General features: G+C 49.9%; 8 protein-coding genes and 1 long non-coding RNA gene across 16 annotated transcripts in view; 3 read left to right on the top strand and 6 right to left on the bottom strand.

The window, feature by feature from the left end:
* Positions 1-13,676, bottom strand: part of Faf2 (Fas associated factor family member 2) — a 70,464-nt gene extending 56,788 nt beyond the window's left edge. The window contains exon 1 of one of the 2 annotated variants that reach the window (XR_006145321.1): positions 13,559-13,654. Coding sequence is in view for 1 of the 2 variants with exons in the window: in XM_042667063.1 (XP_042522997.1) it covers positions 13,559-13,621 (63 nt within the window). In the remaining variant the exon portion in view is untranslated. Of the gene's footprint in view, positions 1-13,558 lie in introns of both variants that reach the window. The other variant, XM_042667063.1, reaches the window with a different exon arrangement.
* A 5,927-nt stretch (positions 13,677-19,603) lies between these two features.
* Cltb (clathrin light chain B) lies at positions 19,604-40,162 on the top strand. 4 transcript variants are annotated; one of them, XM_042667079.1, is made up of 6 exons: positions 19,604-19,919; positions 28,555-28,601; positions 34,028-34,145; positions 35,219-35,330; positions 37,088-37,141; positions 39,725-40,162. In XM_042667079.1, the coding sequence occupies exons 1-6, from the start codon at positions 19,715-19,717 to the stop codon at positions 39,894-39,896; spliced, it is 708 nt and encodes a 235-aa protein (XP_042523013.1). In that variant the 5' UTR covers positions 19,604-19,714; the 3' UTR covers positions 39,897-40,162. The 4 variants fall into 4 exon arrangements, with proteins under 4 accessions (XP_042523013.1, XP_042523010.1, XP_042523012.1 ...); XM_042667076.1 differs by lacking the exon at positions 37,088-37,141 and having other exon boundaries at positions 19,619-19,919; XM_042667078.1 differs by lacking the exon at positions 37,088-37,141 and having other exon boundaries at positions 19,620-19,916.
* Positions 33,905-54,236, bottom strand: LOC122096511. Its single transcript, XR_006145324.1, has 3 exons — positions 53,280-54,236; positions 38,599-38,605; positions 33,905-33,916 (listed from the first exon to the last, which is right to left on the bottom strand). It is a non-coding gene; the product is annotated as an uncharacterized LOC122096511 (long non-coding RNA).
* Higd2a (HIG1 hypoxia inducible domain family member 2A) lies at positions 42,961-43,929 on the bottom strand. Its single transcript, XM_042667082.1, has 2 exons — positions 43,711-43,929; positions 42,961-43,378 (listed from the first exon to the last, which is right to left on the bottom strand). Exons 1-2 carry the CDS (start codon positions 43,862-43,864, stop codon positions 43,212-43,214), a joined length of 321 nt encoding a protein of 106 aa, XP_042523016.1. The 5' UTR covers positions 43,865-43,929; the 3' UTR covers positions 42,961-43,211.
* Positions 44,090-50,400, top strand: Nop16 (NOP16 nucleolar protein). Of its 2 annotated transcripts, XM_042667080.1 has the most exons (5): positions 44,099-44,282; positions 45,072-45,180; positions 47,666-47,735; positions 48,462-48,568; positions 50,005-50,400. In XM_042667080.1, the coding sequence occupies exons 1-5, from the start codon at positions 44,176-44,178 to the stop codon at positions 50,146-50,148; spliced, it is 537 nt and encodes a 178-aa protein (XP_042523014.1). In that variant the 5' UTR covers positions 44,099-44,175; the 3' UTR covers positions 50,149-50,400. The 2 variants fall into 2 exon arrangements, with proteins under 2 accessions (XP_042523015.1, XP_042523014.1); XM_042667081.1 differs by lacking the exons at positions 47,666-47,735; positions 50,005-50,400 and having other exon boundaries at positions 44,090-44,282; positions 48,462-48,545.
* Positions 54,237-54,822: 586 nt separating the features above from the next.
* Positions 54,823-64,180, bottom strand: Arl10 (ADP ribosylation factor like GTPase 10). Its single transcript, XM_042667097.1, has 4 exons — positions 63,998-64,180; positions 63,274-63,475; positions 57,997-58,172; positions 54,823-55,202 (listed from the first exon to the last, which is right to left on the bottom strand). The coding sequence occupies exons 1-4, from the start codon at positions 64,178-64,180 to the stop codon at positions 55,029-55,031; spliced, it is 735 nt and encodes a 244-aa protein (XP_042523031.1). The 3' UTR covers positions 54,823-55,028.
* A 363-nt stretch (positions 64,181-64,543) lies between these two features.
* Positions 64,544-83,787, top strand: Kiaa1191 (KIAA1191 ortholog). Of its 3 annotated transcripts, none has more exons than XM_042667095.1 (9): positions 64,544-64,639; positions 71,401-71,510; positions 71,777-71,862; positions 75,291-75,469; positions 77,328-77,439; positions 80,797-80,921; positions 81,715-81,821; positions 82,303-82,445; positions 82,540-83,787. In XM_042667095.1, exons 3-9 carry the CDS (start codon positions 71,835-71,837, stop codon positions 82,752-82,754), a joined length of 909 nt encoding a protein of 302 aa, XP_042523029.1. In that variant the 5' UTR covers positions 64,544-64,639; positions 71,401-71,510; positions 71,777-71,834; the 3' UTR covers positions 82,755-83,787. The 3 variants fall into 3 exon arrangements, with proteins under 3 accessions (XP_042523029.1, XP_042523030.1, XP_042523028.1); XM_042667096.1 differs by lacking the exon at positions 64,544-64,639 and adding an exon at positions 70,609-70,757 and having other exon boundaries at positions 82,543-83,787; XM_042667094.1 differs by lacking the exon at positions 64,544-64,639 and adding an exon at positions 70,609-70,757.
* An 831-nt stretch (positions 83,788-84,618) lies between these two features.
* On the bottom strand, positions 84,619-105,142 carry Simc1 (SUMO interacting motifs containing 1). Its single transcript, XM_042667099.1, has 10 exons — positions 104,774-105,142; positions 103,672-103,904; positions 102,433-102,502; positions 99,480-99,634; positions 93,817-93,972; positions 90,921-91,049; positions 88,677-88,833; positions 87,529-87,616; positions 84,822-85,153; positions 84,619-84,634 (listed from the first exon to the last, which is right to left on the bottom strand). Exons 1-9 carry the CDS (start codon positions 105,059-105,061, stop codon positions 84,891-84,893), a joined length of 1,539 nt encoding a protein of 512 aa, XP_042523033.1. The 5' UTR covers positions 105,062-105,142; the 3' UTR covers positions 84,619-84,634; positions 84,822-84,890.
* Positions 105,084-120,910, bottom strand: LOC122096503 (SUMO-interacting motif-containing protein 1-like). Its single transcript, XM_042667072.1, has 3 exons — positions 120,782-120,910; positions 105,501-106,417; positions 105,084-105,396 (listed from the first exon to the last, which is right to left on the bottom strand). The coding sequence occupies exons 1-3, from the start codon at positions 120,908-120,910 to the stop codon at positions 105,084-105,086; spliced, it is 1,359 nt and encodes a 452-aa protein (XP_042523006.1).
* Positions 120,911-137,885: the final 16,975 nt, after the last annotated feature.

The raw sequence follows: 137,885 nt of genomic DNA, 5'->3' as shown, positions 1-137,885 counted from the left end.
CATGCTAAGCAAGCAATCTACCACTAAGCCACCAGCCCAGCCCCTATATTAACTATCTTCACTCCATCTTCCTGTACAATGTTGTGTGACAGGTATGTGAGCAGCAAAAATGGCCTTTAAAAGAATTACAAGGAAGTACCACCTACTGTGAGGGGATACAAGATTAATGCTCAAGGGGCTGGGAAGGTGGCTCAGTGGTAGAGCACTTGCCTTGCATGCTCGAGGCCCTGGGTTCGATTTCCTAAGCACCACATAAGAAAAAAGCTGGAAGTGGTGCTGTGGCTCAAGTGGTAGAGCGCTAGCCTTGAGCTGAAGAGCTGAGGGACAGTGCCCAGGCCCAGAGTTCAGGCCCCACGACCGGACCGGAAAAAAAAAAAAAAAAAAAAGATTAATGCTCAATAAAAATTAAATCTCAGGCCGGGCGCTGGTGGGTCACACCTGTAATCCTAGCTACTCAGGAGGCTGAGATCTGAGGACTGCAGTTCAAAGCCAGCCTAGGCAGGAAAGTCCATGAGACTCTTATCTCCAATCAGAAAACTGGAAGTGACACTGTGGCTCAAGTGGTAAAGCGCTTACCTTGAGCTGAAGAGCTCAGGGAAAGCGCCCAAGCCCAGAGTTCAGGCCCTATAACCAACCAAAAACCAAACAAACAAACAATAAAACAAAACAAAACCCCTAAATCTCCTGACTCTCACTCAGGAGGCTAAGATCTGTAGGATGGAGGTATAAAGTCAGACAAGGCAGAAAATTCTATCTCTATAAGAATAATCAGGCACGGCTCAAGTGGTATTGTGCGAGCCCTGCAAGCAAGTCAAGCCACCTCCAAGGCTCTGAGTTCAAATTCCAATCGGTTTAAAAAAAAAGGGGGGGGGGCTGGGAAAGTGGCTCAGTGGTAGAGCGCTTGCCTTGCATGCATGAGGCCCTGGGTTTGATTCCTCAGCACCACATAAGCAAAAAGAAAAAAGCCGGAAGTGGCGCTGTGGCTCAAGTGGTAGAGCGCTAGCCTTGAGCTGAAGAGCTGAGGGACAGCACCCAGGCCCAGAGTTCAGGCCCCACGAATGGACACACCCCCCCCCCCCCAAAAAAAAGAACCAGGAGCTGGTGGCTCATGCCTGTCATCCTAGCTACTCAGGAAGCTGAGATCTGAGGATCATGGTTCAAAGCCAGCCCAGGAAGGAAAATATGAAACTGGAAGTGGCACTATGGCTCAAGTGGTAAAGCACTTGCCTTGAGCTGAAGACCTCAGGGACAAACCCCAGGCCCAGAGTTCAACCCCCATGACAGAGGAAGGAAGCAAGGAAGGAAGGGAGGGAGGGAGGGAGGGACGGAGGGAGGGAGGGAGGGACGGAGGGAGGGAGGGAGGGAGGGAGGGAAGGAGGGAGAGAAGGAGGGAGGGAAAGAGGGAGGGAGTCCAAGCAAGCAAACAAGCAAGCAAGCTAAGTCTGCAATTTCAATGGTTTGGTCTTCATAGTGTATCTGGTTTACAATCAGATAAAAATATAAATGTTAAACTTTAGCTCCCAACTCTCCTGGGGCCACATGTCCAATATTATCAATTGTTATCACCCCTCCTCCATCAGGCAGGTTCAACTGAGTATATCTTACTGCGAAATAGTCCTTGCTCTATGATCTTTGTCCTTCCTTTTTCGCCTATACTGGAAATTGAGTCCAGGGTATACCTGCTAGCAGAAGCCCTATGTCTTTTTTTTTTTTGTCAGTCATGGGGCCTGAACTCTGGGCCTGGGCGCTGTCCCTGAGCTCTTCAGCTCAAGGCTAGCGCTCTACCACTTGAGCCACAGCGCCACTTCTGGCCTTTTCTGCTTATGTGGTGCTGAAGAATTGAACCCAGGGCCTCATGCATGCAAGGCAAGCGCTCTACCACTGAGCCACCTTCCCAGCCCAAGCCCTATGCCTTGAGCCATGGCCCCAGCTCATTTTTCCTCCTTCCTTAACCCTCCTTAGAGATCATTTACTTCCTTAGGAATTAGGAGCACATCAATTTACCCAAAAGCATAATTGAAAACAGCACTAATGAGAAGGGCAATATTACCTTTGGAGCAGAAAAGATTCTGAGTCCCAAATTCTAGTAAAACACACCTAGCCGGGAGCTAGGTGTTGGTGGCTCACCCCTATAATCCTAGCTACTCAGGAGGCTGAGATCAAAAATTGCAGTTCAAAGACAGCCTGAGCAGGAAAGTCCCTGAGACTCTTACCTCTAATTAACACACACACACACACACACACACACACACACACACACACACACACAAAACAGAAGTGGAGTTATGCTGAAGTGGTACAGCACTGGCCTTGAGCACAAAAGAAGCTTGGGGACAGTGCCCAAGCCCTGAGTTCAAGCCCCAAAACTGGCATGCGCACACGACTTCAGCACACACAAATGAATAGGGAGTACTGGACAGAGTGACCTATTCTCACCCCTACTCTACTCCATGCAAATCTGTTCTAACTTCCTCCACACTCATAAGAAGATAGGAAGGGGATGCCAATCACTGGGCAGCCAGCTTTAGAAATACTGTGATTCCCAATCTAGATATTGTTAAAAATATAATTCAGGGCTGGGGATGTGGCTTAGTGGTAGAGTGCTTGACTAGCATGCATGAAGCCCTGGGTTCAATTCCTCAGTACCATACAAACAGAAAAAATCAGAAAGTGGCGCTGTGGCTCAAGTGGTACAGCACTAGCCTTGAGCAAAAGAAGCTCAGGGACAGTGCCCAGGCCCTGAGTGCAAGCTCAGGACTGGCAAAAAAAAAAGTATAATTCAAGGAAGGAATCATAAACAATATTTTATGGCGTAGCTGTTCAAGTCTTAAAACTATTTGGATAAAGACTGGGAAACGAGTCATCTTGGTTTCCTAACAAGATTCTCTTTCTACACCTTAACCACGTATACTGACATGATTTGTCAGTATATATGATCTCAGTAGAGATCTAAGTATTTCCACCTTTTTTTTTTTTTTGGGGGGGGGGGGGGTGGGTCAGTTGTAGGGCTTGAACTCTGTGCTTGGGTGCTGTCCCTGTGCTCTTCAGCTCAAGGCTAGTGCTCTATCGCTTGAACCATAGGGCCACTTCTGGTTTTCTAGTGGTTTATTGGAGCTAAGTCTTAAGGACTTTCCTGCCCTGGCTGGCTTTTAACGATGATCCTCAGATCTCAGCCTACTGACTAGCTAGGATTAGAGGCATGAGCCACCAGCACCTGGCTAAGTATTTCCATGTTAGTAGTACTCTAAATCCCAGTTGTCTAGTTGGTTCCAAGTTGTGGAGGATGCATGCTATAAGTTTTGTTTTCAGCTACGCTACTCCTAAAGAGAAATCTGGTAATAAATAAATAAAATAGGGGAACTTTTGTTCTGTCTACCACACCATTTTTGTTTTTGTTTTTTTTTTGTCAGTCATGGGGCTCGAACTCTAGGCCTGGGCGTTGTCCCTCAGCTCCTTAGCTCAAAGCTAGCACTCTACCACTTGAGCCACAGCACCACTTCCATTTTTCTGGTGATTCACTGGCGATTAGTTTCAAGGACATTCCTGCCCTAGCTGGCTTTGAACTGCAATCCTCAGATCTCAGCCTGAGTAGCTAGGATTACAGATGTGAGCCACCGGCGCCTGGCTGACCCAGAGCATTTCATTTTTATTTTTGTGTTTTGTGTCTGGTTTGTGCTTGTATGTTGTGTGCAACATGGCTTTATGTCAGTCTGAAAACCCTTGGGCTGGGAAGGTGGCTCAGTGGTAGAGTGCTTGCCTTGCATGCATGAGGCCCTGGGTTCGATTCCTCAGCACCACATAAGCAGAAAAAGCCAGAAATGGCGCTGTGGCTCAAGTGGTAGAGCATTAGCCTTGAGCTGAAGAGCTGAGGGACAGCGCCCAGGCCCAGAGTTCAAGCCCCACAACTGACAAAAAAAAAAAAAAAACCTTTGGAAAAACCTTGTGGTTTCCTCCAGAACTCCACAGAAGCCATCTCTGCCTGGATGGTGCCAGGGTACCATCAGCCACTAAAATCGCAGGCCCAAAGTCCTTACCATTTTGCTACCACCTAAAGAAAATCATAATTAGCCTATGATGAAAAAAATGTAAAAATACTCTAGTATACTGTTATCGGATCAATTTTTCACTCTAGCCCATCAAACACTAGGCAAAAACTCCACTTGTCCCTCAAATTCCAAAATAACTTATATTACCTAGTTCATTCTTAACACGCCCAACTCTGTGTATGTGTATATGTCCGTGTATGCATGTGTGTGTGTGTGTGTGTGTGTGTGTGTGTGTGTGTGTGTGTGCGTGTGCACAGCTCATGCATGCACCAGACCTCAGGGTCTGTTTGACCCTTAGTTTTTGTGCTCATGCTGAAGCTCTACTGTTCAAGCTACAGCTTCACTTCTGGCTTTTTGGTAGTTAATTAGAGATAAAAGTCTCACAGATGGGCTGGGAAGGTGGCTCAGTGGAAGAGTGCTTGCCTTGCATGTATGAGGCCCTGGGTTCGATTCCTCAGCACCACATAAGCAAAAAAGATAAAAACCGGAAGTGGCACTGTGGCTCAAGTGGTAGAGTGCTAGCCTTGAGCTGAGGGACAGCGCCCAGGCCGAGTTCAAGCCCCACAACCGAACCCCCCCCCCAAAAAAAAAAGTCTCACAGACTTTCCTGTGTGGATCAGCTTCGAACTATGATCTTCAGATTTCAGCCTCCTGAGTAGCTGGGATTATATGTGGGAGCCACTGGTGCCTGGCCTGCTTTAAAACTCTTTGTGTGCATACATATGTATGTATGTATGTATGCATGTATCTACCTATCTATCTATCTATGATGTATGCATGTGTGTTTAGAATGTTTTTTGATCGGTCATGGGGTTTGAACCCAAAAAAAGAATCTCAGACAGGATTTCCTGCCTGGGCTGACTTTGAACTGCAATTCTCAGATCTCAGCCTCCTGAGTAGCTAGCTAGTATTACAGGTGTGAGCCACCAGTACCTGGATAGGATGGTTCTTAAAGTGCTATTATAAAGTTAATATATAAAAACTGTTCTTGGGCCGGGCGCTGGTGGCTCACGCCTGTAATCCTAGCTACTCAGGAGGCTGAGATCTGAGGATCGCGGTTCAAAGCCAGCCCGGGCAGGAGAGACCGTGAGACTCCTATCTCCAATAAAAAACTACCAGAAAACCGGAAGTGGTGCTGTAGCTCAAGTGGTAGAGCGCTCGCCTTGAGCTAAAGAGCTGAGGGACAGCGCCCAGGCCCAGAGTTCAAGCCCCAAGACCAACAAAAAGAAAAAAAAAAAAAACTGTTCTTGGTTACATTTCAATCAGGCCTAACTCAAATGTAGGCACTTCAGCAATTCTCAGTTTCTGAACTAAAGAAAGAACAGGTAGTCTTTTTAAAATTTGAATGGTTGTCTTGGCTTGTAAATAGGACTTAAAAGTTTGATTAAACGAAGAATTTAAAGCAGGGCGCTGGTAGCTACTCAAGAAGCTGAGATCTAAGAACTGTAGTTCCAAAACCTATCCAGGCAGACAAATCCAAGAGATTCTTTTTTTTTTTTTTTTTTTGTTCCGGTTGTGGGGCCTGAACTCTGGGTCTGGGCGCTGTCCCTCAGCTCTTCAGCTCAAGGCTAGCGCTCTACCACTTGAGCCACAGCGCCACTTCCGGCTTTTTTCTTTTTTGCTTATGTGGTGCTGAGGAATCAAACCCAGGCATGCAAGGCAAGCGCTCTACCACCGAGCCAACTTCCCAGCCCCTCCAAGAGATTCTTATCTCCAATTAACCGCCCCAGTACCAGCATACAAAAAAGAAATAGCCTATAAGCATGAATCTGTAAGTATGAACGAAGGTAGACAGGCCTGTGCTTTAGCATTGCATTCATGCTTATGTATACAAGCATGAACCAATGCCTGGCGAATTTCCATCTTTCTAACACCAAGTATGTCTACAGCTGCACAAAACCCTCGCTATGTATGGACATTCGCAGCCTCTTAAAAACAAAAGAGCAGCCAGGCGCCAGTGGCTCATGTCTGTCATCCTAGCTACTCAAGAGGCTGAGATCAGAGGATTGCAGTTCAAAGCCAGCTCAGGCAGGAAAGTCCATGACACTCTTATCTCCAATTAACCACCAGAAAACCAGAAGTGGCGCTATGGCTCAAGTGGTAGAGTGCTTGTCTTGAGCTGATGAGCTGAGGGACCTGTCAAAGTAGCCAATGCTGTCAGGTGCCAGGGGCTCATGCCTGTAATCCTAGCTACTCTGGGTACTGAGATCTGAGGATCATGATTCCAAGCCAACCCAGGCGGGAAAGTCTGTGAGATTCTTATCTCCAATCAACTATTAAGAAAAAAAAAAAAAGTGGAAGTGGCACTGTGGCTCAATAGCTCAATAGGTAGAGTGCTTGCCTTGCATGCATGAGGGCCTGGGTTCCATTCCTCAGTACCACATAAGTAGAAAAAGCTGAAATTGGCGCTGTGGCGCAAGTGGTAGAGCCCTCAGGGACAGCGCTCAGGCCCAGAGTTCAGGCCCCACAACTGACAAAAAAAAGAAACTCAGACATAGCACACAGGCCCAGAGTTTAAGCCAAGGGACCAGCAAAAACAAAAACAAAACAAAAGTAGCCATTGCGTTAGATATACTTGCCAGGAGGAAATGTAACAGGCCAAGTCAAACGCAGAAGCGAGTCAAGCCTGTGAAACGGGCCAGCTGTAATACAGATGTAAAAACTGGGCTCTCAATGCTTACCTACACTTGTTAAATTCAAAGGAAAAAGAGACAGCCAGTCAAAAAGGTCCATGGAAAGGGAGACGGCCACTCACCAAATTCCCTGGTAACCTCATAAAAGCCTATCCCCATTATTAGCCTGCTAATAAAAGATTAAAAAGCTGAGCATCGGTGGCTCACGCCTGTCATCCTAGCTACTCAGGAGGCTGAGATCTGAGGATAGAGGTTCAAAGCCAGCCCAGGCAGGAAAGTCTGTGAGACTCTTATCTCCAATAAACCACCAGAAAACCAGAAGTGGCGCTGTGGCTCAAGTGGTAGAGCACTCGCCTTGAGCTGAAGAGCTGAGGGACAGCGCCCAGGCCCAGAGTTCAAGCCCTACAACCAGAACCCCTCCCCCCCCCAAAAAAAAGCCTGCTCCCAACCCCAACATCAGTGCAGTATCAACAGCACTATGCATCTTTGCAAACATGCCCAATTGTTTTAAGTGGTATCTTAAGTCTTAATAAGCCAAAGTTTTCCTCTTGTAGGAGTCATTTGCTTACTCCAAGTCACTAGATTTAATTCTCTAAAGTTTTAGCTCCTGGATCCCTATCATTCTTTGAACTCTGTGTCCTGTGATTTTACTAACTGCATAACTGTAATTCTAGTAACTGCAATTCTAGTAACAGCTGGTAGGCTATCCACATCCACAAATTCAACCACATCGAAAAATATTTCGGAGAGCTGGGAGCTGGCGGCTTACACCTGAAATCCTTGCTACTCAGGAGGCTGAGATCTGAGGACCACTGTTCAAAGCCAGCCTGGAAAGGAAAGTCCGTGAGACTCTTATTTCCAATTAAGCACCAGAAAAACTGGAAATGGAACTGCGGCTCAAAGTGGTAGAGCTTGCCTTGAGCAAAAGAGCTCAGGGACAGTCCAGGCCCTCAGTTCAAGCCCCACGACTGACATTAAAAAAAAAAAAGGGGGGGGGCTGGGAAGGTGGCTCAGTGGTAGAGCACTTGCCTTGCATGCATTAGGCCCTGGGTTCGATTCCTCAGCACCACATAAGCAAAAAGAAAAAAGCCGGACGTGGCGCTGTGGCTCAAGTGGTAGAGCACTAGCCTTGAGCTGAAGAGCTGAGGGACAGCACCCAGGCCCAGAGTTCAGGCCCCACGACTGGACCCCCCCCCCCAAAAAAAAAAAAAAGTCAGAAGCAGAATTGTGACTCAAGTAGTAGAGAGCTAGTCTTGAGCAAAAAAGCTCTGGGTCAGCACCCAGACTCTGAATTCAAACACCAGGACTGGCACACTCACAAAAAAAGAACTATTATCCCTAGCTGGGCACCAGTGGCTCAGGTCCATAATCCCTAGCTGCTCAGAAGGCTAAGATTTGAGGATCACAGTTCAAAGCTAGCCAAGGCAGGAAAATCCATGAGATTTTATCCCTAATTAACCAACAAAAAGCTGGAAACATCTAAAAGAGCGAAGTAGCCTAAAATAATCATCTTCACTAGTTATTTAAAATCAGCGAGGGCTGGGAAGGTGGCTCAGTGGTAGAGTGCTTGCCTAGCCTAGCATGCACGAAGCCCTGGGTTTGATTCCTCAGTACCACATACACAGAAAAGCCAGAAGTGGCGCTGTGGCTCAAGTGGTAGAGAGCTAGCCTTGAGCCAAAAAGAAGTTCAGGGACAGTGCCCAGGCTCTGAGTTCAAGCCCCAGGACTGGCCAAAAAAAACACCTCATAAACATCAGATGGGCCTAGAAACAACAAATAACCCTCAGGAGTTCCAATCCAAATCACATGTCACAAGATGATGAAACAGTGGAAACTTGAGATTTCCAAAATATTTGACTTTCACAACTCCACACACACAATGAGAAACAACAGTGAGAAGCATCTTAGCAGGGTTGTGTTCTCTCTTGATGGGTATGGAGAATCTGAGCACATGCTCCCTGCTGTCAGTGAAGCACACTAGAAAAACCTGGTGCTGCCACTCATGACTTGAATAAAATCGCTCATGGCTCCCCATGTCCCCGGATTATATTGAAAGTGTTTGCTCAGTTCAAAGGCCTCCAAAAGCTGGGGCTAGTTTACTCTTCCAGTCTGCTTTTCTATTTATTTTCCTTTCGTGCCAGTCTTGTGGCCAGTCTCAGGGCCTAAGTGCTGCCCCTTACTTTTTTCCACTCAAGATCGGCACTCTAGCCATTTGAGCCACAGCTCCACTACAGGCTTTTTGGTGGTTAATGGGAGGTTAAGAGTCTCATGGACTTTCTGGCCCAAGAGAGCTTCAAATCTCAGCTAGGATTACAGGCACGAGCCACTGGTGCCCAGTATACAGTATCGTGATAGTCTACGCCCAATTCTCCAAATCCATCACAACAGTCCCACTCAACACATTCCCTTCTGCCCCAGTGTGTAACGTGTTTGTCAGCATTAAACATCCTCCTGCTCACAACCAGCTGAAATTATCTCCCTCCTTCAAAGCATTAAGGTAGAGAGTGCCAAGCCTCCAGCCTTTAAGTCCAGACCCAGACGCACTAGCAGTTAACTACTTGATAGTTTAAGGAACTAGAGCAAATCCACCAACAGATCTCACCTATACTCCTTTACAGGACCACTGTATGAACTAAGCAATGATTATGAATTACCTAACACAATGCCTAAGGCATAGCAGCTACTCAACAACTGGTAACTGAGCCATCTTTCACCCTCCACCTATTGCTCTTACCCTAAGCTCTCATATCTTTAAAAAAAAAGCAAAGAAGGGGCTGGGAAGGTGGCTTAGTGGTAGAGTGTTTGCCTAGCATGCAATGGAGCCCTGGGTTCAATTCCTCAGTACTACATACAGAAAAAGCCAGAGGTGGTACTGTGGCTCAAGTGGTAGAGTGCTAGTCTTGAGCAAAAGCAGCTCAGGGACAGCGCGCAGGCCCTGAGTTCAAGCCACAGGACAGACAAAAAAGAAAAAGAAAAAAGAAGCAACTATACTACACTATGCACCCACTGTCTTCCGGGATACTCTCATTGTTCATGTCACCATCTGGGCTTCTTACAATTATAGATAACACGGTTATAGATATAGATAAAATGATTTGTAAATCTCTGCACATACTACTTGTGCAAACCACTGGACCTGTTATATCTATTTCTTCATTAACAAATGGTGCTGCCAGGAGCTGTGGCTCACTCCTGTAATCCTAGTTACTCAGGAGGCTGAGATATGAGGCTTGTGGTTCAAAACCAGCCTGGGCAGGAAAGTCCCTGAAACTTTTATTTTTTAATTTTATTTATTTTTTTTTGGGGGGGGGGTCCGGTCGTGGGGCCTGAACTCTGGGCCTGGGCGCTGTCCCTCAGCTCTTCAGCTCAAGACTAGTGCTCTACCACTTGAGTCACAGTGCCACTTCCGGCTTTTTTCTTTTTGTTTATGTGGTGCTGAGGAATCGAATCCAGGGCCTCATGCATGCAAGGCAAGCACTCTACCACTGAGCCACCTTCCCAGCCCAAGTCCCTGAAACTTTTATCTCCAGTTAACCACCAGAAAACCAGAGTGGAGTGTGGCTCGAGTGGTAGATCGCTAGCCTTAAGCTGAAGAGCTGAGGGACAGCACTCAGGCCCTGAGTTCAAACCCCATGACCAACAAAAACTAATAGTGCTTAACTTTTTATAGTCTTCCCAAGAGGTTTCAAAGAGCGGGCAATGGTCTCTCATGCCTGGAATTCTAGCTACTCAGGAGGCTAAGATAGGAGAAGTGTGGTTCAAAGCTACCCCAGGCAGAAAAATCCAAGAGACTCTTATCTCCAATTAACCAGCATAAGGCCAGAAGTGGAGGTGCAGCTCAAGTAGCAGAGTGTTAACCAAGCAAGCCAAGCAAACTGAGCAAGTCCAGCAAGTACAAGGCCTACAGTTCAAGCCCTGGTACCCACAGAAAATAATGAATGACTGAATGAATATTAAAGCACAGGTTTAATGACCGTCTTATCATAAATCTCATCATGACTGTTTATACATCAGTGTTCAACAAGTTCAATTTTATAAATCTTCATTAATCCTTATTAATCTTAACTTTATGGCTCAAATGATAGAGCACTAGCCTTAAGCAAAAAAGCTAAAGGACAGCCAGGCATTGGTGGCTCACGTCTGTAATCCTAGCTACTCTGGAGGCTGAGATCTGAGGATCACAGTTCAAAGCCAGCCTGGGCAGAAAAGTCCACGAGACTCTTATCTCTAATGAACGACCAGAAAATTGGAAGTGGCGCTGTGGCTCAAGTGGAAGAGCGCTAGCCTTGAGCCGAAGAGCTCAGGGACAGCGCCCAGGCCCTGAATTCAAGCCCCACAAAACACACACACACACACACACACACACAGCACACACACACACACACACACACACACACACACACACACACAGCTAAAGGATGGCATCCAGACCGAGTTCAAATCCCAGCACAGGGACCAAAACAAGGGGAGTGCAGGAGAAGTACAACAAGATTTACAAATTTTCCTAACACAGACTTGATCCGGAATAGCAATAAGGGGTAAAGTGGTCTCCAAAGTTAAATAAAACTCTGAAACTGGTGGTCTACACGGAGTGGAAGCTGATGCTCTCTACATAACTATTTCATTTTGGTGAGCTGGGTCAATTTCTCTACTGAAAATGCCAATCAAACATCAGCTATAGAAAAAGAGGAATGATGTTGTCCAAAAAGAAATGTACTCATTACCTGACTTATGAAATGGTAACCTCCCTGTACATCACCTTTATATGAACAACAAACAACAACAAATATTAACTATATGTCTCTAATAGCATTTTACCATTTATACACTTCCAACACAATTCGAGGAGGGATACCTCAAAACTGACAGCGAAATCTCACAAAGTTACAGAAAGGTGACAACACACACACGAAATTAACAATGCACCATTTACATTCCATTCTCAACATCATACCATAATACTTACAAAGACTGTACCGCAGAGAAGTTAAAAGCCTAGGAAAGCTTCTGGAAAGATGGGCCTAGCTTTAAATCTGGTGCCATCATTTAGACCGTTAGATTGCTAGTCGTGTTCTCTAAGCATGCATCCATACTTACATCCTTCATCTGTACACATAATAGTATGAACTTGGTAGAGTTATTAGTCGTAAATGAGATGGGTATGCTATTTGCCTAGCTGAGTACTTACACTATGATGAATATGTAATAAATGGTGTTCTACATAGTAATGCATGAATACTAAGGTTCTCCATAAATACTGCTGAAGCTAAGTTCCGGTGGCTCATACCTGTAAAACTTAGGCACTCAGAAGACTGAGATCTGGGGATCATAGTTGGAAGCCAGCCAGGATCTGGAAGTGGAGCTGTGGTTCAAGTAGTAGAGCACCAGCCCAGAGTGAAAAAAGCAAAGGGAGAGCACCCAGGCCCTGAGTTTGAGCCCCAGTACCAAGAACACATTTAAAAAGAAATACTCCTGCGGGGTGTTGGTGGCTCATGCCTGCAATCCTAGCCACTCAAGAGGCTGAGATCTGAGGATCATGGTTCAAAGCCAGCCCAGGCAGGAAAGTCCATGAGACTCTTATCTCGGATAAACAACTTAGAAAACCTGAAGTGGCGCTGGGGCTCAAGTGGTAGAGTGCTTGCTTTGAGCTGAAGAGCTCAGGAACAGCACCCAGGCCCAGCATTCAAGCCCCACAACCGATGTGTGTGTGTGTGTGTGTGTGTGTATATGTGTATGTATACGTATACACACACACACACACACACACATATATATATATTCCTGAATACTCTGCAGTTCACACCCTTAAGTTCACTCCAACTCCGAAACCTTAAGAAGGTATGAACTTCAGGGCTGGGAAGGAGGCTGGAGTGGTAGAGCGCTCCCTCGCCTTGAGCTGAAGAGCTGAGGGACAGCGCCCAGGCCCCAGAGTTCAGGCCTTACTCAGGAGTCTGAGGTGTGATGAGGATCCAAGATAGAATCTTTAAGACTCTGAATGCCAACTAACCAGTAAAAAACAAAGTAAAATAACATAATGCTGGAGGTGTGTGGCTCAAATGGTAAAAACAAAAGCCAGAAGTGTGCAGGCCCCGCGAGTTCGAGTCCCAGAATGGGCCTTAAAAAAAAATAACAAAAAACCACGGCTGCCAGCCGGGATTCGTCTCCTCCGACCAGATAGATCCCGGTGGAGGGCTTGAGGCCACTGACAAGATCCCTACCAGGCCTGCTGCTCCCCCCCCTCCCCAACCACCACCCCCCCCAACTCAAGCAGGAGTGCGCCCCCAAGTACCCCGGGGGCCGAGCCTCGGGCTGTGGCACGGGGTGGGGGGGTGGGGGGCGATCTGTCCTCAGGGGCCCCGGGGGTGGGCGTGGGACAGGCCTGGGTGGGTGGAGATGCCTGCTTCCCTCTCCAAACACACCCCTCCCGCCCAAAGCTCTGGGACATTCCCCCCCCCCCCCGCCCTCCCCGTCCGCCCCACGGTACCCTCGTGGGTGGGCCGGGCGGAGGCGTGCTCGGGGAGGGAGGAGAGAGCGCCCCAAGTCGGGTAGGAAAGGCCTAGCCGAGTCGTGGGGCGGAAGAGAGGGGTGTCGCCGGGGTGAGGAGGGAGGATGGCCCCGCAGGGGGGGGGGGGGGGGCGGATGGCGACGGCGGGAAAAGGCGGAGGGAACCGACCCGGAGAGAGAGGTTCGGTTCCAGGGCCGGGGGTGGGGGGTGGGGGGGATCGGGGGCAGTTGGCGTCGGGGGGGGAGGGGAGGGGGCCCGCCGACCCCCCCCCCCCGCCGCCGCCATGGAGGAGGAGGAGGAGGAGCACGCCGCCACGCTGCCGCCCCGACGACTCGCGCCCCAGCCCGCGGCGGCGCCCGCCCCTCGCCGCTCACCTGGAACTGCAGCAGCTTCTCCGTCTGCTCCTGGGTGAGATCCCGCTCCTCAGGCGCCGCCATCTTGCCGCCGCCTCTACGCTCCTGACCCGTCCGCACCGTCACCCGCCGGAAGTGACGTCAGGCGCAGCCACTTCCGGACGCCCGAACCGCCGCCCGCCCGCCTGCCCGCGGGGACGGCCGCTAGGGGGCCCCCCCCGCCGCGCTCGGACGATTCCGGAAACGGCCCGAGCGACGGGTGGAGTGAGAGACCACGGTTGCCCGGACGACGTCGGGGACGCCCGAGCTCTCCTCAGAGCATCCACGAATGCCTGCGGAGAGCTGAGAAGATCTCTCTAGAAGACTCCGGGGCAGGCGCCCTCCCAGGACGGCTGTGGATGACAGGCCTCAGGATTTGGCGGGAAACGTCGGCCCCGCGCTTCGAGGCCCCGATCCCCGTGGCCTGGATGTTTCCAGAAGCTCCTGACTTTGTCCCTGGAGGTTTTTCCCCCCCAACCCCTCGAAGGCCAGACACAGCCTGGGACCCGGAAAAGCGATGGGGAGCTGCCACGGAGACTTGGGGTCACTCCCTGGGAGCGTTTGCACCCGGCTTCCTATGCTTCTCCCACACTGAAGTGGATCGATCCAGCCAGCCGGGACCCAGAGGCTGTGGGGAGCCCGCACCCGGCCTCAGGTCATTCTGCACCTGACCTCAGAGCCTAGCCCACGGGTCCCCTCCCTGTGATGGGGTTCGGGCCTAGCTACCACCTTGCTGGACATCCGTGGGCAGATCTCTCGAACTCCATGTGGCCAAGAGTTGGATGAGATTCCCCTCAATGGATCCTCCACACACCGCCCTAGACTCTTCTCCGAGGAGCAGGTACTGGCCGCCCTCGACTGAAATCTAGTTAACTCTGGAGGCTGAGACTTGAGGATCGTAGTTCCAAGCCAGCCTGGACGGAGAAGTCCATGAGATGCTTATCTCCAGCTAACCAAGAAAAAGCCAGAACTGGAGCTGTGGCTCGAGTAATAGAGCACCAGCTAAGGGACAGTGCCCAGGGCTTCAGTACCAGCACAAAAAAAAAAAAAAAAAGGCTATCTGATAGATAGCAACCACCTCTGAGCCACAGGAGATGCAAAGAAATTCTAAAATGAGCCCAGAGCCGGTGGCTCACTCCTGTCATCCTAGCTACTCAGGAGGCTGAGATCTGAGGATCACAGTTCAAAGCCAGCCCAGGCAGGAAAGCCGGTGAGACTCTTATCTCCAAATGAACCACCAGAAAACCAGAAGTGGCATTGTGGCTCAAGTGGTAGAGCTCTAGCTTTGAGCTGAAGAGTACAGGGACAGCACCCAGGCCCAGAGTTCAAACCCCGCAACTGACAAATATTTATTTATTTATACGTAATGAGTGGGGTGCTGGTAGCTGACACTTGTCATTCTAGCTATTCAGGAGGCTGAGATCTGCATTTCGAAATTCCAAGTCATCTGAGACAGAAAAGTCTATGAGACGCTTATCTCCATTGAACCACCAGAAAGCTGGAAGTGGAGCTGTGGCTCACCTGGTAGAACACTAGACTTAAGCAGAAAAACTCAGAGACAGCCCTGAGTTTAAGGCTCAAGCCCAACACACACACACACACACACACACACACACACACACACACACACACACACACTATTCTTCAAAGCCTCCAATCCTTATAAGCAGGCTGAGTGTTGGTGGCTCATGCCAGTAATCCTATCTACTCAGGAGACTGAGATTTGAAGCACTGAGTTAGAGCCTCTAGACTAGCACACACACACACACACACGATGGGAGAAAGAAATGAAAGAAATAGATCAAAAGGTATCTGAGGGGCTGGGAATGTGGCTCAGTGTTAGAGTGCTTGCCTAGCATGCATGAAGTCCAGGATTCGGTTCCTCAGTACCACATAGACAGAAAAGGCTGGAAGTGGCACTGTGGCTCAACAAAAGAAGCTCAGAGACAGTGCATAGGCCCTGAGTTCAAGCCCCAGGACTGGGGGGAAATTAAAAAGGTACCTGAGGCAAATGTAACCATTGAATAACTTCCTTGCATTTTTGCTAACCTAGGATAGTAATCCTTCTACCTGTAGCCTCCTGCTTAGCTAGAACCACAGGTGTGAACTAAGATACCCAGCTTATATGTTGATATGAGTATCTTGCTACTTTTTCCCTGAGTTATCCTCAGAGCAAAATCCTATGATCCTCTTGACTGCTGCTTCCCATGTAGCTGAGTCTGTAGATGTGAACCACCAAGCCTCACTGGGAATATTGGTACTTAATAGTTTTTAGAATGGACATGAGGGGCAGGGAATGTGGCTTAGTGGTAGAGTGCTTACCTACCATGCATGAGGCTTTGGGTTCGATTCCTCAGTACTACATAAAACTTGTGGGAATGTAGCTCAGTGGTAGAGTGCTTGCCTAGCATGCATGAAACCCTGGATTTGATTCCTCAGTACCACATAAGCAGAAAAAGCCAGAAATGGCTCTGTGGCTCAAGTGGTAGAGCTCTAGTCTCAAACAGGAACAGTGCCCTCAGCCTTGAGCTGAGGAACAGCACCCAGGCCCAGAGCTCAGTCCCACAACCAACCAAAAATTAAATAAATAAATGAAATGTACATGTAGCTCATGTGGCCTGGAAGCTATCTTGTTGGAAATGAATATATAAATCTACTTGAAAGGCTAAGCGCCGGTGGCTCATGCCTGTAATCCTAGCTACTCAGGAGGCTGAAATCTGAGGATCACGGTTCAAAGCCAGCCCAGGCAAGAAAGTCCGTGAAACTCCTATCTCCAATAAACCACTCAGAAAACCAGAAGTGGCGCTGTGGCTCAAACAGTAGAGCACTCACCTTGAGCTGAAGAGCACAGGGACAGCTCCCAAGCCCACAGTTCAAGCCCCACGACTGACCAAAAAAAAAAAAAAAAAAATCTACTTGAAGTTTGAAGCTACATTTGTGAAAACATAGTGGAATACATTAATAATAAGACATGGAATAGGGGTTGATGAATGAATTGATTACATGTTACACATTCCGTATGTTTGCATTTTTGTGTGTGTATGTGAGTACTGGGGCTTGAACTCAGGGACTGGGTATTGTCCCTTAGCTTTTTTCTGGTTAGTAGGAGATAAAAGTCTCATAGACTTGGGCTGCTTGGGCTGGCTTTGAACCTCAATCCTCAGATCTCAGACTCCTATATAGCTAATACAGGTATAAGACACCAGTACCCAGTTTCATTTTTCTTTTTCTTTTTGCTTGTGGGGCTTGAACTTAGGCCTGAGAACTGTTCCTAAGCGTTTTTTGCTCCAGGTTAAAGCTCTACCACTTTGAGCCATAGCACCACTTCTGGTTTTCTGGTGGTTAATTGGAGGTAAGAGTCACAGACTTTTCTGCCCAGGGTGGCTTTGAACCATGATTCTCAGGTCTCAGCCTCCTGAGTAGCTAAGATCACAGGTGTGAGATCACCAATGCCAGGCTAGTTTTGATTATTTTATCCAATGGAGGTGGGGCCTGGTGCAAGGAAATAGGTCATAGCTCCTGGACTCTGCCCCCTATTGGCCACTTTTTTACCTGCAGTGCCCTGGTATTCTGCCTCAGCATGCATGCACAGGCTTAGAAGCCACAGAGTCAAATGACTGGGCAGAGATTCTGAAACTGGGAGCCCAAATAAAGCCTTTCTTCTAAGTTTTGCTCAGGGATTTTGCCAGATTTTCTACTCAGATTTGTACAATGACAACTTAAAACACCACTGAGAGAAATTAGAAGACAAAAAATTGACATCCATGTTCACATATTGAAAGACAATATTGTTAACATAGCAATGCAACTCAGAGTGATCTATAGATTTAACGAAGCCCCTATCAAAATCCCAATGATGAGCTGGGAGCTGGGGGCTCACGCCTGTAATCCTAGCCGCTCAGGAGACTGAGATCTGAGGATCACGGTTCAAAGCCAGCCTGGGCAGGAAAGTCCATGACACACTTATCTCCAATAAACGACTTAGAAAACCCGAAGTGGTGCTGTGGCTCAAGTGGTAGAGAGCCTGCCTTGAGTTGAAGAGCTGAGGGACAGTGCCCAGGTCAGAGTTCAAGCCTCATGACTAACAACAACAACAACAAAAATCCCAGTGATGGCAGAGTGGTACACATCTGTAATCCCAGAGAATAAGATACTGTGGACACAAAGACAGGAGAATCTTGAGTTCAAGACCAGCCCCAGGCAAGTAAATTAGGGAGACCGTATTGTTTCTTTCTTTTTTCTTTTCTTTTGGTCGGTCATGGGGCTTGGGTGCTGTCCCTCAGCTCTTCAGCTCAAGGCAGACGAGTGCTCTACCACTTGAGCTACAGCGCCACTTCCGGTTTTCTGGTGGTTCATTGGAGATAGGAGTCTCACGGTCTCTCCTGCCCGGGCTGGCTTTGAACCAAGATCCTCGGATCTCAGCCTCCTGAGTAGCTAGGATTACAGGTGTGAGCCACTAGCACCCAGTGCCCTGCGACCGTGTTGTTTCAAAACAAAGAAAGAGCAGGCACTGGTGGCTCACACCTGTCACTCAAGCTTCTCACTAGGTTGAAATCCAAAGGTGGTGGTTCAAAGCCATCCTGGACAGCATGCATGAAGCCCTGGGTTCGATTCCTCAGTACCACAGAAACAGAAAAAACCAGAAATGGCGCTGTGGCTCAAGTGGTAGAGTACTCACCTTGAGCAAAAGAAGCCCAGGGAGGGGCTGGGAAATTGGTTCAGTGGTAGAGCGCTTGCCTTGCATGCCTGAGGCCCTGGGTTCGATTCCTCAGCACCACATAAGCAAAAAGAAAAAAGCTAGAAGTGGCGCTGTGGCTCAAGTGGTAGAGTGCTAGCCTTGAGCTGAAGAGCTGAGGGACAGCGCCCAGGCCCAGAGTTCAAACCCCAGCACTGCAAAAAATACATAAAATAGAATGCAAACATACGGAATGTGTGACATGTAAACCAATCCGCCCATCAACTCCTATTCCACGTCTTGTTCTACAAGGTGTTCCTAAACTCAGCTTCAGAGTTTAAAAAGCAGAAAGGCAGCGGCAGAGCTGTGGCTCCAGTGGTAGAGCACTGGTCTTGGGCGAGAAATCTCAGGGCTGGCGCTCAGGCCCTGAGTTCAAGACCTCACGGATGGACAAAGTGTTGGTGGCCTAGACTGTCAGTCATCCTAGCTACTCAGGAGCCTGGAGACCTGAGGATCCAGGGGTCATGGAAGGCCTCAGGATCAGAGACGTCTCCCACCCGGGGTGACCCTCCACAGACGCTGTGTGCAGATGCAGTGACCCCCTCCACCTGGCCCCTCCAGATGTGGGGTTCGGGGGGGGGGGGGGGGGGGGCCGGCCCAGGGAGGGGTGGGAGCCTGGAGGGGGGCCGGCCCAGGGAGGGGTGGGAGCCTGGGGGGGGCCGGCCCAGGGAGGGGGGGGAGCCTGGGGGGGGCCGGCCCAGGGAGGGGTGGGAGCCTGGGGGGGGCCGGCCCAGGGAGGGGGGGGAGCCTGGGGGGGCCGGCCCAGGGAGGGGGGGGAGCCTGGGAGGGGGGGCCGTCCCAGGGAGGGGTGGGAGCCTGGGGGGGGGGCCCGGCCCAGGGAGGGGTGGGAGCCTGGGGGGGGGCCGGCCCAGGGAGGGGGGGGAACCTGGGGGGGGCCGGCCCAGGGAGGGGTGGGAGCCTGGGGGGGGGCCGGCCCAGGGAGGGGGGGGAACCTGGGGGGGGCCGGCCCAGGGAGGGGTGGGAGCCTGGGGGGGGGCCGTCCCAGGGAGGGGGGGAGCCTGGGGGGGGGTGATCCGTCCATCCAGCAGCCGCATGAGTCAGGAGCAGATCCGGGCCGCTGGAGCCGGGGTGCCCCCCTCCCCCGTGCCCGCGGGTCCCCTCCCTCGGCCGGTGACATCACCGCATTCCGGTCCCCGGGCTCCTCCCGCCCTGCAGCCGCAGTGACAGGCGAGCCGGGCCCGGGCGGCGGCGGCGGCGGCGGCGGAGGAGGAGGAGGAGGAGGAGGAGGAGGAGGAAGTGCGGGGCCTCCGCCCCCCCAGCCCCAGCGCCGCCCGCCCGTCCGTCCGTCCGTCCGTCCGTCCCCGCGCCAGGCCCGGGCGTAGCCAGCCGACAGTCTCGCCGCCCCGCACGGTGTCGGGGGTGGGGTGGGAGGGACGGACAACATGGCTGATGACTTCGGCTTCTTCTCGTCGTCCGACAGCGGGGTCCCCGAGGCGGCGGCGGCGGCGGCCGAGGAAGACCCGGCGGCCGCCTTCCTGGCCCAGCAGGAGAGCGAGATCGCCGGCATCGAGAACGACGAGGAGGAGGCCTTCGGGGCACCTGCCGCAGGCCAGGTGTCCTCGGCCCAGCCCGGACCCACGGGGGGCGGTGAGTGCAGGGGGGCCCCCCCGGGGGGCTGAGGGGACCCAAGGCCTCACCTGGTGGGGGAGACCCGGCCTGGAGGACCCCCCCCACACCCCACCCAGCCCGGGGGATGGGGGGAGATCGGGGATCCCACTGAGGCCTACCCCAGGCTTGGAGATCACCACCACCACCAGCGCCACCTGGGGCATGAGCCCAGGCCTGGCCTGGGGCTGACTCTGGGGACATTGTATCCCCACATCTGCTCCCACAAGGCCTGTCTGTCTGTCAATCCAACCCCCCCCTTCCCCCCCCAGTTCTAAGAGTCTCCTGATGGCCTGGCTGACCCAGGCTCCCACCTAAAGTGTCCTAGGTATGGACAGATCACATTGCTCCTGGGCACTTAGCTCTCATCCAGCCCTGGGGGGGTGGGAAGTAGGGGACACTGGGTGCCCCCAGAATGCACAGATCCTCCCCTGGGGACCACCCTGCGGGCCACTGGGCTGGACCTGCTAATGACATCCAATGGTTTCACGTACCATTACTGAACAGATGGCAGAGACAAACACAGACTCAACATGTACATTTCTTCTTTTTTTTTTTCTGGTACCCATCCTGGGCAAAAGCACTGTCCCTGAGAGCACTCTCCTATTGGAGCCGTAGCTCCACTTCTGGCTTTTTACTGGTTCCTTGGAAATAAGTGTCTCAAGGACTTTCCTGTTCACCTAGCTTTGAATCTCCCTTGGGAGATCTCAGCCTCTTGAGTAGCTAGGGTTCAAGGTATGAGCTACCAGCACCAAGCAACATGGCCACAATTTAATAACTAGTGCATGACATTTCACGATGTGTCTGAGTCACTAAGTCCTTCCCATCTTTTTGTTTGTTTGTTTGTTTGTTTTTGCCAGTCCTGGGGCTTCAACTCTGGGCCTGGGCTGTATCCCTGAGCTTCTTTTGCTCAAGGCCAGCACTCTACCACTTGAGCCACAGCACCACTTCAGGCTTTTTCTGAATAGTTTCTTGGAGTCATATGGCCTTTCCTGCACCATGATCCTCAGAGCTCGACTTCCTGAGTAGCCAGGATGACAGGCATGAGCCACTGATACCTGGCTAGTTCTTCCCATCTGGACTGTGTAGTCTTCCACATGCCTGTCTGAGTTACAGCCTGGTCAGGAATGGGGTACACAGGAACTTTCAGGGTTCTGTAACCATTAACTTAGGGGTTTCCCAAAGTTGGTGCAGGGCTACTATCATGGTTAGCTTCTGATCTCAGGGTACAGGACCTGGCTCCCTCAATAATACTGTGTTTGTCAGTGAAGTTCTTGCTCTGATTCTGGCTAGAAGGAATTACTTCTTAAAATATTTTAGCAGGGGGCTGGGAAGGTGGCTCAGTGGTAGAGCGCTTGCCTTGCATGCCTGAAGCCCTGGGTTCGATTCCTCAGCACCACATAAAGCAAAATGAAAAAAGCCGGAAGTGGCACTGTGGCTCAAGTGGTAGAGCGCTAGCCTTGAGCTGAAGAGCTGAGGGACAGCGCCCAGGCCCAGAGTTCAGGCCCCACGACCAGACCCAAAAAAAAAAAAAAAAATATTTAGCAGTGCCAGGCACTGGTGGCTCACGCCTGTCATCCTAACTCCTTAGGAGGTTGAAATCTGAGGATCTTGGTTCGAAGCTAGCCCAGGCAGAAAAGTCTGTGAGAGTCTTATGTTCAATTAACCAGTAAAAAGCCAGAAATGGAGGTGTGGCTCATGAAATAGAGCACCATGACTGAGCAAAAAATTAAAGGACAGTACCCAGGCCCTAGTACCAACACAATATACACACAGGTGTATATAGTAATATACTACATTTTATATGTATAGATGTATACTATGTATAATACATACTATTATTATATATTATATGTCATATATTACTCATATCTGTAATATTTATTATATATTTATTACATATATGGTATATATCACATATAATTACTTACATATATACTAATATATATTACATGCATACCTAATATATAGGTGAAAGCAAATAGATCTTATTTCCTGTTTTGTCATTTTTGGAGGGGTTTATGGGCTCATTGCATGTATATATATATATATATATATATGTATATATATATATATATATATATATATATATATATATATATATATAAAATGTTTATAATCCAGCCATCATGTTTGTACTCACTTGACATTTACTAAGCACCTACTTCATGCTGCGCCCACTGGGGGCGGGGGTTGCAGAAATGAAAGACAGTTCCCAGGGCTGAGGGGTTGAAGCAACTCTCTCCACTCCGTATGAGAAATGTAGCAAGCCCTATTGTAATATGAGGGATTGATGTGTGACTTTGATTCCAGGCTTCCCAGCTCTGGACTCCATGTTCTTTGAAATGCTGTGTTGAACTAGGCAATGGAGTGATCCTAGCTACTCAGGATCTGAGATCTGAGGGGTTTGAGGTTCAAAGCTAGCCTGGACAGAAAAGTCCATGAGACTCTTATCTCCAGCCAACCAGAAAAAAGTTGGAAGTGGAGGTGTGGCTGCAGGTGGGAGAGAGCTAGCCTTGAGTGAAAAAACCAAGCTAGAGCTCAAGGCCATGAGTTCAAGCCCTGGAACTAACACACACACACACATACACACACACACACAAATACACAAATGTTGTGTTACTCTTGGGAGATGCCTGAATGTGGCATTTGTGCACTCAAGGCTGGCACTCTATCACTTGGCCCACACCTTCACTTCTGGCTTTTTGATGGTTCATTGGAGGATAAGAATCTCATAGACTTTCCTGCTCAGGTTGGCTTCAAAGAATGATCCTCAGATCTCAGGCCTCCTGAGTAGCTAGGATTACAGGCATGAGCCACTGTACCACTGGATACAATATAGATCTTCTGAAACAGCGTCTCTTTGTCTGACACCCCCTTTCCTGTGCCCCAGGGAATTTCTGGGAACTCCCTGGCTAAGTTCTTGCACTGTATCCATTTATCCACACCCCCCTTGAGACCTCTCCTGGCCCAACCCTGCCTCCCTGGGTGCAGGCGCCCCTCCCTAAGGTTGCAGAACCCCATCAACAAGAAGGACCAGAGGAATTCAGGCTGAGGGCAGCTCTCCTGGTTAGAGTCAGCCTGGAAGGGCGGGGTCCTTTCTGGCAGGTTGGGCCACTGATTGGCCCTGGACCTGAAGTGACAGAGAAGATCAACCAATCATGTGCTTTCTTCTTCCCACCTGTTTGGCGGCAGTGTGTGTGTGGGGGGGGGGGGGGGAGATCTTCTCTGCTACCTTTCTGAATGGCCATCTGGGGACCTGGTTGGGGGTGGGAGGGTGCGGGGTACCCCAAGGGGAGAGAGGTGTTCCAGTCCCAGCTACAGTACGCTTCTCCCCTGGGTTAGATCACTGGCCAGCCTGGGTGCTGGCTACTTTGTTTCTATTTATTCCCCCCTACCTCTCCTCCTCCCCACCCCCCCATTCCTTGGGAAGGATCCAGAAGGGCTACATTTTCACACCCAGTTTTCTGGGCTGCAAGCCTGGTTCTGACTTGCTCTGGGCAAGTCTTGTTTCTCCTGCTGGGCTTTTTAGTAAGCACCTAGGAATGTTCTGGACTCATGTCTGCCCTTGTTCTGAAGGAAGCCACACACTCAGAACCATTTGTATTAGTGGCCTTGCTGCTGTCTCTGCTGGGTTCTGCTTACAGCCCCAACAGGATAAATGTGCGTTCATCACACATGGAGAAATCTGTGTACGGTGCATGTGGATTCCCAGAGCTGTCTGTACTCAACGGGGCTGAGACTGTTGCTGATCAGCCTGAGAGGAGTCAGCCTGCCTCTCCAACCCCATTCCAGTGTGCATGTGCTGCCACTGGAACTTGAACTCAGGCCCTGCTGCTCTACCACTTGACCCACATCGCCCCACTTTTGACTTTCTGGTAATAAGAGTCTCACCAACGTTCCTGCCTGGGCTGGCTTTGAACTGCCATCCTCAGAGCTCAGCCTCCTGAGTTGCTAGGATGACAGGCCTGAGGCACCAGTGCCCGGCTCTCAATCCCATTCAAAAAGGCCTCACCTGTAAACTCACATGCTTGTGAATGGAACCCGGGGGCCCTAGGGAGCAAACAACCCACGCAGGAGACAGGAGAGCAGGTGACAGGACAGGTTGGAATTCACCTTTGTGGTTGTCTGCAAAATCAATTAGGATTTATGTCAGGTGGGAATTATTATTATTGTTATTTTTGTGCCAGTCTTGGGGCTTGAATTCAGGGCCTAGGCACTGTCCCTGAGCTGCTTTGGCTCAAGTCTAACACTCTACCATTTGAACCACAGTGCTACTTCTGGCTTTTTCTGTGTATGTGGTACTGAGGAATCGAACCCAGGGCTCCATGCATGCTAGGCAAGCGCTCTACCACGGAGCCACCTTCCCAGCCCTCAGGTGGGAATTTTTTGCTGTGGGATTCCTGATCCCTTACTGCAGTCTTTCTAGGCCCTGGGTCTTCAGGTCTCAGCTATATGAGGGTGCAGGGTTAGTTACCCCTCTGTGGGGTGTCTTGGCCCTGTGGCTATTTGATGGAAGGCACTGCAGGAGCTAGGAAGCCTCATAAAGTTAGAATGGGTCCCAAAGAGCAAGCAATGACCATTTAGCCAAGAGTCGCTGCTCCCTTATTCTTGTGAAGGAGTTCTTTGAAGCTGACAAGGACACGGTACCTGCCTCCAGGGTTTACAAGTCATTACACAAGGTGGGGGGTGGGGGTGGGGGGTGGGCGGGGACAACACAAGGCTTGCCATCTAGTATTTACACCAAAAGTGAGGCCTTTTCATACCTAGGGAAGTCGAAGAAACAGGTGCAGCCAGGTTCCAGTGCTTCACGCCTGTCATCTGAGCTATTCAGGAGGTGGAGATCTGAGGATCATGGTTCAAAGCCAGCTTGGGCAGGCCTTTCTGAGTAGCCAATGAACCACCAAAAGGCTGGAAGTGACGCTGTGGCTCAAGTGGTAGAGCACCATTCATGAGCAGAAAAGCTAAGGGACCAGTGCCTAGGCCCTGAGTTTAATCTCCAATACTGGCACACACACACACACACACACACACACACACACACACACACACACACACACTCCACTAATAAGAAGAAGCAGGTGTAGGCTTTCCAGAGGAAGTGACTTGGGAACTGGACCGTCCAGAGAAAGAATGGATCCACAAATGATTCTCGCCTTCATGCTTCTGATTTTAGCTATTCAGGAGGCCGAGATACAGAGGATGGAGAGAATCAAAGCCAGCCTGGGTAGAAAAGTCCTGAAGAGGGGCTGGGAAGGTGGCTCAGTGGTAGAGTGCTCGCCTTGCATGCATGAGACCCTGGGTTCGAATCCTCAGCACCACATAAGCTGAAATGGTGCTGTGGCTCAAGTGGTAGAACACTAGCCTTGAGCTGAAAAGCTGAGGGACAGCGCCCAGGCCCAGAGTTCAGGCACCATGACTGGCAAAAAAAAAAGTCCTGAAGAATCATCTCACAAACAAAAACAAAACACACAAAAAAACATTTTTTTTTTTAAAGAAAAACACAGCAGCCGGGCGCTGGTGGCTTATGCCTATCATCCTAGCTACTCAGGAGGCTGAGATCTGAGGATCACGGTTCAAAGCTAGTCCAGAAAGGAAAGTCTGTGAGACTCTTATCTCCAATAAACCTCTAGAAAACTGGAAGTGGTGCTGTGGCTCAACTGGTAGAGCACTCACCTTGAGCTGAAGAGCTCAGGGTCAGCCCAGGCCCAGAGTTCAAGTCCCATGACTGAAAAAGAAAAGAAAAGCAAAGAAAAATAGCAAACAGTGATAGTTCTATGGTAGAACACCAGCCATTCAAGCAAGTTGAAGAATTGTGAAGCCCCAAGTTCAAAACCCTAGTACCAGAAAAAAAAAAGAAAGAAAGAAAAAGAAAAACAACACCCACACCCACACAAAAAGATTCTTTTTTTTTTTTTGGTCGGTCGTGGGGCTTGAACTCTGGGCCTGGGCGCTGTCCCTCAGCTCTTCAGCTCAAGGCGAGTGCTCTACCACTTGAGCTACAGCGCTACTTCCAACACAAAAAGATTCTTTACGCTTGTATGTGTGGGGGCTGGGAAGGTGGCTCAGTGGTAGAGCGCTTGCCTTGCATGCATGAGACCCTGGGTTTGATTCCTCAGCACCACATAAGCAGAAAAAGTGGAAGTGGCACTGTGGCTCAAGTGGTAGAGCGCTAGCCTTGAGCTGAAGAGCTAAGAGACAGCACCCAGGCCCAGAGTTCAAGCCCCATAACCAACAACAACAAAAAGACTGTATGTGTGGGCTGGGAATGTGGCTCAGTGGTAGAGTGCTTGCCTAGCATGCATGAAGCCCTGGGTTAGATTCCTCAGTACCACATACACAGAAAAAGCTGGAAGTGGTGCTGTGGCTCAAGTGATAGAGTGCTAGCCTTGAGCAAAAGCAGCTCAGGGGCAGTACCAGGCTCTGAGTTCAAGCCCCGGGCCTGGCAAAGAAAAAAAAAAAAAGACCAAGCCTCGTGCTGGTGGCTTACGCCTGTAATACTAGCTACTCAGGAGGCTGAGATCTGAGGATCGTGGTTCAAAGTCAGCCTGGGCAGGAAAGTCCATGAAACTCTTATCGCCACCAGAAAACCAGAAGTGGCAGTGTAGCTCAAGTGGTAGAATGCTAGCGTTGAGCTGAAGAGCTGAGGGACAGCACCCAGGCCCAGAGTTCAAGCCCCCAGGTCCAGAGTTCAAGCCCCACGACTGACAAAAAAAAAAAAAAAAAAAAGACTGTACTCAGGAATTCCAGTACTCAGGAATCTAAGGTGGAAGATTATAAGTCTGAGGTGAACTTGGATCAATCAGATCCTATCTTAAATAATAATCCTGTCTTAAATAATGGTGGTGATGATGATGATGATGATGATGATGATGATGATGATGATGATAATCTCCAGAGACGGAAGCAGAATTTAGGGGAGTTGTGAGAGCAAGCAGGTCAGGATAAATGGGCAGAGCCAGATCTTGAAAGTTCTTCATAACCTGTACTTGAAAGGTTAGAAGTGCTCATTTGGCAAGAATGTCCTGAACCCCTGTTAAGTGCCAGTCAGTGCTCCAAGTACTCGGCCTGTGATGAGGAAAACAGGTACTAAGCACACAACCGAAGAGGTTGGGCTGTGGTGAGTATGGCAGGCTGATGCCACGGGAGAGCCAGAGCCGAGTTAGGTCTGGGACTGAGAAATCCACTAGGCCTTTTGTGTGTGTGTATGTGTGTGTGTGTGTGTGTGTGTGTGTGTGTGCGCGCGCGCGTGCACCGCGCTGGCACTAGAACTCAGGGCCTGGGCCCAGTTCCTAAGCTTTTTGTTGTTGTTCAAGGCTGGTACTCTACCACTTGAGCCACAACTCCACTTCCAGCTTTTTGGTGCTTCATTTGGAGATAAGAATGTCATGGACTTTTCTGCTGCCTGGCTTGGCTTTGAACTTAGAACCTCAGATCTCAGCCTCCCTGCGGAGTGGGGATGACCGGCCTGAGCCACGAACACCTGGCTGATGCAGGTCAGGCGAAGGGACCTGGAGGAGTCCCAGCGGATGGTGAAATCCAATCCCCATGGGAGGGGCATGGACCAGACAGGCCAGGTGCCCAGGGAGGACCTGGAGTCCTGTCCTACCAGATGCGGCGGTTTGCTCAAGGCTGGACCGGGGCAGGCAGAGACGCGCAGGGAGTCTTGCCCTGGTTGCCTGCACCCCAAGTCTGCAGCGCTTCTGCTTTCTCACCAGACGCGAGCTCCAGCCTCGCCGGCTTAGGTAAGGCGCTATTACTTGCCAGGTGATCTTGGAGACCATCACCCCTGGCCACTCAGTTTGGGATTCTGCAGATGCGTGGCAGAAATGGTCACCCTTGGGTAGTGATGCAAATCACTCGTGATCATTGCTGGGCAATGTAATGTGAACAGGCCAGATTTGAGGACCAGCGTTTGTGTGTGTGTGTGTGTGTGTATGGAGGTGCCAGTCCTGGGATTTGAACTCAGGGCCTGGACACTCTCCCTGAGCTTCTTTGGCTCAAGGCTAGCACTCTACCACTTGAGCCACAGTACTGCTTCTAGCTTTTTTGGGTAGCTTCTTGGAAATAAGAGTCTCATGGATTTTTTTTTTTTTTTTTTCTGATCAAGGTGGCTTTGAACCAGGGTCCTTAGATCTCAGCCTCATGAAGAGCTAGGATGACAGGCGTGAGCCACTGGCACCCAATGAGGACCAGCTGTGTATACATCTGTTATGTTCCCAGAGAAGGAGATCAGTGTACATGTGTGCAGATGTAGAGGGTGGCCGTAGATGCTAATGAAGAGCTACGCTGTGCTTGCTACAGGATAGACCTGCTTCCCCTCCGCCCCTCTTCCCCTCCCTGCTGTGTCTCTGTTTCTTTCTGTTTGCTGGCATTGGGGCTTGAACTCAGGACTTGGGCTGCTGTCCTTTGGCTTTTTCACTCCAGGCTAGTGCTCTACCACTCGAGCCACACCTCCACTTCTGGCTTTTCGGGTGATTCATTGGAGATGAGCCTCACAGGCCTTCCTGTCTGGACTGCCTTCAAACCATGAACCACAGACCTCAGCCTCCTGAGTAGCTAGGATGACAGGTGTGAACTCCCCTCACCAGCTGACCCGTCTCGGTTCTCTTTCCAGCAGGTTCTGAAGACATGGGGACGACGGTCAATGGCGATGTGTTCCAGGTAAGAAGAGCCTATGGTGGCCGTGGTGGGACACACCAAGTAGGTCTCAGTGACTGACAGTTGGTATCCTGATTCACTTAGAGCTCCAAGAGCTACTCATTGAGCCTTGGGTTGGGAGTGTGGAGGAAGCTGGTGATATGTTTTCTTGTCCTGTGAGGGGACGCAGGCACTGATGGGCAATAGCCTCAAGTTGTCTGGGGTGGTCTCTGGCTCCAGAGGGAGAGATGATGTTTGCCGACAATGGCCAACATGGCTCCTATTAAATGGGGTGAAGTAAGTGCAGGGCTCTGGGTAGAGCTGACCTGACCAGCACCACCAGTGATGGTTATGCATGCCTTCTGATCCAGAGATTTGATTTCATTTTGTTTACTTATTTATTTTTCGATCGGTCATGGGTCTTGAACTCAGGGCCAGGGCGCTGTCCCTCAGCTCTTCAGCTCAAGGCGAGCGCTCTACCACTTGAGCCACGGCCCCACTTCCCATTTTCTGGTGGTTCATTGGAGATCAGAGTCTCATGGACTTTCTTGCCTGCGCTGGCTTTGAACTGGGATCCTCAGATCTCAGCCTCCTGAGTAGCTAGGATTATAGGCATGAGCCACCAGCACCTGGCTTTTATTTTATTTTTTATTTTTTGTGCCAATCCTGAGGCTTGAACTCAGGGCCTGGTCACTGCGCCTGAATTTCTTTGTTCAAGGCTGGTGCTTTACCACTTGAGCCGCAGCTCCACTTCTGGCTTTTAAATGGTTCATGGGAGAGAACAGTCTCATGGTCTTTTCTGCCTGGGCTGGCTTTGAACTATGATCTTCAGATTTCAGCCTCCTGAGTAGCTAGGATTACAGGCATGAGCCAGCAAATTTTATTTTTTAAGAACTTTTTTCTCTTCCCCCCTTTTCTCTCTCTCTCTCTCTCTCTCTCTCTCTCTCTTCATTTCTTCTCTTACCATTAGAGAGGCTTAAACTCAGGGCCTTCTGCTCTCTTAAATTTTTCACCCAAGGCTGGTGCTATACCATTTGAGCCACTGTTCCACTTCCAGGTTTTTTGCTGGTTAATCAGAGACAAGCGTCTCTTGGATTTATCCATCCAGTCTGGCTTTGAACCACATGATCAATCCTCAGCTCTCAGCCTCCTGAGTAGTTAGGATTACAGGTGTGAGCCAGTGGCACTCTGGGTTTTTGTCCCCAACACTATATTAAAAACAAAACAAGGGGCTGGGAAGGTGGCTTGGTGGTAGAATGCTTGCCTAACATGCATGAAGCCTTGGATTTAGTTCCTCAGTACCATACACACAGAAAAAGCCAGAAGGGGCGCTGTGGCTCAAGTGGTAAAGCACTGGCTTTGAGCAAAAAGAAGCTCAGGACAAATGCCCAGGCTCTGAGTTCAAGCCCCAGGAGTGACAAAACAAAACAAAAACCAACAACAGCAACAAAAAAAAAGCATAAACTGAGCAAACCCAGAGCAGTAATGACATCTCCAGTACCCCACAGATGCAGTGTTCTTAGCCTATGTGAGCCTTATTCTCACCCAGTTTAGGTGGAAAACTCTAGATCCTTGGGGCTGCTGCATCTTCAGAGCCCCGCCCTATGGAAGAGTTGGCCTCCAGGATCTTGGAGAGAATAAACAATGCATTCTTATGTAACTGGGATGGGCTGGTACCTTTCACTGGAAAACTGGCCAAGTCCCATTTCTGGAAAATTACTCAAGTATAAGCAAGCTAGAAAAGTCAACCTCTAAGATTTCATTCAGCAGCTTCCTGACCAGTTGAGCCCAACAAAGCCAAAGAATGAATATTACTCTGTGTGTGTGTGTGTGTGTGTGTGTGTGTGTGTGTGCCAGTACTGAGGATTGAACTCAGGGTTTGGGCATCAGAGTCCAAGTTCCAGACTAGTGTGGTTACACATACCTGTAATCCCAGCACTGAGGAGACTGAGGTAGGAAGATTGTGAGTCTAAGACTAACCTAAACTATATAGCACTGTCCTTTTTTTTTTTTTTTTCCAGTCCTGGGGCTTGAACACAGGGTCTGAGCACTGTCCCTGAGCTGCTTTTGCTCAAGGCTAGCACTCTGATCCATGGAGCCACTTCTGCTTTTTTCTGTTTATGTAGTACTGAGGAATCAAACCCAGAGCCTCATGCATGCTAGGCAAGCACTCTACCACTAAGCACATTCCTAGCCCAGGACACAGCCTTTTTAAAAAAAAAACAAAACCACCAAACAAAAAAACAAACCAAAAGAGTGCTAGCCTTGAACACAAAAGTTCAGGGACAGTACACAGGCCCCAAGTTCAAGCCCCATGACTGGTGCATATACACACACTCACAAAAACCAAAACCTAGTTGGGCACCGGTGGCTCATGCCTGTCATCCTGGTTACTCAGGAGGCTGAGACCTGAGGATCACGGTTCAAAGCTAGCCCAGGCAGGAAAAGTCTGTGAGACTTATCTCCAATAAACCACTCAGAAAACCAGAAGTGGAGCTGTGGCTTAAGTGGTAGAGTGCTCACCTTGAGCTGAAGAGCTGAAGGACAGCGCCCAGGCCCAGAGTTCAAGCCCCGTGACTGACAAAAAAACAACCAAAATCTCTGTCCTAAAGTAGACCTGGAGATATTCTTAGAATCACAGAAGTACCTGTCAGCAGGTTATCTTAATGTTTCCATTGATTAGGAACTTGAGACTCAGAGAGGCAAAATGACTTGTGCATTCACAAAGGAAATGAGTCATTTCTGGACTTTTCCTCTGTTGGTTAATTTGATTCCTCTGATTTCTCCTTCCTGCCCTCACCACCCAGCCCTACATAACAATTGCTAGATTAGGCAGGATCTCGAGACCCCTTCCTAGTCACAGATAATTCTCTTTGCTAATAATATTGACTTCAGGACTGGGCACAGGCAGTTCATGCCTGAGATCCTACAGAGGAGACAGATCTGAATACTGAAGTTCTAAAGCCAGCTTGGGCAGGAAAGTCTGTCAGACTCATCTCCAATTAGTTACCAAAAGAGCCAGAAGTGAAATTGTGGCTTATGTGGTAGAATGCTAGCCTTGGAATAGCACCCAAGCTCTGAAATTCAAGCCCCAGGACTGGCAATAAACAAATAAATAAATGTGTATATATATATGACTTCAGGCATACTTCTTTTTGTGTATACTTCTTTTTTGCCAGTCCTGGGCTTGAACTCAGGGCATCTCTCATTGCACTGCTTTTTTTTTTTTTTTTTACTCATGGCTGGTGCTCTACTCCTTGAACCACACTCCAATTCCAGCTTTTATTTTATTTTTTACTGGTTGATTGGAGATTGGAGTCTCTAGAATTTATCTACCTGGACTGGCTTTGAATCAGGATTCTCAGATCTCAGCCTCCTGAGGAGTTAAGATTATGGGTGTAAGCCACCAGACCAGGCTCCTGGGCAGTTTTTGTGCTTCAGTCTTTTCTGGCAGCCTGTGCGCCACTAGGATGATCCAACTACAAATTTTATCCACCCTGCCCCCTCCCCCCCCCCCCCCCCCCCAAAAAAAAAGCGGCCTGAGAATAAGTTGATGCACACTTATTCCCAATCCATTAGGCCCTGACTAGGGTAAGGACAGAGATAGCACGCCCCCTGCTGGACACTTCCCCTGATTCTCAGGCCTCCTGCATAATTCTGTTTTCTCACAGGCTCCCATCATCTCCTGAGCTGCTTAGAGGAATCAACAGCTCAGCCTGGCTTAGCCTGAGCTAGTCAATCTGGAGGGGGGTGGGGGTGGGGTGGAGGGGGGGCTTCATCCTGCTGGCTGTCCCTGGCACCATAGCACACGCTTGGCCAACATGATCCACGGTGTGTGTGTGTGTGGGGAGGGGTGGCTCTCTAGGTCACGGCCAGCCCAGAGGCTCTCAGAAGCTGACCCAGAAAGCTGGGCCAACATTACCTGGTCCTGGTTGGCCTTCTGCTTTCCGAGTCACAAAAGCCATGCCATCCCGCACATAGGCTTATTTGTGAGTTCCGTTGGGCTGCCACTTCTTGCGATTCCCTGCTATGTTCCTGGAGTGGAATATAGTAATTACTCTCATTTGCCATGCTTGACATGCAAGCTGCCAAGGAAAGGACTTTCTCAACTCTTATCGCCCAGGGAGTGGTAAAATAGGGACTTAAAGGCCAGTCTCTGATGATTGTTGGTGGCTTACATATCATGCTAGCTACTCAGGAGGCTGAGCTCTGAGGATCAGGGTTCGAAGGCAGCCCAGGCAGGAAAGTTCATGAGACTCTTCTCTCCAATCCACTAGCCCCAAAATGCCAGAAGTGGAGATGTGGCTAAAGGGTAGAATGCTAGCCTTGAGCACAAAAGCTCAGGGTCAACACCTGGGCCCAGAGTTCAAGCCCCAGGACCAGGGATTAGGGAGAGAAGAAGGGCCACGGTGTGGAGTAGCTCAGTAGTACAGTTCTTTCCTAGCATGGACAAGGTCCCAGGTTCCATTCCCAAGTCAAACAATTTGGGTCCATATTGTTTACTCTGTAGTGAGGATATTCGTACCCAGTAATTCCCTTGGAATCCTGGCTCTGCTTCTTGTTGGCCAAGTGACCTTGGCACTCAGGAAGTAGAGTTTCTCTAGCTATAAAACAAGAGTAATAAAAGTCTCCGTGTAAGAATTATAAAGATCAAAGACACTTACCTATTTAATTGTAAGTACCATCATAATTTCAGGTCAGGCAGGCTTCCTGGAGAGGGTAAACATTAGGACACAGTACACAGAAAGCTGTTTCCCAGCCAACTTCTTCCACCCTGTCTCCTCCCCCATCTGGTGGCATCTATATAGTTAAAGAGCTTTCCAGCCAGATGCTGGTGGCTCACACATATAATCCTAGCTACACAGGAAGCTGAAATCTGAGGATTGCCAGTCTGGACAGGAAAGTCCCTGAGACCCTTATCTCCAATTATTCCCAGAAAAAGCAGGAAGTGGCTGGGTGTCAGTGGCTCACACCTGTCACCCTACCTACTCAGGAGGCTGAGATCTGAGGATCACGATTCAAAGCCAGCCCAGGCAGGAAAGTCCGTGAGACTCTTATCTTCAATGAACCACCAGAAAACTGGAAGTGGTGCTGTAGCTCAAGTGGTAGAGCTTAAGGACAGTGCCCAGGCCAAGCGTTCAAGGCCCAGGCCTGGCAAAAATAAATAAATAAATGCTTCCCAGGCTGGGCTCCACTGGTTCACACCTGTAATCCTAGCTACTCAGGAGGCTGAGATCTGAGGATCATCTTCTACTCTGAAGCCAGCCCAGGCTTCTGGGGTGTACTTTGACTGGCAGAGGAAACATAAAAGGTACAGCTACAGGGGAGCAAGAGGTCATCTGCGACTGTCACGTTGTCCTGATGTGGGAGGCATCTTGGTTCCCCAGCAGGAGCTAATGGACAGCAGGGCAGGTGTGACTGACCGGGCGCACTGTGTATTTATGTCCTAGGAGGCTAATGGCCCTGCAGATGGCTATGCTGCAATTGCCCAGGCGGACCGACTGACTCAAGAGCCAGAGAGCATCCGCAAATGGAGGGAGGAACAGAAGAAACGCCTGCAAGAGCTGGGTGAGGGCGGGGATACTGGCTGTGCTGGGAGTGGGCGGGGCTGGTGAGAGCCGGCGTCACGGGTTGGCTGATGTGCTGGGAGTGGGCGGGGCTGGTGAGAACCGGCGTCATGGGTTGGCTGGTGTGCTGGGAGTGGGCGGGGCTGGTGAGAGCCTGCTTCACGGGGCTGGCTGATGTGCTAGGAGTGGGTGGGGCTGGCTGCTGTGTGGGAGTGGGCGGGGCTGGGGAGAGTTGGTTTGCCGCGGATGCCTGCTGTTCTGGGAGTGGGCGGGGCTGGCGAGAGCCGGCTTCACATGGCTGATGTGCTGGGAGTGGGTGGGGCTGGTGAGAGCCGGCTCAATAGGATTGACTGCTGTGCTAGGAGTGGGCGGGGCTAGCGAGAGCCGGCTTCACGGGGCTGATGTGCTGGGAGTGGGCGGGGCTGGTGAGAGCCGGCGTCACGGGTTGGCTGGTGTGCTGGGAGTAGGAGGGGCTGGTGAGAGCCTGCTTCTTGGGGCTGGTGTGCTGGGAGTGGACGGGGCTGGTGAGAGCCTGCTTCACGGGGCTGGCTGAGGTGCTAGGAGTGGGCGGGGCTGGTGAGAGCCGGCGTCACGGGTTGGCTGGTGTGCTGGGAGTGGGTGGGGCTGGCTGCTGTTCTGGGAGTGGGGGGGCTGGTAAGAGCCGGGCTTCGCGGGATTGCCTGATGTGCTGGGAGTGGGCGGGGCTGGTGAGAGCCTGCTTCACGGGGCTGGCTGATGTGCTGGAGTGGGCGGGGTTTGTGAGAGCCGGCGTCACGGGTTGGCTGGTGTGCTGGGGATGGGCGGGGATGGGGAGTAGGCGGGGCTGGTGAGAGCCGGCGTCACGGGTTGGCTGGTGTGCTGGGAGTGGGCGGGGCTGGAGAGCTGGCTCGGCCGGGTTAGCTATTGGGATGGGCAGGGTCTAGGCTTGGGGGTCGTGGAATCGCACACTGCCCTAGTGTGGATGGGGGGTGGCGGGAGGGCGAGCTCAGGGGCTGCTGTCAGGGGCTCAGGGGTGATTACCGGGGCAGCCGTGCCCACAGCGAAGCTGCCATTCATTCTCGGGTTGGGTGGCAGATGCGGCCTCGAAGGTGACAGAGCAGGAGTGGCGGGAGAAAGCCAAGAAGGACCTGGAGGAGTGGAACCAGCGCCAGAGCGAACAAGTGGAGAAGAACAAGATTAATAACCGGTAAGAGGAGGCCCGGGGACAGGAGGAATTGCGGGGCGTGATGGATGGCGTTGGGGAGGTGATCTGGGGAGGCAGGAGCATCTTGGGAGGAAATTCTCCCTCAGGGCCCCAGGGTCAATGCCATGAGTGCCCGAGGAGGTCAGGGCCCTTGGGGCACAGGAGGAAGCAGGGTTGGGTGGGCAGATCCTCGGGTTTGATGGGCAAGCAGCCCACCATCTATCTCTGGCACTCTGTGTCCTGGTTAGGGTCAGAGTGGGCACAGGCCTGGCTGGGAGAATGTAGGATTTAGTACTTTTAGCCAGTCCTGGGGCTTGAACTCAGGGCCTGGGCACTGTCCCTGAGCTTCTTTTGCTCAAGGCTAGCACTCCACCACTTGAGCCACAGCACCAGTTCTGGCTTTTTCTGTATGTGAGGTACTAAGGAATGCTAGGCAAGCACTCTACCACTAAGCCACATTCCCAGCCCTATTATTATTATTATTGTGTGTGTGTGTGTCAATACTGAGGCTTGAATTTGAATTCAGGGCCTGGGCACTACCCTTTGGCTTTGGCTGTGTGTGTGTGTGTGTGTGTGTGTGTGTGTGTGTGTGTGTGTCTGTCTGTCTGTTATGGTGCTTGAAATTCAGGGCCTGGAGCACTGTCCCTGAGCTTTTGTGCTCAAGGCTAGTGCTATACCACTTTTTTTATTTTTATTTTTGCCGGTTGTGGGGCTTGAACTCTAGGCCTGGGCATTGTCCCTGAGCTCTTCAGGTCAAGGCAAGCGCTCTGCCACTTGAGCCACAATGCCACTTCTGGTTTTCTGATAAGCGTCTCATGGAATTTCCTGCCTGGGCTGGCTTTGAACTGCGATCCTCAGATCTTGGCCTCCTGAGTAGGTAGTATTACAGGCATGAGCCACCTACGCCTGGCTTGCTCTACCACTTGGAGCCACAGCTCCACTTTTGTTTTTTTTTGTTGTTGATTGGAGAAAAGAGTCTCCTTTGAACCATGATCCCCATATTTCAGCCTCCTGAGTAGCTAGGATTACAGACACGAGCCACCACTGCCTGACTTCCTTTGACTTTTTTTTTTTGTCCATTGTGGGGGCTGTGCAACCTTCATGGTACTAGATCTTTCTGGAAAGACTAGGAACTTGTCACAGTTGTATTTCAGAAATGAGGCATGCTGGGCTGTGGACTGGGCACTAGGGAACAAGAGATAAAGAGTACCCACCATGTCCTCAAAGGGCTGAGAGGAGAATCTCAAACATGTAAAGTGGATCTTGGAAACAGAGGGGCCACAGAAGCAAGGGAAGAAAGGAGAAGGCTGGGGAGAAATGCATGCATTTGGAGACTGGGGCTTTAAAAGCTGAGTAGGAGGGCATTTGAAGGAAAGGGCTGGGTATAAAAGAGTGCATTCCAGGCCTGGTAGGAAAGAAAAGATATGTGTTGGGCCACAGGAATTGGAGGGATATCAGAAAGTAGGACAGGTCAAGAGGGGCATCCTCTTGGGAGGGACCTGGCCAATGGAGAGCCTTGAAAGGTTTCCAACAGGAGAGTTGTCCAATCAGAACTAACTTCTAGCTAGGCCACAATGGCTAGGGAAGAGAGTAAGATTCCCATGTTCCTCTCTGGAGCCTTGGAGAGTTGCTGATTTTCCCAAGCCATGCTTCCTAACATGTTACTGACTGGAGGTACTAACGCTGTCTCTCTTTCTCTTTAACCCTCTGTCTGCTTGTCCTGATGTCTGTCTGCCCCCACCTAACCTCTTTCCCTCAAGGATCGCTGACAAAGCATTCTACCAGCAGCCAGATGCTGATATCATCGGCTACGTGTACGTGACTACTTTGCTGTCTGTTCAGGGAGCTGCAAAAAGGGGACAGGAAGCTGGGGGTGGGGGTGTGGTACATGGTTTGTTTGCTTACTTATATTTATTTATTTTTGTCAGTCATGGGGCTTGAACTCAGGGGGCGCTGTCTCTGAGCTCTTAGCTCAAGGCGAATGCTCTACCACTTGAAGCACAGCTCCACTTTTGGTTTTCTGGTGGTTCATTGGATAAGAGTTTCACAGACGTTCCTGTCTGGGCTGGCTTTGAACTGGGATCCTCAGATCTCAGCCTCCTGAGTAGTTAGGATGACAGGCGTGAACCACCAGTGCCCGGTTACTTTGGACTTTTTGATGGTTAGCTGGCGATAGGAATCTCAGGGCCTTTCCTGCCCCGGTTGGCTTTGAACCTTGGTCTTCAGATCTCAGCTTCCTGAATAGCTAGGCTTACAGGTGTGGTACCCAGCTAACACAGGGGTCTGGAATCTGCTTGTACGGTTCAAGTGCATGTAGCTAGGGCTCGGAATGAGCGCTGGCATGAATCCTGGCCTCTGTCCCTCCATGTTCTCCAGCAATCTAGAGGCAGCTTTCTGAATCCAACTACAGGGCAAGGGCAGAGAAAAGAATATGCTGGTCAGCCCTGCGTGGGAGAGGGAAAGGGCAGGGCCACCCAGGTCCTCGTCTCAGCTGCTTTTGGGGGTGGGTGGGATAAAGGGATCTTTTATTGGAGAAAATAAATACGGAGCAAGAGGCACTGAAGGCCTAAAAGCTAAGAGATGCTTTCATTTTTATTTTTGTTTTTTGGTCATGTGTGGGGCTTGAACTCAGGGCCTGGGCGCTGTCCTCAGCTCTTTAGTTCAAGGCAAGCGCTCTACTACCTGAGCCACAGCGCCACTTCCGGTTTTCTGGTGGTTTATTGGAGATAAGAGTCTCACGGACTTTCTTGCCCAGGCTGCCTTTGAACCACCATCCTCAGATCTCAGCTTCCTGAGGAGCTAGGATGACAGGCGTGAGCCATCTGTGCCCGGCCTAGGCTGGTTTTGAACCAGGATCCTCAGATCTCAGCCTCCTTGAGTAGTTAGGATGATCAGTGTGAGCCTCTGATTCCTAGCAACAGGATGCTGTTCTTCCCTTCCATCCTCAAATGCACAGACTGACTGGGACCCGCCCCCCCCCCCCCCCCCCCCCACCAGGAACCTCACTCACATTGGTTCGAGTCCAGCTCCAACTGTGACTTTTTTTTTTTTTTTTTGCCAGTCCTTGGGCTTGAACTCAGGGCCTGGGCACTGTCCCTGAGCTTCTTTCCCTCAAGGTTAGCACTCTACCACTTGAGCCACAGCCCCACTTCCCCTGCTTATATGGTGCTTAGGAATCGAACCCAGGGCCTCATGCATGCAAGGCAAGCACTCTACCACTGAGCCACCTTCCCAACTCCATCTGTGACTATTTTGAGCTGGGATCTTACACAGGTCTCCTCGGTGCTGCCTCATTGTTTGCTATGGCAGTCTGGAGGGTGGTATTGGGGATTCTGAATTGGCAGGGGAAATGTGGGCATTTCTGATTGTTGTGGGGCACACGAATGTGTGCTCAGTACTTCCAAGCATCCTCTGCTGCCCTCTGAGCTCACCTTTCCCTTGTACAACTTAGCTCACAGCACAGCATCTTCCTCTCCTTCCTTCTGCTCCCTCTTCCTCCGGGCTGGTACTGACCGTCTACCACTATCCGATCAAATAGGAATAAGACACACATGTTCCTTACCTCACGTTCCTTTGGTCTGGAGTGCATTCTGCTAAGAGTCATGTGAGATGATATTCAGGGCTCTGGATACCACCCAGGACCCACCCAAAAGATCGGTTACCTCCGGCTGGACTTCCAAGTGTAAGAAGGAATCAGGCAGCGGTGGCTTATGCCTGTCATCCTAGCTACTCAGGAGGCTGAGATCTGAAGATCGCAGTTCAAAGCCAGCCCAGGTAGGAAAGTTTGAGAGTCTTTTATCCACTTAACACCCCAGAAATGTGCAGAAATGGAGCTGTGGCTCAAGCGGCGGAGCTCTAGCCTTGAGTGAAAAAGCTAAGGGTCAGTGCCCCAAGCCCCAAGTTCAAGCCCCAGGACTGGCACTAAAAAATCAAAAGTGAAAAGAAGTCTTCCTAGAAAAAGGGCTCTTCAGGGATCCTTGCTGACCCAAGAGGACACAGCCAGCTTTTCACCCTAACAATCCTCTATTTTTGTTGTTCTGTACCAGTCTTGGTGGGGCTTGAACTCAGGGCCTGGGAGCTGTCCCTGAGCTTTAGTGCTCAAGTCTAGCACTCTACCACATGAGCTACATCTCCACTTCCAGCCTTTTGTGGTTCATTGGAGAATAGAGTCCCACAGACTTTCCTGCCCCAACTGGCTTCATGATCCTCGGATCTCAGCCTCCTGAGTAGCTAGGATGACAGACATGAGCCACTTGGGTTTCCTTTGCTGACAAAGATATGATGGTTACAGGGTTTGGGAGGGAAGGATGGGATAATGTCCTCTTATAGCTTGGTACTGATCTGGCAGCCCCCTCCCACCCCCAATCATGGAATCTCTGACTCTTCTCCCTCCACAGGGCATCTGAAGAGGCTTTTGTGAAGGAATCCAAGGAGGAGACCCCCGGCACAGAATGGGAGAAGGTGGCCCAGCTGTGTGACTTCAACCCGAAGAGTAGCAAGCAGTGCAAAGACGTGTCGCGGCTGCGTTCGGTGCTCATGTCTCTGAAGCAGACGCCGCTGTCCCGCTAGGTGCCCGCTGGGTAGCTGGGCCATAGAGTATGAGTTGTCAAGGGCCAGAGGAGAAGCAGTTGCTTGAGGCCACGGGGAAGTTCTTCCCCTGGCAGCTGCTGGGCACAGCTGGTTTGGTTCCTCTCCATCTCCTGGGATCGGGAAGGGGGGGCCCCCATCCCTCTCTCCTTTCTGGCCCTCATGCCTCCCCCCAAGTCCGGTCAGTTCTGAGTGTCCTTCCTGACATGTTTTTTTTTTCCTTCTTGGCTTAAAGGGTGTGTTGTTAACTCTTTTTACACGTATTTATTATCATCCTCATTTCTCTGGAAGCCATAACTGGTCTCAGGGTTCAGTTTGTGCTTAGATTTCCCCCCTCCCTTCCCCCCCCCAGCTTCATGGCATTAAGAGGTGAGGATGTATCCCTTGGAAATCTGGGCGACAACCCAAAGGGGAGTCCCGGGCTGTGTATGTCTGCAGCCTCTCTCCCCAGGAGAAAGCCCACCTTGTACAGAATACTTTACTGCAGGCTGGTTTTTAACCACCTGTGAGACAGACACTGAACCTAGACAGCTGGGTGCTGGTGGCTTACACCTGTCATTCTAGCTACTCAAGAGGCTGAGATCTGAGGATCACGGTTCAAAGCCAGCCCAGGCAGATAAAGCTGTGACCCTTGTCTCCAATTAACCACCAAAAAGCCTGAAGCAGTGGCTCAAGTGGTAGAATACTAATCTTTCTTCCTTCCTTTCCTTTCTTTTTGCCAGTCCTGGGGCTTGAACTCAGGTCCTAGGCACTGTCCCTGAGCTTCTTTCGCTCAAGGTTAGCACTCTTACCACTTGAGCCACAGTGCTATTCCTGTGTTTTCTGTTTATGTGGTACTAAGGAATGGAAGCTTTGATTTCATGAATGCTAGACAAGGACTCTACCACTAAGCCACATTCCCAAGCCCCTAGAATGCTAGTCTTGAGGGTAAAAGCTGAATGACAGTGCCCAGGCCCTATGTTCAAGCCCCAGTACCAGTACAAAAACCAAATAAATACAGCCAAAGACACCAAGACTCCCCCAGAGGAAATGATAAACCCACAGGTGCCTAGTAGTGGCTTCTAAGGCTGGGTTGAGAGGCTGGTGAAGGTAGCTATTGCCAGATTCCTGTTTGGAGCTGGCCAGAACCCTGTAGATGTGGAGGTCGATAGCTGTGTCTAGTTCTGTCTCCCTTTCAAGCTGAGTCCTCCTGTAGATTTAGGATAAACAATCAGCAACCACACCTTCTTCTCCTTTAGTACAGGCAGTAAACAGGACGAGGAAGCCATTGTGATCTGTACCATGTCAAAAAAAATGTCTGAGTAGTTGCCAACAGTATTTAGTCCCAAGAGCCGTCATAACAAAGTATCACAAGCTGGTTGGCTCACAACACTGTCTCTGTTCTGAAGGCTTCAAGTGTAAGATGAAGTTGTCATTAGGGCCATTCTCCCTGGTGGACTTAGGGAAGGATCCTTGGCTCTTTCCTTGGCTCCAGCGGCTCAGGCTTTCCTGGATTTGCAGATATTTCCATTGTCACATGGCCCCTTCATCTCCCTAGGGCCTCTGGCTTCATATTGAATGGTGGCCAAGTTTTCACTTAGCTTTTTCACTCATGGCTGTCACTCTACCACGTAAGTTTTTTTTTTTTGGCTTTTTTGGTGGTTCATTGCAACTAGGAGTCTCACAGACTTTTCTGCCCGAGCTGGCTTCGAAAGGTGATCCTCAGATCTCAGCCTCCTGGGCAATCCTAGGATTACAGGTGTGAGCCACTGGCCCCTTGCACCCTTGTGAAAATTGGACTCAGGCTCACCCTTACGACCTCATTTGACTACACTACCTATTGCCAAAGATGGTCACATTTTCAGGAAGGAGTAAGCACTTTTTGGGGAAAGAAGCATAAAACTAATACTTAACCAATAGTGGTTATCCCCTCTAAACGTTCCCCAGTCCTCATCTGTATGTGTGTGTGTGTGTGTGTGTGTGTGTGTGCACGCGCGCGTGTGCTGGGGAACTGAACTCAGGGTCTGGGCATTGTCGCCTTTTACACTCAAGCCGGCATTCTACCACTTGGGCACACACCTCCACTTCCTGCTTGGTGGACAATGATTTTTTTTTCTCCTGCACTTTGCTGTCTGGGCTGGCTTCCAACTGCAATCCTCAGATCTCAAGCCTTCTGAGTAGCTAGGATTACAGGCATGAGCCACTGGTGCCCAACCTTTCCTTGTATCTTGAGGTCTAGGGTGAACACAATGCACTGCTCTCCATTTGCAGTGTCTCCCAGCTGAGATCATAAAGGAGTCAAGGAACTTAGATGGCTTCGAACACACACTTTTCACTCATATCTAGACTGTCAGGGCCTCAAGGAGGGGATCATCTTCTTCATTCCCTCTCCCCTTCTGCCAACCTGAAGTTGGTATTGCAAAAGGGGTCACCCATGGGAGGGTCCTAGGTCCCCCAATTCACAGCAGGACCAAGAAAACCTGCTGAAGACTTCAAAACGTGGAATGGAGCCTAGGGCCGGCAATTTATGCCTGTAAGCCTAGCTACTCAAGAGCTGACATCTGAGGATCATGGTTTATAGCCAGCCTGAGAAATCGCCCAGATTTAGAAAAAAAAATTCACCATAAACCAGGAAAACGCTGGAAGTGGAGGCGTGTGGCTGAAGTGGCAGAGCACTAGCCTTGAGCAAAGAAGCTAAGGGACAGCGCTCAGGTCCTAAGTTCAAGCCCCAGTACTGGCACAAAACAACAAAATGTGGGATGGTCTAGATCAAACCTCTCAGGAGGTTTGGAGTGGTGTGAAGAGATGGAAGGCCAGAACACCCTTGTTCTGACACAACGGTGGCAGACTTCCCCAGAAGGCTACTGCAAGTTCGAAAGCTACTGATATGATAGATCTCCCCCTTCTCTCCAAATAGCACCAGGACCACTGAACTAGAATTTAAAGAAGGGGCATCTGGGAATCAGTACTTTGACCCAGTGCCCCAGGTGACAGTTATGAAGACGGGTTACTAGACTTGTAAAAGATCACCAACCTATAGTTCGTGGAGAATAGAATTCACCAACTCCATGCGGATTAGAGTTTATTCAGTATCGAGTGGAGGGGATGTGGCACAAACCCAAGTATGGCAAACCCAAACTAAACCAAACCTGGGATTTCTGAAGAAAACAAAAACAACAACCAAAAAACCTGTCGATGACAACAATGGGCCACATCCTTCCACAACGGGACCTGTTTGATGTCTTCCATCGGGGCTGGTGGTTGGCTCCTAGACTCTGGAATCCTCTCGGTGGGAGCTTGCAAGGCTCGGGCGTGAGTTCAGGCCCGAGATTTCACGGAGGACGCAGCTAAACCCACCAAGATGGCCACGATGGTGAAGCCCTGGGCGGCGATCCGGGTACGCATCATGAGCTGGGAGCGGTGGGGCTGGCCCCGGTGGAAGCAGTAGAGGCCGTAGCACAGGGCGGCCGTGGTGCCCAGGCATCCTGGGGAGGGGACAACAGGCCGGGTTGGCGGATCCTTTCTGGATGTAGCCACTCCACCAACGCCATGGGCCCGAGCCCCGTCCAGACAGCGCCTGGGACGGTGGCCGCGCAGCGGGTGGGGGGTGTGTCTTCCTCGGCCCAGGCCCCACCCCCTCCGCCCTAAGCCCGCCCCTAAGGCCGCGCCACTCCCGTTCCGATTGGTCCCATCCCTAATCGCCCCGCCCCGTCGCCACACCTCTAGCCTTCCCACCTCCGGCCCGCCCCTATGTCATTCCCCCCCCCGGACAGGATGGCAGTTCCCGGTGTCGAAGGTTCCCACGACACACACTTACCTATGGGCACCATTGGGTTCTCGCGGGTCTTGCGGATGAACTTTTCCTTGAAGCTTTCCGTCTGGCCGTGCGCAGTGGGTTTGAAGCCCTCGATGACGGGGGGCTGCGAGGGTTCAAAGGGCATCTCCGGATTCACAGGGCCCGGAGTAGTCATGTTCCTGGAGAGCCCAAGTCGGAGAATACCGGGACGCCACGCTCCGCCTCCTGATGAGGTCACGAAAGGGGCGGGAGCAAGAGAAACACCCAACAAATTGACCAGAGGACGCATGCGTGGAGGGGGGGGGGGCGCTCCCGTTGCATCCTGGGAGTGGTAGTCCTCAGCGTGGAAAGTCATCCGGGAAAGACTACGTTTCCCAAGAAGCCTTGCAGAAGAGGCCTGGCCCACCGGAAGAAGTCCGCTTAAACACGCGGCTCTGAGAGCACGGTGCGCGTGGGGCGGGCGGGGAAACCGCTGTGTTCCACGCCATGCCCAAGGCCAAGGGCAAGACCCGCAGGCAGAAGTTCGGTTACAATGTCAACCGCAAGCGTCTGAACCGGAATGCTCGGCGGAAGGCGGCGCCGCGCATCGAGTGGTGAGGAGCGGCGGGCGCGCGGCCTGGGGGGGGGGGAGGCCGGGCGCGCGGCCTGGGCCTGGGCCTGGGGGGGAGGCCGGGCGCGCGGCCTGGGCCTGGGCCTGGGGGGGGGGAGGCCGGGCGCGCGGCCTGGGCCTGGGCCTGGGGGGGAGGCCGGGCGCGCGGCCTGGGGGGGGGGGAGGCCGGGCGCGCGGCCTGGGCCTGGGCCTGGGGGGGGGGGGGAGGCCGGGCGCGCGGCCTGGGCCTGGGCCTGGGGGGGAGGCCGGGCGCGCGGCCTGGGCCTGGGCCTGGGGGGGGGAGGCCGGGCGCGCGGCCTGGGCCTGGGCCTGGGGGGGGGAGGCCGGGCGCGCGGCCTGGGCCTGGGCCTGGGGGGGAGGCCGGGCGCGCGGCCTGGGCCTGGGCCTGGGGGGGGGGGGAGGCCGGGCGCGCGGCCTGGGGGGGGGGGGAGGCCGGGCGCGCGGCCTGGGCCTGGGCCTGGGGGGGGGAGGCCGGGCGCGCGGCCTGGGGGGGGGGGAGGCCGGGCGCGCGGCCTGGGCCTGGGGGGGGAGGCCGGGCGCGCGGCCTGGGCCTGGGCCTGGGGGGGGGAGGCCGGGCGCGCGGCCTGGGCCTGGGCCTGGGGGGGGGGAGGCCGGGCGCGCGGACTGGGCCGGGGCCTGCCGGGGGCGTGTCTCGGCCCAGTGCTCGCTGGCGGGGGGCGGAGGGCGAGGCGGGGCGGGGGGGGGGGGGATCTCGGGCCGGGCGGCCCAACCGAGACGGACAGGCCTCGATCTTGCTGTCCTGGGCCGGTAGCTCCCACATCCGACATGCCTGGGACCACAGCAAATCGGTGCGGCAGAACCTGGCGGAGATGGGGCTGGCCATGGACCCCAACAAGGCGGTCCCCCTCCGGAAGAGAAAGGTACTGACAAACTCCCTTTCCTCCTGTGAGTGGCTGGGTTTCAGACCTTGATCCATCCTCCCTCCCTCCCTCCCTCCCTCCCTCCCTCCCTCCCTCCTCCCTCCTTCCTTCCCTCCCGCTTTTCCTCCCTCTCTCCCTTCCTTTCTCTCTCATTGACTTGTCAAGATCAACGCTCTCTTGACACCATCCCTCACCTCCCCCAGCCTGCATTTGGAGTCTCCATTCCTTCTCCACTCCAATATTTTTCCTCTGACTCTAGTTGCTTTTTTTTATTTGTATTTTTGTCGGTCGTGGGGCTTGAACTCTGGGCCTGTGCGCTGTCCCTCAGCCCTTCAGCTCAAGGCCATCGCTCTACCACTTGAGCCACAGAGTGGTCTTCAGAGTGGTTCATTGGAGATCAGAGTCTCTTGGACTTTCCTTGCCCAGGCTGGCTTTGAACCACCATCCTCAGATCTCAGCCTCCTGAGGAGCTAGGGTGACAGGCGGGAGCCACTGGTACCCGGCTAAGGCAATTTACTTTGGCGCAAAAGGGTGCAATGCCATTACTCTATCTAGAGCTAGGCAGGGCAGTTCAATAGTCTTTGATTACAATTCAAACCATCCCTCTTCCTTCTCAAGGAGTTAGACTCATAGTCTAAGTATAATGGACTACCAAGGTTAGAAAGGATACCATTTTTTGATTCCTGTCAAAGGCTTTTTTCTTTTTCATTTAACAATCCACAGTTTATTGTTTTAAGTTCTTCACCATAAAACTTATGTCTCTAACATCACTCACTAGTAACCACCAGTACAGATAATAGTTACAATTGAAGTAAATAAAGCAAATAATTCCAGGAAATGTCAGTAGACCATTCCAAATACACTTTAGTTGGACAGAAAGGAATACTTTTTCTTCACACCTTGGCATCTCAGTAGGATCTTCCATAATTGATGTTTTTCTGCCCTTGGAGTTTGAGATCTGTACTGTTGTTTCCTATTCTTTTTTTTTTTTTTGCCGGTCATGGGGCCTGAACTCTGGGTCTGGGCGCTGTCCCTGCGCTCTTCAGCTCAACCTACTAGCACTCTTACCACTTGAGCCACAGTGCCACTTCAGGCTTTTTCTACTTTTTTTTTTTTTTCCTGGCTTTCTCTACCACTGAGTCACCTTCCCAGCCCTCCTATTCATTGTTGGGCTGAAGCTTCTCTAACCCTTGCTTCTCTCCAGGAAGTCTTTTGTTCTGGCTTCGCCCAGTTACCTCTTCACTGCTTTAATTTGTGGCTGTTAAGTTCATGCTGGTGGGTTACTTATTTGCATATCTGCTTCTTATCTATGCCTCTTCACAGCCCAACATAAATTCCTTGGTGATTACTATCTCCTTGGGTATGATTGCTAAATTCCCAGGTTAGTTCACCTGCTGCTGGGGCTTTCTGAATGAATTATCTTTAGTCAAGTTTCTTTTCAGGCCTTCATACCAGAGGACACTGGTACCCCTCACTTCCCTTCCCTGACCCCTCCCTCTTCCCCTCCTGGTATTGGGGCTTGAACTCAAGAGTCCAGATGCTATCCCTGAGCTTTTCCCACTCAAGGCTAACGCTCTCCCACTTGAGCTACAGGTCCATTTCCAAGTTTTTGGTGGCTCATTGGGGATAAGAGTCTCACAGACTTTCTTGCTCAGTCTCGCTTTAAACCACGATTTTCAGATCTCACCCTTGCTCTATTTAGAGCAAGCATGAGCCATGAGCACCTGGCACAGTTTCATAAACAAGTGTGAAAGTAGAGGGAAGCAGTAGGACTTCCGGTACACCTCACAGAGAAGATACCTGACATCTCTTCCTCAGTGAAGTGTACAAACACTTCCTGTGAAGATTGTTGCACCCAGTTACCCCAAGGGAGTGAGCAAGGGGAAAAGTGTTAAAGCATTACTCCCCGAGGCCACACCTTAGTACATGCCATTGGCTATCAGTGCTTTGTTTTTGCTGGTATTGGGACTTGAACTCAGGGCCTGGGCCCTGTCCCTTAGCTTTTTCAATCAAGGGTGTTGTTCTTGAGTTACACCTCCACTTCAAGGCTTATGGTAGTTAATTGGAGATAAGAGTCTCATGGACATTCCTGCTTGGGCTGCCTTTGAACCACGACCTTGAGATCTCAAGCCTTCTGGGTACCTAGGATTATAGGTGTGAGTGGACTAGCTCCCAGCTTGTTTATGGGTTTTACATATTATCACTGGAGAAGCGAATTACTTGCTGTATTTTCTTAAGGCAACTGTGATGTGAATATTTGTTGTAGAAACCTTCAGGGCTCGGTGTCCCCTGTTACCTAGTTCTGCCTGACCAAAAGGCTTCTCAGGGATAATATAGTTGTATAATATACATAACATAGTTGTAAACTATATACTACAGTTGCCCTATTTGTAGTATAGTTATAGTGGGATGGGCAGGATCTCTCCCTGATCCCAGTCAAACCTTCCTCCCTGATCAAAGGTCCTTTGTGTGGTTTGCTCTGCAGGTGAAGCCCATGGAGGTGGATGGAAAGGAGAGGCCCAATGACATTGTGCGGAAGCCCTATGTGCTAAATGGTGGGTGTGGCCTAGATTCCTCGCTCTCCGGTCCCAGTGGCATTGGAAAAGGGTCCTCAGTGTCCTCATTTTACAGCTGTAGAGAGGAAGGTTGAAAGAGGAGGCGTGAGCTGGTTCAGGGATCACATTTAGGTCTGTGTTCTTGGCTGAGACATTTTCAGGCTAGAACTGACTGAACCTAAACGTGAGCTATGGTCAGAGATACTCAGGGAGGACATAGCCAGGTCCCTGGGAGGATGGAGAATATACCAGTAAATACGAACTGATTTGTTATTGCTGGTCTTGAGGCTTGAACTCAGGGCCTGGGCTCTGTCCCTGAGCTTTTGTGCTCAAGGCTGGCACTCTACCACATGAGCCACGGCTCTGCTTCCAACTCTCTTGGTGGTTCGTTGGAGATAAAGAGTCTCATAGACTTTCCTGTTAGGGCTGACTTTGAGCCATGACCCTCCGATCTCAGCCTCCTGAGTAGTTAAGATGACAGGTGTGAGCCACCAGCACCCAGCCAGCTCAGGAGTCTGCCTTTTAAACCCTCCCAGGCCTGGAGAAAGTGACTAGCACACTTAAAATGATATGCTGGATCTTAGGAGGGAGACGTCTAGGGCTGAAGAGAAAGGTTCAAGTTAATTTGGGAATGGATTGGGGTCGCGATTCTTGTGGCATGTTGGACAGCTCAGATAAGCTAGAAGGCAACGTCTCACTCAGTCTCCTGCTCTCCTCCTGCCTCAGATCTGGAGGCAGAAGCCAGCCTTCCAGAAAAGAAAGGAAACACGCTGTCTCGGGATCTCATTGACTATGTCCGCTACATGGTAGAGAACCACGGGGAAGACTATAAGGTGAGCGGCTGGGGGCAGGCAGGAGGAAGCCCTGGGCCTTGCTGGGAAGACACACAGGACTGCTGTGGCCGGGTCTGCTTGCTCGAGACTGAGTAGGAAGGAGGAAGACAGGAATGGAGCATGGAACCATTGACAGGGAACTAGTGTGAACACAGGCTGGTAGCAGGGACAGAGGGAGCGGCCCAAGGCTCCCAGCACGCACAGAGGCCATTTTCCTTCCATGTTTTTATTTATTTTTCTGTCAGTCGTGGAGCTTGAACTCTGGGCCTGGGTGCTGTCCCCGCGCTCTTCAGCTCAAGGCGAGTGCTCTACTGCTCGAGCCACCGAGCCACTTCTGGTTTATTGGAGATCAGAGTCTCATGGACTTTCCTGCTGGGGCTGGCTTTGAATCTGGATCCTCAGTTCTCAGCCTCCTGGGTAGCTAGGATGACAGGCGTGAGCACTGGTGCCCAGCTTAATTTTATTCCTATTAAGGTGATGTCCAGAAGGGTTGCAATTCCATAAATCAAGTAATGAATGTAATTCTTAGACAACGTCACCCCATCCTTTGCTTTCCCCCAGTTTCCCTTCCTGAAAGAACTTGAACTAAAGCTGGCTGCCAGTGGCTCATGCCCATAATCCTAGCTACTCAGGAGGCTTAGGTCTGAGGATTACAGTTCAAAGCCAGTCTGGACGGGAAAATCACTCTCCCTCCCCTCCCCCCACTAACTTGAACTCATTGCCATTTTAAGTATGCTAAGGGTCAAGTAAAGGCCTATTTTTGGCTTTTCTTCTTTTTGGTCAGTCGTGGGGCTTGAACTCTGGGCTTGGGTGCTGTCCCTTACTTAGCTCTTCAGCTCAAAGTGAGCATTTTACTGCTTGAGCCACAGTGCCACTTCTGGTTTTCTAGTGGTTTATTGGAGATAAGAGGCACTGACTTTTCCTGCCCAGGCTGGCTTTGAACCTCAGTCGTCAGATCTCAGCCTCCTGAGTAGCTAGGGTTACATGTGTGAGTGAGCCACAGTACTGGGCTTTTTTTTTTTTTTTTTTTTTTGCTTGTCTCGGGACTTGAACTCAGGATTTAGGCACTGTCCCTTAACTTTTTTGCTCAAGGCTAGCACTCTTACCATTTGAACCACAGCTCCACTTCTGGCTTTTTGGTGGTTAATTGGTGATAAAGAGACTTGGGGACTTGACCTGGGCTGGCTTTGAACTGCGATTCTTAGATCTAGCCTCCTGAATAAGATTTAAGCATTAGCCACCAGTGCTCAGCCTTTTTTTTTTTTCCTTTAAATGAAAATTGCTAGGTGGGCCTTGGTGGTTCACATGCACCATGACTTTGAGGCTAGGAATTCAGATCTCAAGGCTAAAAAGTGACTCACTTAGTTCAGGTAAAACTAGGGTTTGAGCCTTTGCCTGTTCGGCCCTCCTCAGTGATGGTCCCTCTTCTTTCCTAGGCCATGGCCCGGGATGAGAAGAATTACTATCAAGACACCCCCAAACAGATTCGGAATAAGATCAACATCTATAAGCGATTTTACCCAGAGGAATGGCAAGCCTTCAGCGAGTCTCTGCAGGATAGGAAGATGGACGTGGAGTGACTGGCTTTCACCGCCTCCAGCCTGCACGTCTTCTGCACCAAAGAAGCCAGCATCAGGCTTTAAGGCAAGGAGTGGAGAGCTGCAGATGAGACTGGTTGGATTCTGTGGAATCAGATTATTGGGGTGCACGCACACAGGAGTAACTACCCTATTCTCTGGGTCTCAGAAAAGCCCACACTTGGCTGTGTTCACAGAGGTGGCCTTATCTGAATAGAATCTGTACATAGAATAAAACCAAGGATATTTTGCTCATCTTTTTTTTGCTCATTTTTTTTTTGCTCATTGGCTGGTGCTCTACCAACTGAGCCACGCCTCCAACCTCGACATTTTGCTTCTCTGATGGTTTTGGATTTACCTAGCCCAGCCACGCCCTGGAGCTGCCACAGAGAAGACCAGCCCTGCCAGGGCAGGGTCCTGCCCGATGGTACTAGCCACGGCTTGCATGTTCTTGTAGTGCAGCCTCCTTGCTCTTCATCGCTGTCTTACCTTGGTTTTCTGTATAGCATTTCCACTTGCTCTCCTCCCAAAGCTTGCTGGGAGACCTGGCCTGTGCACTCGTATTTCTGGTCCCACCCCAGATCAGTTCTACTTCCTGCCCAGTGAAGGAGCCAGCTACTGGCCCTGCCCTCCTTCATTCATTGTGTTAGCTTTGTCTTGAACTGAACCCCAGATCCCCAAACCTCCTCCTCCAGGATAGCTGTGTATACCTGTTTTTTTTTTTTTGTTGTTGGTTGTGGGGCTTGAACTCAGATCTGGATGCTGACCCTGTACTCAAGGCTAGTGCTATACCACTTGGCCACACCTCTACCTCTAGAGTTTCATGACTTTCCTGCTCAGGCTGGCTTTGAACTGTGATCCTCAGATCTCAGCCTCCAGAGTAGCTAGGATGATAGGCATGAGCTACCAGCGCCCTGCTGCATACCATTCTCATATGCTACACAGAGAGGTCCCAGACAGCCTGACTGGCCCCCCTCAGACCAGGCCTGCCTGAGCTGGTGGCACGCGAGGTGTTTTGAAACAGGATGGAAGGGATGAGTGGTTTCAGCCCTTCTATCTACTTAAGTCATAATCCTCTCTGCTCTTGAGCAGGGGAAAGGGGAATAGGTGGGAGAATGGGAGGGAATCTTGATTCCAGGCCAGTGGAGCAAAGTGAGACTCTTACCTCATGAAATAAGCTGGGTTATCCAAACTGATCCCAATGATCCTAGCTATGTGGGAAGTAGGTGTAGGTAGGATGGATGGCGGAGAAATGACTGAAGCCAAAAAAGGCTGGGGAGAGTGCACTTTATGTGAGGTCTTGCACACACCTTCATCTTAGAGGTGTGCAATCCCGAAAGCAACCCAGCATCACTATCGGATGTGTTAGGACAGGCCAAACACCTCTTTTTACTCAGACTTTTTTTGTCAGTTGTGGGGCTTGAACTGAGGGCCTGGGAGCCATCCCTGATCTATTTTGCTCCAGGCTACCTCTCTACCACTTGGAGCCACAGCTCTACTTCAGGTTTTCTGGTAGTTAATTTGGTGATGGGTCTCCTGGACTTTCCTACCCGGGGCTGGCTTTGAACCATAATCCTCAGATTTCAGCCTCCTGAGTAGTAGGATGACAGGTGGGAGCTACCAGCGCCCAGCTTTCACTGTTTTGTCCGAGACCAGGACTCAAACTTGCGAACAATTTTTGCTTATTGGCTGGCAGTCTACCATCTGCACCATGCCTCCAGCCCCCTTTTTATTGTGCCACTCCTGGGGCTTGAACTCAGGACCTGAGCACTGTCCTTGAACAATTTTGCTCAAGGCTAGCACTCTGCCACTAGAGCCACAGCTCCATTTCTGGATTTTTGTTGTTTTTGGTAGTTTGTTGGAGACGAGTGTCAGACTTTCCTGCCCACGCTGGCTTTGAACTGTGATCCTCAGATCTCAGCCTCCCGAGGAGCTACGATCACAGGTGTGAGTAACAGCAATGCAAAGCCAGGCAGGCAAGAGAGGTTTGAAGGGTCTTGTCTCCATTTGTCCATCCAGGTTAGTGGCAGGAGTCAGGCAGAGGAGTATAGACTGGCACTGCTTGGCAGACCAGTCACAGCAGAGGCCACACATGGACAAGGGGCTGTGGTAGCACGTGGGCCTTCAGGGCCCTTAGCATACCTACCACTGGTCTTCTGGGTGTATATGCTGACACTGGGGCTTAAACTCAGCGCTGTCCCCAAGCTTTTTCATTTAAGGCCTGGGGTTCTACCACTTGAGCCACAGCTCTACTTCCGGCTTTGTGCTGGTTCACTGGAGATAAGGGTCTCTGGGATTTATCTGGCCCACCATCTTCTGATCTCCCCTTCCTGACGAGGTAGAATTGCAAGAATAACCCAGAGCACTCAGATCTGAGCGACTTTGATTTTAAAAAAAGAAAACTCCAGTAGACACAGTGGAAACTTTATTTTGCAAATCCATCTCCCCGTATTGGGGACCGTAAAAATGTACAACATGATGATAATCACACGAAGGCAGATTGTAATTAGGAAGGGTCCCTCGACAATCATGCTGGTTCCATTGTTGGCGTCAATCACTGGGTAAGGTGAACAGACACAAACTTATTTTCTGTTCACAGGACAGACACAAAGGAATTTTCTTTTTTGGTGCCAGTACCAGGACTTGAACTCAGAGCCCTGGGTCCTTGATCCGTTTTGCTTGTTTACAGCTGGCACTCTGCCACTTGAGTCATGCCCCCAGTCCAGCTTTTTGTTGGGTTCATAGGAGATGGGAGGCCCTCAGACTTTCTGCCTAGGCTGGCCTCAAACCATGATCCTTACATCTCAGCCTCCTGAGTAGCTAGGATCACAGGCACAAGCCACCCGCGGCTAGCTAGACACAAAAATGTTTTACCCAGTGCCAAGATCAGAAGTTTACAGCCAAGGTTCAAAGGCCACCGTGAAGCCCAAGTTATCTTTGTGCCTCTGACCATATAATATTTTACCAAAATGAATTCTGGCAGTGGGGGGAGGGGAAACAACCCAAGTATTCCTTAAATACTTAATGTGAAGAAAAAATGACCTCTTATAATAGAAAGGGAATTGGAATTAGAGAACAGTTAATTCCCTCCCAATGTGTTCTGTGCCCAAGGTCACTGGGGGGGGGGGGGGCACCACTTCCTTTGGCAGTGCTGCAATATGGCACTGAGGCATGCTGGGTAAACGTCAAAGGAAACAAAGGCACACGATGTCTTCTCATTTCAAAAGCAAACCGAGTGGGATAGCGCCTTAAAAAAAACAAAAACCAAAAAGAAACTCCACAGTCCATTTGAACTATTCAGCCAGCCCTGATGGACAGGAAGCTCCATCTGAATGCGCCAGGAAGTGCCAACACAAAAGCAGTCCTTCAGCTGACTGGTCGCCACACACGCAGTGAGGGACGTGGCAGCTGTGCGGGCTGGCCATCTACTGTCCTTTGGATTCACATGATTGCTTCTCTCCCCGCGTCTCAGCCTCCTCTAAGTAGCGAGGATTACAGGCATGAGCCACCAGTTTCTGTCACTGATTGATTATGATACCAAATGGTCTCAAGAGCCAGCTGGAGGGGAAGGCGCTACAGCTCTGTGTCCACGGACCCCCTGTGAGTGACCTCATCTGGGGCTATGACCAAAGCACCTAGAAACACAGCCTGGACTTTTGACCTGATCCCTTTGATAAATACATAAATAAATAAATAAGATGCAGTTCCAAGGCTCAAAAGAGCCCCAGCTCCAGTTAACACGGGTGCCTGGGACTTGAACTCTTTCCTTCCTTAGACTCGGGTAAACGTGGTGTGGGCACAGTCAGAAGAGCAGCTATTTGACTCCAGATTTGGGGTGGGGGTATGGGGGGGAACACCATCTTCACTTTTTGTTTGGTGGATGAACTGGACTTACTCCCTAGTCATCAGGGGCCTTAAAAGCAGGGGGGAAGGTGTTTAAGCAAGCTCCTTGTTAAGGTCTTCGGGTTTATTTCTAGCACATCTCCATTGGTAGGCAGTTAGAAACAACCCCGGGGAAGAGCTGGGTGGCTCACGCCTGTAATCCTAGCTACTCAGGAGACTTGAGAGTTGAGGATCACAGGTTGAAACCAGCCCAGGAAGAAAAGCTCGACACTTTATCTCCAATTCACCTGCAAAAAGCTAAGGGAACAGTGCCCAGGCCCCTGAGTTCAAGTCCCAGTACTGGCACCAAAAAAATAAAATAAATAAGGGTTAAAAAAAAAAAAAAAAGGTAAAAGAACAACTCTGGGGCCAGAGAGGCCAAGACTGCACAAGGCCACAGGCAGTGAGTTTGAGGCAGAGAAGGGAGACAATGGAGGGTAAAGCAGGCCAGGGAGCAAGCGCGACGCCCCCTGGCGGTCCACGGCAGAAGTGCATGGAGTCACTGGGAAGGGAAGAGGGCTGAGGGGAGGGAGTCCTGAGCCCCCAGAGCAGAAGGGAATGCTAGATCCGCACTCTGAGCCAGACACGGCGCTCTCTCCCCTGGGCCTCACCCACCTCCTGCTTCTGGACCACCACACGGCCACTTCACCGGGATGCCTCTGGATGGTTCTTGCTTCTCTTGTGCTGGTCCTGGGTCTTGCCCTGGGTGCTCTACCACGTGAGCCACAGCTCCACTTCCGGCTTTTTGCTAGTTAACTGGAGAGAAGAGTCTCTTGGACTTTTCCTGCCCAGGCTGGCTTCAAACCTCAATCCTCAGGTGGCAGCCTGCTGAGTAGCTAGGAGTACAAGCGTGAGCTCGGCCTTGCTCTTGAGAGAAGGATTGAGGGGAGAGGGGAAAGGCTCTCTAATGCGTGTTCCCAGGCCCAGGTTGGTGAGGAAGAGTCAGGAAGCAGTGGACCTGTGTGGTCTCCGAAGCTGGGTGGCAAGCAGGCAGCTCAGGTCTAGGAAAGGAGCTCCAAGAGCAATTTCCAGATGTGCACGGTGCCAGGTTCTTCGAAGCCTGGTCCTGCCGGGGCAATGCTGGCTGCCAAGAGGAAAACTTCCCGCTGGCTGCCCACGTCCTGCAGGCCCAGCTCCTGCTGAAGCTCAGCCACGTTCATGGCCTCGCCCAGGTCCTGGGGTGAACAAGAAGCCGATCAGCACACAGCTGTCCCCAACAAGATGTCCCCTTACTATCTTTGGTATGTGGCGGAATAATCAGGGCCCGAGGTGACTTAGATACTTTCAAGCTGAGTGCTAGTGGCTCATGCCTCTAATCCTATCTACTCTGGAGACTGCAATCTGAGAATTACAGTTCAAAGCCAGCTTGGGCAGCAAAGTCTGTGAGACTCTTATCTCCAATAAACTATTCAGGAAAAGCCCAAAGTGGTGCTGTTCCTCCTGCGGTAGAGTGCTAGCCTTGAGCAAAAGAAGCTTAGGGACTGTGCCTAGGCCCTGAGTTCAAGCCCCAGGACCAGTGCATATGAACACACACACACACACACACACACACACACACACAGGCTTTTAGTTGGGCACCAGTGGCTCATGCCTGTAATCTTAGCCACTCAGTAGGCTGAAATCTGAACTCTGAGAATCAAAGTTCATAGCCAGGGAGGAATATTCCAGGAGTCTCTTATCTCCAACTACTAAAAAGACAGGAAGTGGAGCTGTGGCTCAAGTGGTAGAGCACCAGTCTTGAGAAAAAAAAAAGCTAAGAGAAAAGCACCCAAGTTCCTACACACATATACCCCAAATAAACAAACAAACAAAGATGCTTTTGCTTGGCCCTGTGAATTAATTAAAAGCCCCCATGTTTGGACCTGTGCCATTTGACCTGAGGTGCAGTTCCTTTGCAATCTTTGTTTGCAGGAGGAAAGAAGATTCAGTGAGAAGGGCTGGGATGTGGCTCAGTGGTAGAGTGCTTGCCTAGCATGCATGAAGCCCTGGGTTCGATTCCTCAGCACCACATACACAGAAAAAGCCAGAAGTGGCGCTGTGGCTCAAGTGGTGGAGTGCTAGCCTTGAGTGAAAGAAGCTCAGGGACAGTGCCCAGGCCCTCAGTTCAGCTTTTTTTTTCCTGCATATGTAGTGCTGAGGAATCGAACCCAGGGCCTCATGCATGCAAGGCAAGCGCTCTACCTCTGAGCCACCTTCCCAGCCCATGATAAACATCTTGTGTGAAGGTACACCGCCACTCCAACAAGCAAGGCTCTCTTATTATCTTAAGAGCAAACTGCCCAGAACTCAGGAGACCCCACTGTTCCTGTTCCGTTCCAGTAATGAAGTGGTAACAATTTCCCAGAACTCCTCCAGGATCAGAGCCTGGCACTGCTGTAACTCTGCAGACCTTTCTCGCCCCTGCCCCCCAGCTCTCCCCGTTGAACCTGAAGCTAATGTCTGCACACCTGAGGATGGCTGAAGATGTCTTAAGTGCTGTCTTGCCATGCCTGCCACGGGAAGGCCTTCCCCGTGTCTCTGTATTTGATTTGGCATGTAGGAGTGCAGAGCCCGTACTTAACCCTCTGCACTCTTGGACTTTGGGCCTGGGGTAAAACTTGGTTCCACTGGAAACTAGCTCTGAATCCAATGGTTCAAAGCCAGCCTGGGGAGGAAAGTCTGTGAGAGGCTTCAATTAACCAGCAAAAAGCTAGAAGTGGAGGTGTGGCTCAAGTAGCAGAGCACCAGCCTCGAGTAAAAAAAGCCAAGTGAGAGTCCAAACCACAGTATACCCATATATTAAATAAGCAAATAGCTGGGCGGCAGTGGCTCACACCTGTTAATTCTAGCTACTCAGGAGGCTGAGATCTGAGGATCACAGTTCAAAGCTAGCCCGGGAAGGAAAGTCTGTGGGACTCATCTCCAATAAACCAACTGAAAACTGGAAGTGGCGCTGTGGCTCAAGTGGTAGAGTGCTTGCCTTGAGCTGAAGAGCTGAGGGACAGCACCCAGGCCCAGAGTTCAAGACACACAACTGACCAAAAAAAATTAAAAAAAAAAAAAAAAAAGCAAGTAAGCAATTAAGTAAAATGTTTAAAGAAAACCTAAGCCAGGTGCCGGTGGCTCACACCTGTAATCTTAGCTATTCAGGAGGCTGAGATCTGAGGATCACAGTTCAAAGCCAGCCAGGAAAGGAGAAGCCCAAGAGACTCTCATCTTTAATTAACCACCAAAAAGCTTAGTAACTTTCTTTATTTCTCTTTCTTTTTTTTTTTGTTGGTCTTGGGGCTTGAACTCTGGGCTTGGGTGCTGTCCCTACGCTCTTCACCTCAAGGCAAGCGCTCTACTGCTTGAGTTTCCGGTTTTCTGGTGGTTTATTGGAGATAGGAGTGACACATGGGCTGGGAAGATGGCTCAGTGGTAGAGCGCTTGCCTTGCATGCTCGAGGCCCTGGGTCCGATTCTTCAGCACCACATAAGCAGAAAAAGCCAGAAGTGGCACTGTGGCTCAAGTGGTAGAGTGCTAGCCTTGAGTTGAAGAGCTGAGGGACAGCGCCCAGGCCGAGTTCAGGCCCCACAACCGACACACGCACACACACACACACACACACACACACGCACACACACACACACACACACACACAAAAGTGTCACAGGCAGGAGCCTGGGCTGGCTTTGAACCGCGATCCTCAGATCTCAGCCTGCTGACTAGCTGTCATCCTACAGGTGTGAGCCAACCCCCCCCCCCCCCAGCTCTTAGTAACAATTTCTATTATTATTACTTATTAACCATTTCTCCCACTCCCTGTAGAGTGAAGCAGATAAGCTACCCAAGAGAAAGGGAAAGAGTTGGGGGGGGGGGGGGTCCTGAGAGGACATTTGAGGGTCGTCTTTCAGTCAAGTTCTCCAGACCCGGGCCCAGGCCCCAGTCCCGTCGCGCCCCTCTCCCGCCCAGGCCCACGGATTGAGCCGCCCCTCCCACAGTGCTCACCTGCTTGTTGGCCACCACGACCACGGGCAGGTCGGGGTCTTTGTCCAGTAGCTTGTGCAGCTCCTGCCGGGCGGAGGGCAGGCGCGGCCGGTCAGCTGAGTCCACCATGAACACCAGCACGTCCACCTCATTCACAAACTCCTTCCAGTAGAAGCGCAGGTTCTGGCTGCCACCAACTGAGGAGAAGCAGGGGACCAGCTCAGAGCCCCCCAGGGGCCTGGCGGTCACAGTCCCACCTCTCTCCCCAACGTTCCCCGAGGCGGAAACAAAGGCAGGACCACGGGGTTCAAAGCCAGTCAGACCTGACATCCACTCTGTTAGCTCTAGCTGTGACCCCGGGGGTCTCTTACTAGAACAAGTAGTTATCTTTAGGCATTTTTTTGGGGGAGGTGCCAATCCTGGGGTTTGAACTCAGGGGGTCTGGGTGCTGTCCCTGAGCTGCTTTTGCTCAAGGCTAGCACTCTACCACTTGAGCCACAGCGCCACTTCTGGCTTTTTCTGTGTCTGTGGTATTGAGGAATCGAACCCAGGGCTTCAAGCATGCTAGGCAAGCACTCTACCACTAAGTCATGTTCCCAGCCCTTTTTGGAGCATCTTCTGAACTCAACTGAATTTGAATCCAAAGGTGCTATGTGGAGCGTCCCTTCACAGGTTCACAGACTGGTATAATACAGGTACTCTACTAATGGCACTCTTTGGTTCTCTCCTGGGATGCTTTACCTCTGGCCAATTCCCAGCTTCCTCTGGGTCAGTGATCAGAAGCCTAGAAAAGCCAGGCATAATGCCTCATACCTGTCATCCTAGCTACTCAGGAGGCTGAGCTCTGCGGATCACAGTTCAAAGCCAGCCAGAGCAGGAAAGTCCATGAGACTCTTATCTCCAATGAACCACCAGAAAGCCGAAAGTGGCCCAGATGCTGGTGACTCTTGCCTAGAATCCTAGCTACTCAGGAGCCTGAGATTTAAGGATCACAATTTTTTTAATTTATTTTGTCAGTCATGGGGCTTGAACTCTGGGCCTGGGCGCTGTCCCTCAGCTCTTCAGCTCAAGGCCAGCGCTCTACCACTGGAGCCACTGTACCACTTCCGGCTTTTTCTGCTTATGTGGTGCTGAGGAATCAAACCCAGAGCCTCATGCATGCGAGGCAAGCACTCTACCACTGAGCCAACTTCCCAGCCCAAGGATCGCAGTTTAAAGCTAGCCTGGGTAGGAAAGTCTGTGAGAATGATATCTAACTACCAGAAGGTGGCACTGTGACTCAAGAGGTAGAGTGCTAGCCTTGAATACACAAGTTTAGGGACAGTGCCCAGGTGCAGAGTTCAAGACCCAGGACAGGCAGCGAAGTTTAAAAAAAAAAAAAAAAGCCGGGTGCCAGTGGCTCACACCTGTCAATCCTAGCTACTCAGGAGGTTGAGATCTGAGGATCGCAGTTCAAAGCCAGCCGGGGCAGGAAAGTCCATGAGACTCTTATCTCTAATAAACCACCAGAAAACCAGAAGTGGCGCTGTGGCTCCAGTGGCAGAGTGCTAACTTTGAGCAAAAGGAGCTCAGGACAGTTCCTAGGCCCCGAGTTCAAGTCCCAGGACTGGCCAAAGAGACACAGAGAGAGAGAGAAAGAGTAGTCTGGGAAAGTGTCTCCCAGCAGGAGGCGCTGAGAACCAACCAGAGGAGAAGCAGCACAGCGTGGGAACGGACGGAGGAGAAAGCAACCCAGTCAGAGGGAAGAGCAAATGTGTGAGAGAGAGAAAGCGCAAATCCAGGAGGCTCAGGCACCCTCCCAGGAAGAGGATAAAGCAAGACAGGAAAGGCCAGATTGCGCAGGGTGGACCGGCCAGGACCTTTGAGCCCACAGTGAGTGTTTCAAAGCAAGCGTGACTTGACCTGATGTGTGATTTTGAAAGATACTTCTGGCTGACACTGGGGATAGAAGTCGAATCAGGGAAAGCCATGAGGAGGCTGCTGTATTACCGACAGTGTCTTGGGCCACATGGAATCTATCCTAGGCTATGGCTTATGAAACTGGCTCATAAGTTGTATATAAGCCTTGAGCAAAAGAAGCTCAGGGACAGCGCCCAGGCTCTGAGTTCAATCCCCAGGAAGAGAGAGGAGAGAGAGAGACAGGGGGAGAGGGAGGGAGGAAGAGAGGGAGGGGAAGAGGGAGGGAGAGAAAGGGAGAGGGAGACGGAGAGGCCAGGCACTGGGACTCACACCTGTTACTCTAGCTATTCTGGGGGCTGAGCTCAGAAGATTGTGGCTTGGAGCCAACTGGGTCAGACAAAGCCATGAGATTCTTATCTCCAATTAACCAGCAAAAGGCTGAAGGCGAAGGTATGGCTCAAGTGGGAGAGCACCAGCTTTGATCAAAAAAGCAAAGCAAGAATGGGAGGCCTAGGGGCTGGGACGGTGGCTCAGTGGTAAGAGCGCTTGCCTTGCATGCATGAGGCCCTGGGTTTGATTCTTCAGCACCACATAACTAGAAAAAGGCAGAAGTGGTGCTGTGGCTCAAGTGGTAGAGCGCTCGCCTTGAGCTGAAGAGCTGAGGGACAGCGCCCAGACCCAGAGTTCAGGCACCATGTCTGACCAATAAAAAAAAAGAATGGGAGGCCTTGATTTCACATTATTTAGACAGACAGACAGACAGACAGACACAGAGCAAGAGATGATACATCAAGGTGTTTCTCCACCAATTATCCCCAAAGGGCCCCCACTTAGGCAATGTGGAGAAAGTCCTTGCATTTGATTGGGAAATCGGGGTGATCCCATGGAGTCTAGACTGTTACCTGTCAGAATCTCCTAAAAATTCCCCTTCCCCCAGGGCAGAGGAACGGCTCAGGTTTGGCTGACTGACAGGGACTTAACTGCCGAGTCTCCATTTCACCTGATGCCTGGCGTAAGGGAACAATTCAGAGAAAGCTTGGTGGAAAGCCCAGAATCCTAAGTGAATGTCAGTGTGCTATCACTAGGACAAAAAGATGTTATCATGCTGGAGAGCGAGTGTCGGGGTACAGGGAAACTGAACCCACTCAGGGACACAGGCCCTCAAAGTCAGATTCTACCATCTGGCATTGAACTAAACCCACCGATTCTTCCCTTCCTTTCTTCCCTCCCTCCTGGTATTGTTCTGGTGCTTGAATTCAGGACCTGGGCATTGTCCCTGAGCATCACTGTGCTCAAGGTTAGCGCTCTACCACTTGAGCCACAGCACCACTTCTGGCTTTTTTCTTTTTGCTTATGTGGTGCTGAGGAATCGAACCCTGTGCTTCATGCATGCTAGGCAAGCACTCTACCACTGAGCCACCGTCCCAGCCCTGAACCCACCTGTTCCTAATGGTTTGTTGTCTGTGGCTGGCAGGAAGTCTTGTCCCCCCCCCACTGAAATGGAGACACAGGGAGCTGAGTACCGCAGCCTACTCATTGCTCTCTGTACATTCTCTTCGAAAATTCCAAGAAACCTGGGACTGAGGGCAGAGGCCTCCTCCAGACCCTCGTTAATCTTATTCAATGGGCTCTCACAGAGCTGGAAACTGGTGGCTCATGCCTCTATTCCTAGCTACTCAGGAGGCTGAGATATGAGGTTGCCAGTTTGAAGCCAGTTTGGGCAAATTCTGCCTTGGGCAGAAAAAGCTAAGCAAAAAATGTGAGGCCCTGTGTTCAAGCCTCACTTCCGGCACACACAGACAAGCAAACTGTCACATATATCTGCTTGGAGATAAGCAATCCGGGCCAGACTAGTCTGTGGCCAGCTGCTCACGGCCTCGTCAGGAACACAGGGTGCTCTATGGTGAATTGCAGCAGCGGGAAGGGCAGAGGAGGCGGAATCCTTAATATAGCCTGGACACTTAACGTTTGATCGACAGGTGACAGGTGTATCAGAGGTCATTACAGACAGAGGGAACAGGACATAAAACCTGCTATCAACAGTGGTGGAAGGGGACCTGTAGCTTAAGTGGACAAGTGCCAGCCTTGAGCAAAATATGCCAAGCAATGGGCTGGGAAGGTGGCTCAGTGGTAGAGCGCTTGCCTTGCATGCATGAGGCCCTGGGTTCGATTCCTCAGCAGCACATAAGCAGAGAAGGCTGGAAGTGGCGCTGTGGCTCAAGTGGTAGAGCGCTAGCCTTGAGCTGAAGAGCTGAGGGACAGTGCCCAGACCCAGAGTTCAGGCCCCACAGCCAACAACAACAACAAAAAATATGCCAAGCAAAAGGTAACCAGTGATTCATGCCTATCATCTTATTCAGGAGGCTGAGATGTGAGAATCACAGTTCAAAGCTAGCCTGGGTAGGAAAGTCTTTGAGACTCTCAAACTGCTTAGAAAAGGTCAGAAGTGATACTATGGCTCAAATGGTAGAGTTCTAGTTTTGACAGAAGCTCAGGGACAGCACCCATGCTCTGAGTTCAAACCCCAGGATCAGCCCCCCCCCCAAAAAAAAGAATGTGAGTTCAAGCCCCTGTCCTGACACAAAACAACAAAAGAAGTCGGCCTTGGGGCTGGGAAGGTGGCTCAGTGGTAGAGCGCGTGCCTTGCATGCCTGAGGCCCTGGGTTCGATTCCTCAGCACCACATAAGCAAAAAGATAAAAGCCGGAAGTGGCGCTGTGGCTCAAGTGGTAGAGCGCTAGCCTTGAGCTGAAGAGCTGAGGGACAGCGCCCAGGCCCAGAGTTCAGGCCCCATGACAGGACCCAAAAGAAGTTGGCCAAGGTGACCTTGGGCTAGTGATCAGAGTTACGGGCCTGGATTTCTCTTCAGATATATGAGACTAAGAATGAATTTTTCATCTATGGAGTTGGTGGGAAGATGTGCGTGTGTGTGCTAGTACAGGGACTTGAACTCAGGGCCTGAGCACTGTCCCTTAGCATTCCTGCTCAAGGCTTTCCCTCTATCACGTGAACCATGGCTCCACTTTCAACTTTTTGTTGGTCTCACAGATTTTTTTTTTTTGGTCCTGGCTGGCTTTGAACCACGATCCTCAGATCTCAGCCTCTTGAGTAGAGAGGATGACTGGCGATGGCCCAGTTCCCAAGAAGGTTTTACCAGTAAATGTCAGTCAAGGGCTTGGCCTATGAACCCTTAGCTGTATGTGGTTGAGTCTCATTAGTTGGGATCAGGAAGGGGCCCTCCAAGCCATGCAGGGGTCCCGCAGCTGAAATTGCATTGAGGGACATGTCTTGGTTAGCATATGCATTTCGGATTCCACCTGTTAGGCCTCCAGGCCTGCTTCCCTCGATGGGGGAGGGAGGTGGGGGCGCGGGGGAAGGGAAGGAAGGGGTGTCTGCTCACTCTCTAGCAGGTCCACCTCGAAGTTCCTGGTGGGCAGCCTCACGGAGTTGAAGCCCCAGGTGGGGACGTGGCCTTCCAGGGGCGGCTTCCCGGCGAGCATGCGCAGGAACGTGCTCTTGCCACAGCCGTCCAGCCCCAGCACCAGCACCTCGCGCTGCTCCAGCTCCTCCAGCGCGGGCTCTCCCTCCTCCTCCTCCTCCTCCTCCTCATCTTCATCGTCGTCCTCTTCCTCCTCCCCATCCTCCTCCTCCTCCTCCTCCTCGTCCTCCTCTTCCTCGTCCTCAGGCTGCGGGGGTCAGAGGTCAGGCTGTCCATCATGCCTGCTCCCCCCCCCCCCCACCTTCCCCATGAGCATCCCCTCACCGGGCCGGGCAGGCGCAGTGGGACCCGGGGGGGGGGGGGGGGGATGAGACGCAGGGGGCTGCTCCTCCCGGCATGCCCCGGGGCAGCGCCTCCGCGCGCGAGCCCGCGCGCGAGCCGCGCATGCGCCGGCCCCACGCCGCCGCTCGGGGGGCCGAAGCCCACCGGGGCCCCCCGGGAAAGCCCGAGGCCCGCCCGCCGCTGTCAGCGCGCTCCGTCACCCCGCGGCCTTCGTCCGATCGCTCGGACGATCCTGCACGGTCTCGGCCGGGCTCCGCCGGGCATGGCGGCGGGCACACCCCCTCGGGGGTGCAGGCCTCCCCCCCCAAGCCCCCATCGCCCCGCCACCCCGGCCCGCACTCACCTCCCACTCGTCCCACTGCGGGAGGCTGGCGGCCTCCGCGCCCCACCACGCCTCGTCCCGGCCCCAGCGCCGCTCCCGTCCGCCGCCGAAGTAGGCTTTCCAGAGGATGAAGAGCACCGAGCCCAGCACGGCCGCGGCGCCGCCCAGCGCCAGCACCAAGGGGCTCAGCGTCCGCGGAGCCATCGGGGCGGGCGACGGGCGCAGGGGCGGACGACCCGGGCCGAGCCCGCCCGCCCGTCCGCGGAAGATGGCCCCGCTGCGACTGCCGCAGCCGCGCCCACCCACCCAGCCCGGGACTACAAGCCCCACAATGCACCGCGCCCGCCGCCGCCGCCGCCGCCGCCGCCGGGGCTGGCGCAGGGCGGGCGGGGGGCTGCGGCGCTCGGCCGGGGGCGGTGCGCAGCGCCGGGCGCCGGGGCCCCGGCGGGGCTCGCCCACCACCGATGCCAGCCAGGGCCTCCACGCACGGCTCTTCTCCATCACCCCCCCCCAGGAATAGCTCGCAGAAGGGGAAACTGAGTTCGTGGGCGATCGCGCGGCCCGACGCTCAGATGCCAGCCATCCTGCTCCCAGGCATCCCTCACAGGCCTCCAGGAGGAAAGTGAAGCGGGATTGGGGATCGCACACTCGGCTAGGACCTGAGTGAGTGCCTCACAGCACCCTACACCCTCCTTGGGGGTGCGGGGGGCGGTGCCTCGTGAAGCCCAAAGGTTCTACCGTCTTGGGGTGGGGAGGGATCCTGGTCATCGTCTTCTCTCCCTAGTGACTGGCCAGGCATCCAGATCCAGCACTAGGAGAAAGAAGACAAAGAGTCCCAGTTAGAACAGTCCTAGGGCACTTGAGATGGGAGGTGGGCAGCAGTGGCTAGCCCGAGGCTGTCAGGCCCTAGCAGGGCCTGCCTGTTACCCACAGAGTGTCACACCCCTTCCACCTACTTCCCAGTTCCCAGTCCCTCTGTACCCCCAAGCTGTGTGTCTTCAGCCTCTGACCTCGACTCCTCATTACCTCTGCCTACATACGTGTCCACCCATCTGACTTTTCGCTTACACTGTAATTCACCCACATTGTAGACTCTTGATTTCTGTCCACACTTTGGCAGGGGCAGTGCATAGAACTTCTCTGAGACGTGCTATCTATCGGCAGACGAGAGAGAAGGAAGGAAACTGATAGAATATAGATCAAATAATACTTTCTCAGCCTAAGGGTAGAATGAATTGAGGAGTAGCATGAAGGAAAGCTGCAGAGACCGGGGGAAAGTATCACCTGCTCAAACACAGCAACAGGTTTTCTTCAGGTGGTAGAAAGCGACCTGACGTTTCTTTTAAAGCAAGGGCCAGGAGGAGAACCCACAAGCATCTGAATTGAGCATGCCCAATGCTTTCTCCTTCTCCTTTTCCTCCTAGCCCTTTCAAACAAACATTTTTAGTGAGGGTTGGGAGAAAGTGTGGTGAGGGGTATGACTCCAGGAAGTGGTGCTGTGGCTCGAGTGGTAGAGTGCTCGCCTTGAGCTGAAGAGCTGAGAGACGGCGTTCAGGCCCAGAGTTCAAGCCCCATGACAGATCAAAAAAAAAAAAAAATGCTGGGGCTGGGAATGTGGCCTAGTGGTAGAGTGCTTGCCTAGCATGCATGAAGACGTGGGTTCATTTGATTCCTCCGTACCACATATACAGAAAAAGCCAGAAGGGGCACTCTGGCTAAAGTGGTAGAGCTAAACATGAGCAAAAGAAGCTCAGGCCGTGAGTTCAAGCCCTAGGACTGGCCAAAAAAAAAAAAAAAAAAAGGCATAACTCCTGGCCTTTATTGCAAACTGTGACCCAAGGCCATTGGTCAGTTGTGAAATCAACAGATTTGTTTTTGTTGTGTTTTTTTGGTGCTGGCACTTGAATTTATGGCTTTGAGCTTGTTAAAACACTACCATCTAACTGGGGGCAGGTGGCTCATGCCTGTCATCCTATCTATGCAGGAGATTGAGATCTGAGGATCATGAATCAAAGCCAGCTTGGGCAGGAAAGTCCGTGAGAGTCTTATCTCCAATAAACGACTCAGTAAACCAAAAGTGGCGCCATGGCTCAAGTGGTAAATGCTAGCCTTGAGCTGAAGAGCTGACAGACAGAGCCCAGGCCCAGAGTTCAAGCCCCATGACCGACCAAAAAAAAAAAAAAAAAAAAAGCTCAGGGACAGCACCCAGGGCTCCCCCTCCCCCCCTCTCATTCTGGAACACACAGAGTCATTTCTTGCCAGTGACTCAAGTCTATATAATCCAATACTCCCAAGGCTGAGATCTGAGGATCTCTATTTGAAGCCAGAATGCACAGGAAAATCTGTGAGACTCTCTTATCTTCAAAAAGCCAAAGTGGAGCTGTGGTTCAAATGGCAGAGTGCCACCCTTGAGTCAAAAAGCTAGGGGAAGGTGTCCAAGTCCAACCCACACCCGCATCTATGTCCAAAATAAATAAAGGTAATTCTTCCTCTTCCCTACCACGAGGGGGAGCAGTTGTTCACAGTTCCACACTTAGGCCAGTGTCTTCAGTCTTTTTTTGGTTGTTGCTCATGGGCCTGAATTCTGATCCTGGGGCGCTGTCCCTCAGCTCTTCAGCTCAAGGCTAGCGCTCTACCACTTGAGCCACAGCACCACTTCCGGCTTTTTCTGAGGAATGGAACCCAGGGCCTCATGCATGCAAGGTAAGCATTCTACCACTGAGCCACCTTCCCAGTCCCTCTTCAGCCTTCTTGCCCAAAGAAGTTGAAGTAGAGATTTTCGGGAGTCCAGGACAGCTACCTACCAGCCCTCAATTAACTCTTTTCTGTTCTCAGGGCCAGTGGGTGTTTTATTTATTTTTTTCTTTTTTTATTTGTGCTGGGACTTGAGCTCAGGGCCAGGGTTCTGTCTCTTAGCTTTTTCCCTTGAGCCTGGCATTCTGCCATGTGAATTTTACCTCAACTTCTTGCTAGTTCATTGGAGAACAAAAGTCTCATGGACTTTATGTCCTGAGATAGCTTTGAACTGTGATCCTCTGATCTTAGCCTCTTAGCTAGGGTTACAAGGGAGAGTCAGGGCCCTTGGTTTAGTGTGTTGTATAAAAGATCCCTGGATTCCCTGGTGGACCCCATGCAGTGACTCTTGACTATATCCAGATAAAAGCCGTGTCACTAGACCGTAAAAGCCACCTGTTCAGCCTGGTGCCAGTGGCTCACGCCTGTCATCCTAGCTACCCAGGAGGCTGAGATCTGAGGATCACAGTTCAAAGCCAGCCCGGGCAGAAAAGTCTGTGAGACTCTGATCTCCAATAAACTACTAGAATACTGGAAGTGGCACTGTGGCTCAAGAGGTAGAGCGCTGTCCTTTAGCTGAAGAGTGCAGGGACAGCGCCCAGGCCCAAAATTCAAGCCCCTTGACCAAAAAAAAAAAAAAGAAAGAAAGATAGAAAAAGCCACCTGTTCAATAATGCCATCATCACTGCTGGGAAAAGCAAGCAGCTGCACACAATTGCAACCAGGCTTGGCTATAGAACCAAAACCAGAGTCACACATGCACAGCATGGACTCGGTGGGGGTGGGGGGGGGTGGGGGATGGGGGGGGCAAGGTCTTTTACCTAGAGAGGATCGGACCCAGGAGCCAAGAAGATGGCCTGACCTCACACAGGCCTGGATGGGCCCTTCCTGGAACTTGTGATTCAGATGATGATGATGATGATGATGAACTCTGGGCCTGGACACTGTCCCTGAGCTCTTCAGCTCAAGGTGAGTGCTCTACTACTTGAGCCACAGCGCCACTTCCTGTTTTCTGGTGGTTCATTGGAGATTCCAAGAGTCTCAGGGACTTTCCTGCCTGGGCTGGCTTTGAACCGTGATCCTCAGATCTCAGTCTCCTGAGTAGCTAGGATGACAGGCGTGAGCCACCGGCGCCCGGCTCTCATGATTCCGATTTGAAGAACTGAACCCTCACTTACCTGGGAGCAGAAAGCCAGAACCTAAACCATTTAGCAAAGTCATTTATGTGCTTGTGAGGGTTCTGGGGTTTTGAGGACTTAGCAACCCAAATTAAAAAATAAAAATATATTAAACAATTTTTTTTTTTGTCGGCTATGGGGTTTGAACTCAGGGTCTGTGTATGGTCCCTGAGCTCTTTTGCTCAAGTCTAGTGCTCTACCACTTGAACCACAGCACCACTCCTGGCTTTCTCTTGGAGAAACCACTTTCGTGCCCTGGCTGGTTTCAAACTGTGATCCTCAGAGCTAAGCCTCTTGAGTAGCTGGGATGACAGGCGTGAGCCACTGGCGTCTGGCAAACTTTTAATTTTTAAACTGATGCCTCTTTTACTATGACCATTCTGATTTGGAGATGTTGAATTGCTAGCTGTCACTGTCACATTGCTATAATCCCAGGGAACATTTATTTTGATCATTTCTTTTCTTTTTGTCAGCCGTGGGACCTTAACTCTGGGTCTGGGCACTGTCCCTGCGCTCTTCAGCTCAAGGTGAGCACTCTAGCGCTTGAGCCACAGCGCCACTTCTGGTGCTTATGTGATGCTGAGCAATGGAACCCAGCGCTCAGGCATGCACTCTACCACTGAGCCACCTTCCCAGCCCCATTTTGATCCTTTTCTTTCCTGAGATTGTGGCAACAGCCAAGCAGAATCTGAATCCTGGGATGTATTTGGGACATATTATCCCAGCCTTGTTGTGCCAGGGGATCATGGGTAATTAAGCATTTTTGGGTGATGAATTTGTTAACTAGCTTGATTTAATCATATCATATTGCACACATATATTAAAACTATATACACATTGGCTGGGTGCCGGGTGCTGGTGGCTCATACCTGGCATCCTAGCTACTCAGGAGGCTGAGATCTGAGGATCATGGTTCAAAGCCAGCCCGGGCAGGAAGGTCCATGAGATTCTTGTGTCCAATGAACCACCAGAAAACTGGAAGTGGTGCTGTGGCTCAAGTGGTAGAGCACTTGCATTGAGCTGAAGAGCTTCAGGAGCAGTACCCAGGCCCAGAGTTCAAGCCCCATGACCAACAAGAAAAAAAAAATTCCTTCAAGGTTGGAGGTGTGGCTCACTTGGAGCATTGGCCAATGAGTGAAAGTCACAGGTACTGAGTTTGAATCCTGGCCTCAGACCTTAAAAAAAAAAGAATCCTGAGTTGCTTTTTTTTGATAGATAAGCAGCTGAGCTTAGATTGAGTCTAACTTTACAGTAAGTGACTCCTTTCTGGTGTTAGAACCCAGGTCAGTCCAAAAACAATAGCTTCCTATCATTTTTATTTTACATTGTCCTTAAACTAGGTCATGACCTTGGAACCACCAAAATGTCAGAAACAGTTTGTTTCAATCAGAGAGCAATTTCCAGGAAAGAGTTTTCATGTGTTTGTGGGTAAAGTCTAAATCCTGCCTTATGATGGATCTAAGAACTCAGTGCTGTCTTTTCCTTTTCTACTGTGAGCTGTCCTGGGCAGTCCTTCCTCCTAGTGGATGGGGCAAGGAATGAATTTTGAAAAAAACATGGCTGCCAGGGGGTGGCTCAAGCCTGTCATCCTAGCTATGCAGGAGGCTGAGATGTGAGGATCACGGTTCAAAGCCAGCCTCCCCCCCTCCCAAGTCCATGAGACTCTTAATCTCCAATTAATCACCAGAAAACTGAAAGTGGAGCTGTGGCTCAAGCGGTAGAGCGTCCAGGCCCAGATTCAAGCCCCACAACTGACCAAAGAAAGAAAGAAAGAAATAGAGGGACAAAGGGTAAACAGATGCAGCAGTGGTCCTCACTGGACACTACGTGGAAAATCCATGAACTCTACAACTTGTGGGTGAGGATGGAAGGGAAAAACTGGGTGAGAGCGAAGCATTGACAATGTCCAAAAAGAAATGCACTCAGGGGCTGGGAAGGTGGCTCAGTGGTAGAGCGCTTGCCTAGCATGCATGAAGCTGTGGGTTCGATTCCTCAGCACCACAGACACAGAAAAAGCCCGAAGTGGTGCTGTGGCTCAAGTGGTAGAGGGCTAACCTTGAGCAAAAAGGAGCTCAGGGAAAGCGCTCCGCCCTGAGTTCAAGCCCCACGACTAGCAAAAAAAAGATGTATTCATGATCTGACTTATGTACATTATATATATGTAAAATATATTATATATATTTATTATATATTTATATATTATTATATAATATATCTTATATAATATTACACATAATAATATATAATATATATTATATATTATATAATTATATATATATATACATATATATATTTTAATGAGGTTTGAACTCAGGGCCTGGGCGCTATCCCTGAGCTCTTTTGCTCAAGGCTAGTAGTGCTCTACCACTTTGAGCCACAGTCCCACTTCCTGGACATCACCTTTATAATAATAATAACAATAATAATGAAAAGAAACTGAATGGAGAACAAAAAAAAAGTCTTCTTCCTGTGGGAGCTGATGCATTTCCTCAGCGTAGCTCTTCGCCAGGCAGCTGGAGGGGGCGGGGTCGAGGGAGGGGGGCGTGGCCCACCCGCAGAGAACTACAACTCCCAGCATGCCTGGAGAGCATGGCGGGGTGGGGGGGGGGGTCCAGTCTCGCGGGACGTTCCGAGGCCTCGAGGCGCCTGTGGTCCCCGCGCGGCCCGGGGTCGGGTGTAGAGCTCCGCCGCTGTGGCCGGCGCTCGCGGCATGGCTCGGCGGCGGCCCGCGCCGCGGCCTCTCTGGAGATTCGGGACCTCCGAACCTGTTTAGTTTGCCGCATTCCGGGCCGACACAGCGAAGAGATCAGGTAGACTCCTCCCCGGGCCCGGCCTGGCCCTTCCCCCGGGGGCCGGAGGGCCGGGGCCGGCGGACCACGGCCCTGGAGCCCCGGAAGCGGCCGCTCCCGTCCCGCGGGCCGCGCCTCCCGCCCTGGCGGGGCCGGGCCGGGCCCGGGCTCCCTCCGATCGCGGGTCCGAGCCTCGCGGCGCGGCGGCCGGAGGAGAGGCGCACGGGGGCGGGGCGGGGGCCGCCTCCGGCCCGGGGTTGCCCGCCACAACCTGGTCAAGATGGAGAGGCCCCGAGCCCGGCGCCGGTGGCTCACCGCCGGTCAGCCCAGCTGCTCGGGAGCCTGAGATGGGAGGATCGCGGTTCGAAGCCAGCCCGGGCAGGAGCGTCCCCGAGACTCTGATCTCCCATGATCCCCTAGCAAAGCAGCAGTGGCGCCGTGGCTCAAGTGGTAGAGCGCCACCCTGGAGCAAGAAAGCTAAGGGACAGGCTCTAAATTCAGGCCCCAGTACCAACACACACACACACACACACACACACACACTGCAAATAGTGGGTGTTGGTTGGTGTTTTCGGATCCGATTCTGAGCGCCATTGACTCTGTGCGGGACAGCATCCGGCCAGCCCGAGAGGCTGGACCAATCCTGGTTGTTTGTTGTCACTAGACCCTCTCTGGATGGCCTGGGCGGAGGAAGCTTTGCCGGTTCGCTGCAGCTGCACCATGCTCCCCATTCACCTCTGTCTGTCGGCATAGTGGCCACCTCATTTCACAGTGGTAAGGTGATCCTCCACCCGGGCGACTGGGCTGTGATCTCTCACAGGTGTGAAGCCCTGGATGTGAGACCCAGCTCAGCTCGGCGCCCCGCCCCCGCCCCCCCCCCCCCCATCACGGTTTGCCATGTCTGTCACCCATGGGTCTCTGTGTGTGTTTCCACTTTTCTACTTGGTAAGACTTACATCTCCAGTGGCTGGTGGGCAGCAGGCATTGCAGCCAATCCTTTAGTATTCACCATCAGAAAATGCCCTTTGTTATCTTCTTAGGTGGCAGGGATCAGCTCCGAATTCTATCTCTAAAAGCACCTTGGATCCCAGTCTTTCAATGGCTACAAGACAACCAGAAGTGCCTGGTAATCTGCATTTTTTTTTTTTTTAAAGTAATGGTTTAAAACTGCTACTCAGAAATCACTTTTATCTGAACTATTATCTTAACAGTTTCTTTCTGCCACCAGGCCAGGGAATAACTCAGACCTAATAGGTTATCATTTAAATAATATCTCATGGTCAGGCTTAGCAGCACATAATTGTAATCTCAGCTACCACTGGAGACTTAGGTAGAAGGATCAAAATCCGAAGTCAGCCAGGGCAAAAAGTGAGAGATTATCTGAAAAATAAAGCAAAAAAGGGGCTGAGGCATGGCTCAACTAGTAGTGCCCTGAGTTCAGACCTTAGTATGGAGAAGAAAAAAGAATGTCTTCTTAAGCATCCAGTCCTGGTTAAAAACCCCAAACCTAATTTAAATAGGAGTAGTTCTTGAGGATGTATGCTAACCATTTATTTTGTATCAGATGATATAAATTATATATATATACATACGTATATATATATATATATGTGTGTGTGTGTATATATATATATATATATATATATGTATCTTTTTTTGATCAATGTTGGCACTCTACCCCTTGAGCCACAGCTCTGCTTTTGGCTTTAAGAAAAAACAAAGATTAGAGATAAGAGTCTCTGGGATTTGTCCGCTATGGCTGGCTTTGAACCACAGGCCTCAGATCTCAGCCTCCTAAGTAGCTAGGATTACAGGTGTGAGCCCACCTAGTACCTTGTGGTACTATTATTTTTGTATGCGATTGGGATGGTTGTTGGGGGAAGTTTTGAAATTGCCCTGCAGTTAAGTTAGGTGAACTGGTAGAATGTATGTCTAGCCTGCCGCCTCATCGTCTTGAGTGTTTGTCTTGCATTGTGCTGTAACTACCATAAACTCCAACTCTGTGGCCATCCAGAGCCTTGTGGTTTGACTCTAGGCTAATGAATGCTTTGTTGTTGTTTGGGGGCCTGGAGAGTGAGCTCTGGCTTTAATCTACGTTATACTCCCTGGTTGGATAACATTGAGCAAGTTGCCTATAATCTGGGCCTCAGTTTCCTGAGCTGGAAAATGGGAAGAATTGTTGCTTAGTAAAGATTAGATGAGAATTGTAAATGCTTAGTAATTTCTATTGGCTCGTGTCTTTGTTTAATTGAGATATAATGGGGACACTATAATTTTACCTATTTCTTTATTTATTGTGTTGGTACTAGGACTTGAACGCAGGGCCTAGGCACTGTCCCTTCGACATTTCACTCAAGGATACCACTCTACCACTTGTACCACGCCTCCACTTCCAGCTTTTTGCTGATTTTTTTTTTTTTTTTTTGATCTACACATTTTTTTTGGCAGAGCTGGCTTGGAATCGAGATTCTCAGCTCTCAGTCTCCTGAGTAGCTGGGATTAATAGGTGTGAGCTACTGAAGTGAATACTGATTTGTAGTATGTACACAAGCTTGTGGAATCGTCAACACAATCTAATGGCAGAAAACTTTTATTACTCCCCAAGAGGGAACTTTGTACTCATGAACTTTGTATTCTTCTCTCCCGTCCCTGGCAACCTGGGTTTGTTAGTAATCACTTTTGTTTTTTTTTTTTGCCAGTTCTGGGGCTTGAACTCAGGGCCTGGGCGCTGTCCCTGAGCTTCTTTTGCTCAAGGCTAGCACTCTACCACTTGAGCCACAGCGCCACGTCTGGCTCTTTCTGTGTCTGTGGTACTGAGGAATGGAACCCAGGGCTTCCTGCATGCTAGGCCAGCACTCTGCCACCAAGCCACCTTCCCAGCCCGTTAGTAATTGTTACTAGTATTAATATAAATCCTGTGCAGAGCTACTTCATGCCCCCCCCCCCCCCCCCCCCCGCCCGCCTTTGCTGTTTGAACGAAGCCTTGGATTGGTTTGGACACACTGTTGAGACACTGGTTATATAATGTTAGCCATGGGGAAATGTCACCTTGAGGGCAGATTCCGGACAAGTGTTTTGCCATGACAGGATTAGCAAGTCTAACAAAATGAACCTTGTTCCTTGGTCCTTGATGCCTGAGTCACAGCAGAACATTCCAGCCGTGAGTTTAGACAGGAATGGTAGGGTAAGAGCTGCCAGTTTTGTGAGTGGCTCTATCAACAGTTTCTGTAATGGAATCTCTGTTGTTTGACTTAAACCCTTGAAATTGGACATAGGCCAGGCAGAGTCAGGTGTTTGCAGATTTCTGGGCATGCTATTGTTTTTGGCAAGGCAGGAGAGAGGATTTGGCCTCAGAAGCTGGTCAAGCATTACGTAACCATTTTCTGTACGAACCTAGGCAAATCACTTGACCTTTAAGGCTTAGTTTTGTCAGGCATGGTAGTGCACTCCTGTAATCCCAGCACTGTGTTCCCATGCTAAGGCTGGAAGGTTTGGAGTCCTGGCCAGGCTGTACAGGCTGTAATAACCGATCTCAAAAAACAAACCCCAAATCACAAGAGCCAGAAAGTCTTCTCAGACTTTTCTGATTCAAGAGCCTTAGCCAGAGGGCTTCTGTGACTTTCCAGAAAGATTACAAGCTCTGGAGTCAGATTTTTTTGTTGTTGTTGTCGTCGTCGTCAGTCGTGGGGCTTGAACTCTGGGCCTGGGCGCTGTCCCTCAGCTCTTCAGCTCAAGGAGAGCGCTCTGCCACTTGAGCCACAGCGCCACTTCCAGCTTTTTCTGTGTATGTGGTGCTAAGGAATCAAATCCAGGGCCTCATGCATGCAGGGCAAGCATGGTAGACCATTGAGCCACCTTCCCAGGCCCAGATTTGGGTTTTGGTTGTTCAGAAAACTCAAATCCGGACTTAGGCTTCCTTGTGTTCTAAAAATGCATTAAGGTTGTTGAGTGAACAATCCGGGGTGTTAGCTGGGCACTGTGGCTCACCCCTATAATCCCAGCTACTCAGCAGTGTGAAGCTAATCCAGGCAGGAAAGGTCATGAGACTCTTTCCTCCAATTAAACATCGAAAAGCTGAAAGTGGAGTTTTCCTTCAAGTGTTTTTTTTGTCAGTCCTGGGGCTTGAACTCAGGGCCTGGGCGCTGTCCCTGAGCTGCTTTTACTCAGGGCTAGCGCTCTACCACTTGAGCCACAGCGCCACTTCTGGCTTTTTCTGTTTTTATGGTACTGAGGAATCGAACCCAGGGCTTCATGCATGCAGGGCAAGCACTCTACCACTGAGCCACCTTCCCAGCACCATTTTTGAGTGACAAATCTCAGAGACAGAGCCTGTGGCCCTGAGTTCAAGCCACAATACCAGCGCATGGGCACACGCACGCACGCACGCACGCACGCACCCGCACACAGACATGAATCTGTTCTGTCCTTCAACAGGCTGCAATGTTCTTGTCTGTCCCTTTGTTTCAGAGCTTGCTTCAGAGCTTTCAGAGACGAGTTTAATGCTACTAGAAGGTTCGGTTGCTGACCCACCTTGACAGGTGTCTCTGTTTTTAGCCCTTGGGCCTAGTGGGCCTTTAGGCAAGATGTCACTGCCCATCGGGATGTGCCGCCGGGCGTTCAGCTATGACGATGCCCTAGAAGAGCCCGCGCCCATGACCCCTCCCCCATCGGACATGGGCAGCATCCCCTGGAAGCCAGTGATCCCTGAGCGCAAGTACCAGCTCCTCGCCAAGGTACTGGACCCCGCTGATGGCTTCCAGCAGACCCAGATCCTCATTCCCCCCCACCTACCACTCCCGCGCCACAAGCCTTCCTAGCCCTCAGAAGGAGCAGCACCCACTTTCTGTGTGTGTGTGCAAAGTGAGCTGTGTGCTTGTGGCTCACACCTCTAGAATCCCAGCGACTCCGGAGGCTGAGATCTGAGGATCCCGGTTCAAAGCCAGCCTCGGCAGGAAAGTGTATGAGATTCCTATCGCTAACGATCCACCAAAAAGCTAGAAGTCGAGCTGTGGCTCTAGCGGTCAGCCTGGAGTGGCAGAACGAAGGGGCGCTGTTTTCAGTCTTGAGTTCAAGTACTGAGCTCCCCCTGTTAAAAGTCCAAGCTCTCCCCAGCTTCCTTTCCCATGATCCAGCCTTGCAAGTTACCTAGGAGCTGTCCCATGTATAAATAATTGCATATACGGTATGTGTAATGAGGGAGATGTGCCGCTCCGCCCAGTGCCCAGCAAGTCTATTATTTTATGACCATCCAGAGACTGTCTAGCTGCCCCTTGAGAACCGAGGCTATGTGTCCCTGGGTACAGGCTGGTGAGGGGACCATAGTGTTTTATGTGGAACCAATAAGATAACTTGAGAACAAGACCCAAAAGTATGAAAAAAAAGGATGCCATTCATTTATGCTCTTTCTGTCTGTCTGTCTTGTCTGTCTGTCTCGAGCTGTCTACATACATATATCCCTCCTGGGCATCGCATGAAGGAACTCTTACACAGTGGTAGTGGTTTTGTGCGTGAAGATCTCATGGTGTGGGACTTAGAGGTTTCACACCCAGCACTCAATAATTAGCACCAGGCCTGCCACACACAGACATTCATTTTGTAGCTGGAAGGGCGATCTGGAGCACCTGGCTGTGGTGACTAGTAGCCCCTCAGTCCCGCATTTCAGGGTACACTGTACTCTGCTCTTTTTTGCCCTCGGGGGCCTAACTTCTTTTTCATTCAAGATTGGTACTCTGCCACTTGAACCATGGCCCCACTTCAGGCTTTTTGGTGGCGACTGGGAGGCGAGAGCGCGTGGTCTTTTCTGCCTGGGCAGACTTCTGTCTGCAATCCTCAGATCTCAGCCTGCTGAGTAGCTGGCATTACAGGTGTGAGCCACCAGTGTCCAGCTTGGATTTTTGTTTCTGGTACTGGGGATTGAACCCACGGCGGTGTACTTTCTAGGCGAGCACTTTGCCCGTGAGCTGCCTCCCAAGGCGGCTCCTGCCCCCTTTTGTTTAAATAAAGGCTAGTATTGGGGGCTTGAGCTTAGAGCTGAACACTGCCTCTTAGCTTTCTTGTTCAAGGCTGGCACTTTACCATTTTGAGCCACAGCGCCACTTCCGGTTTCCTGGTGGTTCATTGGAGAGAAGAGTCTCATGCACTTTCCTGCCCGGGCTGGCTTTGAACCACGATCCTCAGATCTCAGCCTCCTGAGTAGCTGGGATGACAGGCGTGAACCATTGATACCCAGCCATTTGCAGCTCTTTTTTTTTTTTTTTTTGATGGTTCGTTGGAGATCCGAGTCCTCATGGACTTTTTCCTGCTTGGCCGGCCTCAAACCACCAGCCTCCAATCTCAGCCTCAGTGAACGGCTAGGATGACAAGCATGAGCCATGCTACCACCGCCCAGCAATTCCTCAGCCTTAGCCCCTCTCAATCCTCCCTATTAGAAATGGGCGGGGCCAGCAGTGTGCTGATAATTCATAATCTACCAACGAGGGCGACCAGCTTTCCCTTCACATCTTCCCACGTAAAAGATCTGCTGGAGTCAAGTTTAGGTCCAAGACTCCTCAAGTGCTCCCGCTCAAGTGCTCCCTTTTCTCTCTTGACCAGGAAGAGGGAGACGCCAGTGTGTCCCCCCCGGCCGAGGCCACTGAGGGTGCCGACAAGGTCCCGGTGGTGAAGGCTAAGGCCACCCATGTCATCATGAATTCTCTGATCACAAGTAAGCACCGCGCAGGCGCAGAGTGAGGCGGGCTGGGGCGGAGCTTAGGCCTGCGGTCAACAGCCCTCCCTTCCAGGGCTCGGTTGGTACTGTGAGCAAAACAGTCTTCTCTTTTCTTTGTATGTTTTGGCCAGTCCTGGGGCTCCAACTCAGGGTCTAGGCGCTGGCCCTGAACTTTAAGGCTGGCATTCTACCACTTGAGTCACAGCGCCACTTCTGGCTTTTTCTGTGTATGTGGTACTGAGGAATCGAACCCAGGGCTTCGTGCATGCTAGGCAAGCACTCTACCACTGAGCCACCTTCCCAGCCCCCAGAACTGTCTTTTCTATCAAAGTGTAGTGCTTCAAAGTTCCTGCTTTGGCCTGGTGGCTTGGCTTTTGTTCAGGAAAAGAGACCTGCTTTGGGACAGGAGAGGACTTTTGAAATGTAACGTTTTATCTTAAAATGGTTTCTTTCCAAGCATGCCTTGCTCAGGAAATAGCACAGGGCCGGGCGCTGGTGGCTCACGCCTGTCATCCTAGCCACTCAGGAGGCTGAGATCTGAGGATCACGATTGGAAGCCAGCCTGGGCAGGAAAGTCCGTGAGACTCTGATCTCCCATGAACCACCAGAAAACCAGAAGTGGCGCTGTGGCTCAAGTGGTAGAGCGTTTGCCTTGAGCTGAAGAGCTGAGGGACAGCGCCCAGGCCCAGAGTTCAAGCCCCACGATTGACCAAAAAAAAGAAATAGCAGGGGGTGTGGGTCCATTTTGAGATTACTTGCAAATTGTTAATCTTATATAAATACATTTATGATCTTATCCAAATACATTTTGCCCTATTCAAACTCAACTAGCCAAATGAGAGCAGAGGCTGACCCTGACCTCAGCCAATCAGAGCAGAGGGGCGGGGCCTACCAGCCTCAGAGATAAATACCTGAGCGGCCTGCCAGCACTGCTTGCTTGCTTGCTTGCTAGCCAGAGTTCTGGCTGGCAGCGCCCCCTTGTGTGCAGAGGTAAATTTTGCCTTGCTGAGACAATTCTTTATTTCTGTGTGTGTCCTGTGACTCTTACCGGTTCGCATGTCTACAGCACTGCTTTGGCTGATGAGTCTCTGAGCACTGAATCTCCATTTCAGTGGGTGGTTTTGCCCAGCATTGGGCATCCTTGTGGGCTCAGTATTATAGGCCTGAGCCATGGTGTCTGGCTTGAACTCAGGGCCTGGGCGCTGTCCCTGAGCTGTTTTTTTGCTCAAGGCAAGCACTCTACCACTTGAGCCACCATTCCACTTAAGTATTTTTGCTTTCATTTTGTCTTTAATGGGAGATCAGAGTCTCAGAGACTTCCTCACCTCGGCTGCCTTTGAACCATGATCCTCAGATCTCAGCCTCCTGAGTAGCTAGGATGATAGGCGTGAGCTACTAGCACCAGCCCTTGGCTCTGTTTTTTACAAGTGAACTTTTGGGGCCGGGAAAGTGGCTCAGTGGTATAGAGTGTTCGCCTAGCATGCATGAAGCCCTGGGTTCCATTCCTCAGTACCACATACACAGAAAAAGCCAGAAGTGGTGCTGTGGCTCAGTAGAGTGCTAGCCTTGAGCAAAAGAAGCTCAGGGATAGTGCCCAGGCCCTGAGTTCAAGTCCCAGGACTTCCTCCCCTCCCTCCCCCAAAAAAGTGAACTTTGGATTTACTAATCTTTAAATTTTAAGCCATAGCTGCACGTAAAATCCAGGTATTAGTGTAGAGGAGTTAATTAAAACCCTTCTTCCTTAGACCTGGTGGTTCATGGGACTAATCCCAGATTTTTGGGTGGGTGGAGGACAGGAGGATCATGGTTCAAGACCATCCTAGGCAAAACACTTGCGACTCCATCCCAAATAATAAGCTGCGTGTGGATGGGTGGTGGTGAACTTTGGTCATCGAGATGTTTCCAAAGCGTAAGTAGGCCCATGCTCTAGACCAGCAGGACTCTAATCTAAAACTAACTAAAGCAGAGCCAGTGGTGTGGCTCAAAGAAACCGTAGCTTGCCTGCCTAGCAAGCACAAAGCCCCGAGTTCGTACCTCAGCACTGCACAAAACCGCCACTACAAATCTTTGTTGCCTTTTAGAGTTTTAAGACTGGAAAAACGCTTTTATAGATTCGAGATTCGTTTCCTACGTTTCTCTATGCAAGGTTGTATTCTGTAAGTTGAAAAGATTAGGCAACAATCCAGCTGCCGTTCACCCCACAGTGTAAATGACTTGAGAAAATCAGTTCGCGCTGAGTGGACGGCCAGGACTCGGGGCCAGGCCGCCCTACCCCAAAGAAACTTGGACCACTTCAGAGCAGAGTGTCTGTGCTGTGAATATAGTTGGTCTCTCGGTACCCGCTAGCCTGAATGTGACTTGTTTGCTTTGGCCAGAGTTTGTGGGTGAGTGATGGGGTAGTGAGTCTTGATGAAAACTTGGTACTTTTTTGTTTTTGATCATTCCTGGGCCTGAACTCTGGGCCTGGGCGCTGTCCCTCAGCTCTTCAGCTCAAGGCTAGCACTCTACCACTTGAGCCACAGCGCCACTTCCGGCTTTTTCTGCTTATGTGGTGCTGAGGAATTGAACCCAGGGCCTCATGCATGCAAGGCAAGTGCTCTACCACTGAGCCACCTTCCCAGCTCCTTTTATTTTTATGTGCCAGTACTGGGCTTGAACTCAGGGCCTGGGTACCAGCCTTTAGCTTTTTCTCCCAAGGCTAGGGGCTCTACCACTTGAGCCACAGCTCCGCTTCTAGCTTTTTGGTGGTTAAGTTGGAGATAAGAGTCTCACGGACTTTCCTGCATTGGCTGGCTTTGACCTGTGATCCTCAGATCTCAGCCTCCTGAGTAGCTAGGATGACAGATGTGAGCCACCTGTATTGGGCTTATGGTTTTTTTCTGTTGTTGGTGGTGGTGGTGGTGGTGATCATGGGGCTTGAACTCAGGTTCTGGGCGCTGTCCCTGATCTTTTGTGCACTTGGCTAGTGCTTCCACTTGAGCCACAGCACCACTTGCAGTTTTCTGGTGGTTCATTGGTGATAAGAGTCTCACAGACTTTCCTACCCGGGCTGGCTTTGAACCGCGATCCTCAGATCTCAGCCTCCTGAGTAGCTGGGATGACAGGCGTGAGCCACCAGTGCCCAGCTACTCCTAGGAACTTCTCATCACAAGCTGCTCTGGCTGGGAGAGGGAAGACTGTTGGCGCTGGGAGCCATAGTGGAATCCGGGTCACCACCTGAGGGCCTGTCTGGGGCAGCCATTCTGGGCTGGTTGGGTGTGGCTGATGGCTCTTGGACCTCAGTGGCATCTCCCCTGCTGGGGGGAGGGCGGGGAGGGGGGTGGGATTGGGCATGACTGTGATCTCCTTTTCCAGAACAGACCCAGGAGAACATCCAGCGTTTTGAGCAACAGGCAGGGCTGAGAGATGTGGGCTACACACCACACAAGGGCCTTACCACGGAGGAGACCAAGTACCTCCGAGTGGCAGAGGCGCTCCATGTACGTGGCCTTCTTGCCTACTTCCTGTAAAGCCCAGTCCTCCTCCCCCCAGTCCCTTCCCCTTCCCTTCCCCTCTCCCCTCAAGTGTTAGAGCACCTTGCCCGGCCCTGGTGGCTCCCGCCTGGCATCCCAGCTACTCAGGAGGCTGAGATGTGAGGATCACAGTTCAAAGCCAACCTGGGCAGGCAAGTCCTTGAGATTCTCATCGTTAATAAACCACCAGAAAACCAGAGCTTGGAGCTGTGGCTCCAAGTTGGAGAGCACTCGCCTTGAACAAAAGAGCTCAGAGACGGCACCCAGGCCCTGAGTTCAAGTACCACGACTGACAAAAAAAATAAAAATAAATGAAAAGCTAAGGGACAGTGCCCAGACCCAGAGTTCAAGCCCAGGACTGGTGTGTGTACATGCTCGCGCGCGTGCACACACACACACACACACAAATGTATGTACTATAGTCCCAAATTTTTCCATCTTGGATTTTTTTTGTCGTTTGTGGGGCTTGAACTCAGGGCCTGGGCGCTGTCCCTCAGCTCTTCAGCTCAAGGCGAGCGCTCTACCACTTGAGTCACAGCGCCACTTGCGGTTTTCTGGTGGTTCATGGGAGATCAGAGTCTCACGGACTTTCCTGTCCGGGCTGGCCTTGAACCGCGATCCTCAGATCTCAGCCTCCTGAGTAGCTAGGATGACAGGCGGGAGCCACTGGCGCCCGGCGCATTTTCTTTCATTTGCTTAAAAGTCAGAGTGCTGTTTTGGGTTAACTTTTACTTTGACCAAATTTCGTCCATCTGAGCAGAAACTGAAGCTACAGAGCGGGGACCTAACAAGAGAAGAAAAGCAGCCCGCCTCAGCCCAGTCCACCCCGACCAGCACCCCCCAGTCTTCCCCTAAGCACAAGCCCAGGTGAGCACTACCTGGGAGCCGCTGAGTCCAGTCGCCTGGGTGCAGGTGGGCCTGGAGTTGGACTTCCGGTTTGGGCTGGGAAGTGGACATCATCCATTATCCCGCTCTTAGCCAGGGGTAATTCATGCCTTTCATCCTAGCTATTCAGGAGGCTGAGATCTGAGGATCACAATTCAAGGCTGGCCTGGGGAAGAAAAGTCCTTGAGACTTTTGGTTTTGGTTGGTGATGGGGCTTGAACTCTGGGCCTGGGCGCTGTCCCTCAGCTCTTCAGCTCAAGGCAAGCGCTCTACCCTTGAACCACAGCGCCACTTCTGGTTTTCTGGTGGCTCATGGAAGATGAGAGTCTCATGGACTTTCCTGCCCCGGGCTGGCTTTGAACCGGGATCCTTGGATCTCAGCAGAGCCCGGCAGAGTTTTTTTGGTGTGAGATGCCTGAGTCGCAGACGGCGGTGTATTGAATACTTCGTGCTCTTCTTCTAGAGGCTGGTTCACCTCTGCATCCTCCATAGCCCTGCCTGGCCCGAATCCTAGCACCATGGATCCCGGAAGTGGGGATAAGGACAGAAACATGGCGGATAAGTGGAGTCTCTTTGGACCAAGGCCTCTGCAGAAGTCCGACTCCGGTGCGTCACGTCCAGGAAAGCCCTCAGTGGGAAAAGCGCCTTTTCCTCGTGGCTCGGGCCTTGTAACCCTTTGCTCCCTGATTTCCTTCCACAGGAGGTTTCACCCTCCAGGCCTACAAAGGGGCGCAGAAGCCCACCCCCATGGAGCTGATCCGTGCCCAGGCCACCCGATCAGCCGACGATCCAGCCACCTGCAAGCCCCCCAAGATGGACACCCCCGTGACAGAAGGGAAAAAGCCACCGCCACCTCCACGGACCCACACTCTCAAACCCCGAGACTTCAACGTGCTCACGCCCACTGGCTTTTAGCGCACTCCCTCGTCCCTGGAATTCTGTCCTTTTGGTTGTGACAGAGGAGTGGTATCTTCTGACCGCACCTGCTCAGCTGCGGCTAGAGCTAGACATAGGCAGTGATTTTCTTTCGAGCAAACCAGTAGTTGAGCTTCGGTCGTTCCGTCCCGATGGCAGCAGTGGTGTTTGGGGCTCTCGCCTGTGCCGTTCTGTAGCCCGAGCCACAGGTTTTTGACCCTCGCTTACTAGGTGAATTAGCTGTAGCAAGTCCCAAACCCAACTCTTGAGTCTTTAAATCAACGTGACCAATGGCGTCCATGGAGTATCTGATTTGTTAGGGCCCCAGGGTCCTGTTTGAGATCTGGGCAGTGAACAGGACCCCCCACTTTCTAGGCTGGAACTAGAGGTGCCTTCTTGGTTTTTGTTTTCAATCAACCCTAGTGGAATCATGACTCACTGCAGCTAAGTTCTCCCTGTTCCTTTCTCACAAGCAGAAGCCTTTCCTGTACTTTCAAGGGAAACCAGTTGGATGGCATTTGGAGAAAATGGAGTACTGCGTTCGTCTTGCTAAGTGGATGCCCATGTTTTCTTTTTCGGGGGGGGGGGGGGCGAGGCTGGAAATTTGATCAGGGTCTCGTGCATGTTCAAACGCTACATCTAGGGGCTGGAAGTTTTGAGGAGATGTACCCATTAATCTGACCTCATTTTGATTTCTTTTTCCAGGCTAGCTAGGGGCTTGGGAACTTTCTTAACAAAAGAAGTTTTTTTTTTTTTTTTTCAGAGGGGGACAATACATTTTTCTAAGAGCATTTTCCATCAAAACGAGCCCCAAACTTTCTGGAAAACACATCCTTTATTTCTCCTTGCTGTGTTCCATCCTGTTCTACATGGGCTCAGATTCTCGCTGTTCTTGTTTTGGGTGGTGTTTTGTTTACAGAAGAGTTCACCTTCTCAGAGAGCAGCCCTGGAGTTTAAAATTGTCAGAAAAATTAATTTATTTGTGTCTTTGTTACATCACTCGTACTGACAATAAAAATCCTTACTTTCTCAACTGTGGATATGTAGCTTTTTATTGGGTTAAGTGTAGCTGTTTGAAGCCAGGCATCAGTAGCTCCCACCTGTATTCCCAGCTACTCAGGAGGCTGAGACTTAAGGATTGAGGTTTGAGGCCAGTAGGAAAGTCCACAAGATTCTTATCCCTAATTAACCACCCACCCAAAAAGCTGGAAGTGGCAATGTGGCTCAGATGCAGAGTGCCAGTTTTGAGCAAAAATGCTAGGAGAAGCGTGGCACCAGTGGCTCATGCCTGTAGTCCTAGCTGCTCAGGAGGCTGAGATCTGAGGATCTGTTTGAAACCAGCCGGGGTTAACAACGTCCCTGTGAGTCTCTTCTCTCCAGTGAACCACCAGAAGACGGCAAGTGGCCCTGGTTCAAAGTGGTAGAGCACTAGCCTTGAGCAAAAAAGCTCAGGAGCTGTGTCTAGGCCCTGAATGAGTTTAAGTCCCATGTATATTCAAGCCTGGGTACTGGCACACACAAGGGAAAAAAAAAAATAGCCATCTGCCTACCAATCATCATGAAAAAACTTGGTGTTCTAAAAACTATTGTCTTTATTGTGGCTTTTCTGACATGTTTTTCTAGCACACTTGTTTCTAACCACCCCAGCTGGTTACATGAGATCTTGATACACTGGGCACAGTCCCACGGGTGCCACACAAAAGGTCTGAGAGCAGGGGGTAGGGGTGAGGGGTGGAGGTCCCCTACGGGACAAGCGGTGTCCTTAGGAATGCAGAACAGGTATCCTTAGGAATGGCCACGTTGATGTAGCTTGCCCGGCCCACGGCCTCTCCTCACATTTTGAATGGAAATGTCCAAACGTGTAGTGCATATAGTATTACCTAGTTCAAAAAGAGCGTAGATAAATATTAAAAAATAGATACCCTTTGTATATTTAATACACCTTTTTGAGAATAGGGTTAGAGTAGGATTATCAAAAAAACATATACAGGGGGAGCTGGCCAGCTTAGTCTAACCTACAGATACACAGTCTAGGTTTGGCCCTAGGTTTGGAACTACTGTGCATACTTGGGAGCCGCTAAGTGCTTGGAGGAAGAGTTTGGAGGTATTCTTGGTGTGCGGTTGCTTGGGAGGCCCTCACGAATGGCTCCAGCGCTTCGGGCCCGGCTCGGTGTCGGGGTTCAAGTCAGCGGCGTAGAAGAGCAGCAGCTTCAACAAATGCACTTTGTCTTGGAGCTGGGGGACCAGGGGCTCCCCGAGAATTTGGACCAGGCGGCCGCGGAAGGCCTCGATCTGCTTCTCCACATCCACCACGGTGATGTCGTCGCCTTGCTGGGGTTTGGGCTTGATCCTCTTGATGATTAAGTCCTTGCGGTCGATCACCGAGCTCCGGAGGTGCTCTGGAAAGAGAGGTCAAGGTGAACCACCTCGGCCTTCAGGATCGAAGCCTTGAAGGCTGCTTGCAGAGGGATTGGCCAGCTGCTGGCCACCAGGAGACAGGGCGGTGAGAGACCGGGAACCCAAACCCATCGCTGGAGCCCTGAGGTCTTGGTGTCACTTGCAGCCTCTAAAGATTTCAGGTCTTTAACAAAAGCGGGTTTTCCTGTTGTGCACAGGTAGCTCACCTGTCATCCTAGCCTCTCAGAAGGCTGAGATCTGAGGTTGTGGTTCAAAGCCCTCCTGGGCCGAAAAGTTCATGAGACTCTTTAACCGCCAAAATGCTGGAAGTGGAGCTGTGGGTCAAGTGGTAGAGCACCAGCCTTGAGCACAAAAACTTCAGAGATGGAGTGGAGGCCCTCAGTTCAAGTACTAGGACTGGCACGCATGTGTGTGTGCGCGCGCACACAGATCATCAAGTCACCTAAATTTCTTCTGATTGTATTAACATAGTTTATTAAGGCTTGCTGAAGTCAACTGTAAAAACTTAAAGGAAAATGGTGTGTGTGTGTGTGTGTGTGTGTGTGTGTGTGTGTGCATGCACGTGAACACTTGCTAGTAAAAGGGCTTAAACTCAGGGTCCAGGTACTGTTCTTTAGCATTTTTCACTCAACGAGGGCCTTCACTCACTAATTTGTGTCTGGTCTTTTTTTTTTGTTTTGGTTGGTTGTGGGGCTTGAACTCTGGGCCTGGGCGCTGTCCCTCAGCTCTTCAGCCCAAGGCGAGGGCTCTGCCACTTGAGTCACAGTGCCACTTCCGGTTTTCTGAGTGGTTTATTGGAGATCAGAGTCTCCTGGACTTTCCTGCCTGGGCTGGCTTTGAACTGCGATCCTCCGTTCTCAGCCTCCTGTGAGTAGCTAGGATGACAGATATGAGCCATGGCGCCCAGCTGAGTGCAGCTTTTAAAATGGGAGTTTTTGGAAGTGGCGCTGTGGCTCAAGTGGTAGAGCGCTTGCCTTGAGCTGAAGAGCTGAGGGACAGCGCCCAGGCCCAGAGTTCAAGCCCCATGACCAACCAACCAACCAACAAACAAAAATAAACTGGGAGTTTTGGGCTATTCACAAGCATTAGGAAAAGCCTCTAGAGAGAGCAGTTTCTGCCAAGCCTTACCCGGCCTCGGCTCCCTGAGCTGGAGCATGAGCTCATGGTGGTATTTGCCCCTGCCCCCTACAGAAATGTGCAAAATGAGGGATCAGGGTACACCTCCAGGTTAAAAAGTGTTAAAAAACTGACTTGAGACAGACCTGCTTTAATATTCAACTTTGTTAGGTCAGCAAAAGAGACAATTACATAGTCAACAAGGCTAGTAAGTACTCAGGGAACTGATATCAGGGCACTGTGCTTAGAACAACTTGTGTCTTTCTGTCAGGACACTAAAACATTGTACCAACTACCTGGCACTGGTGGCTCACGCCTGTCATCCTAGCTACTCAGGAAGCTGAGATCTGAGGATCATGGTTCAAAGCCAGCCTGGGCAGGAAAGTCCGTGAGACTCTTATCTCCAGTGAACCACCAGAAAACCAGAAGTGGCGCTGTGGCTCAAGTGGTAGAGCGCTTACCTTGAAGAGCTGAGGGACAGCGCCCAGGGCCAGAGTTCAAGCCCCGCTACTGACCAAAAAGAAAAAAAAAAAAAAAGCCAAAACAAAAAACCAGCAGTGGTGCTGTGGCTCAAGTGGTAAAGCGCTACCCTTGAACACGAAGAAGTTCAGGGAACAGTGCCCAGGTCTTGAGTTCAAGCCTCAGAACTGGCAAAAAAAACAAATGCACCAACTACATAAACACTTTGGCCCCAGTTCTGGGTGTTCTGAAGCATGTTGTGTAGGTCTGAACTCAAGACCTGGAGTTGTCACTTGGCTTTTCCTTTTGTCCAAGGCTGATGCTCTTCCACTTGAGCCATACCTCCACTTCTGGCTTTCTGCAGGTTCACTGGAGATAAGAGTCTCAGGAACTTTCCAGCCTGGGCTTGGCTTTGAACCATGATCCTCAGATCTCAGCCTCCTGAGTAGCTAGGGTGACAGGCGTGAGCCACCGGTGCCCGGCTGTGTTTAGAATTGATGTGTTTTATGTGCAACAGAATCATGGTGCTTGTTTTGAGACTGATGTTTATAACATCTGTAGTGAAGAAATCCTCAGCCAAGGCAGTTGTAGCAGAGGCCGGGCAGATGCCAGGGCTGTCAGGGATTATAGCAAGTCAGTACCAGCTCTGTCCACATTACCCCCACCCCCACCCCCCCAGGAGCAGCACCAGGCCATCAGCCACCACAAAACCAGGTGGCTGTTCACAGCGGTGTGTGGAGCCATGTTAATGACTTCCCTTAGCTACTTGTGAGTTCCTTACCTCTTAAGACGTGTTGGTAACTAGACAAGAGAAACTGAAGGTGTTCAACCAGCTCGTCCCAAATCTGCCACTGGCTTTTCTCTGATTGCTGAGTGAGAAAAATGAGTGAACGGTAAGAGCCTTTCCTGGTGAACATTACGATTCAGATTAAAATATATATATATATATATATATATATATATATATATGTATATGGGCTGGGAAGGTGGTTTAGTGGTAGAGTGCTGGCTTAGCATGCGTGAAGCCCTGGGTTCGATTCCTCAGTACCACAGACACAGAAAAAGCCGGACATGGTGCTGTGGGTCAAGTGGTAGAGTGCTAGCCTTGAGCAAAAGAAACTCAGGGACAGTGCTCAGGGTCTGAGTTCAAGCCCCAGGACCTAGGCATTGTCTCTGAGCCTTTTTGCTTAAGGCTGGTGCTCTACCCATTGAGCCACAGCTCTACTTCTAGACTTTTTTTGTGGTTCATTGGAAGTAATAGTCTCAGAAACTTTCCTTCCCTGGCTGGCTTTGTACTGTGATCCTCAGTAATCTGTGTAGCTAGGGTTACAGGTGTCAGCCATGGGTTATTTCCTTGGTTAGTTAAGTTTGTTCCTTCCCTTCCTCCCTCCCTTTTTATTTTTCCTCTCCGTGTACCTCTCTCCCACCCAATTCTATAGTTTGAAGTGCTAGGCAAGCATTTTCCCACTTGAGCCACAGCTCCTCTTCAATCTTTTTGGTGGTTCATTGGAGATAAATCTCAGACTTTCATGCCCGGGCTGGCTTTGAATTGTGATCCTCAGATTTCAGCCTCCTGGGGAGCTAGGATGATAGACGGGAGCCACTGGCATCTGATTGATGGTTTTTTTGTTGTTGTTTTTGTTTTTTGTCGGTTGTGGGGCTTGAACTCTGGGCCTGGGCGCTGTCCCTCAGCTCTTCAGCTCAAGGCTAGAGCTTTACCATTTGAGCCCCAGCACCACTTCCAGCTTTTTCTGCTTAGGTGGTGCTGAGGAATCGAACCCAGGGCCTCATGCATGCAAGGCAAGCGCTCTACCACTGAGCCATCTTCCCAGCCCCTGAAGGTGCAGTCTCAAGTTGACTTACAATGCTGTTCAAAGAGCAGACTGAGGGGAAGGCGGGCTGGCCTGGGAGGGAAGCGGGACCGTGTACCTGGCACTTGAGCAGAGATGTGGAGTTGTTCAGGAAATACAGGGCCTGGGCCAGGGACAAGGGCAGGCGCGTGGGTGTCTGGCAGCCGTGCAGGAAGATGATTTCCAGCACTTTGCAGCGCAGAAGGTGGCTTTCCATGGTGCTGAAGAACATCTCCCTAGGGGACGAGGAGGAGAGGCCATCAGCCATCGATTTCCAAGACCAGATGTCACCCTCAAAAAACCAGCTGTCATCCTAGCTACTCAGGAGGCTGAGACCTGAGGATCACGGTTCAAAGCCAGCCCGGGGAGGAAAGTCTGTGAGACTCTGATCTCCAATGAACCACTCAGAAAACCGGAAGTGGCGCTGTGGCTCAGGTAGTAGAGTGCTCACCTTGAGCTGAAGAGCTGAGGGACAGCGCCCAGGCCCCAAAACAACACCTGCCCTGAAAAACCAGTTGAGAGCCAGGTGCTGGGGTTCATGCCTGTAACTGCGGATCGCGGTTCAAAGCCAGCCTAGGCAGAAAGTGAGACTTCTCTCCACTGAACCAGCAAAAGGCTGGAAGTGTGACTCAAGTGGTAGAGCACCAGCCTTGAGCAAAAAAAAAAACAAAAAAAACAAACACCTAAGTACCCAGGCCCAAAGTTCAAGCCTTATGACCGAACCAAAAAAAAAATCATGCCGCCCATGGGCAGGGTGGAAATGGATTTCCTCATGAACTACCAACTACCAGGATAAGAGAGAAGACCGGACACAAGCACACATTAGAGAATTATGCCATATTTAACTATGAGAAGTAACTACACTGCCACTGATGGCCGACTTCTATAATCCTAGCTACTCAGAAGGCTGAGATTTGAGGCTCGAGGTCTGAGGCCAGCCTGGAAGTCTTTTAAGATTCTTCCTGCCAATGAACCAGCAAAAAGCTGGAAGTGGAGGTTTATGTTCATGGAGTAGAGTTACCAGCCTGGAGTGAACTTGCAAGACCGCAAGGCCCTGAGGTCAAGCCCTGGTAATAGGACCAAAAACAATGATCAATGTAATGGCTGTATCAACAGGATATCCAGAAATTCTGAGTATGCCAACAGGGATAAAACCTAGTTGATAATATCTCCATTCATTCTTCAGAAAAACACTTAGTGAAACGGAAATGGAAGGGAACACCCTCAATCTGACAAAGTATCTAGGGCCCCTCACACTTAATGGTTAATGACTCACTGAGCCCCATAGACCGCAGACCGGGGAGAGCCCGGATGTCCGTCTTCATCACCTTAGTATTATACTGGGAAAAGGCGAGAAAAAGACCAAGAGGCGCCCAGGTCGGAAGGAAAGGTGCTTAAACTCTCTTTATTCCTAGACAAGATGGTTGTAAAAGTCAGAATGGGTGAATGCACTCAAGTTCTGAGATTATTATTATTATTTTGTTGTTGTTGTTGGTCATGGGGCTTGAACCCAGGACCTGGGTGCTGTCCCTGATCTCTTTTGTTGAAGGCTAGCGGTCCACCACTAGAATCACAGTGCCACTTTTGGCTTTTTGCTGGTTCATTGGAAATAGAAAGTCTCACGGACCTTTCTTTCCCTGCTGGCTTTGAACCATGATTCTCCAATTGCAGTCACTTGAATATCTAGGATTACAGGCATGAACCACTAGTTCCCAGTTTTATATATATATATATATACATATATAAAAATACATATGTATTTTATAAATGTATATATATATTTTGGTCAGTCCTGGGGCCTGAACTCTGGGCCTGGGCGCTGTCCCTCAGCTCTTCAGCTCAAGGCTAGCGCTCTACCACTTGAGCCACAGCGCCACTTCTGGCTTTTTCTGCTTAATGTGGGGCTGAGGAATTGAACCCAGGGCCTCATACATGCAAGGCAAGCGCTCTACCACTGAGCCACCTTCCCAGCCCTTAAACTAAACTGAATATAATTAAGTTGGGTGGCAAATTTTCCCCTTTGGGAGAGAATTTTAAAGGTATACTTTTGTTAATTAGTTAATTAATTAATGTTGGTCATGGGCGTGGGCGCTGTCCCTCAGCATCTCAGTTCAAGGCCAGCGCTCTACCACTTGAGCCACAGCGCCCCTTGCGGTTTTCTGAGTGGTTCATTGGAGATAGAGAGCCTCATGGACTTTCCTGCCCAGGCTGGTTTTGAACCGTGATCCTCCGATCTCAGCCTCCTGAGTAGCTGGGATGACAGGTGTGAGCCACAGGCATCTGGCTTATTTAGTTCTTTATTAAAGAGCAGAAGCAGACTCACCTCTGGCTCCTCTCAGGAATGTCCAGCACAAACCCAAACATCATCTCAGCGATCTTGTTGGAGCTGCAGGTGGGCGTCCTGTCGACCTCCACAGCGATAGATAGCATCCGCTGAAGCTGGCACACGATCCTGGGCCAGAACGCAGGACACGGTGAACGGGAGGATGCATGGGGAAGGCTTTCCCCCGATAGATGAGGCTCGGGACTCGGGGATGGTCAGGGAGAGCCGCTTGAGCCTTTGGCATGCTTTCATTGAGCAGGTTCACCTGCAGGGTTATTCTGCCTGATCATCATCCTCTCTGAGCCCCTTAGATCCTGGCATAGGGGCTGGGAAGGTGGCTCAGTGGTAGAGTATTTGCCTAGCCTGCATGAGGCCATGGGTTCGATTCCTCAGCACCACATACATAGGAAAAGTCAGAAATAGTCCTGTGGCTCAAGTGGTAGAGTGCTAGCCTTGAACCAAAGAATCTTAGGGACAGTGCCCAGGCCCTGAGTTCAAGCCCCACACAAACAGAACCACACAATCTCAGGGGCTAGAGAACTTTAATCAGTACCTACTTTATCATCTCTGTTTTATTTTATTTTATTTATTTTTTGTTGGTCGTGAGGCTTGAACTCTGGGCCTGGGCGCTGTCTCTGAGCTCTTCAGCTCAAGGTGAGGGCTCTACCACTTGAGCCACAGCGCCACTTCCGGTTTTCCAGTGGTTCATTAGAAATGAGCCTCACAGACTTTTTTCCTGCCCAGGCTGGCTTTGAACTGCGATCCTCAGATATCAGCCTCCTGAGTACACAGGATTATAGGCATGGGACACTGATGCCCAGCTCAGTTTTATAAAGAAGAAACAGGGCTAAGATGACTAAAATGACCTAAAGTTCTTTGGCCAGGAGAAACTATGCATTTCCTACATATTTTTCTTTCTCCTGTTATTTTAGAGTATAATAGTTTAAGCTGGGTGTTGGTGGCTCCCGCCTGTCATCCTAGCTACTCAGGAGGCTGAGAGCTGAGGATCATGATTCAAAGCCAGCTTGGGCAGGAAAGTCCGTGAGACTCGTCTCCAATGAACCACCAGAAAACCGGAAGTGGTGCTGTGGTTCAAAGTGGTTGAGCACCGTTACTAGCAAAAGAACTCAGGGACAACACCTAGTCCTGTGTTCAAGCTCCATAACTGACAAAAAGAATACAATAGGGGCTGGGAAGGTGGCTCAGTGGTAGAGTGCTTGGCTTGCATGCATGAGGCCCTGGGTTCGATTCCTCAGCACCACATAAGCAGAAAAAAACAGATGACTTCCAGGGCCCTACTGTTATTTCTACTAACGTTTACTTTTTTTTTTTTTTTTGGGTCCAGTGGTGGGGCCTGAACTCTGGGCCTGGGCGCTGTCCCTCAGCTCTTCAGCTCAAGGCTAGCGCTCTACCACTTGAGCCACAGCACCACTTCCGGCTTTTTTTTTTTTTTGCTTATGTGGTGCTGGAGGAATCGAACCCAGGGCCTCAGGCATGCAAGGCAAGTGCTCTACCACTGAGCCACCTTCCCAGCCCCTTGTTTTTTGTTTTTTCAAACTGAAGGAACTGTGTCTTCCTTCATTTTTAGTCAGGGCCTTATACTCTCCCTGAGCTGGAAGTGGTGCTATGGCTCAAGTGGTAGAGTGCATTGAACTGAAGAGCTGAGGGACATCAGAGTTCAGCCCCCACAACTGACCAAAAAAAAAAAGAAAAAGAAAGAATACAATAGTTTATTACTAAGAATAATCTCAGAATGTTCACACCTCTAATCCTAGCTACTCAGGAGGCTGAGATCTGAGGATCATGGTTCAAAGCCAGCCCGGGCAGGAAAGTCCATGAGACTCTTATCTCCAATAAACCACTAGAAAACTGGAAGTGGTGCTGTGATTCAAGTAGTAGAATGCTTGTCTTGAGCTGAAGAGCTGAGGGACAGCACCCAGACCCAGAGTTCAAGCCCCACAACTGACAGAAAAGAAAAAAAGAAGCTCCAGGGACAGTGCTTAGGCTCTGAGTTCAAGCCCCAGGATGGCAAAAAATAAATAAAAAATAAAGTTAAAATTTTAGAGATTTCGTTTTTTCAAATGAGAAGTTTATCATTTGTGTGTATTTGTGTGTGTGTGTGTGTGTGTGTGTGTATGTATGTGTGCGTGTATGCACATGTATTTGTGTCAGGAATGGAATTTGCACTTAGGATTTCTGGTTCTTGCTTAGTTCTATTGTTCAAGCCTAGAGTTCTACCACTTGAGAGGCAGCTCTAGTGTTGAGAGTTAGCCTTTAAACTACTTTTTTTTTTCTGAACTAGTCCTAGGGCTTGAACTCAGGGCCTGGGTGCTGTCTCTGAGCTTCAAGGCTAGCACTCTACCACTTGAGCCATAGTTTCACTTCCAGCTTTTGGAGTAGTTTAGTGGAAATAAGAGTCTCACAGACTCTCTTGCCCAAGCTGACTTTGAACCATGATCCTCAGATCTCAGCCTTCTGAGTAGCCACTGGTACCCATTTTTTTTTAAATCACCCAATTGGTTCGAGGATTGAACCCAGGTCCTTATGCATGTGAGGCAAATACTCTTTTACTGAGCCATATCCCCAAGCTATGATTTACTTATTGCCAGGCCTGGTGTTTGAACTTAAGGGTCAGGGCACTGTCCCTGGGCTTGTTTTACTCAAGGCTAGCACATGAGCCACAGCGCCACTTCTGGCTTTTTCTGTGTATGTGGTGCTGAGGAATCAAACCCAGGGCTTCATGCATGCTAGGCGAGCACTCTACCACTGAGCCACCTTCCCAGCCCTACACTAAGTCTTCTAATAACCACCAACCAAGGTTTCACAGAGCTTCTCGGGAAGACGTGCTATTTTCTAAGGCCCCCTGGGGGAAGGACTGTTTCTGCTAGTCTCTTACAGCTGGTTGGTGGTCTTGGTCAGGTTCGTCTGGGGCGAAGAAGGGTGGATGGTGCTGGCCTTTGAGATTCCGCTTCCTGAAGAGGTCTGAGTCCCCTCGGAGGGCGGAGCAAGTCCATCTTCAGTGACAGCCTTGACCAACCACTTGATAACATCTCTGCAACCGGAAGAAGATAGGAGAGGTTAATCGAACATAGATGCTCAGGAAGGACTGCAGCTGTCACATGGGCTCCCAGACCCCAAAGTCGCCTCAAAGGCTTTTACAACAAACCAGGACTTTTAGGTACTTTTCACTATTCAAGCAAGTCTAATGAAAATTCCCTGTTTAAATGCAGTATGAAAAAAGAAATGTATTGGGCGCTGGTGGCTCACGCCTGTCATCCTAGCTACTCAGGAGGCTGAGATCTGAGGATCTCACTTCAAAACCAGTCTGGGGGAAGGAAAGTCTGTGAGACTCTGATCTCCAATGAACCACCAGAAAACCAGAAGTGGCGCTGTGGCTCAAGAGGTAGAGCGTTCTCCTTGAGCTGAAGAGCTGAGGGACAGCGCCCAGGTCCAGAGTTCAAGCCCCACAACCAACCAAAAAAACCCACAGCAACCTAGCTGTGAACACTAACTCGAAAGGCCAATTTTAGTTGGAGTTTACACTTGGTGACAAATGCCTTGGGGGTCAAAGAGCTCTCGCTGTGGCTTCCTGCCCAGGAGCAATCCCTCAGGCAGGTGGGAAGATGGGATTGATGAAAGTTGTCAGCAATCTACTCTCACCTGTCATCCGATTTATTGATGTATTAATTAATTAATTGATTAAGTTTTGGTAGCAGTTCTGCGGCTTGAATTCAGGGCCTAGGCACTATCCTTTAGCTCTTTCACTCAAAGCTGTCAACTCTGCCACTTGAGCCAGACCTCTATCTCTGGCCTTTTTTTCTGGTTCATTGGAGATAACGAGTCTTGGAGCTTTTCTGCCCAGGCTGGCATCAAACCACAATCTTCAGTTCTCAGCCCCCTGAATAGTTGGGATTATAGGCGGGAGCTGCTATGCCCGGTGAAGTGTCCTCTATTTTTTTTTTTTGTCAGTCGTGGGGCCTGAACTCTGGGCCTGGGTGCTGTCCCTCAGCTCTTCAGCTCAGGGCGAGCGCTCTACCACTTGAGCCACAGCGCCACTTACAGCTTTTTCTGCTTATGTGGTGCTGAGGAATCGAACCCAGGGCCTCATGCATTTGAGGCAAGCGCTCTACCACTGAGCCACCTTCCCAGCCCATACTGAAGGAAATGACTAAGGTCCTGAGCACTGAGGGCTGAGATTCTGAAGTGAAGGAGGCACCATACCTCAAGCAGTCAAAGCTGCCTTTCATGCCAGGCGCTGGTGGCTCACGCCTGTCATCCCAGCTACTCAGGAGGCTGAGATCTGAGGATCACAGTTCAAAGCCAGCCCGGGCAGAAAAGTCTGTGAGACTCTGATCTCCAATGAACCACCAGAAAAACCGGAAGTGGCGCTGTGGCTCAAGTGGTAGAGCGCTCACCTTGAGCTGAAGAGCTGAGAGACAGCGCCCAGGCCCAGAGTTTAGGCCCCACGACCTACCAAAACACAAACAAACAAAAAAAGCTACCTTTCATGATGATTTAGGCTCCAAGAAAAAATGGTGGATCCTATATATACACACATACCTAATTTATTCCTTCTTCAATAATTGTGTGTGTGTGTGTGTGTGTGTGTGTGTGCGTGCACGCATGCACGCTGGTCAGGGACTTTGAACTAAGGCCTGGGCACTGTCCCTGAGCTTTTGTGCTCAAGTCTAGTGCTCTACCACTTGAGCCACACCTCCACTTCCAGTTTTTGGTGGCTCATTGGAGATAAAAGTCTCACATACTTGCCCACCTGGGCTGGCTTTGAACTGTGATCTTTAGATCTCAGCCTTTTAAGTACCTGGCACCAAGCTTACTTTTCTAAGTCCCTACAAGGAAGGAGAGAGGAAACAGCAGTTTAGAGCTGTGACATTTTAGAAAGCAGAAGGGAAGGGTTGGGAAGGTGGCTCAGTGGTAGAGCGCTTGCCTTGCATGCTTGAGGCCCTGGGTTCGATTCCTCAGCACCACATAAGCAAAAAGAAAAAAGCCGGAAGTGGTGCTGTGGCTCAAGTGGTAGAGCGCTAGCCTTGAGCTGAAGAGCTGAGGGACAGCGCCCAGGCCCAGAGTTCAGGCCCCATGACCGGACCCAAAAAAAAAAAAAAAATAGCAGAAGGGAACTGAAGGATGACCAGGACTCTGTTCTGTCACTTAGTGGTACACATGAATAAATTACAGTGAGCGACAAGCCATCATATATATGACTCTTATATTGTAAAATAGTGAGCGAAAAACAAAAATCTCAACACTTCAATAAAGCATGAGGCTTTCTAATATAAAACAACTAAAATACAAATAGACAGCTTAGATGAGGAACACATATCTGGGTTCTACAACTATACAGAAAAGAAAGAACAGAGGAACTGGAGTTATGGCTCAAGTAGTAGAGCACCAGCAAAAACTACTGGCATCAAAAAGAAAAGAAAAGAAAAAAAAAAAAAAAAAAAGGAAGGCTGGGTGCCCGTGGCTCACACCTGTAATCCTAGCTACTCAGGAGGCTGAGATCTGAGGATCACGGTTCAAAGCCAGGCCAGCAGGAAAGGCTGTGAGACTCTTAATTACAATAAACACTCAGAAAACTGGAAGTGGCCTGTGGCTCAAGTGGTAGAGCACTAGCCTTGAGCTGAAGAGCTGAGGGACAGCGCCCAGGCCCAGAGTTCAAGCCCCATGACCAGAAAACAACAACAACAAAAATAAAAGATCAGAAAAATGATCATTAAGCATGCCTAAAGTGTAGGCAGGTATAGGGGAATGAGGTTGATGTGTGGGGGTAGATGGAGACACTTAGAAGGTTCTAGACTTTGACGTGGGAGCAGGTTAATAAATGCTGACTACAGAATTAAAGGTGACCAATTAACTAAGCAAATGAGGTCAGGGTAATATTTTAATCCAAGTCTGTGACTTTGGGAAAGCAATAAATTTTAGGTGACTTAGCAGAACTGGGAAAAGTACGTCAGCAGTAAAATGGTAAACTCAGCTGTAGAAGAATCTTCAAGTTCTGAATATAAATCAAAAGAAACAAAAAAGTAGAGCCGGCAGTGGGTTCTCTGAAGTAAAGGTGAAATGGGTGAATTGAAGTAAAGCTACTGAGGAGGCTGAGATCTGAGGATCACAATTTGAAGCCAGCCTGGACGGAAAAATCCACGAGACTCTCAATTCCAATGAACCACTAAAAAGTGAAGCTGTGGCTCAAGTAGTAGAGAGCCAGCCTTGAGCAAAAGAGCTCAGGGACAATACCCAGGCCCTGAGTTCAAGCCCCACAACTGGCACCTAAAACAAACAAAAACAAAAAAGGGTATATGCCAGGTGTGGTGATGTATACCTTTAGTCTCAGGCTATGGAGATTTTATTGCAGTCAGGAGCTTGACACTAGTAATACAGCAAAACTCTATCTAAAAATCCAAATCAGCCGGGCACTGGTGGCTCACGCCTGTAATCCTAGCTAGTCAGGAAGCTGAAACCTGAGGCTCATGGTTCAAAGCCAACCTTGGCAGGAAAGTCCATGAGACTCTTATCTCTAATAAACCACCAGAAAACTGGAAGTGGCATTGTGGCTCAAGTGGTAGAGCACTAGCCTTGAGCTGAAGAGCTGAGGGACAGCGCCCAGGCCCAGAGTTCAAACCCCACAACTGACAAACCCCCAATAAGCAAAAACAACCAAATAAGATGCAACCAAACCAAAAAAAAAAACAAAATCCTCAAAACCCCAAATTAAACAGTTAGCAAGAGAATAAACCAAGCAAGCAAAAGACACTGGTCGAACACAACAAAAATCCAACATTGGAAGGAGATAAAGGGGAACACTCACATTTAGGAGTGGCAAAGACCACCAACCCAGATTGAAAGGGTTAAAATGTTCCAATCAGATGCAAACACACATTCTGAGTGCAGACTGAGCCCAAGCAGAAAATTGAAGGTTGCTTTCTGATAAGAAAATAAACTAACAGTAAGGCAATGATTAACTAGCAGAGAAACAAAAGCCATGCTAGGAAAAGCAATCCATACGTTGTTACACTCTTACTTAGGATGAATGCTCATTGTTATGGTTTCAGTAAGAAATGTATCCCCACAATCTAGCCAGTTACATGCATGGTCCCCAGATGGCTGTGCTGTTTTGGGTAGTGGTGGAAACTATAGGAGGTTAAGGCCTGGCTGGAGGAAGTTGGTGCAAGTCTAGCTCCTCCTACTCTCCTTGCTTCCTGTCCACCATGAGGTGAAGAAACTCCTCCTTCACACACCCCACTGCTGTGATGTTCTATCCCTGCAGCTAGGGCCATTTAACCACAGAATGAACCTCTGGATCTGTGAGCCTCATCAATTCTTCTGCTTGATTGGGTGATGGTGGCTCCTGCCTGGAATCCTAGTCACTCACGGGGCTGAGTTCTGAAGATCGTGGTTTGAAGCTACCCTGGACTGAAAAGTCAGTGAGACTCTTATCTCCAAGTAGCTAGCAAAAGACCAGAAGTGGTGGTGTGGCTCACATCACAGAGTGCCAGTGTTGAGCCCAAAAAGCCAAATGAGAGTGGGAGGTTGTGATTTCAAGTCCTAGTATCAGCACAAACACCCCAAAACTGAGCACTTTATATACACGAAGGCTTCCATCTCATAGGGCTGTCTGCACAGTACTTCATTCGGACAAGAGTCCAAGCCTTCTGAGAGCAAAACCACTGGAATGATGGTGCCTGCCACACTGATGGTGAAGATTTCCTTCTTTGTTTTCTTCATTTGGGTCAGTTATGGGGCTTGAACTCAGGGGTTTCCAGTTTTTATAATCGCTTCCTGTTAAAGCATCTGGTCAGCTGGGTGCCGGTGGCTCACGCCTGTCATCCTAGCTACTCAGGAGACTGAGATCTGAGGATCATGGTTCAAAGCCAGCCCGGGCAGGAAAGTCCGTGAGACTCTTAGTGCCAATAAACCACCAGAAAGCTGGAAGTGGCGCTGTGGCTCAAGTGATAGAGTGTTCGCCTTGAGCTGAAGAGCTGAGGGACAGTGCCCAGGCTCAGAGCTCAAGTCCCATGACCCCCACACCCCAAAAAAAGCATCTTGTCGTGACTGGTGACCTGAGGAAACCTTATCTATTAATCTACCTAATATTCTCAAGCTGTGTTGTTCAATCTCTGTGTGTGTGTGCTGGTTGTAGGGCTTGAACTTGGTTCTATCCTTTAGCTTTTTTGCTCAAAGATGGTACTTTATCTCTTGAGCCACACCTCCACTTTGGACATTTTGCTGGTTAACTGGAGATAAGAGTCTTGTAGACTTTCTTGCCAGCCTGGCTTCAAACCATCATCCTCAGATCTCAGCCTCCTGATCAAGCTAGGCGTGAGCTACTGTGTCAGGTTTCACCTTGACTGCCAACTTGATTGGACTAAGCGGTGCCCAGGAGAGGAGAGAGAACACCTCTGGGTGTGTTGGTTGAGAGTCCTTCTAGGGATCAGTGTGGCTGGACAACTGGGAGGTAAAAGAACTGTGGGCAGTGGAGGCTGGCTGGAGGAGACTCAGTCTCCCCCGGGCGCTGGCTCGCTCCTGCCCCCTGGTGGCCAGTACCTGACATTGTGGGGCTGCTTGTCGCAGGAGAGCACGGTGTTGGCGATGGACTGCTGCAGGTGATGTCTTTGCCTCCTCAGCGTCTGCTGGAAGTCGTCTTCCAGGGTCTGCACCACGTAACGCAGAAACAGGACTCTCCCGGGCAGAGTCTGACCCTGGGAGGGAAGGAATGGACACGTCAGCCTTTCTCCATGGTCCCTGGATGATGCCAAGTACTGACTTGTCACCCTCAGAAGGCTTCTAGAAGGGCTGGGTCATTGTAAATGAGGAAAAACAGGGAGACTGATAAAAGAATCACACTCTAGAAGAGCTCAGAAACCATTTGTGTGTCAGTACTAGGGTATGAACTCAGGGCCTGGGCACTGTGCCTTAGCTTTTTTACTCAAGAATGGTGCTCTACCATTTGAGCCAAGCCTTTACTTCCAGCTCTTTTGCTGGTTCACCGGAGGTAAGTCACAGGGGGTTTTCCTACCTGGGCTGGCTCTGAACTGTGATCCTCAGATCTCAGCCTTCTCAGTAGCTCGGATGACAGGTGGGAGCCACAGGCCACTAACTGGCTGTATTACTGTTATGTTAGCACCAAGACTTGAACTCAGGACCTTGTGCTCCTTGGACTTGCTTGCTCACAGCTGGCATTCTATCACCTGAGCCACACCTCCAGCCTGGAGTTTTGCTTGGGCTGACTTACTGTTTGTTATTATTATTATTTTTTGGAATAGATTCTCACACTTTTGTCCCGGTCAGCCGGGATGAAGATCTTCCAACTTAGCTCCCATATCCCTGGAATGACAGAGGCACTGCCTCACCCAGCTTTTTTAAAATGGTTGAGATGGGGTCTCGCAAACCTTTTGTCTAGGCTGGTCTTCTCCAAACCTGCCTCTTCAGTAGCCCAGAGTGTAGGCACAAGCTACCTTGCCTAGTTCATTTCAAGGACATAATCCAGCACTGCTGTGGTTTGAATGAGAAACGTCTCCTACAGGGGGGCTGGGAAGGTGGCTCAGTGGTAGAGCGCTTGCCTAGCGTGCATGAAACCCTGGTCTCGATTCCTCAGCACCACAGACACAGAAAAGGCCTAAAGTGGCACTGTGGCTCAAGTGGTAGAGCCCTAGCCTTGAGCAAAAGCAGCTTAAGGGCAGTGCTCAGGCTCTGAGTTCAAGCCTCAGGACTGGCCAAAAAATAAATAAAGGAAAAAGAAAATGTCTCCTACAGGCTCAAGTGCTGAATTCTTGGTTCTTTCACCGGTGATGCTATTTTGGGAGGTTCTGGCAATGGTTAAGAAGCGTGAGCTACGAAGAGGAAGGGGGTTCAACGTGAGTGGTCCCCTGAAGGGCATCTCTCGTTATTGGCCCCTTTCTTTGTCTTTCTCTACTTTCTTTTTTCTTTTCTGTCAGTTGTGGAGCTTGAACTCTGGGTTTGGGCTCTTCAGCTCAAGGTGAGCGCTCTACTGTTTGAACCACAGCGCCACTTCCGGTTTTCTGGTGGTTTCTTGGAGATAAGAGTCTCATGGACTTTCCTGCCCAAGCTGGCTACAAACCGCGATCCTCAGATTTCAGCCTCCTAAGTAGCTAGGATGACAGGCGTGAGCCACTGGCATCTGGCCTGCTTTCTCTACTTTCTGTCCATCGCGCAGAATCAACTTTGCTCCGCCCACTTCTTTCACCGTGCTGCTCTGCTTCTCCATGGTCTGGAAGCAGTATTAGGCTCTTCTCTTTTTACCTTGCTCCTCAGGTATTTGTGACAGCAATGGAAAATCCGACTTGCACACGCACTACATTTGCAGCTTATTCATACAGTCCCGCGAAGACTGAAAGGTGTGAAATAGAAAACTGCAAACCCACTGGCCACTAACTTCCCATTTCCTACTCCCCACCTGCACCCCTGGTAACTACATTCTATTTTCCATTTCTTTTTGATCACTTGTGGGGCTTGAACTCAGGACCTGGGTGCTGCCCTGAGCTTTTTGTGCTCAAGGCTAGCAGGGCTGCCACTTTGGGCCATGTGCCCTTTCTGGTTTTCTGGTGGTTCATAGGAGATTAAGAGTTTCATGGGCTTTCCTGCCTGGGCTGGCTTTGAACCACGATCGTCACATCCCAGCCTCCTGAGTAGCTAGGATTATAAGCATGAACCATCAGCGCTCAGCTTTCCATTTTCTATATCTATGAATTTTTTTTTCTAGTATTAGTTTGAATTCAGGGCTTCACGTTTGGTAGGAAGGTGCTCTATTGCTAAAACATGCCCCCAACCCCCCACCCCCCCCCCACTTTTTGATGGCTATTTTTGAGACAGGGTTTCACTTCTTGCCCGGATGCACATCCGGTCTGCCATCTGCCGATTTTAGGTTTCTTGTTGTCGTTTGGATGGTAGGAGCATGCCACTGTGTCTACCTTTCCTCTGTTGAGACCCTTTACTCTCTGATAGTGGAATTTTCTCCCCAGGCTGGCCTGGAACCACAAGCTAACCTCAGGCTTCCACAAAACTTAGGATAACAGGCATGTGCCACTGCACCTGGCTACTGTTTGAAAGGAAGTCCTGTGTGACCTTTTCTGCCTGGGTTGGCCTCGAACTGAGGTCCTCCCATTTTCCAGCCTCCCCGAGTAGCGAGGATTACAGGTGTGATTCAGAGATGCCTAGCTTGAATTTTAACTATTTTGCCATCTCTTTGAGTGACTGGCATGTTTCACTTAGCACAGTGTCCTAAAGGTTGTACCTTGGGACAGAATTACTTTGCTTTTTGACGACTGATATTGCACAGTACATAGGTCCTGCACTATGCCTCAGTGCCACTTCTGGCTTTTTCTTTTTTATGTGGTACTGAGGAGTTGAACCCGGGGCTTCATGCATGCTAGACAAGCACTCTACCACTAAGCCACGTTCCCAGCCCTCTGGCTGTCCATTTTCTTTGTAACTTAAGTCTTTCCAAGCAAAAGATACACCTTCGTGATGATCATGTTACCTCTTCTTCCATGACATAGGTGAGCAGTTTCCAGTCCCACTCTACTGCTTTGGCATTGGCTGGATGTAGCCTGAAATTCAAGTGACATCGATTAGAATTCTGGAGAACTTAGCGGATGCAGTGCTAGGGATCCGAAGATGGGTCCCAGCCCGCCCTGCAGGGACCAAACCATGTCAATCAGAGGTAGCTGTCAGTCAATACGCTTTACCTATCGGGAACTCAGGATGCCGTGGGATTTGTGGCACTAATCATAATATTCTACTTCTCAGTCCAGCGATTGGCCCAAAACATCAGCTCATGTTTCAGATTAAGCCAATCCGGAGTCCATTTCAGAACTGATATATCTGGAGTATCATAAAAGCTTGTGGCTGAGGATTAACTATGAGGAACCCAAAGACATAATAAAGCAGAGCTACAAAAGCATCCTGGTGACCAGTTTTGAGCATAGAAGCAAGTAGCATCTATTTTGTGTGTGTATGCTGGTACCAGGCCTTTGCACTGAAGACCTCAGGCTCTTGCTTAGCTTTTCCCTTTAAGGCTGGAGCTCTACCATTTGAGTCACAACTCCACTTATGGCTTTTTGCTGGTGAAGTGGAGGTAAGAATCTCATGAACTTTCCTGCCCTGGCTGGCTTCCACTGCGATCTTCAGATCTCAGTCTCCTGAGTAGCTAGGATTACAGATGTGAGCCATGGGTTCAAGTCACATTTTAATTCTAGGTTTCTAGTATGCAATGTCACCAAATTCTCTCTCTTGCTCTTTCTGGTACTGGGGCTTGAACTCACAACCTGGGCAATATCCCTGAGCTTTTTCATTCAAAGCTGGTGCTCCACCCCTTGAGCCACCATTCCACTTCTGGCTTTTTTTTTTTTTTTTTTGTAATTAGAGATCAGAGTCTCATGAGTTTCTGCCTGGGCTGAGTTCAAACTGCAATCCTCAGATCTCAGCCTCCTGAGTGGCTAGGATGACAGGCGTGATCCACCAGCGCCCGGCTATCTTTCACCAGTTGTTAAAGACAGTTCTGATGGGCTTTTGTGATCACATCTATCTAAATAATCCTTTAAGAAATCCTTGTGTGTGTGGCTCAGGTGATCAGAACACTTGCCAAGCAAGCACAAGGCACTGAGTTCAAGCCCCAGTAGCACCTTTAAAAAACAAACCTTCCCTCCTAAAGCTTAGGCAAGAGAAAACTGAGTCGAATTCCCCTAAACTCCCCGACAGCCAGTGTTACAGCTCATACTGTTGGATTTTCATGAGTAGCATGTAGGCTTCTTTGAGGACATCCACGGTCTCGGAGCCGCTGAGCAGTATTTTCTGGATGATGTGAGCCACGATGTCTCTGGGTGGGTAATGCTGCGGTGACACGAAATCCATCAAAAACTGCACGGTCCCCAGGGGGAAGTTTTCTTCAATCGTGTTGGCCACCATCCTTAGTCTTCGATTAGGGATGGGTTCTAATTTTTGACCTTTGCTCTGTAGAGATAAAAAGAAACAAAATCAGGATGGCTTCCCATAGTGTATAAAACCCAGAGGTTTTTCTGGAATAGGTTGAGTGAAGACTGTAAAGAACAGTCTGTCAGTCTCTCTGTTCATCCACTCATCCATCCATTTTTAGCATGGGTACCAGGCTTGAATTCAGGGCCTGGGCACTGTCCTTTTGCTTTTTGATCTATCTATCTATCTATCTATCTATCTATCTATCTATCTATCTATCTATCTATCTATCTATCTATTTAATTTTTGGTATGGGTATGAGGCTTAAATTCAGGGCCTGGGTGCTGTCCCTTAAGCTTTTTTTGGTGCTCTACCACTTGAGCCACAATGCCACTTCCAGCTTTATGGTGGTTTACTGGAGGTAAAGTGTTTCATGGACTTTCCTGCCTGGGCTGGCTTTGAATCATGATCCTCAGATCTCAGCCTCCTGAGTAGCTAGGCTGACAGACCAGTGTCTGGTCCCCAGAGCTGACAAGGGTACGATTCTGTGTGATCTGGAAGGTGTAAAGGCACCAGGGAGAGAAAGGCATAGGAGCGGAAGACAAGAACATGGCAGAGATCTGCGAGTCAGCCACACGAGTGCTTTACATCCATCTCATCAGCGATCCTGCGAAGCTAGGGCTTGCACAAGTAGAAGGGATTCATCCCATGCTGATGTTTAAGTGTGGAGCCTGAAATCTGAACCCAGATCTGATTTCATCTACAAGTAGTGGGGGGGAAAAAAAAAAGATCAAACCTTTACTGAAGACTTGGCCAGTTCTCTCAGGCATGGACCCCAGGTTAAAGGAACCTTAGTGAGGCATACGGAAAGGACACTTAATCCCTGGAGGGGAGAAGTGTCGGCTCACCTCCCGGGTGTCTTTATCAGGGATTAGTGTCTGGAAGAAGAGGTGATGGACGGGAGGGCGCAGGAAGTACTTGAGCCTGTGTAGGCAGGGCCTGTTGAACGCCCCGCCCTGTGGGACTCGCGGTTGCACCTGCGCAGACTTGGCGTTGGTAGGCTCTGATGGTCTTAGGTCTTTTGGAGCTGCGGTCGGTGTGACCTGAAGCCAGGGGACTTTCACTAAGGGAGCTTCTGGCTGTGGAGACGGCGGCATGGGGGAGCAGCTGGGAGAGGAGGGGGTGGAGATGTCCATAGGAGTGTCACGACTCAGGATATCACTCTGATCTGGTGGTAGGCGGGATAGGTGGCCTGCTAACTGTGGCCCAGGTCTCAGGGACCGTGACGTGTTTGCTGGGGGCGGCGATGTGTGGTTGCTTGGTGGCTGTGGGATGGTTGCTGGTGGCTGTGGTATGGTTGCTGGTGGCTGTGGTATAGCTCCTGGTAGCTGTGATCCAACTCCCGATGGCACATCTGGTAAGCGGGGAACGTCTCCTGACGATGGTGGCGTGTCTCCTGACGATGGTGGCGTGTCTCCCAGAGCCTGTGGCCTGGGTGGCGTGGCTGGGTATGATCGGTGTGGAGGCGGGCCTGGCAGATGCGGAGGTAGACCCGGACAGTCTTGCGGTGTGCTCGGGGGGTGTGGAGGCCAGGACAAATCTTGGGGTGGGTGAGAAATAATCTGAGGAGCACACGGTGCATTCGGCCGGGCGCAGGGCACATTCTGAGGAGGGGGTGGCACGTTCTGCGGGGAGCGGGGGACATTCTGGGGGGAGGGTGGTACCTTCTGGGGGGGGCCAGGTACCTTCTGCAGGGCACAGGGCAGGTTCTGCGGAGCGGGTGGCACATTCTGAGAGCATGGTATGTTCTGCAGAGAGCATGGCGCATTCTGCAGAGAGCATGGCGCATTCTGCAGAGAGCATGGCGCATTCTGCAGAGAGCACAGTGCGTTCTGCAGGGCGCCGGGCACTGGCTGTAGAGCACATGGCGCTCCTCCTTGAAGCGGCTGAGACAGAGCCTGAGTTTGGCCCAGCACGGTCTCTGATGGGCAGGACAAGGCTCGAGGGGGACACGAGGAAGGCCGGGGGGGATAGGCGCAGGCTTGTGGGGGGCACGGGGAAGTTCTCAGGGGGCACGGCAGGGCTGGTAGTGGACAAGGCACATCCCGCTGTGGGCATGGTAAGGGCGCCCTCTCATGGTTACTGTTGCTACTGCTTATGGGGGAGAACGAAGACAGCTGTAGGTTGGCCAAGAAGCTGAGATCACCTCGGAACGTGGTTGAGCGGCCATTCGGCTGCCCCGGGTAGGTTGAGTCCTGCCGGATCGCTCCTTCATAGATGCTTCCCTCCGTGTCCGAGCGCAGCGGGGTGCTGTTCATCACTCTCCGGGTTGGAGGCCGAGAACTTCTGTCCACCTGGCTTTCTGTCACCTCTTTGCTGGCGCATGTCTGAAGGCTGTCTGGCTCCTTCTGGGAGGGAGCAACAGGGTCTGAAGTCAGATCGAAGGTGGCAATGGGTCTACTTTCTTCCTCGCCGGTGGTAAGATCGATCACGCAGTGTCCGTTGCGGTCCTTGGCCCTTGGTCTGGGTTCTCTAGTTAAATCAATGAAGTCCTGCGGAAGAATTTGGGAGAGGAGTTAGAAGATGAGCAGAGGAGCTCACGCCTGTAATCTCAGCTACTCAGGAAGCTGAAATCTGAGGATCACACGGATCGAAGCCAGCCCGGGGGCAGGACAAGTCTGGGAGACTCTTATTGCCAATGAACCAGCAAAAAGTTGAAAGTGGAGCTGTGGCTCAAGTAGTACAGCACCAGCCTTGAGTGGAAAAAGCTAAGGGGGCAGGGGACGGGGCCCTGAGTTTAAGCCCCAGTAACAAAAAAGAAGAAGAATGTCATTATCTGTGAAGAATGACAGTCTAGCTTTAGAGGATGTTTACTTCTTAGACAATCTGCACATCTTACCTACATAAACATTAGTAATACTCTGTAATAACAGCTAATTTCTTTAGTTTGTCAGTTGTGGGGCTTGAACTCTGGGCCTGGGCGCTGTCTCTCAGCTCTTCAGCTCAAGGCGAGCGCTCTACCACTTGAGCCACAGCGCCACTTCTGTTTTTTCTGCTTATGTGGTGCTGAGGAATGGAACCCAGGGCCTTATGCATGCCAGGCAAGCGCTCTACCACTGAGCCACCTTCCCAGCCCCAAACAGCTGATTTCTTTACCGTCTTGATATGGGTAAGCAGGAATGCAGTGGGAAATTTATTCTGATCAAAGGAGAACAGGGAATTATAAGGGATCTCAACCTCAAGCTTTTAATTTTTTTATTTATTTTTTTGCTACCAGTAATGGGGCTTGAACTCAGGGCCTTGGTGCTGTCCCTTTGCCCTTTTGCTCCAGGCTAGCACTCTACCACTTGAGCCACACCTCTACTTCCAACTTTTTGGTGGTAATTAGAGATGAGTCTCATGGACTTTCCTGCCCAGGCTGATTTGGAACCACAATCCTCAGCTCTCAGCCGCAGTTGACAGCCACGAGTGTTAGGCCACAACTGATGTGTGGGAAAGCAAATACACTAGACGGCCTAGACCAGACGCCAGACAGGAAGGTAAGCAAATGTAAGAGGACTTGTGTGCAAAGAATGTGTTGGGTGTGGGCTGGGAAGGTGGTTCAGTGGTAGAGCACTTGCCTTGCATGCTCGAGGCCCTGGGTTCGATTCCTCAGCACCACAGAAGAAAAAAGCCGGAAGTGGCGCTGTGGCTCAAGTGGTAGAGCGCTAGCCTTGAGCTGAAGAGCTGAGGGACAGCGCCCAGGTCCAGAGTTCTGGCCCCACGACCAGACCCCCCCAAAAAAAAGAATGTGTTGGGTGTTTCCATGTGTGATCTTACTCGTTCTCAGTACCATGGCATAATCTCCATTACACACACACACACACACACACACACACACACACACACACACACACACACACACACACACACACACACACACACACACACACACACACACACACACACACACGGGAAGGTTATTTACCTAAGGTTTCAACAGCTAAGTAGCAGACAGACAGAACGGGATTCATGTTCTTTCTCTGTGAGGGCCTAGTCTGGCGCTGGTGGCTCACGCCTGTCATCCTAGCTACTCAGGAGGCTGAGATCTGAGGATCATGGTTCAAAACCAGCCTGCATAGGCAAGTCCCAGACTTTTTATTTCTTTTTTTGGGTCCGGTCGTGGGGCCTGAACTCTGGGCCTGGGCGCTGTCCCTCAGCTCTTCAGCTCAAGGCTAGCGCTCTACCATCTGAGCCACAGCGCCACTTCCGGCTTTTTTCCCCCTTTTTGCTTATGTGGTGCTGAGGAAATCGAACCCAGGGCCTCAGGCATGCAAGGCAAGCGCTCTACCACTGAGCCACCTTCCCAGCCCTCCCTCTCCAGTTGTTTTGATGTCTCCACAGTCACTCCAAATTTCTCATGCATGTTACACACTATATTTCTATCTGTTCGCTTTCCACAAATTTGAGTCTTTGTATTCCAAGCGCATTTTATATAAATAGTGCATCTCATTCAACAATACATAGGAGTCCCTCCATGTTTTGTCCAGACTGACAATCTCTGCCTTTTGACAAATTTCTCGTGCAATTATATTTCGTTTTTGTCAATCATTGTTTTAACTCTGCAATTGGTAGAGTGCTAACCTTGACGAAAAGGGTCAGGGACACAACGCAGGCTCTGAGTTCAAGCCCCAGGACTGGCACAAAAAAATATACATATAGCCAGGTGCTGGTGGCTCACGCCTGTCATCCTAGCTACTCAGGAGGCTGAGATCTGAGGATCACGGTTCCAAGCCAGCCTGGGCAGGAAAAGTCCGTGAGACTCTTATCTCCAATAAACTACCAGAAAACTGGAAGTGGCACTGTGGCTCAAGTGGTAGAGTGCTCGCCTTGAGCTGAAGAGCTGAGGGACAGCGCCCAGGCCCAGAGTTCAAGCCCCACGACCGACAAACAAACAAACAAACAAAAAAAACCACACACACACACACACACACACATACACACACACACCAATACAATTCCATTCACCCTACTCCTCATCTTCTATTTTTGCGGTGATTGTTTTAGATACACTTATGCATTATATCTGTGTACATTGTGAACACTAAACCAGCACCACCATATTTGTTTTAGGCAAGTTGTCTTTCAAAGACATTCTGAAGTGACAACAATTGTCACTTTGTTTTTAACACATATTTGCAAATTCTGGTGCTCTTCGTTCCACATGAAGCTATTTCCCATCGGGATAAATGTCTGCAGTTTAGGCGTTCTAGTGAAAAAACTGCTTTCAATTTACTCGTTTTAAAATACCTTGATTTTACTCTTGTTTTTGAAGGATAATTTGGTAAACATAAGCTCTTGGAGGGGAAAAAAAGTTTCTTTCTCTCCCTTTCTGTGGTACTGGGGCTTGGATTCAGGGTCTTGCACTATGGTGGGCAGGTGCTCAACCACTTGAACCAAGCCCCTGACACTCTTGGCCAAAAAGCTCTTTTCTTCCATGATTGGAATATGTCAATTCCATGACTTTGGGCCTCTAGTCTGATGGGAAGTCGGCTGCTAATTTGCATCGATGTTTCCTAGTGACATTTTTCTCTGGAGAAAGTCTGGCTCTCTTGGCGTTTGTTGTGCTTTGAGTCTGTTCTACTTCTCTTTTTTTTCTTTTTTGTTTTTTTATTGTCCGGTCGTGGGGCCTGAACTCTGGGCCTGGGCGCTGTCCCTCAGCTCTTCAGCTCAAGGCTAGCGCTTTACCACTTGAGCCACAGTGCCACTTCCGGCTTTTTTCTCTTTGCTTATGTGGTGCTGAGGAATCGAACCCAGGGCCTTGAGCATGCAAGGCAAGCACTCTACCATTGAGCCACCTTCCCAGCCCTGTTCTACTTCTCTTGTCTGTAGTTATTTTTCCAACTGAAGATAAGAAAACTCCAGTCACTGTCCTTGAAATATTTTTCTACATATGGAAGGGATGGGGGGAAAATGGAGGACAGTGGGAAAAGGGGTGATATTCATCAAGATGTGCTGTATTTGTCATCTTACTTGTAGAATTGAAACCCTTTTGTACAACTACTTAAAAATTTTTTTCTTTTACAACCTTTCCCTGCTGTTCTTCTAAGATCCCAATCGTATACTTTTGGGTTGCTTCATAATGTACTATATGATTATGAGCTTCTATTCAACTCTACGCCATCTCCCTGCCAACTTTATTATATTTTCACTGCTACTAAAGCTTGAACTCAAACCCTGGGTGCTGTCCCCTAAGCTTTTTTTGCTCAAGGCTAGTGCTCTACCACTTGAGACACACCTTTCCCCTAGAACCACTTTTAGGTGGTTAACTGGAAAATAAAGAGTCTCAGACTTTCCTGACTGAGCTTGGAACTGTGATCTTCAGATTTCAGCCTCTTGAGCAGCTAGGATTACATGAGTGAGCCACCACCCCCTGGCTGCACCTCTTTTTGTATTCTTTTTATTGTCGTCGTGTTTGAAGGACAGAGGATCAAACCCAGGGCCTCATGCATGCTAGGTAAGTACTCTAGTACTTATGTAAGTTTCTAGTACTGAGCTAGTACTAGTACTCTAGTACTCATGTAAGTACTCTAGTACTGAGCTCCCAAACTCCCAGCCTTTTCTGGCCTGCATCTCTTTGGTGCCTTGCTGGTTCTCTTGGATAAAACCTAGTAACTGGATATACTTGATCTAATAATAGTTGTCAATTTACCCTCTAATCTTAGTGTCTTCTCTTAGTGTTCCTAACTAATTTGCATTTCCACTGCATATTATACTAATTAAGCTCTTACAAGTTACACATTCTCTGATTGTCATGGTGGGATTGCCAGAGGGCAAGAAGGCGTAGGTGACAGGGATTTCCAAAATTTGGCACCTGCTCTGGGAGACACAGCAGCTGATCAGGCCTCGATCATCTAGTAACCCTGTTTTCAGATCAAGATACCTCACAACAAGTCTGTGACATGAATCTTATGGCTAAAACACCTAAATGAGGCTGAGATCTGAGGGTTGTGGTTAAAGCCAGCCCGTAGAAGGAAGGTCTGGGAGACTCTGATCTTCCATGAACCACCAGAAAACCGGAAGTGGTGCTGTGGCTCAAGTGGTAGAGTGCTCACCTTGAGCTGAAGAACTGAGGGACAGCACCCAGGCCCTGAGTTCAAACCCCAGGGCTGACACAAACAAAACCTAAAGAAGCCAGGTGCTGGTGCCTCACCAGTGCCTGTAATCTGAGCTACTCAGGAGGCTGAGATCTAAGGAGTATGGTCCGAAGGCAGCCCAGGCAAGAAAGTCTATGAGATTCTTATCTCCAACTAATGGCTAAAAAACCAAAGTCAGAAGTGGAGCTGTGGCTCAAGTGGTAGAGCATTAGCCTTGAGCAAAAAAAGCTCAGGGACTGTGCTCAGGCCCTGAGTTCAAGTCCAGGACACACACACACACACACACACACACACACACACACACACACACACACCCTGAAGCTCAGGGACTGTGCCCAGGCCCTGAGTTCAAGTCCAGGACACACACACACACACACACACACACACACACACACACACACACACACACACACACACACACACACACACACACACACCTGAAGCTCAGGGACTGTGCTCAGGCCCTGAGTTCAAGTCCAGGACACACACACACACACACACACACACACACACACACACACACACACACACACACACACACACACACACACACACACACACACACACCCTGAAGCTCAGGGACTGTGCCCAGGCCCTGAGTTCAAGGCCCAGGAGACACACACACACACACACCCTGAAGCTCAGGCACACACACACACACACACACACACACACACACACACACACACACACACACACACACACACACACACACACACACACACACACACACACCCTGAAGCTCAGGGACTGTGCCCAGGCCCTGAGTTCAAGGCCCAGGAGACAGACAGACAGACAGACAGACACACACACACACACACACACACCCTGAAGCTCAAATGGCTCAATACTTCTCTGTGGAGTTCTGGAAGTCTCGGGCTGGGCTGTACCAGCACAAAGCTGGTCCAAGGCTCATCTCTTGTGGATGGTGTAGGGGGTAAGGTTTGCTGCTTACCATTCCAGCTTTGGTTATGGCTTTGGGTTTCATTGTTCTCCTAGCAGATTTCTGCTCATTCCTGCCAGCCCAGAGAATAGGAAAACTTAGTCTGTTGCTCATGTTTCCCATGAGTGCCTATATTACCAGTATCTGCCACAGGGGCAGACACAAGGCAAAAAACTCAAGACATGTCAAGAGGGCTGGGAAGGCGGTTTAGTGGTAGAGTGCTGGCCTACCATGAATGAATCCTGGGTTCGATTCCTCAGTACCAGAGACACAGAAAAAGCTGGAAGTGGCGCTGTGGCTCAAGGGGTAGAGTGCTAGCCTTGAGCAAAAGAAGCTTAGGGACAGCGCCCAGGCCCTCAGTTCAAGCCCCAGGACTGGAGGGGGGAAAAAAAAAGACATATCAAGAGACTGAATTTTGGGAGGAAACTTGATGGAATTTCCATGTGACCAAATTGAAAACAATAGGGATACTTGAGGCTTTCTACCCATTACGCTCTTCCACAAGCCACAATTAAGAACTGGGAATGCTTATTATCCTTCTGTCTCTGTTCTAAGCCCCGCACCTTAAATCTATTACTCCTTCCCTGAATAAAGTTCCCACATAGGTTCTGTCTCTGATGCTTGTGGGGGCAGTTAGTTATGAGTAGGGGACAGGAAGCAATACATTTACTGTATAGATTTATAGGGTACCCACATAGAGCCTTAGATCCATAAAGATAATTCTAACTGGACAGCAAATCATATAGCTATTATACAAATCTGACTTTGTTTGTGCTATTTGTCTATTTATTGGTTTGCCCGTTATGTGCATTTTTATAAATGGAAGCATCCAATGTGCATCTGGTTTTTTTTTTTTTTTAATGTAGCATGTTTTCAAGAGCCATCTATGTTGTGATATGTATTAGTACTGCAGTTTTCATTTTTTGGGGGGGGTTGGTCGTGGGGCTGTAGCTCTTTAGCTCAAGGCAAGTGCTCTAGCTCTAGAGTCACATTACCACTTCTGGATTTCTGGTGGTTCATTGGAGATCAGAGTCTCATGGACTTTCCTGCCCAGGCTGGCTTTGAACCCCGATCCTCAGATCTCAGCCTCCTGAGTAGCTAGGATGACAGATATAAGCCACCAGCACCCAGCTCTTACATTTCTTTTTAGATGGAGACACTATTAAGATACATGTTCATTTTCAGTGGCTGGGAGCATTTCACTTGACTATTATGAATACTACTTACAAGTCCCTGTGTGAACATCACATTTTCAAGTCTCTTGGGCATATGCCTAGAAAAGTCCTGCGTGGTTGTATGGTAGGTTTATGTTTATTTTCCTGAGGAATTGCCAATGTTTTTCAGAGTGGCTGTACCCTTTCCATTTCACCAATAATTCGATCCAGTTTCTCCACACCCTTTGCCAGCATTTGCTGGTGTCATTGTTTGTTTTCTTCCTATTAAGGTTAGAGTGTTCTTCCTATAATCTGCATACAAATCTTAAGTCAGATGTTATTTATGTCTTTTCTCCTTGTTTGTTCTTTTTATTTTCTAAACAAAGAATGCTGCAGAGCAAAATCGTCCCTTTCCATGAAAGCTAATTTATCGTATTCTGTTTTTCTTTTATGGATTATGCCCTTGGCATCACAGTGAAGACCTCTGTGCTTAACGTTTGGCCACGAAAATTTTTACTTACATTTTCTAAGAGTTGTATAGTTTGGCCAGGCACTGATAGCTCACACCTGTCACCCTAACTACTCAGGAGGTTGAGTTCTAAGGACTGCAACTTGAAGCCGGCCTAGATTGGCAAATCCACAAGACTCTTATCTCCAATTCTAACCAGTAAATAGCCAGAAGTGGAGCTGTGGCTCAAGTGGCAGAATGCCAGACTTGAGTGAAAAAACTCAGGGACAGTGCCTAAACCCTGAGTTCAAGCCTCGGTTACTAACACACACACACACACACACACACACACACACACACACACACACACACACACACACACACACACACACACACACACACACACACACACACACACACACACACACACACACACCCTCTGATGTATTCTGAGTTCATTTTGATGAAAGGTGTGAAGTTTATGTCAAGATTTTTGCCTTTTTGCTTTCAAATGTCCAATTATTCCAACTTTACCCATTGAAATCACCAAATTTCTTCCGCTGAATGGAAAGACACTTTTACACCTTTGTGAAAAATCAATTGGTTCTACTGTGTGTGTCTATTTTGAGGTACATTTTCATCTCATTGATAAGTGTGTCAATTCTGGGCTGGGGATGTAGCACGGACGGAGAACACTTCCTGAACATGCGCAAAGAACCTGGGGGTGGAGCAAACTAAAAAAAGGAAACAAGCAAAAAAAGATCTTTCCTAGTGTCAGCCTCTTCAAGAACTTCACTGTCTTAATTATTATAGTTAAACAGTAGATCCTAAAAAGTAGCGGGGCACTGGTGGTTCATACCTGTAATCCTAGCTATTCAAGAGGCTGAGATCCAAGGATCACGGTTCAAAGCCAGCCCGGGCAGGAAACTCCATGAGACTCTTATCTCCAATAAACCACTAGAAAACTGGAAGTGGTGCTGTGGCTCAAGTGGTAGAGCACTCGCCTTGAGCTGAAGAGCTGAGGGACAGCGCCCAGGCCCAGAGTTCAAGTCCCATGACCAGAAAAAAAAAAGTAAAAATACTTTCATTTGGCTAACTATATTCTTTTTCAAAATAGTTTTGGCTACTCTAGTTCCCAGGAAGCAGCTTACCCACAATTTATGAAGTACCGTGGAAGTTAAATCTAAATCGGGTGCTGATGGTTCACTCCTGTCATTCTAACTCAAGAGGCTGAGATTTGAGGATCACAGTTCAAAGCCAGCCCAGGTAGGAAAGTTAGTGAGCCGCTTATCTCCAATTAATCAGCAAAAAGCCAGAAGTGGAGCTGTGGCTCAAGTGGTAGAGCCCCAGCCTTGAGCAAAAAAGCTCACAGACATCATCCAGGTGGTGAGTTCAAGCCCCAGTACCAACACAAACAATAACAACGAAAAGTTAAAATGAGTCTACCTAGCCATGAATGTAGTATGTACCTCCAATTATTTATGATTTCTTTTGGGGAAAATACAGCTTTCAGCATGTCGATTCTATACGTATTTTGTAACACCCATACCTATACATTAAATTATAAATGGTATTGTATTTTAAGTTTTGACATTATCTATTGCTACCATATAGAAAGAACTATGACAGATTTGCTAAACTCACTACTTTGTTGGTCTCCTACCTCTTCAGTACTTCATTATTTGATATTTTCCTTTTCTTCACAATCATGTCATCTGGAAGTCGATTTTATTTTCCCTTTCCAATCTGTATCTCTGTTTTTGTCAACAGTGGGGCTTGAACTCTGGGCCTGGGCGCTGTCCCTCAGCTCCTCAGTTCAAGGCAAGTGCTCTACCTACTTGAGCCACAGCGCCACTTCCGGTTTTCTGGTGTTCATTGGAGATAAAGAGTCTCATGCATTTTCCTGCCTGGGCTGGCTTTGAACGGAGATCCTGAGATCTCAGCTTCCTGAGTAGCTAGGATTATAGGTGTGAGCCACCAGCACCCGGCTTTTATGTCTTTTATTCCATTCCTTTCTTTATTGTCTCAACCAAGAAGAGATTTCTAGCCCATCCTGAACAAAGATCAGCGCTTATTAGATTGTTCTAGCCTGAGGAAACTCCTTCCTATTTTTAGTGTTTCTTTTTTCTTTTTCTTTTTTCCTTCTAGTGCCAGTACCAGCACTTGAACTCAGGGCCTAGGTAATGTCCCTGAGAGTTTTTGTTTTTCTTTTTCTCAAAGCTAGCACTCTACCACTTGAGCCACAGCTCTACTTCTGGTCTTTTGGTGATTGACTGGAGATAAGAGTCTCATGGACTTTTCTTGCCTGGGCTGGCTTCAAATCATGTTCCTCACATCTCAGCTTCCTGAATAGCAGGAATTACAGGGATAAGCCACTGTTGTTAATTTTATTTTATTTATTTATTTATTTTTTGTCGGTCGTGGGGCTTGAACTCTGGGCCTGGGCGCTGTCCCTCAGCTCTTCAGCTCAAGGCGAGCGCTCTACCACTTGAGCTACAGCGCCACTTCTGGTTTTCTGGTGGTTTATTGGAGATAGGAGTCTCACAGTCTTTCCTGCCCAGGCTGGCTTTGAACCTCGATCCTCAGATCTCAGCCTCCTGAGTAGCTAGGGTGACAGGCGTGAGCCACCAGCGCCCGGCTTACTGTTGTTAATTTTAAACCATGACTGGGCTTTAGCTTTTGTCAAATATGCCTTCTGAGTCAACAGACATTACTGTGTAGCTTTTCTTCTTAGGACTGTTAATATGATGGGTTACATTAATTGATCTTCATATATTGAACCAGCTTGGAATTCTTGGGATAAATTCCACTTGGTGGAAGATTTTTCTGCCAGTGTTTATGAGAGATATTGTTGTATAGTTTTGCTGTTTTTTTTTTTTTTAATGTGTGTGCTGTCTTTGGTATTGTTATAATGGTATTTATTCATTTCATTTTATTTTTATTTATTTATTCTTTTGGGTCCGGTCATGGGGCCTGAACTCTGGGCCTGGGCGCTGTCCCTCAGCTCTTCAGCTCAAGACGAGCGCTCTACCACTTGAGCCACAGCGCCACTTCCGGCTTTTTTCTTTTTGCTTATGTGGTGCTGAGGAATCGAACCCAGGGCCTTGAGCATGCAAGGCAAGCGCTCTACCACTGAGCCACCTTCCCAGCCCTCATTTCATTTTATGAGGTGAAAAATGTTTATGTACAAAAATTCTTTTGTAGGAAGTTGTGTAGAATGGGTGTCATTTCTTCTAGGTTTGGACCAAGAGATTTCTTCTTGTTTCATGTGTGTACCTTGTGTTCACACCATTTATGTCTGCCCCATGGACATATCTTGTGAAATACTAGGCAAGTGCTCTACCACTGAATCAGCCCTTAGTTTTCTCTTTGTTCCCCCTCCCGCCTTTTTTTCTCTCTACTGGATCTTGCTATGCAGCTTAAGTTGGTCTTGAATATGTCAGAATAGCCTAGCTGGCCTTAAAATGCCTTGCTCCTGTCTGCAGAGTACTGGGATTAAAGATATGCGCTACCAGGTCTAGCTCTACTACAGAACTTTTTACAGAAGAAACAAGAGAAAATATACAGGAGAGCCTCTTTAGGTCTATGCAGAGGTTTTGGATAATACCCAAAGCACTAGCTGAAGAAATAAAACCTGATAAAAAGCTTTTGCTCTATGAAGGGTTTTGTGAGGAGGAAGACAAGACATGCTACAGGGGGAAAGAAGTATTTGCAAGTCACATAGCCAACAAAGGACTAGTAAGCAGGATATAGACTTCTTATAATGTAACAGCTAGAAAGATCAAAACAACAACCCTACCACAAAACAATGCAACTAGAAAATAAGCAAAATATGTAGACAGACATTTCACTGAGATGTACACAAATTATTAGCCGTTAAAGAAATGCAAGGGACCTTACTCATGTAATTGTAACCCCTCGGTACAGTATTTTCACAATAAAAAAACTTATTAATAAAAAAAAGACATGCAAGTGACAACCACAATGAGATTACCACCAAACACCTACAGGATTGGCTAAAAACAAGTATAAAAATCATATATATATTTGGTGCTGGTCCTAGGGCTTGAATTCAGAGCCTGGGCCTGCCTGGCTCTGAACTTTTTTTGCTCTCCAGCTTGAGCCACAAAGCCACTTCCGGCTTTTTCTGAGTAGTTTGCTGGAGATAAAGAGCCTCATGGACTTTCTTGTGTAGGCTGGCTCTGAACTGTGATCCTTGGATCTCGGGCCTCCTGAGTAGCTAGGATGACAGGCGTAAGCCACCAACACCCAGTAGGATATCAAATATTGATTAGTGAATTACTAATGTACCGTCGATAATCAATATTTGATATTCCTACATAAAACAGTAACTCAAGGAAACTCTTTTCCTTTTGGTCCAACACAGGGACTCGAACTCGAACCTGCCACTTTTGCTTATTGGCTAGTGTTCTACCAACTGAGCCATGCCTCCAGCCCAAGGAAACTTTTGTAGTTTCTAGAGAAAGTAAACACAAGTATAATAAGACCTAGTACACAAGCTCTTGAGTATTTACTGTAGACAAATGAAAAACTATTCCTAAGAACTCTATATAAGAGCTTTATCAAGTTGCCAGTACTGAGACTTGAACTCAGGGCCTTGAGCTCTTGCCTGGATTTTTTCTCCTCAAAACTGGTGCTCTACCACTTAAGCCACACCTTCAACTTCTGTCTGGTACCTGGTTATATGGAGGTAAGAGTTTCACAGATTTGCATGTCTGGGCTCAGTCTCCTGAATAGCTTAAGAGGCATGAGCCATTGGCACCTGGCTTACAATCTCAATTGTACTAATAGATACACAAGCAAACACAGGTGGTAACAATGAATGAAACTCGTGTGTGTATCTATCTCTACATACAAGCTGGGGAAATAGCACGTTATATTGATGTCAATAACCATGTGACATCATACTATTATTTTGCAATTGACTACCATTGGGGAAACTAAGCAAAACTTCAGAGGAATTTCTGTATTATTCATTCAATCTATTTGATTTTCTTGCTTCCAAGCTGTGACTATTTTAGCTTCAGCCTTCCTTCTCCCTTTATTCTCACAAAGCCTAATCACCACTTAAATACCTTAAATTCAAAAATTAAAAAGCAGTAACCTTTGCACCTGGGGTCTGGTGCTGTTAGATGCTGATCTTGAAATAATTATGCTACTTCTGACCTAGTAGTTCAATTTCTTTTGTTCAGATTTTATTGCTGGTCTCTAGTTTTATTGCATCATTTTCTGAAAAGGTGGCAAGTATGATTTTTCTATTTTACACGCATTGATTGTATGTTTATCTGTTTACTTCCCAAGTGGACAGGAATTTGTCCTTTGCTCTTCCTTCCTTCCCCAATACTGGGGTTTGAACTCAAGGCCTAGGTGTACTCTTGAGGTTTTGTGTTCAAGGCAAGTGCTCTACCACTTGGGCCACAGCTCCACTTCTGGCTTTTTGTTGGTTCACTGGAGATGAAGAGTCTCATAGACTTTTCTGCCCAGGCTGGCTTCCAGTGATGAGCTTTAGATCTCAGCCTCCTGAGTAGCTAGGATTACAGGTGTGCACTTACTGGTGGCTAGCTTCCATGAAGGAGTTTTGTATGACATTCATCCCAGAGATCACCTATCACCATACCTGGGAACCAAAAGGAAATAGTTCACAGAGGAGACTTTCAGGCCTGAGCACATTCTGGAAAGTTGAACTGGGGAAACAGATACCAGCACCCTTCTCAAAGGAGTATTTGCATAGAAGTGGGGTGTTTTCCTTAAAACTATTAAGGTCTATACACATAACATCAGCTTGATTACTCGTGTGTGTGTGTGTGTGTGTGTGTGTGTGTGTGTGTGTGTGTGTCCTGCGGTTTGAACTCAGAGCCTCAACTCTCTCCCTTGACTTTTTCCATTCAAGGCTGGAGCTTTACTACTTGAGCCACACCTCCACTCCTGCCCTGTTTTTTTTGTTTTGCTGGTTAACTGGAGATAAGAGTTTCAAGGACTTTTCTGCCTGGGCTAGCTTCCAACCACCACCTGGTCCTCAGAACTCATCTTCCTGAGTAGTTAGGATTACAGACATGAGCCATCAGGGCCTGGTTTAGCTTAATTATTCTTCTATTTCTGGGATGTGGCTTTGAGAGACTGGGGTTGCAGGAAGTTTTCTGCTATTGCTTTTTTTTGGTTTTTTAAAATGGGGACAGCTTCCCACCTCCCACCCTTCTGAGAGGACACTCAATTACTACTTGTTGAATATATCACCTTGGATGACAGGGAACGGCCATGGATGTGTTCTGTATTACGTTAGGGGTCCCTAACACACCGCTAGACCATAGGCAGGGGGTGTCATTAAATATCTGTGGAGAATTCTGGAAAAGACCAGGATAGCACGGCTATCTGATTCACCCATTCAGATACAAGGACAAAAAGATGCAGGGGCCTGAGGGGAGAAAGAGAAGAGTGCAGGTCTGTCTCCTCCTCCTCCACCCCCCCCACACCCCGCCACCCCCCTCCATTCGGGGGAGGGGGGGACCCCACTTCCTCAGGGCCTGGTTACCAGAGGAGGGGCAAAGCGACAGAAATCGCCCTCCTTTGCTCTCCACGATCGATTCCCCAGGCTGGGCAAGAGGCCCAGGCTCAGGGCCCGCGCTTCCTGGCGTTTGCTGCAGCCCGAGCCGGCGGGGGGGGGGGGGGGGTGGTGGTGATGGTGGGGGGGGGCATGGGGGGGGGGCTCCAGTTACCTCCCCCCTTCCCCCCCCCCCTCCCCGTCACATCTGCGCCCACCACCGCGGCCAAACAATTAACGCGCCGTCCCCGCCGCCTGGACTTGAGGTCCGGGCGGCGGCGGGAGGCCCTGGCTGGGCTCCCAGGAGGCCCCCCCCGCCCCCCGATTCCTGCACCTCCGTCCTCCCGCCAAGGATCGGGGGGGGGGGGTCGGTGGGGGGGGGTCATCCAGCCCGGCCAGGCTCCCCCCCTCCTCCTCCCCACGCAGCCCCCCCCCACCCCCGGGAACGGCGTCCATGTGCTCGGCAGGGTGGGGACCCCCGCGGCCCCGCTGGGGGCGGGGCGCCCCCCCCCCCCCGCCCGCCCGCCCGCCGCGCTCCTCGAGGCCTCAGAGGCCGGCGAGGCGGGAAGCGGCGGCAACCGTGAGGCGCCGGAGGGCGGGGGGGGGGTGCGTGAGGGGGGGGCGCGGTGACCCCCCCCCCCGGCTCGCCCCGTCTCCTCCCCGCCCGGTCACTCACCACCGTGCGGCGGGGCAGCGCGCCCGGGGTCCGGGACAGGGCCCGGCGGAGCCTCCGTGCCCGGCCCGAGCGGGCGCTGCCCGAGCTCTCGGAACCGCTGTCGTCGGAAATCACGATGAAGTCTTCCATGGCTACCGGCTGCGGCGCCGAGCCCCGCGCGCGGCCGGGCGGGCGGCGGCCGCGACTTCGGTTCCTGCTGCTGAAGAGCAGCGGCGGCGGCGGCGGCAGCGGCGGCGGCGACCCGGACCATCAACCCGTAAGCCCCGCCCCCTCCCGGCGCCGGCCCCGCCCCCGACGGCCCGGCCACGCCTCCCCCATAGCCAGCAGCCCGCCAAGCCACGCCCCTCCCGGCCCCCTCTCGCCACGCCCCGGGCCACCAGACCACGCCCCTCCCTGGCCACGCCCACCGGCCGCGGGCAGCCAGGGGGTCAGGGCTGTAATCCTGTGGCTGAGGAGGTGCGTGTGCGTGTCTGTGCAGAGAGAGAAAAAGGAGGAAGGAGAGAGTGAGGAGAGAGGCCACCCAAGCTGCTGCGGCTCCTGCAGCTGTTTCCAACTGCTCAGTCTCTGTGTGCACTCTCCGGCCCAGTGGCTTTGAGGGACAGTGGGTCAGTCTGTCAAGGGTCCCCAAGGGTGGGTGACCCGGCCTCTGACCGGCCTCCCTGATGACATGCATGCTGCCCTGACTGCTGGGAGGGAGGGCAGAGGGTCCCTAACAGACAGTGGGTGATCCATGCTGTTTGGGGGGTGCAGGGTGGCTGGAAGAACTGAGGGAGGGTGGCATGAGCTCAGGGCCTGGCACTGTCCCTGAACCTCTTCGTGCTCAATGCTAGGGCTGCCATTCGAGCCCTGTCACCCTTTCTGAGTAGTTAAATGGAGATGAGAATCTCCTGCCCAGGCTGGCTTTGAACCGCCATCCTCCAATCTCAGCTTCCTGAGTAGCTAGGATGACAGGGGTGAGCCACCAGTACCTGACTACTTCCACTTTGTGTGTGTGTGTGTGTGTGTGTGTGTGTGTGTGTGTGCATACACGAGTGTGCGTGTGCCAGTACTGAGGCTTGAACTCAGGGCCTGGGTGTTGTCCCTTGGCCTTTGTTGCTCAAGGCTGGTGCACTACTACTTGAGCCATAGTTCCATTTCAGGGTTTTTTGTTTTTTTGTTTTTTTTTTGTCAGTTAATTGGAGATGAAGCATCTCATGGGTTTTCCTACCCCAGCTGGTTTTAAACTGTGATCTTCAGATCTCAGCCTCCAGAGTAGCTAGGATTATAGCTAGTCTGATCTACCCTCACTTTGTGTGTGTGTGTATGTGTGTGTGTGTGTGTGTGTGTGTGTGTGTGAGCATGTGCATGTGTGTGCATGTTTAAGAATATCTGTGGGATTCAACTCCTGAAAATGGAATTATTGGGGTTAACAGCTATGTTTTCCTTGTTGCTTTGATAAATGCTTACCAACGTACCACCCTTACGTTGTGCCAGTTTTCAGTTTCACCAACAAGCGATGTCTTTCAAGGATTTAAACTGGGACAGTTGCTCAGGCTCCAACAACTTACAAAAACATAGAGCCAAAGAAAATGCGTGCACCAAGAAGAGGATTTTGTTTCTAAAGGAATGGTTTCCAGGTGCTATTTAAACAAGCCTGGTACCTTGTTTTCTCATTAATGAGTAACCGAATCACCCAGAGGGCTTATTGAAAAAAAAAATCAAGGATTGCCAGCTGGGCGTGGTGGCTCATACTTGTAGCTACTTGAGAGCCTCAACTGAGCGTAGTGGCAGGGACCTGTCATCCCGGCCATTCTGAGAAGCACAAAATAGGAGGGTCACAGTCCTCCCTGGGCCTGGGTAACGAGTGAAATCTTATTTCAAAAGTAGCCAAAGCAAGCTGGGCGCCAGTGGCTCAGGCCTGTAATCCTAGCTACTCAGGAGGCTGAGATCTGAGGATCACGGTTCAAAGCCAGCTAGGGCAGGAAAGTCTGTGAGACTCTTATCTCCAATCAACCACTCAGAAAACCAGAAGTGGCGCTGTGGCTCAAGTAGTAGAGGACTAGCCTTGAGCTGAAGAGCCAAGAGACAGTGCCCAGGCCCAGAGTTCAAGCCCTATGACCAACAAAAAAAAATAGACAAAGCAGAAATAGGGCTGGAACTGTGGTCCAAGGTGCCACTCAGTGCTCTTGAGTTCAAACCCAAGCACTTTCAAAAACAATCACATGCCACATACCACTTTCTCTTTGAGTGGCTGAATTTGGGGGGCAGGGTTAAGCTTCCAAAATTTGCATTTTTTTTTTTTTTTGTCTGTCATGAGGCTTGAACTCTGGGCCTGGGCGCTGTCCCTCAGCTCTTCAGCTCAAGGCTAGCGCTCTACCACTTGAGCCACAGCACCACTTCCAGTTTTCTGGTGGTTCATTGGAGATAAGAGTCTCACGGACTTTTCTGCCTGGGATGGCTTTGAACTGTGATCCTCAGATCTCAGCCTCCTGAGTAGCTAGGATGACAGGCATGAGCTACAGGCACCTGGCTCTTTTTTTTTTTTTTTTTTTAACTTTGATATAAAGTCTCACTATGAAGCTCAGGTTGGCCTTAAACTGAAGATCCTGCTTTCCCCTCTTTGTATGGGATTTTAGGGACCACTGTGCCCCATCTCAATAGTTGTACATCTGATGCTGACATTGGTTACCACATCTTAAGAACTACTAGTCTGGTGGACACAGGCTTGTGGCTACATCTTAGATGTTTTGGTCCAGTGGGGAAATCATTGAGAAGAATATCATTAAGTGGAATTCACCTAATGCTGTCAAACATATAGTTTTCTGGGCCACCAGTGGCTCCTATCTGTCTGTCATCCTAGCTACTCAGGAGGCTGAGATCTGAGGACCGAGGTTGGAGGCTAACCTGGGCAGGAAGGTCTGTGAGACTTATCTCCAATTAACAGCAAAATGCCCAAAGTAAGCTGTGGAAAGAACCCACTCTCAGCTTTGTTTTCTTTTTGCGAAAGGCTGATGGCTCTACCACTTCAGCCACACTTTCACATCTAGCTTTTCACTGGTGAATTGATCATCAGTGTCCTGCAGATTTTTCTTCCCGAGCTGGCTTTGAATCTTGATTCTTAGATCTCAACCACCTGAGTGGCTAGGGTTATAGGTGTGAGCCACTTTCCTGCCCAGGCTGGCTTTGATCCTCAGATCTTAGCTGCCTGAGTAGCTAGGATGACAGGTATGAGCCACGGACACCTAGCTTCTCTTCTGCTTTCTGAGTTCATGCATTTACTGGGGCGGAAAGCTTGTAAAACACAATCCTGGTATTTGTGTGTTTGTGTCTGGCTGATTTCACGACTTATCCACGCCCTGTGTGGCCGTGTGGAATTCTCTACACACGAGAAAACCACAAAGAGCCTGGCTCTTTCTCTTCTTTTTATTTATTATTATTATTTTTTACTGTTATTATAAAGGTGATGTACAGAGGGGTTACAGTTCCGTCAGTCAGTTAAAGAGTACATCTCGTTTTGGACAATGACACCCCTATTCTTACTCGGTCTTTGTCTTTTTGTGTTGGGCCTTGAACCTAGGGTTTGAGAAGCTCAACTTGTGACTCATAACTATAAAACAGTTCTATTTTTTCTCATGGTAACAATGACCCCTGTCTCTAGAAATTATCTCGCTGTCTAGATAGCAGATTCCCTTCAGAACATCGTGTTCCAGCCCCATAACTTTGTAGACATTTTCGGTAATTAATAGTTTCATTCCAAGTATTGTAACTCAAAGTTACAATACTTGGAATACAAAGTTACAATGAGCCAGTGGCTCATGCCTATAACCCTAACTACTCAGGATGTTCAGATCTGAGGACTTCAGTGGAAGCCAGCTCAGGTAGGAAAGTCCGTGAGACTCTTATCTCCAGTGAACCAGCAAAAAGCCAGAAGTGGAGCTGTGGCTCAAGTAGTAGAGCACCAACCTTGAGTGAAAAAGCTAAGTGACAGCGCCCAGGTCTTGAGTTGGAGCCCTAATACTGGCATTAAAATAAGAAGCAAAAGAACCCCAACTCCCCCCAAAACCTAAAGTGAGCTGACTGAAGTATTTAGTCTCATATTTAATTCCTAGATTCTCTCATTCTACCAGGGTAGGTGAACTGTGCCTTCCACAATTCTCTGAAAGATAGGGTGGAAAATTGGGGGGGGGGTTCACCGATCCTTTAGTAGTGGTTTTCTCATTGTGTCAAGTATCTAGGTGTCCAGGTACTTCACTTTCTCACGTGTGGAGAATTCTACACCGCCCCACGGGGAGTGGGTAAGTTGTGAAATCAGCCAGACACAATCTCGCAAATACCAGAATTGCATTTTACAAGCTTCCCGACTGGGTAAATTCATGAACTCAGAAAACAGAAGAGGAGCTGGGTGTCTGTGGCTCACGCCTGTCATCCTAGCTGAGTAGCTAGGAGGCTGAGATCTGAGGATCGCAGTTCAAAGCCAGCCCAGGGCAGGAAAGTCCCTGAGACTCTTATCTCCAATGAACCACCAGAAAACTGGAAGTGGTGCTGTGGCTCAAGTGGTAGAGCGCTCGCCTTGAGCTGAAGAGCTCAGGGACAGCGCCCAGGCCCAGAGTTCAAACCCCACGACCAACAAAAAAAAAAAAAAGAAAACAGAGGAGAAATCAGCAGGGAATGGGGGAGGGAAGGAGAAAGGGTGCTTAATAAATACAGATATTTTTGTTCTTATGCTTCCTTATTCTTTTTAAAATGTTGTTAATATTAAGCTGTTGTATAGAGTTACCGTTTCAGACATACTGATTGTGTGTGTGTGTGTGTGTGTGTGTGTGTGTGTGTGTGTGTGTGTGTGTGTGCTGATCCTGGGGCTTGAACTCAGGGCCTGGGCACTGTCTCTGAGCTTCTTTTGCTCAAGGCTGGCACTCTACCGTTTGAGCCTCTGCTCCATTTCTGGCTTTTTGGTAATTCATTGGAGATAAGAGTCTCATAGACTTTCCTGCCCAGGCTGGCTTCGAACCGTGATCCTCAGATCTCAGCCTCCTGAGTAGGTAGTATTACAGGTGTGAGACACTTTTCCCCTCCCTCCCTCCCTCCTTTCTTTCTTTTTTTCTTTTTCTTTTCTTTCTTCCTTTCTTTTCTTCCCTTCTTCCTTTCTTCCTTTTTTCTCTTTCTCCCTTTCTTTCTATTTTTTCTCTTTTCCCCTCCTCTTTCTCCTCCTCCTCCTCCTTGTTCTCCTCCTCCTCCCTCTTTCCCTCTCTCTCTCTCTCCTCTCTCTCTCTCTTTCTCTCTTTCCCAGAAGATGACAGCTTAGTGCCTTAGACCTCTGCCGTTTCTACAAAGCTGCCAGCTCAGGTTTCTTTCTACTCTGGGAAAACACCTCAGATCCTCTTGATGGAATCTAGGGATAATCTTCCTAATTACAGGACCTTCCTGTCTTTTTTCTTTGTGTTTATCCTGGGGCTTGAACTCACGGGCTCCCTGCTCTTGATTGGCTTTTTTCCTCTCAAAGCTGGCACTCTACTACTTGATCCACATCTCCACTTCTGACTGGTTGATTGGACATAAGGATCTTACAAACTTTCCTGCTCAGGCTGGCTTTGAACCTTGGTCCTCAGATCTCAGACTCCTGAGGAACCAGGGTTCCAGGCATGCACCATAGACACCTGGCTTACAGTTTGCTTTTTTAATGTCTTGTGTTTTTTCTACATCAGTGAATATGGATCTACCTTAGGCATCATTATCCATGTTATTGGCCCATATGAAAATTTTAATATCGTTCGACATTTGTTCTGCTTATTACTTAGAAAAGCACAGGAAGCAAGTAAACAAATAAAAAAACAAGAAGAGCATATTTTCCCATCCCTGACATCACCAATGGAACAGACAGTAAGGTTAAAAGGAATGTGTTTAGGAGATTAGAAAATTCCTCCTTCAAAAAGTTACAAAATAAAATACAAAACTTGATGGGACTTTCCATTTTCTAGTGTTCTTCCCAAGGCTAAACTCCTCTCTCTCTTTCCTTCCTTCCTTCCTTCCTTCCTTCCTTCCTCCCTTCCTTCCTTCCTTCCTTCCTTCCTTCCTCCCTTCCTTCCTTCCTTCTTTGTTTCTTTCTTTCTTTCTTTCTTGCTTTTTTCTCTTTCTCCTTCCTTCCTTCCTCTTTCCTCCTATATACAACTATTTACTTTGACTTATTTCACTTAATATATCTTGTGGATTTTATGTGAGAAGCTAACATTTTTTTATTTTTTATTCATAAATTACATTGCTTAGAGAGTAATTCAATGAATCATCAAATATATATTTTTTAAATTTTATTTATTTATTTGATCAGTCCTGGGGCTTGAACTCAGGGCCTGGGCACTGTCCTTGAGCCTCTCTGTGCTCAAGGCTAATACTCTACTACTTGAGCCACAGCATCACTTCTGGCTTTTTCTGTGTATGAGGTACTGAGGAATGGAACCCAGGGCTTCATGCATGCTAGACCAGCACTCTACCCCTGAGCCACCTTCCCATCCTTCAAATAATGTTTGGTTCATTTCTTTTTTTCTGTTTTCCATCCGAAATGGGACTCGAACTCACTATCCCATGCTTTACATTTATTGCCCTGTTCCCTACCACCTAAACCACACCTCCAAACCTTGGCTCATTCTATCTTTGTGCAGCTATAAGCATTCTAGACTGCACATTTTTTTCAAGCTAAATATCTGAAAGAGGACTGGGTGATCTAGAGAATTTATTATAATTAATTAATTAATTAATTTTGTCAGTCATGGGGCTTGAACTTTGGGCCTGGGCACTGTCCCTCAGCTCTTGAGCTCAAGGTGAGCACTCTACCATTTGAGCCACAGCGCCACTTCCAGTTTTCTGGTGGTTCATTGAGATCAGAGTCTCACGGACTTTCCTGCCCAGGGCTGGCTTTGAACCATGATCCTCAGATCTCAACCTCCTGAGTAGCTAGGATGAGCTGAAGAGCTGAGGGACAGCACCCAGGCCCAGAGTTTAAGCCCCATGATGACAAAATAAAATGTTCAAAGACAGTGCCCTGGCCTAGAGTCCAATGCCCTGGGTCCGAGCCCTAGGCCTGGCACCAAAAAAAATATTACTATTACTATTATTATTATTATTTTGCTGGTCCTGGGGCTTGAACTGAGGGCTTGGGCACTATCCCTGAGCCTCTTTGTGCTCAAGGCTAGTGCTCTACTATTTAAGCCACAGTGCCACTTCCAGCAAATTTTATATTTTCTACTTGAATCATAGTGTGAAAAAACAATAATGAGCACATTTGATTTTTTTTTTGCATTAAATTTTTAAAAAATGATCATGAAATGGTGTACAGAGAGCTTTTTTAAAAAAAATCATCAGTGAACAGTTGGACAAAGGAGTTCCAATTCATCAATGAATAATGATCACATTCTGTGTTTCTTTGTGGTCATTCAATTTCTCTGTTTTCCTAGGGTCGGAAGTTTGAAGAAAACTCTGAGGGTAAGCTAGGTTTTTAATCTAGACTGAATGGAAGTGGTGGGAAGATTGAGTGTGTGGGGTTGGGGCTAGACTCTGAGGCCCTGTGGACAAAGCAATCTATTAAATGAGAAGAAGGCAGGATAGAATGGGGGTGTGTGTGGATAGGGAGCGGAGAGGAATTGCACAAATCCTGCCTTTGTACCTTACAAGGCCCTCATTAGCAGTAAGTGTCTCAGAGAACACGAGCCCAAGTCCTTTCTCCATTTCTGATTGGAGTAATGATCGAAATAGGACGCCAATTCAGACCAAGCTGTGTTCCATGAGGCTCTGCTGGACAAGGCATGCGGTCTGCCTGTGGTCAGCGGAGAATGACAGCAATCCACACGGTGTTTTGTGCTCATAATTATCGACGCAGACATTGCCTGCCTCTGTCTCACCGACAGGCATGGTGAAGTGGCCGAAGCTTTGGCTTGGTTTTAGTTGGCTTGCTTGCCATCGCTTGGCATCTCTCGGTTAAATGGTGGGGATACGTGTGAAGGGATCACCTCTTTTTGTTTTCCAATGCTCCTTTCTTGGGAAATCAGGCTTAGCCACGTTTTTCTGGCACAGATTGAGTTGTTCTTGGTTACTGCCACGGTCCTACACAGGGGTATACAACAGCAGCTATGCTATGGATATACATGTGGTCTGTGTGTTCCAGTTAACATATACTGTATTTCCTATTTTGCTAATCTGTTTGGAATTCTATCTCCCTCCCTCCCTCCCTCCATCCCTCCCTTCCTTCCTTCCTTCCCTTCCTCCCTCCCTCCCTCCCTCCCTCCCTCCCTCCCTCCCTTCCTTCCTTCCTTCCTTCCTTCCTTCCTTCCTTCCTTCCTTCCTTCCTTGCCTCTTCCTCCTCCCTCTCCTCCTTTTCCTCTTCTTTCTCCTCTCCCTCCTCCCTCCCCTCCTCCTCTCTCTCCTCCTCCTCTCCTCCTCCTCTTCCCTCCTCTTCCTCCTCTTCTCTTTTGGAGTAGTGGGGCTTGAACTCAGGATTGGCAAGTGCTCGCCCACTTGAAATAATTTGCTTCATAAAAGTACTGAACGGGGTTGGAGGTGTGGCTCAAATAGTAGAGCTCCAGCCAGCATCAGAAAAGGAATTCAAGTCCTGGTCTCAGACAAAAAGAAAGAAACAAAGGAAGGAAGAAAGGAAGCAAGGAAGGAAGGAAGGAAGGAAGGAAGGAAGGAAGAAAGAAAGAAAGAAAGAAGGAAGGAAGGAAGGAAAGAAGGATGGAAGGAAGGAAGGAAGGAAGGAAGGAATGAAGGAAGGAAGGAAGGAAGGAAGGAAGGAAGGAAGGAAGGAAGAAAAGCAAAGATGCATTATGGGTGACCATGAACTCACAATTGCTAAAGATGGTTAAAACAAAAAGAAGCCCATTATCCATCCTATTGTCAAAATTCTCTATAATAATGATTCTTTTTATACAGAGTCTTGCAAGCTGGGTGGTTGAGCACTGTAGATGCCTGCTGTAATCCCAGAACTCAGGAGACAGACATAGGAAAATCTTGTCTCAAATGTCCAGAACAGAAGAGAAGGAGAGGTAGGGAGAGACAGGGAGGTGGAGAGAGGGAGAGAGAGAGGGGGAGAGGAGGAGGAAGAGGGAAAGAGGGAGGGAGGAAGGGAGAGGGAAAAGGAGGAGGAGGAGGAAGAGGAGGAGAGGGAGGGAGAGAGAGAAACTTGCAATAGTGCCCAGACTGTCTCTAAACGGCTGATTCTCCTACCTCACACCACCGAGTAGCAGGGACTAAGCTCATGCCAACATGTCCGGCTCTATGATCAACATTTTTAAAGCATGGCCACAGTTGACCCTATGTCTTTAGTGAGAAAACCTGTCTCCATACATTTTCTTTAGTGTTTGTGCACTTTAGGTGTTGGCCACCAGCGTTTTTGTCGCAGTAAATTTGCCTCTATGTTTTTTTCTTCCGCAGGGGGATTGAACCTGGACAATACTGTTTAAAATGTCAACAAGCCCTGGATAAGGCCCATCTGTGACCCTAAGGACAAGAAACCCAATTCCACAAGGCCAGACTGGGTCACTGCTAGTCAACCTTGGGTTTACTGGAATCATCTGGAATTCTTTCACTCCTTTTTTTTTTTTTTTTTTTTGGTGTCAGTACTGAGACTCGAACTCAGGACTTCTTACTCATGATTGGCTTTTTCACTCAAGGCTAGTGCTCTACCACTTGAGCCACAGCTCCACTTTTTTTTGGGTTGGTTGTGGGGCTTGAACTCTGGGCCTGGGCGCTGACCCTCAGCTCTTCAGCTCAGGGCTAGCGCTCTACCACTTGAGCCACAGCACCCACTTTTGGCTTTTTCTGTGTATGTGGTGCTGAGGAATTGAACCCAGGGCCTCATGCATGCAAGGCAAGCACTCTACCACTGAGCCATCTGTCCAGCCTGAGCCTCTCATTCTTTAAGGTTAATAAAATATTCAGCCACTGAATGATCCCAATTATTCTTTGTCTGTTTGTGTTTCAGTACTGGGGCTTGAACTCAGGGCCTGGATGCTGTCCCTGAGTTTTTTTTTGTTTTTTTTTTTTAACTCAAGGCTGGCACTTTACCAGTTGAACAGAGCTCCACTTCTGGCGTTTTGGTGGTACACTGGAGATATAAGTCTCATGGACTTCCCTGCCTGGGCTGGCTTCGAACTGTGATCCTCAGACCTCAGCCTCCTGAGTAGCTGGGATGATAGGCGTGAGCATTTGCATCTGGCTGAGGGCAGGTCAGAGTGTTTGAAAATCTTCTGGCTCTTTTTCTTAGCCTAGTTTGCTGGTGTTGAGAAAGTGTGTGTGTGTGTGTGTGTGTGTGTGTGTGTGTGTGTGTGTGTGTGTGTGTGTGTGTGTGAGTGTGTGTGTGTCTATACTCATTTAATGCTCATTTCATTAGTCACAGAGGGAGAAAAATTCCTCCACCGTAGTTACATTTCATTCTCTTATACATCTGCTATTTCTGTGAGAACGCTCCCAAAAGATGGGCAAAACTTCAATGCTTCTTTGTGAATTGTTGCTTTGTTGATCGGAGATATCACAATTTGTCCTTTTTTTCTGTTGGCACTTTTCATGGCGAATTCCACCACCTGTCGTGCCGATCTCGTAATATACGTGATAGAACCCCGTGCTGGGTGTGCTGGGAAAAAAAAATCCTGATCTTTGAACTTCCCTGTGTTTCTGTCTAATACGTAACGTTCTGTTCAGAAGGAGGCTGAGTCATCTTTGTTTTAAGGAAAGTGGTTGGAACAGCAAATTATACCACCAGCCTCAGGTCACAGCCTCCTCAGTAGCTGGGATTACAGGTGTGAGTCACTGGCACCTGCCTAGGTGGCTGTATCTTGATCAATTTCACTCTTGTGGTCATCCTCTCCCATCCATCCCAACACTACTCTCTCTTCCTCCTCCTCCTCCTCCTCCTCCTCCTTCTCCACCCCCTCCTCCTCCCCTTCCTCCTCCTCCTCCTCCCCCTCCTCCTCCTCCTCTCCTTCCTCCTCCTTTTCTTTCTCTTCCTTCTCCTCCTCTTCCTCCTCCTCCTCCCCTTCCTTCTCCTCCTCTTCTTCTCCTTCTCCTTCTTCTTTCTCTTCCTCCTCCTCCTCCTCCGCCTCCTCCTCCTCCTCCTCCTCTTCCTCCTCCTCCTCCCCTTCCTCCTCCTCCTCTTTTTCCTCCTCCTTCTCCTTCTTCTTTCTCTTCTTCCTCCTCCTCCTCCTCCTCCTCCTCTGCCTCCTCCTCCTCCTTCCCCCCCTCCTCCTCCTTCTCTTCTTTTTTTTTCTTCTTCTTCTCCTCCTCCTCTTCCTCTTCCTCCTCCTTCTCCTCCTCCTCCTCCTCTTCCTCCGTCCCCTCCTCCTCCTCCTTCCCTTCCTCCTCCTCCTCCTCCTTCTCCTTCTCCTCCTTCTTCTCTTCCTCCTCCTCCTCCTCCTCCTCCTCCTCCTCCCCCTCCTCCTCCTCCTTTTCCTCCTCCCCTTCCTCCTCCTCCTCTTCTTCTCCTTCTCCTTCTTCTTTCTCTTCCTCCTCCGCCTCCCCCTCCTCCTCCTCCTCTTCCTCCTCCTCTTCCTCCTCCTCCTCCTCTTCTTCTCCTCCTTCTCCTTCTTTCTCTTCCTTCTTCTTCTCCTCCTCCCCCTCCTCCTCCCCTTCCTCCTCCTCCTCTTCTCCTCCTCCTTCTCCTTCTTCTTTCTCTTCCTCCTCCTCCTCCTCCTCCTCCTCCTCCTCCTCCTTCTTCTTTGGAGAGTGTGTTTGCCCCTGCTAGGGCTTGAATTCAGAGCCTCAGGCTCTCACTCGGCCTTTTCTGCTCAAGTTTGGTACTTGAACCACACCCCCATTTCTGGCTTTTTGCTGGTTAATTGGAGATAAGAATGTCTTCGGGGCTGGGAAGGTGGCTCAGGGGTAGAGTGCTTGCCTTGCATGCATGAGGCTCTGGGTTCGATTCCTCAGCACCACATAAGCAGAAAAAGCTGGAAGTGGCGCTGTGGCTCAAGTGGTAGAGAGCTAGCCTTGAGCTGAAGAGCTGAGGGACAGCGCCCAGGCCCAGAGTTCAAGCCCCACAACCAGCAAAAAGAAAAAGAAAAAAAAGAAGAGTCTCTTAGGTTTGTCTACCTGGACAGTCCTCAGGCCTTCAACTAAGCATGCTCAGAAATGCAGCCACTAGCCTACATGCTCTTCTCCACCAATTCATACAGGCTTGTGTCAGCCGGGTGCAGTGGCTCACGCCTGCCCTCCTAGCTACTCAGGAGGCTGAGATCTGAGGATCACAGTTCAAAGCCAGCCTGGGCAGGAAAGTCCCTGAGCCTCTTATTTCCAATGAACCACCAAATCAAACCGAACCAAAAAGCCAGAAGCAGAGCTGTGGCTCAAGTGGTAGAGTATAAGCCTTGAATAACAACAACAACAATAATAATAAAAGCTCGGAGACAGTGCCCAGGCCCTAGAGCCGTCTCCCTCCTCCCCTCGGTGCTCCCTGTGTTGGTGGAGATGTTACCCTTTGCACATAACGTCAGTGCTTTTCTTACTCACGGCAGGTGATCAATCTTCCTTTTATCTCCTGACTGATGAGATCCCCCTCAGAGATCTCCCTCAGATGAGATCCACCGCCTCTGGGACAAAGGCAGCCAGACTGTAATACATCTCCAGTTGTTAAATCCCAAGAATGCTTGACATCTTCACAGCGTTGGCCATTCTTGACCTCTCTCCTTTCTCAAAAGCTCTCTTCCCTTTGATTCTGTGACACAGCCTCCTTCTTCATCCTGACCCTTCCCCGATAGATGCCTTTCTGATTTATAGGAAAAGCCAAGGCTGGTCCCCACCCATCACTCTTCTTCCTGCCCAAGGCCTGTGGTGTGGGTAGGAGGCCGGGCTTCATGAATTCATTCTCACTTTGGGGTGGGCTGGGAAGTTTCTTGTTTCTGTTTTTTTTTTAAAAATATTATTTTAATGTTAATCTAATTAGGAAGTAATTGTTCAAAGACGCATTGATGGCTCTTATCTGGCCTCCTACCTCCTCCGGAGGCTGAGATCTGAGGATCCTGGTTCAAAGCCAGCCAGGGCAGGAAAGTCTGTGAGACTCTGATCTCCAATGAACCACTCAGAAAACTGGAAGTGGCGCTGTGGCTCAAAGGGGAGAAGAGGGCTAACCTTGAGCAAAAAAGCTCCTTATAGTATCCTAGTTCTTTAAGCCACAGTACCAACACACACACACACACACACACACACACACACACACACACACACACACACACACACCACAAACAGCAAAAAAGAGGTCACAATTCCCTAAGTCAGATGATGAGCGCATCTTGACCCATGCTACCTCTTCTATCATTCTCCTCCCTTATTTCCCCATCTCCTCTCTCTGAGTGACAGAGTTCCATTTTTACATCAGGTCCAGAGAATATCATGATGACACTGCTGCTGTGTTTTGCACATAATGAGAGCTGGTTAATGCTCTCTCTGTGGGGCTGGTTCCATTCATTGTGCATCATTTCAATTCAAAGCCAATAGCACAGCCGCGATCGCTATGAACTGAGGACAAGAATAAATCCATTAGGGCTGGGAAGGTGGCTCAGTGGTAGAGCGCTTGCCTTGCATGCCTGAGGCCATGGGTTCGATTCCTCAGCACCACATAAGCAAAAAGAAAAAAGCCGGAAGTGGCGCTGTGGCTCAAGTGGTAGAGTGCTAGCCTTGAGCTGAAGAGCTGAGGGACAGTGCCCAGGCCCAGAGTTCAGGCCCCACGACCGGACCCCCCCCCAAAAAAAACACACACACACACAAAAAAAAAGAATAAATCCATTGGAAAATAAGCATCTCCAGTCTGACCAGCTTTCAATGTTCAGCTCAGTCCAACAGCACCAAAGAAGTCGAGAATGTTCCCAAGTGGGTGTCTGGTGAAAACTATTCATTTTCATGCCTGATGGGGTTCCCTGGGTGGCATAATCTCAAATCGTTTATCCCCGTAAGGGATAAATAGAAGCCAGGTGCTGGTGGCTCACGCCTGTCACACTAGCTCTACTCAGGAGGCTGAAATATGAGGATTGTGGTACAAAGTCAGCTCAGGCAGGAAAGTTTGTGAGATGCTTATTTCCAATTAACTACCTCCCCAAAAGCCAGAAGTGGAGGTGTGGTTCAAGTGGTAGGGGCACCAGGTTTGAGTGCACAAGGTGCGTGCACATGCACACATATATCTAAATATAGTTTACATTTTCTTTGCTCAAGAAGAAAACAATAGAACAGTTTTATGACCATAAAGCAAAAATGGTCAACCGGTCCACTGGGGGCTCACGCCTGTCATCCTAGCTACTCAGGAGTCTGAGATGTGAGGATCGTGGTTCAAAGCCAGCCTTGGCAGGAAAAGTCCATGAGACTCTGATCTCCAATGAACCACCAAAAAACCAGGAGTGGAGCTGTGATTCAAGTGGTAGAGCATTATTAGCCTTGAGCACAAAAGCTCAGGGACAACGCTTAGGCCTTGAGTTCAAGCCCCAGGACCAGGACACACACACACACACACACACACACACACATACACACACACACACACACAACCACCTAAACTCTACTTATAAGCTATTACATTGCCAGATATTTGTTATGAACAATTTTATTTGCCTGGGAAGGTGGCTCAGAGGTAGAGTGCTTGCCTAGCATGCATGAAGCCCTGGGTTCGATTCCTCAGCACCACAGACACAGAAAAAGCCAGAAGTGGCGCTGTGGCTCAAGTGGTAGAGCGCTCGCCTTGAACAAAAGAAGCTCAGGGACAGCGCCCAGGCCTTGAGTTCAAGCCCCAGGACTGGCAAAAGAAAGAAAAAAAAGATTGTGTGTGTGTGTGTGTGTGTGTGTGTATGGGGAAGGGGGGAGCTGGGGATTGAACTTCAAGCGCTGGACTGTTGACTTACACCACGAGTCTCCCACCCCCTATATTGATGCCAGCTCCACGTTTTGTGATATTATGCATTCATTTAAAACCACAAGGCAGGCCGGGCGCTGGTGGCTCACGCCTGTCATCCTAGCTACTCAGGAGGCTGAGATCTGAGGATCGCCGTTCAAAGCCAGCCTGGGCAGGAGAGACCGTGAGACTCCTATCTCCAATGAACCGCCAGAAAACCAGAAGTGGCCCTGTGGCTCAAGTGGTAGAGCGCTTGCCTTGAGCTGAAGAGCTGAGGGACAGCGCCCAGGCCCAGAGTTCAAGCCCCATGACCGACCAAAAAAAAAAAAAAAAAAAAACCCACAAGGCAGGGTCCCTGTGTCATGACACGCAGAGCCCCCCCAGGATTTATCGTGGTGTGGCGAAAGTAGGCACACGGCTCTGTGTGCATCACGATGTGTGTGTGTGTGTGTGGCAGCCATCTGTGCAGGGTGTACATTCCCATCCTCGTCCTTGATTAGTACAAAGGCTTTCTCTGGAGAGTTGCCTAGAACCAGTGGCAATTTTGTCTCTAGGGAACACTGATAAACAGGGGGCCTCCAGAAGGGAAGTGGTGGGGGGCCTGGTGACCTGAACAGAACATGTTTCTGTTTGGCTTTTATCTCTGCAAACACCAGCAACGTTGTATTCCTTTATGTTCATGGACTGCTGGACCAAGCCAGTCATTCACTGAAAGGTGTGTGGGAAGCTCTTAAAGAAACATGTACCTCAGGAGGCTGAGATCTGAGGATCATGGTTCAAAGCCAGCTCAGACAGGAAAAGGCTGTGAGACTTTTCTCCGATTTATCACCAGAAAGTCCGAAGTGGCGCTGTGGCTCAAGTGGTAGAGGGCTAGCCTTGAGCAAAAGAGCTTAGGGACAGAGCCCAGGCCCTGGGTTTAAACCCCAGGACTGGCATGAAAAAAAAAAAAGAAGAAGAAACATTTATCTACTTATTGATCTATATATCTATCGATGTATCTATCGATGTATCTATCTATGTATCTATGTATCTATCTATCTATGTATCTATCTATCATCTATCTATCTGCAGTACTGGTATTGAGCTCAGGGCCTTACTTTTTTTTTTTTTTTTTTGTCTTAGTAAGGCTTGAATTCAGGGCCCGGGCTCTGTCCCTGAGCTAGCAGTCTACCAACTTGAGACACAGCGCCACTTCTGGTTTTCTGATGGGTAATTGGAGATAAGAGTCTCATGGACTTTCCTGCCTGGGCTGGCTTTGAACCTCAGTCCTCAGTTCTCAGCCTCCTGGGTAGCTAGGATTAAAGGCATGAGCCACCAGCGTTGGCTGCTTTTTTTGTGTGTGTACCGGAGCTCATTCTCAGGTCTTAGGTCCTGTCCTTTAGCTTTTTCACTGAAGACTAGCATTCTACCACTTGAGCCACAGCTCCACTTCTGGCTTTTTGCTGGCTAATTGGCGATAAGTGTCTCACAGACTTTCCTGCCCAGGCTGGCTTCCAACTGTGATCCTCAGATCTCAGCCACCTGAGTAGCTGGGATTACAGGCATGAGCCATCAAGGCCTGGCTGAAATAGGTCTTTTATTGTAGTGGTGGGAGAGGAGGAAAGAGGACCAGTGTGGTTGAAGTATTTTAAACGCATGTATGACAAAAGAGCAAGGTAACCTGTTATCATGGTTTTAAGAAGGAGAAGGAGGAAAGCAATGGAGCTGGTGGATCTGATCAGAATGTGTTGTGAGCCAATATGGATGTGTGCAAATAAAATCCCCTTGTACAAGGAACTAATAGACATCAATAATAAAAGTTAAAATGCAAAGCAAGCCAGGCGTTGTCATCTTAGCGACTCAGGAGGCTGAGATCTGAGGATCCTGGTTCAAAACCAGCCTGGGCAGGAAAGTCTGTGAGACTCTTCTCTCCCATGAATCACCAGAAAACCGGAAGTGGCGCTGTGGCTCAAGTGGTAGAGCGCTCGCCTTGAGCTTGAAGAGCTGAAGGACAGCGCCCAGGCCCAGAGTTCAAGCCCCACGACCGACAAAAAAAAAAACAAACCACAAAACAAAATGCAAAGCAACAGGATCCCATGAAATAACGTAGGATGGAGGCTGCTGAAACATTGCAAGAGCGAAATGAAGGAGAAGCCAGCAAGGCCAGAGGCTGAGGGGGAGAGACAAGGGGGGATTACGATTCTCTTGCCTTTGAGACTCTGCCTGCAGGTCCCCAGTGTGGCCAGCAGAGGGCGGTGGAGTCAAGGCAGCGGGTGGAACACTGCTCTGTATGGA

This window comes from Dipodomys spectabilis, unplaced genomic scaffold (assembly GCF_019054845.1).
Source record: "Dipodomys spectabilis isolate Male_0828 unplaced genomic scaffold, ASM1905484v1 ptg000375l, whole genome shotgun sequence".
NCBI lineage: Eukaryota > Metazoa > Chordata > Mammalia > Rodentia > Heteromyidae > Dipodomys > Dipodomys spectabilis.
The sequence above is the reverse complement of the archived record's forward strand: the minus strand, read 5'-3'. Positions and strand labels throughout refer to the sequence as shown.

Excerpts from the sequence above, each read along its gene's own strand:
- Higd2a (XM_042667082.1), bottom strand. The coding sequence starts at position 43,864 with ATGACTACTCCGGGCCCTGTGAATCCGGAGATGCCCTTTGAACCCTCG. Across the intron at positions 43,379-43,710 it reads GAACCCAATGGTGCCCATAG|GATGCCTGGGCACCACGGCC; the intron begins GTAAGTGTGTGT and ends TCCCCTCCCCAG.
- LOC122096503 (XM_042667072.1), bottom strand. The coding sequence starts at position 120,910 with ATGGAAGACTTCATCGTGATTTCCGACGACAGCGGTTCCGAGAGCTCG. Across the intron at positions 106,418-120,781 it reads CGCTGCCCCGCCGCACGGTG|GACTTCATTGATTTAACTAG; the intron begins GTGAGTGACCGG and ends ATTCTTCCGCAG. Across the intron at positions 105,397-105,500 it reads TGCGCCCGGCCGAATGCACC|GCCCGCCTCCACACCGATCA; the intron begins GTGTGCTCCTCA and ends CGCATCTGCCAG.
- Kiaa1191 (XM_042667095.1), top strand. The coding sequence starts at position 71,835 with ATGGCTACAAGACAACCAGAAGTGCCTG. Across the intron at positions 71,863-75,290 it reads AAGACAACCAGAAGTGCCTG|CCCTTGGGCCTAGTGGGCCT; the intron begins GTAATCTGCATT and ends CTCTGTTTTTAG. Across the intron at positions 81,822-82,302 it reads TCCCCTAAGCACAAGCCCAG|AGGCTGGTTCACCTCTGCAT; the intron begins GTGAGCACTACC and ends CTCTTCTTCTAG.
- Nop16 (XM_042667080.1), top strand. The coding sequence starts at position 44,176 with ATGCCCAAGGCCAAGGGCAAGACCCGCAGGCAGAAGTTCGGTTACAAT. Across the intron at positions 45,181-47,665 it reads TCCCCCTCCGGAAGAGAAAG|GTGAAGCCCATGGAGGTGGA; the intron begins GTACTGACAAAC and ends TTTGCTCTGCAG. Across the intron at positions 48,569-50,004 it reads ACCACGGGGAAGACTATAAG|GCCATGGCCCGGGATGAGAA; the intron begins GTGAGCGGCTGG and ends CTTCTTTCCTAG.
- Cltb (XM_042667079.1), top strand. The coding sequence starts at position 19,715 with ATGGCTGATGACTTCGGCTTCTTCTCGTCGTCCGACAGCGGGGTCCCC. Across the intron at positions 19,920-28,554 it reads GCCCGGACCCACGGGGGGCG|CAGGTTCTGAAGACATGGGG; the intron begins GTGAGTGCAGGG and ends TTCTCTTTCCAG. Across the intron at positions 34,146-35,218 it reads GAAACGCCTGCAAGAGCTGG|ATGCGGCCTCGAAGGTGACA; the intron begins GTGAGGGCGGGG and ends GTTGGGTGGCAG.
- Arl10 (XM_042667097.1), bottom strand. The coding sequence starts at position 64,180 with ATGGCTCCGCGGACGCTGAGCCCCTTGGTGCTGGCGCTGGGCGGCGCC. Across the intron at positions 58,173-63,273 it reads CGAGGTGGACCTGCTAGAGA|TTGGTGGCAGCCAGAACCTG; the intron begins GTGAGCAGACAC and ends GCTTCTCCTCAG. Across the intron at positions 55,203-57,996 it reads TCGTGGTGGCCAACAAGCAG|GACCTGGGCGAGGCCATGAA; the intron begins GTGAGCACTGTG and ends TGTTCACCCCAG.
- Simc1 (XM_042667099.1), bottom strand. The coding sequence starts at position 105,061 with ATGGACATCTCCACCCCCTCCTCTCCCAGCTGCTCCCCCATGCCGCCG. Across the intron at positions 102,503-103,671 it reads CTACTCATGAAAATCCAACA|GCTACATCCAGCCAATGCCA; the intron begins GTATGAGCTGTA and ends CTTGAATTTCAG. Across the intron at positions 85,154-87,528 it reads TTACCAACACGTCTTAAGAG|AGCACCTCCGGAGCTCGGTG; the intron begins GTAAGGAACTCA and ends CTCTCTTTCCAG.